The sequence below is a fragment of the Danaus plexippus genome, chromosome 20 (genome assembly GCF_018135715.1).
Source record: "Danaus plexippus chromosome 20, MEX_DaPlex, whole genome shotgun sequence".
Classification (NCBI taxonomy): Eukaryota; Metazoa; Arthropoda; class Insecta; order Lepidoptera; family Nymphalidae; genus Danaus; species Danaus plexippus.
The window spans coordinates 3591950-3725932 of NC_083550.1; the positions used below are offsets into that span (position 1 = coordinate 3591950).

Sequence of the window (133983 nt, forward strand, 5' to 3'; positions counted from 1 at the left end):
GCTCGGCGCTCCGACATCAGAAGTTGGGATTCACCCGGATACGCACACGCGAAGTTGGAGTCCAATTCTCCAAACCGAACATGACAAATGGAGAAAACTTTGTCAACTACAACAGCGGAACATGACAAATGGAGAAAACTTTTTAACTACAACAGCGTAACATTTTTGAGTTAGTAAATTACACGAAGGCGCCCAAAGATGATGCAACAAGAATCACCTTTCCTGAATTCAACCTCAACCCGGATAGAATCGATGCGGATGTGGAAGCGTGGTGCAACCGTAATGGGAAGTAAATTGATAATTTTAATAAGCGAAGCCTTGAGAGGGGCAGCATCAACATGGCTGGTGCCAAATTCCTATGAAAATGCAACGTGGCCCGAACTGAAGAATCTGTTCCTCGCTCGATTTGGCACTGCTGAAACACCAGCAGCTGCCGTTTCTAAAAATAATGAACAGCCGCTCAACTGATGGGGAGAATATTTCATCGTACGCATCCCGGATTTTTAATATTCTTATAAACCGTAGGAAAAATCTGACTACAGAACAAATTGCGACTACTGTTGCACTTTCATTTACCACAGAAAAAAAAAAGTTCACGAACAAAATTGCAACAGGAATTACTGTCTTTTGTCTACAAGAAAAGAACCTTGCCAGTGTCTGAAAGAAATTATTCATTGAGTGAAGCCCAAAAGCCAAGATTTTACCGTTCTTGCTACAACTGTGGAAAAACAGGACATCTAGCGAATAATTCTTCTGTAACAAATCGGGATCCTATCAATATCCTTCGATGCAGCGAGGAGGACCATCACAGAGGACTATCATATGTTACCGATGTGGATAACCAATACATATAGCACCCTCGTGTCCTACTAGATCTGGGATAACTTTTGGACACCCAGATCCGACCGAACGACGGATAGATATCTGCACCATCAGTCCTGCTTCAGGGGACCTTTATAATCTGGGTGAGAGATTTCCTTTTTATTTATTTTTTGATTCCGGTGCTCAGTGCTAATATCTGTGCTAATATGAGAAAGCGTAGCAAACATTTTTTTTTCTGGTAAACGATCTCATAATACTGTCGCTTTTGAAAGATATAGGTAAGAAAAGTTTAGTGTGTCATTTACAAATTTTGTCAACATTATTGATTCAAAACCACAACATTGAGTTATTGTTTCACGTTGTTCCTGATCAGTCACTTCAAAATGATATTTTAGTAGGACGGGATCTTGTCACTTTAGGTTTTACAGTTGAAATATCACCTGAACGGCTAGTTATTAATAAAACTAAAGTCGCACTGTTCAACATCGTCCCTATAGATTAAGCATAGATGAACGAATAGTTATTAGGGATAATATTCGTGATCTCAATGCCGGTGTCATACGGGTCATATGTGTGTGTGTAATATGTGTCATAAGTTGTTTTCCTTTTTAATCCTGTGTTACTAGGCAAGAAAAGGATGGTACTGATAGACTCTGCGTTGATTATAGTGAACTTCATATTAATACAGTTTATGATAGATACCTATTGCCCCTAATTGGAGATCAAATACAACATTTGGTTGGTGCTAATTACTTTAAATTCCTATTCATCCCGAGTCTATTGAGCGTACTGCATTTGTAACACCAGATGGGCAGTATGAATATGACACTATGCCTTTGGCCTTCGAAATGCACCATCTGTTTAACAACGCGCTATTAATAAAACCCTTGGTGAATTTTCTGAATCTTTTGCAGTTTGCTACATTTATGACATCATTATCCCGTCTGTCACAATTGGACAAGGTATTGAGAGACTTAAATTAGTCATAGACACTCTGACCAAAGCAGGATTTTCATTTAATCTCAAATAATGTGCCTTCTTGAAAAACAGAAGTTGATTACCTTGAATATCACGTTTCTTCTGGTCAAATAAGACCAAATCCTCGTAAGATTTTTGTTCTTACTCAATTACCTCCACCAAAAACTGCTACTCATCTTCGTCAATTTATAGGGTTAGCTCCTTATTTCCGGCAATTTATCCCAGGATTTTCTCAAATAATAGCCACACTTTACAGGATTACATCTAAAAGGGAGTTATTGATTGGAATCCTCAACTAGAGGAAATTCGTCAGAGAATCATTACCATTTAACCAAAAGACCTATATTGACTATTTTTGACCCTAATTTTCCGATCGAATTACATACAGGCGCTAGTGTTGAGGGTTATGGGGCTATACTTATACAAAAAATTTATAACAAACCTCATGTCATTGAATATTACAGCAAAAGAACTTCTCCATGTGAATCAAAATATCATTCTTACGAATTAGAAACGTTAGCAGTTGTTAAGGCCATTAAACATCCTAAACATTACTTACAGAATCGAAAATTTTTAGTAGTTACAAATTGTAATGCAATTAAAGCTTCTAAGACAAAAATGGACCTTACACCACGTGTGCACCGTTGGTGGTGCTTACTTCAAATCTTTGATTTCGATATAGAATATCGACCAGGTAAAAAAAAAAAAAAATGGAGCATGTAGATCTTTTATCGCGTAATATTATTCCCAATAAAATTACAACAAAAATTAATCAGAAACTAATCAGAAACAAATAATTTTTACTGAAATTTCGGAAAACTGGTTAATGCGGAACAACAAAAAGATTCGGAAATACTTGATTTAATTTCAAAACTTAACAACAATTCCCTAGATAAGGATATAGCAAAAACGTACGAGATGAGGCACGGGGTTTTGCATAGAAAGAAACAATCGCAGTTTCTGGCTACCAATGGTACCTCGTGCTTTTCAGTTGGCAGTAATAAATAACATACATGAAAGTCTAATGCATTTAGGTTGAAAAAAAAAAAAAGGTATTCTGTCATTACTGGTTTCCTCATATGAATAAATATGTCAGGAAATTTGAGGATAATTGTATAACTTGCAAATTATCTAAATGTCATTCTGGCATGTCCGTGACATACAACACACATAGATGCAACTGGCTGGAAAATTGACGAGTAAAAATGACTTGAAAGAGTAGGTTTTCGTCTTAATAGACGCTTTCACAAAATATACGATCCTTTATCATGCCAAAAAAATTGATTCTCCTAATACTATATAGGCATTAAAATACAGCGTTTCTTTACTTGGAGCTCCCAGTCGTATTATTGCCGATCAGGGTAGGTGCTTTGCAAGCAAAGACTTCAAAGAAGTTTGTGATTCGCACTGTATTAAACTTCATTTAATAGCCACAGGTACGAGTCGTTCCAATGGGCAAGTAGAAAGAGTATCGAGTACTCTTAAGAATATGCTTACTTCAATTGAAACTCAAAACCATAGGTCCTGGTAAGATGCCCTTCCCGAAGTCCAAATAGCTTTAAATTGTACTTTCTGTCGTGTGACCAAATCAAGTCCATTAGAAGTGTTGATATAGTCCATTAGAAGTGTTGATAGTGAAAACGGCGCGTCCATTAAATTTAATGATTCCAAACAGTGATAGAAATGATTCTGTAGATTTACCTTTGGTAAGAGAGCGGGCGGCCCAATCAATACTGACTCACGTTAATACTGATAAAGTAAAGTTTGATAAGACAAAAGTTAAAGTTAAACTTTTTAAATTACATGTTTACGTCCTCTTAGAAAACCATAAACGCAATAAAACCAAATTAGACCCCAAATTTAAAGGTCCTTACCTGATAGCTCAACTTCTAAGCGGTGACAGGTATCTCCTGAAAGATTTAGATTCTAAGCGAACATATAAATATGCCCATGATCGCTTACGAGCCTTGCCCGAGTTTTATGTTCCACTCGAATTAGATCCTAATCTTATTGGATGCGCCGGTGACGGCAAAAGTATGTAATTGACTTTTATGTTTTGTGGTAAAATTCTATACTTTCTTTAATTATTAGAAATAAAGATCTGTGTGATTAATATCTTGACAAAGATCTGTGTGGTTTATATCTTGTCAAAGATCTGTGTGGTTTATATCTTGTCAAAGATCTGTGTGGTTTATATCTTGTCAAAGATCTGTGTGATTAATATGTTGACAAAGATCTGTGTGGTTTATATCTTGTCAAAGATCTGTGTGATTAATATCTTGACAAAGATCTGTGTGGTTTATATCTTGTCAAAGATCTGTGTGATTAATATCTTGACAAAGATCTGTGTGGTATATATCTTGTCAAAGATCTGTGTGATTAATATCTTGACAAAGATCTGTGTGGTTTATATCTTGTCAAAGATCTGTGTGATTAATATCTTGACAAAGATCTGTGTGGTATATATCTTGTCAAAGATCTGTGTGATTAATATCTTGACAAAGATCTGTGTGGTTTATATCTTGTCAAAGATCTGTGTGATCAATATCTTGACAAAGATCTGTGTGGTTTATATCTTGTCAAAGATATCAATAGTAAGATGAGATATAATGTTGACAGTCTTTAAAAGGTTTATGATGGTTTCTGTCAGAATAGCCGAGCGTAACCAAATATCAAATTTCTTTATTTGATTTTAGATTCTGTTAGGACACACGAGGACGTGTGATGTTGCAGGATGGCCGTGACGGCGTATCAAGAAAATATCATATAACTACCTCATTTTAAGAAAGTTATTTGATTATATTTCTTTTGTTTATATTTAAATGTGTTCGTTTATTTATGTGATTATATTTAGTTGATAAATATTACAAATGTAATTTTAAAAAGACACTCAATTTATTTTAATTTTGCTAAGAGCCGACGCTAACGTCAGTTAGATTGTCGAGTGGGGTTGCTAGTGGCGCCAACTTCGTAGCAGTCACCAAGGTATATAAATGGGAGCAGTCGCATTGTAAGGGCAGTGTTCACTTGGACACGGTGTTGGACGCACACTCGCCAATCCACGTGGCTCAAAGTCATAATTGCTATTCTATAATAGTAAATTACTTTCGTGGTGTTAATCAAATAGTGATAAGTGAAATAAAGTTATTGCAAAGTGTATTGAAGTTTTAAGCATTGGATTGCAATATGAGTGGGTCACAAGACCCTAATGGGCTCGGCGCTCCGACATATATATAAGACCAGTTTTAGCTTAGGGTATTGTGATGGGTAGGCTGAAATATTTATTTATTGTTAGTCTCTGGGATTCCAACAACCTTATATCATTGTGTTATTTCAGTTAGAAACAATTCGAATACAGGAAATATTTTCTCTTACATATAATCCTCTTACAGGCAATCTTTATTGATATAATAAAATTTAATTCGAAATACGCTTAACTTTATACTACCAAACGGGGTAAGACATATCTTTTAAAAATCTTTAAGTAACCAATTAAAGAACCGCAAATTTTCTTGTCTTTGAAAAAAATATAAATTTAATTTTGTAGTTGTAAAACTGTTTCCTGTTTATAAATAACACATAAATTGTAATTTATTAAGTTAAAGACATCTCTCATCATTCTTTTTTCGACTACTCTACATTGCTTCATTTCAAATTTCTAGATCTTTCGGCTTCAAACCCATTTGATTCTAAAAGTGCAGCATAAAGATTGCGTCAACTCAAGAATTATATTTTTGGTTGAGGCCTTAGAGTTTTATATTTATATGTTTTGTAGAGAAAAACTATACTATTGCATACTACACCCACGACTTAATAGACATAATTTAATATAAGACTGAAAACTTTACAAATTTATCCAATGATTTTCACAATTTAATCACAGATATCACATCACACAATCACATATCAGTGCATGATTAGTCTATTTTAACCTTTGAACTTAAACTAACATATTTTATAAATAGAAATCGCTATGATATTGTATTGTGTAAGGGTTTTGTTTCTTTCCTGAAAGAGAGAACATATTGCTTTCATGAGAGAAAAAAAACCTATTTGAAAATATAATACAAAGGCAAGAAGCAATAGAAATCAATATTTGCTCTGAGTAAATAATATATATGGATCACGTGCGGTCGTAACTCCCAGTGGAATTTATTCTGTTCATTCCATCATACAATATGTTCTTGTAAAACTTTATTGCTTCATAAAGTGAAAGGTTAGTTGTTTAATTCATTTGTGTTAATGTATGTACCTATTCTACAGGCATAATTGAGTACTGAGAAAAATTCTGTGTCTTATTATTTATGATTTCATTAATAAATTATTCCATTCAGTATATACATATTTAAAAAAAAGATCATTTTTTTAATCTAAGTAATCATCGTTTCCACTTATTTGGCCGGCCTACATTTTTATCCCAGGGATTTTAGTGTGGGCTTATAGAACTTAAAGGTATGGAAAATTTTTTTTGCTTCGACAAGCCCATTATTTGTAATTGAATCATTTTCTCTTTTGGCTCGTAATAAGTTTAAGCTCCTATAAACGGAATGCTTGAAAATATTCAAATATTTATTTGTATTAAAGTAATTTCTAGCTGCAAGTAATATTTAAGATATATTTATTCCAAGTAAAAAAAAAACTGTTTCAGTACTACTAACCAAAAACACATTATCGAGAATGTTGACGTCTTGAAAATTTATGAAACAAATGAGTTGTAAAAATTCAATGTTTGTATAACATTTTTTGTATTATTACTGAAGTCTCGAAAATATGTATATTTTTTTTCTTTAATGGAATTTTTAATCGGTTATAACAATTTGTTCCAACTAGTAGTGGAGGGTCGAGGCGTACTCCCTAATAAAACTGCCCCCAATAGGAACCTACGTCGTAATTTATTCTCCATTGTAGAAAGTGAAAAAACCGTATATAGAAGTGGATTCAGTTAATAACCTTATTGGAAGAAGGGTTAAATGATATTAAGAATTATGTTTAAATGAAACTTAGCACACTGCCAGACACTATATGTATATATATATGTGTGGGAGGTATGGATAACAAAGAATGGTTGAAAATACAAAATCTTAGTTTTATTTGGCAAACACAACAGTCGTCTTCACATCGTCTTTTATTTTCTATTGACATTTCTTTAGTGTTGCTATAGTAAACTCTGGGTTAACTTAAAAATATATAAAGTGGTAGGAAATTATAAAAAAAAACTTAAAAATAAAACCCTCTTCCCACATATATATATATATATATTACAGATAACTCAAATCGTATGGAAATTAATTGACAAGATATTCATTTGTATTCTTTTTTATAATTTTATTTTGGAGTACGTTAAACTAACATGTAATTATGTGGAAAGTGGGAAACATACATTGTAATAGGATTAACCATCTTATCTTTAAATCTAACAAAGACATTATATTTAAAAAAAAAATAGAAGCTTAAAAAAAACTCAAATATGGCGCAAATATTTACTGAATCACCTGCACTTAGCACCTCCTACAATAAAACCTAGGTAATGATATTGGAGTTTTTTGGAAGCTAGTTTGCTCTGAAAGTACTGCTAGACCCTTTATATTTTTCATGAAATGTTACCTTACACTAAATGGGATTTATTATGTAATACTAACTATAATTATTTTTATTTTCATCCATCATCCACCATAACAAATCATTTAAAAGGGGACAAATATATCGATTCAGTTCCACAAATTTTTATCGTTTTGAACATCTGAGCGTGTAATTTATTTTTATGAATGTATTGGTGACAAATCACTCTATTTAAATTTCATAGGTTTATTATTATATAGTCATGTACGAATTTCTAAATAAAATTAAAATACACAGCACATTTCGTCGCTATGATAACAATTTTTTATGACTGATTTTATATTTTCTGAGTTTTTCTTAAGGTAGACCTAAATATATTTTCTATTGAAAGAAAATAATTCCAAGCTACTCAATCAACGTTATTCTTACGTTATAAAATCATATAGGTAAAGACATACCTGTTATCACAGAACAACTTAGACTTTTTATTGCTAATGAATGAATATTAAAATATTTTGTATAACACCGCAATGCTGCACAAACAAATAATTAATTTCTACATCCCCTTTACAATTTAGAGAATCATCATATATATTTATGGGTCGATTGTATAGCTATATTTTTTATTAATATTAAGTGATAATATATGGTAACTATAACCCAACAAACTATTTAAGAGCATTAAAATATTAACTAGATAATGTTAAGTTAAACCACGAGTCTCCTGTACTAGTTGTTGATTAAAAATAAAGATCTTTTAAACAGCAAACAGATATGTTTTCGGTTTTAAGGATCAAAACATAAAAAACATTGAATCATTAAATATTTTTAAGAACGGGCTCAAATACCATATTCTAAATTTGTTTTAAATAAGTTGTATAATTTTTCATGTACATTCCTATGCGAATTAAGCCTCCTGAACACTTTTGTATACTACCCACATTATTATCATTTTTTTTTTTATTTATTCATTTCTCATTTAAGTGACTGTATGTTTTTAATGAGAAATAAATATTCTTTAAACCTAAAACAGTATGAAAAACAAAAAAAAAAATTAATACATATTACAGTTACCTACTTCACATGATATAAGTACTTCATTAGTTTTTGAATTTCTTTTTCACATCTTACTTCACCAGAAGATCTCAACAAAAGAATAACAATAATATTTTTTAAAAAGAATATAAAAAAAAACACTGTTAATATTTATTAAGTACAATTGTAAGCTACTCTTTTTATAAAGTCGATTAAGACAGCTTTACAAGCGATCGCTTAAAGTTAAATGGCTCGATATACTAGTGACCTGGCCTCGCCGTTTACTTTGTTCGTTTGTACGGTGCAGGTATTCTTCTTTCATAGTTCCTGTTTAAAATTTTAATTCCTTTTTTTCCTAGATATATTAGACCTTTCTAAGGTAACCTAAACCTAAGGCTATTCTAAAATTTATGTTCTATTTTATATATTATTTTCGTTACGACAGGTTACAAAATTGTTATTAGGTTAACTATTACTGCTTTTCCTTGATTTAGTAATGCTAGTTTTAGGCGTGCAAAAAATAAGTACATATATGTATTTTCACTTTTAACAGTTAAAATAATGTAAACATTGCATACTTAATCACTTGACATATTTATGTATGTAAAATTCAAATGAAAGGCAATTTGATTGTAAATTTTCATAAAAAATTTGAAACAGTCATGTCATACTTTTAAATAAAATTTAAAGATGTTTTTTTTTTCTTAACTTGAGGATTAGTATTTTATTTTTTTATTTCCATTAATAAGTGTTAGGTAAATTGATTGATTGAATTTCATTAAACAAGTCGGATTTTGTAAACCGTAGAAGTGGAATTTAAATTGCAAAATTCACAAACAAACAGTGGATGAATATGTAAAAAATGTGTATGAAAATGAAAAGTTTTAACAACGTACCACATAGCCATAAAATAAATTCCGACTCGGTTCAGCGCTTGTTGTATTTTTAAGCGTTACACTCGGAATTTATGTCACTTTTCGGAATTCTGGGAGACATATTTTAATGACTTTGGCCACAATTTCATTTAAAAACACTTTTTATATGATATTGTAACAGTTTCAAAAGCTGTTTATTCTTAACATGATGTCTTTTAATTAAACTGAGGTTTTTAAACAACATAAAACAAATGATTATCCAGTTTATATAAAGCATCACCATATAAGGAGCATTAAAATTAATTTTTATTTATATAATTGTATATTCCAGCCTCATAATTTCATTTTTCATTAAGCTCCTGTACGTGCTATTAATATAATATCATTTTTAATATTTAATTCCTTTACAGCTAGAATGGAAAGAGTTACGTATTATTTTCATAATAAAACTTTCTGTTATAATCAGAACCTTATGGATGAAAGTTTAAAATAACAAAATTTTGTATATAGAGCTTATTTACAGTTGTTTAAACTATTTATGTAGCATTTGTTTATTACAGTTTTTTTTATCACGATTTGATATTTAATTTAAAATATAACCAAACGTATAAAGTGGTTAATAACTACCGGTTATGTATTCCAAATGTAGGTAAGTGTAATACAATTAGCAAAAAAATCTATAGCTGTATGTACAATATGTAGTAAACGTATATATTATCTAGTATATATATGTATATATATATATATACTAGATAATAATGTATTGATTGCATATATATATATATATATATATATATATATATATATATATATATAAATGCAATCAATGCATTCTACCATTAAAATAAAAAACATAAAAGTCGCTTAAAATATGGCACAAACCATATGATGGATCCATGATCCATATCAATTAGACGATGGATGCTGCTGAAGCATACACAAAATATATTCTAAACAAGTGAGATAATATACGTTGAAAAAATTACTTTTCTTACTTATGACTAACATAACTAAATTATGAGTTATATTATTATGAGAGGAAAGGGTGGGAAAAGGGAAAGGAAAGGAACGGATGGGCAAAGGGAAAGGGAAAGGGATACCGGTGCTTTCCCTCATCGGACGCTCCAGCCCATATTTGAGGTACAGCAACTTGACCTCAGCTAGAACCATTTAAATTTTTTTTAATAGGAATAAAATAAATAATAAAATTTTACTTATTTCGTTTTAAACGTCTAATGTCCTGAAAATAAGTTCACCGATTCTAGCTAGAGGACTAAATACTTTTTGTTTAAAACATAGAAACTTCGGAGGAAAATTTACTAGTCATAATCATTTCTTATAAAATAACGATAATTATGATTTCTTGCATGAAATCATAAAATTTACTACTAAAATAATATACGAAATAATAAAACACCTAACTTTCTAACATTAGAAACACCATTCGAACAATCCAAACGATACTCTAAAGCAAATTTTATTTGAAACTGCTGGAAATTTCAAACATGTCAGAACTTTTTCCTTTGACTTTCAAATAAACAGCGTTCTGTTTGTTAACTTACAAATAATGTTTTAAAACCCCTGTCAGCTGTCAAAAAACATATACGTATAAAATGAAACCCCGATGGCCATAATTTTGTTTGTAAATCAATCAACTACCTGAAACTGGGGACAATCTAATTTAAACTCGGTTCCAGCACACTCCATTTAGAGCTTTATTGTATTTAATTGTAAAATTAATTTTCAATAAATTGTAATCATTCTTCTCCCTGGTTACTGTTGACTGAATTAAATATGTGGTGTTGGAACTGATTTTACAGATGTTAGTTTCACTTATTTACTTATTAGGATTGAAATGACATGGACATGACAATGAAACACAAAATAAAAATATTTCACACATTAAAAAATATAAAAACTGATTGTACAACCCATTTTAAAAAATTTAGATTTTTACATAAAAATAATTAAACTAGCAGGTTCGTTTCAAATTTAGTTAGGTAGAGAGAGAAGCTTGGACAGTGGAGGGGAGCGTTTAACGCGCGTTAGATAGGGGGCCCTTAAACCTACACCTGGGTCGCAACTCCCAGGCTCTGTTGAAGCTCCTCTCCCTGCAACGCGATGGACCCGGCACCCGCACGGTGAATCCATGCAATGCTGAGAGGTTTCGTCTCATTTTACTTCTATTTAAGAAATATAAATAATTATGGAAAAAAAGAATAAACTATAAACACCACTTTGTGTTACTGACACTTACCAAAAATTTTCCCTATAAAAATTTAGCCCAGCACAGTTTTACTCTCTTTTTGACGCTTTGTATTAATAAGTATTTCCTGTTAAAATGAGACTTTATTCTAAAAAAATAACCTTTTTTGTAAATTCTATAATTTAATTCTATTATCTTTTATATTTCCCTAATCTAAAATTTTATGTGACCTATATTTGTTTTTAATAATTGCAACATCACTGAAGCTATCTAGTAACCTTACATTTTATATGTATATAATCCCTTTTTAATCAAATGGCTTTCTTAAGGATGACAATAAAAGAAAAATAGCTGATTAAAAACCTTTAATGATAAAGCATTGCGATATATTGAACAAAATATTAAAGTTGTGTAAGACAAATCCTTTCTGTAGTGACCAAAAAAATATATAAGCAAAGATTTCCCTATAACATAAAAGTATAAATTACACCTTTTATCGCTAAATGATAAAGAAATATCAGATTAACTTAAAGATAATCCATACTAATTGGCAAAGCATGTCGCGTCGGAACTATCCGAGATTAAGCTGCGACAGATTCTAGAAGACTTGACCTGAATACAGTTGAAGTTAGTACAAAAGTGAATAACTTGTGTCTCGTTATAAATTTGTTAATCCTTATTTCAATGTTTTAAATTTTAAATTCTATATATAAAAGTTTAAAATGATTCAATAAAATACTTGGAACGAGAATTTTCAAGTAAAAAAATTACTTAACCTGCAATAGCTAAAGAGGTATTCAATATATTTTTAAATAGAAATAACTTTTAAAATAATATAAATAACTTTTAAAATAATACCTAATCATGAAAATAAGTGAGAAATATATTGGATTGATAAAAAGATAAAGCAAGGATATATTTTTTAATGATAATCGTGTCCCATGCGATCTTACGTCAGTAAAGAAGAGCAGTGCTTTCATTCATTCATTTCATTGAAAAATTTATATTTCAAGTATACAGTTAAATTTGTTTTGAATAAAGTTTAGTCTTTTGTATGAAAAAAAAAATATTTATTTGTGTGTGATTTTTAATTTTATACTTATTTGTTTTGAATAAAATATATTGAGACTAAAATCCTACTTAAACTGAAATGTGTAATTATGTCATATTTGTGAATTACTAGTAACAAGTATGAGTAACAGGAACTAGTACTAGGACTCATGTTTTACAATTTGGGTTCTGTTGAAAACTGCAAATTCACTGAAACATTTATGGGTTACCAAGATTATATTAACGGCTGAAAATCACAACACAACTTTCCATTATAAGTCGACAGAGAATGTAAAGCTTCGTAACATATGCAATGCAGTGCATGAGAGAGGCAATTATTTCATTAATGAGATGCGGCACATGAAAATTTTCTCTGTCATCGCAATTCTCATCAATGAATAAAGAAATTATACATCGATATTATATAATCAGTTCCAACGCCACATAATTACAGTAATTCTTATGTATGTGAACAATTCACCAAACAGTAATCAGGGATAAGAATGAATACAATGCTTTGTAAATTAATTTTACAGTTAAATACGATAAAGCTCTGGAGCATGCTAGAATCGTGTTTAAATTAAATTGTCCTCAGTTTCAGGTAGCTAATTGATTTACAAACAAAATTATTGTTGTTGGCATTTGCTTAAACGTCATATTTGGTTTTTGACAGCCGACATAAGTTTTAAACGTAATTGTTAAGTAAAGAGAACGATGTATTATTTTTAAATTGAAAGGAGAAAGTTGTCACATTTTTTTTTTAATCTGGAGAAGCTTTGAATTAAATTCAATTATTTAATACGGGAGCATGCAGACTCTGTTTTACATTGTTGTTTATTGAAGTTCATCACCGTAAGCTGGAGAATATAAATAATAATAAATTATTAAAAAAAAACAATCATGGCCACCCACTATGATCTAGCTAGTTCTTTAATTTCTAATAAGTGAAGTTTTACTCCTGTGAGGGTAGAATTGGTAAATTTATTTTCATGACATAGTTACATGATTATTTTAACCGCTTATTAGAGCAATAGTGGCATGCACTATTTATTTTTTTCATATTAAAATTAATTAATTAGATATGTGTAATATTTACTCTAATAGCCCAGGGAAATATAAAACTTAATACCTAAGACGTTGTAAATCATTTTACAGCTAGTCATCACAAATTAGGATTAACTATGTATTCTAATTAATTAAATACCTGTCACCTTGGAAAACTAATATGTGAGCTAATACGTCTAGTTGTATTATTGTATAGTTAGATTAATGATAGGAGTTAGATTCCTGATACCAGACAAGAAATATGATTGCATTGCTATCCTAACGCTAGGAGAATCATGTAGTCGAAAGTATGGTCTATATATTTTAGTTAGGTAATTTTAATTACAGACGAAAGCTCTCAGCATTCCATGGATTCACCGTGCGGGTGCCGGGTCCATCGCGTTACAGGGAGAGGAACTTCGACTATATTTAGTTGCGATGTCATATTTTCTAACTTCTTAGGAGTTTCGGCAAAAATCAAGATGTCGTCAGCAAATTTCAGATGTGTGAGGCGTTCGTTGTTTGCGGGGATACCTTCAGAAGTCCAGTTCAATTTGGAGAATTTGCATTGCAAGACGGCTATAAACAATTTTGAAGACAAAGAGTCTCCCTGCCTGACGCCTCGGGCGATTTTGATTTCGTCTCCTTTAGACTCTAGCTTGACTCTGCTAACACTGTTCTGGTATGTATTCTTTATTGTTCTATATATATATAGCCCAAAACTCGATAGCAACCCTTTCAAAACAATAAATCTGATTGCAATATAACGCATTATTGTGTCCCTGGCGACTTCAAGGGCATAAATATTCCAATGCGTTTTATGACACAAACCGAATTCATAATTCAGGTGTGAGTAATAATAGCTTTTGGGTAAAATGGATTTGGATAGTAAAAATTTGTAATTGGTAAAGTGCATAAATATTTTTTTTAATATTATATTAGATATTCAGTATAGATATGAGGTACCTACACTGAATAAAGATAGTAAATAATAAAGGCCTAAAAATATAATTTCCAACAAAAAATTTTTGTATACAAGGTTTTTGCCAGAAGTTATTACAATATGTCCTACCATAAATTCCTTTAAGCAACAAGAGACATAAATTTCGAGAATAACATTAAAAAATACAACAAGCGCTGTACCGAGTCAGGCTTTAACTATGGCTATGTGGTGCGTCGTTAAAACTTTTTATTTTCATAGACGTTTTTTATATATAATACAATATTTGTTCGTGAATTTTGTAATTCATATTTCATTTCTACGCTGAACGGACAACACACTTGCTTAATGTAATTGAACAAAGCACTTTACCGATCACTTATTAATAAAAATGTAAAAAGCTAACTTCAAGTTTAAGACCACATTTTAAAATTTTGTGTGAAAGTATTGTTTGATTGTTTTAAATTTTCATATTTTTAATTGTTTTATGGCAATTGACACGCAAATTAACTTTGATTTGATTTTTACATATTACCTATGAATTGGAACCAATCCAATATCCATAAAATCAGTGATTAAGTAATCACTTGACAAATTATACATTAATTTTTTTTTAAATACGTTAAAAAGTTTTTAAATATTAAAAGTGAAAATGGATACACGTACTTATTATTTGCATTTTAAAAATTAACCTCAAAAAAACAAATACACTGTCTTATCGTCAAACTAAAAATGCTTATACTATAATAATTATTTCGTAACCTTTCGTAATAAAAATAATATAAAATGGAACATAAGTTTTAGAAAAGCGATAGTATTATTTTTTATTTAAAAAGGTTTGATATATCTAGGATAAATAGAAACTTAACAGTTGAAATGGGAACTATAAAAGTAGACTACCTGCACCGTACAAACGAACAAAGTAAACTACGAGGCCAGGTCACTAGTATATCGAGCCATTTAACTTTAAGCGATCGCTTGTAAAGCTGTCTTAATCGACTTTATAAAAAGAGTAGCTTCCAATTGTACTTAATAAATATTAACAGTGTTTTTTTTATATATTTTTTTTTAAATTGTTATTGTTATTTTATTATTTTCTGCCGGATTGACATGTGAAAAAATAAATTTTAAAACTACTGAAGCACTGTGTATCGTATGAAATTACTGATATATGTATTGATATTTACAAAATGTTTTTCGCCCTGGTACTGTTTGAATCTCAATATTGGAAAATGTGCCTTTTTTGTTGCTGCTTATTGCCATTGTAAGTAACAGACAATCACAACAGGTGACATGTGGTATATTTTGACAGTAAGTAATTAAAATGTCATCACTTTTAAGTAATTTGATATTACGTTTGTAGCTAGAAACGTTGATTTGAACAGAAAATAAACAATAAATATCTCATAACCTACAAGAGTCCTCGATCAAACTGTCCTCTACAATTCTTTCGAGGAATGAATGGTTCTCTTAATGTTGAAGGGGATATAGAAATGGATTATATGTACGTGCTGCATTGCGGCATTATATAAAATGTTTGAATTTTGATTCACCAGCATGAAAATTGTAACCTGTATTATCAAAAAAAACTTTATCTTTTTGACTTTTATAACGTAGGAATTAAATTAACTAAATAGTTTGATTTTATTTGCTTTTATTATTAAATGTATTTAGATCAAACAGAAAGAAATCTGTAAAAAAGTACGTATGTTATCTTTGTGGGGCACTTCACAGTTAATTTCATGACAGCTTTCCTTACTCTTAAATTTAATAGGAGTATAATAAAATTAAATTCAATGTTTTGTCAATTGATTTCTATTAAATTTAAATAACTAACCGCGGTCAAATGTATATAATAATTGTATGATGTCTAGCAACGTAATAACTAATAAGTGTTTTGCTATGAAAGTACAGCTAGGTCCTCTGTTAAAATTTGGAACGAAAGTTAAAAGATTTAGTTAATTTAAGGTGTAAGAAAAATTTCTTACTCTTTATTTAGTCGAATTTACGGAAAATTATTTTCCAACACCATAAATATCTTTTTGACATTTATATAATAAATAAAAAGAAAGTATAGATGTGTATTTTGTTTTCTTGCCCAAGCACAATTAATAAAGCCTTCAATCAACATCAATAATTTCTTTTGGTAAGTTTTAAGGTTTTAATAACAGGCCAAATTTTATTCCATATCTAAAGTGTAAAAACTAGATAGTAGTAATCAAATGTAAAAGTCAGACTACGAGTTAACTATCACCCACAATAAATAGCACTTCTACTTTATAAAAACATAAATTGCTATTTTCAAAATGTGTGTCAAAATAATAGACTTAATAGAAAAATTCTGAAGTCATCCGTAAGTCGTATTACTTTTCAATGTTAACCTTACTCTGATTTATTTTCTTTGGGAACATATTTTGATCAATAATCCTATATTTCATCCTGTCAAGAAAATCCTATGCCTAAATACTTTATATGCAATGAGGAATTTCACCTCTTTCTATAGTTAGAAGTTGTTACAAATACCCACTTAATTATACAAGTAATTTAGATTTTAATTGAAAGACATTTAATAAAGATTTCATTTATTCGAGTGGATCAGTGTGAACATTACCTTATTATTAGATTATATCTAAGGTACAAAATAAGGCTGTATCGTGAAACGTGAAGACGCTTACACTAAGGCAGTTCTCGCTTACCATATCGTGCAATAGAAGCTTTACTCTGTAACCGTTCTCTTTCAAGTGTTTGAAATTTTGTATATGATTTTAAGTACCCATGGATGTGTTTAAATATTTTTCGATGTTACAGAATAGAGCGTCTAGCTTTACAATAATTTACTTACTACATATGAAGCTCCTAATAACTTACATATTCTATTCTAGTAATTGGTCGAAATACTCAAGTTGAGAATAAAGCCAACTTTTTATTTTCATATGCAAGCCGAATAGATAATTAATCATGAAAAGCGGGTTCCTATTTTAATAATTTTCATATCACTTGTATACTTGAACAGTAAATACTTGTTTTATTGTTTTTACAATTAACTATATACAAGAAACATAAATTTCCTATAAATTTCCTATAAATGTTATATAATTCTTTTTTTTTGTAATTAAAGTAATATAGATATCACGTGCTTGTAATTGAAATTTAAAATTTCATAGAAAGCGTTGGATCAAGTTTCAAGTAGCCTACACTTGGAGGTTGCAAACATATCAATTGTATGAGTATTATTATTACCCTATTGCTAAATACAATTTACTAATATTAAACGATAACTGAATGCCTATTGGTCTTTTTGTCTGGGGCATAAGGTTCTAATTTCGCTGGTTCCGTGTTCAAAGCGCTGTAGTCAACCGGAAATGGCGGCTGCGGTAACGGATCTGTAGGAGGAACCAGCACCCACTGTCCGGGACCATTAGGGTTCTTACCCATTAACCAATTAGTAAAGCAGTGGACATAGGTTCCGTAGTCGAGTATTAGGTAATTATTCTGAAATTAAATAACACATAAAATATATTTTCAACCTAAAGTTCCAAATTTGATCGTTATAATTCCTTAAAGTACTTTCCATACAATTTTTATTTCACGTCACGGGTTATTGGAGGAATCATTAATTTTAGTACATCATTGGATGTCCGTCTCTTTTCAAAATTGTCATTATATTGTACATATCAACATTCTACCTAGTATTAAAACTTACACTTGTCATTCTGGCGTACGCTGTGTCAATGATTTCTTCAACTCTAGCCGCTGGCAAACCGATGACAGAACGGTAAAACGCGGCTAAAGCTGTTTTAGATATGTCACCTGTACCTGATTGGAGAATAAATGAAAAATAAGCTTTTAAATCATAAAGAATACTGTATAGAATTCACATCCCTAGCCATTGAAGTATTTACCGTTTTGGAAACCGACATAAAATAAATAAATCCCTTTTTCTCCTCTTAATGTTTGAATTGTACAACCTTGCTCACGAGCTTTTATTTACGATTTCTAAATTGAAAATTCTACTATATTTTGTACTTATATAACACGTATTTATTTACATCAAAGAATAATGTGATAATACTTTACCAAAAGAAAAAGTAGTCTTAAATACAATATTAATAAACAGTGTCAAGCAGTGCACGAACTTATTTTTAATTAGTCACGCTTTGCATATTACGTACCAATAAGGAGGGAACACTAAAATGAATAAATTAAAGTGTTTAACACTCGAAAAGCAAAAATGTAATTAAGAAAGTAAAGGGTTACTAAAAATTAAACAATCGTCTATATTTGAATAATTTGAGGGGATACCTCCTGGCTCATTCTTCAAAAAGGTAAATTATTTGAAAAAAACCTTTGAGATATAAAAGAACCCATTCCATTAACTGAATTTAAATTCATGATTCAATTATGTTTTTCTGGAAACTGATAAAAAGAAAATCTTTATAAAGTTTGCATATTTAAAAATCAGAACATTACAATTGTTTGTTTAAATATTTTATCACGTCTTTCATGAATAACTTATCGTAATTAAAATTAAAGGAATTCTAAAGTCAATTATTATTTTAAGTTTTTCTCGGTTAGAAATAAAATGTTGAAATTAAAACTAATTTTTAGGTCGTAATATTTACTTTCTCTATCCACCACGTGGAAAAGGATTTTGCAAAGGTACTGCAGATACAACGGTAGGTCTACGAATCGCTTCATTTCGCTCAATTGCAGCGCCCATCTTGCTAACCAGCCTTCTAAAGTGGTACGACCCGGAATGCCGCCAGCCTCGGGTCCACACACTCTCCTATAATAGGCCAGCTCAGCAAATCTATTAATAATAAATGAATTATAAATGGTTTAAATAATAATTTTTCACTTAGATCACATAGCGTTATTTCATTGGTTAGTGTTGAACAATTTTTACACGCTTTTCTTTTTTATTTCAGATGGGTTTGGCATACTTACAAAATTGCAAATCCTTTCGAAATGATTCGTAATATTAAATAAGTTTACTTACTTGGTGGGTAGTGGATTAATGAAATGTTCTATAAATTCTCTCTTGACTTCCAACAGTATGTGGAACTCGGATGAATTTGTCGACCAATCGGCAAAGTGAGCAAGTTTCTGTAAATTTGCCTTTATGTTAATTTAATTATAACAAAAAAATTGCGATAAACTTGTAACAGTTTTTGATATTTTTAAAAAAATATTTTCGTATTAATGTCTGATGAAAAAAATAATTTAAAATAACTATATTAATATGATTTAGATAATAATAACCTCAAAAAAATTATCAAAATCCTGATCACAGATCACGTCATCTCTGTCATGGTCTAGGAGCTCGGTAAAGAAAAGTGTCATTTTGTCCGATTGAACAGAACTCAGCTGTGCTAAGGGCTGCTCTTCTTCTAGATCCAAACATTCTAAATCTTCACTGCACCGATTAACCCATGTTGCTGATAAATAAATATTTATTATATTAGTATTTGGGACTCAATAAAAATTCTTTAACGGATTAAAGATTTCTCTTGCTAAAGGAAAGGGTAAGTAGCCTTTAAGTTTAAATTTTGGAGCATAGAAAACTGTACCTACAAATTATAATAATAAATAATGTTTGCGGTCTTAGAATAAGTATAAATTATGTCATACTGAGCCGTACACACCAGAAGTGTTATTTTTTAACGCCTGTTCTGTACAAATAATTTTGAAGTGGGATTTTCACTATTTTGTTTTTTCACATTTCGTTAGTAAAGAAGAAAAAAAATATATTATACTTTGTAACATATGTGGAACAATAGGAGTGTCCAGATTATAACACGTTAGGAAACTAAATATCTAACGATACTAACTTTTTTAAATTGTTAGTATACCAAAATATATGTTCCCTATATCTGTAATTATGAATCATCTATGGGAGCTACTCTTTGGGTAAAAAACGAAATATATACAGACCTTTGCTTCTGACTGCTAGAATACATTGTTATTTTTTTGTCTGTTAAACGGTAAAAAATTTATATAATCTCGAAGGAATAGTGAACAAAAATAAAAATGCACATACTCGTACATAGTTAAAAGTAAATATTATAACAACATGCCGGTTTGACCTTAATACATTTTTATAGAATTCTAAATTAGCTGTCAATAAGCTGTCAGCTTTAGAGAACAATAAATACGAGTATTATTCTAAGCCATTATTGACTTAACAAAATAATTTTCATAAAATTTATTCCAAGCAATCAGAACGCAAGGTATATTTAAATATCGAGGGTGTAGCTCCGCAGTGCGGTACCTTTTGTTTTAAGGTCAACTGTCCATGGGGAAACAAGTAGTTCAAGAATTTTGAAATGGTTTAAGGAACAAAATCAGTCAATATCCCCTCCACCGTTTACTCTAAATCTTCAAGACCGTTTAGTAGATGTTAGTAGATATCAAATATATTTATTATTAAAACACGTAAACACAAACTATTTAACCTTATCCAGGTTAAAGGTTAAAAAAGTTTTGTTGTCTTTGAAATCGTACAGTAATATTGTTACCCTATACAATAAATAAATTTCCTTTTGTAATCATAATTGCAATATGTCGTGTTTATTATCAAAAAAGCTATTAACTTATCGTTATTCAACATGACAAGCATAGATTTTTGCCTTGTAAAACCCCAGGCTAACTTTTTTCTATTTAATAAGAGAACGTCCTCTGAATTTTCGCAAAAACATGAAAACAATCAACTTCAACATTTTATTAAATTTGACTAAACAGTCTTTTTCAATTACTTTGCCTGAATTTAATTCATAGAATCAATCTAAAATAATTATAACTACGCTTATATACCAGTTGTTATTAAAAACTTATTCCGTGTTTTAATTGCGAGGAGCTCGTTTCATTCTACATCAGTTTCCTTTCAAAAATAGATTAAAAAAACATCACTTCATCGGTTAACTAGAAGATAAGAATAGGCAAACAGGTAAATTATTTTTTGTTATAATTAGGTCATGTGTACATTTAAACGTCAAAATATATTTGGTATTACAAAATTAGAATGTTGTATCTACTAATTAATTTTTAATTATTTCTTAATGGTATATTTGTTCTACCTAATTACTGCGATCTTATATCTAACAATTAAAGCCTTTATGACCAGATACTTACTCCACACATGAACACTCCAACCGTGATGTTTATCGTTTTCACTTCCCTCTTGTTGCATCTGGGTTCCAGCGACTTCAGATTCTGGCAATGTCCTCCAACGTTTCAGAAGCTCCTTTGTTTTATCTTTTGTTTTATCGCATGCCTGTTTCCAGTTGTGGAAATATTTCCGCGATACCTTTGGACTCAATGTCGATGCTTTGGAATCTTGTCTGTAAATATTGTAGAAATTATGGAAATGTTTTTTATCTTCCGTTTGTTAAAGCATATGCTACCAATTTATTTACTTCAAGTAGTTCTAAGAGTTATAAGAAAGTTAATAGTTATAAAAATATTATCACCAGCTCCTTAACTATTGTATCAAAAGTTATTTTTAAAACAAAAATGCTACGTGTCTATAATTTACTTTTTCCAGCTCATTAAATAGAAAGTTATATCCTAATAGTTTCTTTTTTTGCTTGACATTTAAAAAAAATATGCAGTCTACATTTGTAACAGTTATTACATTCATAAAATTAATTAAAATTATTCATAACGGAAGTACACTCTAGGGTATTAAATATTTCCAAGTAACTGAAGAAGCTTAACAATCAAAACATTTTTATGTTCTTATATCTATCATTCAGGAATAATTAATCATCAAACAAACTAGTTATTTAATTACTTTCTACTAAAATTTATCAAGCATGGATGAAACTGTAAAGCATATGAAAGATGTCTATGGTAATAAATGGCAACCCAAACAACCCATGGCAATTTGATGGCTGATTTTTTTAAATTATAGTAATAATAAAGAATCTTTTGTTTTCATATAAGAACAACCTCTTTTGATATTAGTTATGTTCGAATAACAATTATTTGAAACAAAATAATTGAAACTATTTTTTTAATACCTACTTATTATATATATTAAAACTATATAGAAATAAAAAATAAAATGTACCTTTCAAGAGTATCTTTAAAACTATCGCTTGCTTTGGACAACCGTCTTTCTTTTCTTAAACCATCATCAGATGGTGATTTGTCCGGGATCAGTTTGAGCTCTGATTTGCTACTAGATCGTGAACTTTTTCCTTCGTCCTCCTTTCTGCCAGCCGGATTATTGGGCGCTAACGTGCCCGGCTTTTCATGACGTTTCATCTCCATATTTCAATGTGGCCTACCATCGTAATTGTTAGCCTGTTAAAAATTTTAATCCTGTACATTCGTGTTTTCTTTTATCTTTTTTATATTGTTCTGTTGTACTTATATATTTTCATCAGTAGTGACCTTCAAGTAATGACAATTCCTAAAAGTATTGCTAGTACAAATGGAACAACCAATTTCTCTTTCCATCACCATCATTGGCTCATTCTCGTTTTATTATTTTCGTAATAATACATTAAATAAATATATTTATTTTAATAATATACATGTAAGTTTATATATTGAATTCTTTAAATATTCATCCTAACTGACTTAGCTTTATCTTAAAACCATTTATTATTGAACCTTCAGAGTGTTTTTAAATAGAAGTGAATTCAGGCTGCGACGTTTTTACCACTTTCAACCGTTTCGTTTAAAAGAATAGGAAGAACAAAACTATTCTTGTTAAATTAAATATGAAATTTCCAAGAAGTTAGATTCGACAATTTCATTCTATTTAATACCATTTTTTGTCATTAAGAGGTGAATTCAGCATTTGATTTAAAAACACTCGGATAGTTTATATAAGAATATGTCTTAATTAATTGTGTACATCAATAAATTATTATAAAATATTGTTCAAAACTCTTTTGGAGAATATTTGGGATAGTTTAACCCGAAAACATTCCAACTTTATTTTGCTTTTCTATTTTAAAGGTGCAGTATATGTGTTTCTCTTGAAAAGACAAGACTGGTCCCTTGATGTTTATAAACTTAGACATTTTTGTTTGCCTTTAAAAATTTCAGACAATTTATAATATAAATTTAAATATCAATCTTACTCTGTATATTACTCGTTAATTATAGTAAGTGCGTGTTTAGTGCTTTGTGTTTATGTTATATATTTAAGATAATAAATAACTTAAAAAAAAACATCTAACAATATTTTAACATACAATAAAGTCACACGGAATTTAGCACATAAACTTTTTTATGTAAATCCTGTTTAATATACCTACACGTAAATAATATAGCTCTATAGAAATATCTCTACGATTGACCTGATAAAATGACCTGTGTCGTTATTCAATAGAGGTATCTGCTTTTAAATTCTAACAACTGCTTTAAATAATAAATGGAGGCGTCTTTGAAACTTTATCCATTTCATGCTTTGTTAATAATCCATTCCTCTTTAAATTTTTATGTTTCTGTAAAAAATCTTTTACCAATGCTAATAAGCTCATCGTAATAATACAACATTTCAAAAAATAAAAAAAATTAGACATAATTTTTGAGACAATTTTTCAGAAAACAGAACAAAAGCCTAGGCAGTCGGGAACCCAAGACTTGTTGTTTCTAAGCTATCTCTAGCTATGTGCCAAAGTCCATCCGTGTATGAGGCCTTTACTCTCCGTTGGCGTACTTGTATAATAGAAGTTCTACCATCTAAGCAGTAGAAATTTTAAAGGAAAGAGTCAAACGTGTTCAGTCAATTTGTGTTTCGTATATATTTTATAGCGGGAGAAAAAAAAAATTAAATACATATACGCCCTACTCGGGAAAAACCTTGACATCGTATTTGACCGGTCATTTTTAGAAGTTATTCTATATATATTTACTTTTATTTTTGAGGGGGAAAATCATCAAATGACTCCTATTCCTACTGACTAAAAATAATTGCGTTTGCACCCGCAAACCAAAAGCGACTAGTCTTAGGTTACCAATGAAGAGCGACAACCCCTTAGTGCGAGTCTCTAAGCCTTCTTATATGGCATTTCAAGGTAAGCATAACTTTATGTTCCATTTCTTATAAAATATAAGTTGTCCCTAAAACCAAACGTATGAAATTTTTAATTTTTTAAGTATCATATTATTTCAAGTATGAGGTTATAAACAGTGGTATAAGAATGCTTAAAGAAACATAAAGCTACGTGTGAAGCTCACCCAAAATCGGTCACTGGTTACCATGGCATTAACAAAAGTGGTAATTAAGAAATCTTGACCAACATTGAACACGAGGACATACCTAACTTCGTTCACTGTTGGCAAACTTCCAATGTACGAGTATACTGCTCTAAATTTTCGACATTTGTAAACTGGTATCCGAAATATTTACCGGAGCAAGCCCGACAAAATCTGCATTACGGCCGCGCTATGCGCCTTAAATCAGTCTCACTACTGGGTAGTAACTTAAAACTGCGCTATGCGTTGCCAAAGCAGCCAAACAGCTTTTTATACAAAAAATAGTTAATAAGGTGATAATGTATAAAATTATATCATTTTATAATTATTCCCCACCGTTGGTTACTATCACACAAAATATATCACTTAATAAAACTGTCTTGGCGACGACCACTTAATCATTTTTTCTCGCAGGGAGAAAAAATATTGGTTAGAAGTGGAAGTTTAATTTGACTTATTAGAAAATGTTAACAAATTTCCAGTTAGGCTTAAAAGAAAACGTAAAGTTTTGCTGAATATATTTATCCTTATCCTTAAGCATTCTATCGCATGTACAGCTGACGTCGTGTTTTTTTCTAAGTTAACATAGTATTTTGTTGTGATAGTATTCATTTGTAGTTTTTTACTCATATTGCAAATGCTAAACTATCTCTCTATTTTTGTTCCGTAGGGTGTGCCTATATGTTTTTCAATCCTCAAATAGTACATTTCTGATTTCAATTAAATTATTTCAAGAAAATACAGGGCTGAATTAATATATAAGTGTTTTTTGAACCCTCTGTAATAAGGAGAACTAATCGCTTAGAAATATATAACTAAGGAACTCGGATTATACTTATAAATGGAAAATATGCACTGCTATAGAAAATTGTCTTATAAGAAGACGATATTACAAGTATGATTTCAAAAAATAATAAGCCATCTCAAACTGAAAACACAGTTTCTTTTTAGAGTTTATTTATATAATAAAGTATATAATTATATTTCAAATTAACACTTTCATAAAATGTAATTAAACAACATATAATTTTCAATAAATTCGTATCATATAAAAAAAAAATCAGGACATAGAAATTTATGCATATAAACAACTTCCTTCGTTTGATGACGGTGAAATTAAATAACAGTGAACTCTTATTTCTAAATTACTAGAACAGTTGGACAACTGAGGGAAAACTATGAAACTCGTAATATCAGCTGACGAGTTGTTTAGTATTGACTAAACAACTACTGAATGAGTCTTACAAAATATTTGGTAGATTCAGATTGTTTTAAGACAGCTAGACGAAATGAATACTTAATAAACACTGCTATAAACAATCTCATCCATCAGTAACACTCAACACTGTGTTGACATGTTGTACGTACAATATGATTACCTTAAAAAATTTCAAATTACGGTTGAATGTTAAAAGCCTTGTTTTTAACGGATAGACAAAAATTATTTTAAAGTGTACGAGAGATGTATGTTTAAATTTACGGTTTCTAAACAATAAGATAAGTTTCAATACTTGAGATAAGTTCAGGCAGTGTTCAAATTAAGGTTTTAAAAATTACTATAACAATATTGCTTCCTTTTTTAATGTATGTACATATTTTTAGAAGCTTTTGCTTAATTTGCAATGCATATGAATGTGGTTGCAAATTGTTCCCGTTAAATTTTGTAGCTCAATAAAGCAATATCATCCGATTGAGCTAAAATTTTGCATACAAATTCAGTTTGGATGCGTAATTCTTAATCCAATATGGCGGATTATTTAAGATGGCGCACTTATTAATTTTAATGTAAAATTACAATGAATGTTTCTAATTTTAATGATATACTTTTATAGAAAACAAATAAACTAAATAAATTTATGTGATTGATTTAAACAATAAAATTTTCTAAGTAAATCCGAATACTTTAATCTTACCACAAGTTTTCATAACTTATAAATTATGTAATCACTTTATAAGTAAGAATAGATAAAATGTTTTAATGTAAAGGTTTATTTACTTAATGTAAGCGTATTCAAGTTAGACCTTCTTGTATTTTTATATAATCTCTTTTCATTTATTTAAATTTAATGGTGGGTAAACTTTTTCTAAAAAATTTTTACATGTTCAGTTATGTACAGTTTTCCGTTTATAATGCCCACAATTAATGATAACACAAATAAATAATTTTTAAAATGTATTTTTAGCAAAACATCGAAAAAATTCTTATCTATGTACTATTTCATTTAATTGTATAATAAATAGAGAAATCTAGATAGCATTTTAACGCATTCAAAATCTTTTTAACTAACATACATTTAAAGTAATTAACATTGTAATTACAATCTGTCCTCAATCTACATAAGCAAGACGTATGTTTTGTAGTAACTGAATGTCTGCGTATGATTTTTCCATTATTATCGTGTGGTTTTGACATACGAACATAATATTATTCGCTTATAGACCCGTAGAGGGTTGCAACCCATTCAAAATACCTCTTATATTACATTTTTTCGTTCGGTCTCTAAACAATAAAAAAGCTTTTGTTTTACAACTCAGAAATTTTGCTAAAAATATAATATAATGTATTATGTATTACTTCTGTCAATATCTGTTGAAGCTCTGAATAAAATTCCGATATAAAAGAAAAGTTATTTTATTCACTAATAAATTATTGTCAATAAAGTGTTTAAATAATAAAGTGGCTTTTTGGTAACAAAATGTTTACGTAATAGAGAATTTGAATTCGTTTACAGGATATTGTGTACTTCCAGTATAATACAATTTAATATAGCATGAGTATGTCCATATATGTAGATGCGAGTTGTATGTTGTATGGCGAGTTAGGACTGTTACGATTCCTGAACATCAAATTGCTATTTTTAAAATTAAAAAAATATATATATACAAATATGCTATTTCGAATTTTAAGCATTTAATATTTATTATAAATTAAAACCATAGAATTTTAATATATCAAATCTGAGAAATGACTTCAATGATATTAATTGATTAATGATTATACGTATATAATATACTACCTGCCACTAATTCCTACAGCTACCGTACGCAGTTGTCTGGCAAGGGATTGAAACTATCAAAACCGTCGGGCTATGGAGGAAACATCATTCACTCATTACCCAAGTATCGTGTACAAAAATCAGCTGTTTTACTATAATGTAAGTAAAATTACGTACGGACGTACTGAACATTAAGGGTGTCTGGCAATAGGTTGCCACTATGTTAAGTGTCTGGCAATGAATAATGTAATTTTTAATAAAATTCTGAATACAATATGAAAAACTAGCTCTTTGTTATTCGACAAAAGTGGATTTGTATTTTACACACCTTGAGTACCGTTTATTTGCCAAAGCCACTGCAAACCAAACTTCATAACGAGTTCTCGTTCTTATTGGTTATGTCGTGCGCTGACTAACTTTCAGATTTTATAAATTAACAAAGGTCTGGGGATTACAGGCTTTTAGGTTATAAGGGAAAATATTTTGAAAATCCGCACATTAATTTTCATATTAATGCGAGTGGAAAATATTGTCATAACTATATTGAATATCTTACATATAGAATTCTCGTGTCAAAATCTTCGTTAGCGTACTCCACCGAAACGGCTTGACCGATTCTCATGAAATTTTGTGAGCATATTGAGTAGGTCTGAGAATCAGCCAACATCTATTTTTCATACCCCTTAGTGATAAGGGTTGTTCACCGTTAATTTTTTTTTTTAATTTTAATGTATGTAGAATTACTAAATTATAAAATAAAGAATCAAGAACAACACTGGCCAATATCTAGATTCGAACTATTCACATAAAATTGATTGATTGGCAATGATTTTAAGTATTTTTATCAGCGTGATACCACGTAGTTTCCTTTTTAAATACTCATTTGATAAGAAAGCAAATATTGTATATAAAAATACCAAAAAATGGTGCATTGGAATTTCATCTGTTGTTCGTTAATTACTGCTGTTCAGTTTACCATTGGAGCGTGTGTTATTTGCTAATTGCTTTAACGCTCTGTTGTTTTCCAGTTCAAATATCGGTGAAATACTACTGTTTTATATAATAGTATCATTAATTACATAATAATTAGTGTGAGGTAAAATCAATAATAAAATGGGGTTCTCTTGTTTTAATAGCTATTTGTTTTATTTGAATTTGGAACGGCAACTGTTAATGAAGAAGAATCTCTCTAACGCTGGATATTGATTTGTAATAGATACCTAAACGCATGTCTTCAATTGTTTATTAATTTGTTTTGGTAATGTTTGATAAACAAATAATTATTTAAGTACATATCTTATGCCTTTTTTTAAGATGACAATTATTGTCACACGCACAAAAGGTCCTATTAGTCGAAAAAAAACTTCCACAATCAATATTAGACTTCTTAACCTTCACAGTTTTCTCCACCAGTTTAAGGTACAATTGATGATAAATTATATAGTAGCTAAGCTACTATCTATTCCATTCTAATGGACTGGAGAAAATTATTCGTGATTCCTTCGACAATATAGAGCCTAAAATCATTTGTAACAAAATATATTTGAAACTTTTGAATCCTTTTACCTCTTAATATAGTTGGAATTATTTGAAATTATAATTACGTCAACTGATATGCAATACCCTTAATAAGAATAGGTATGTTATCAAAAACGTAGCGACCATTATTTGGTACTGGTTATGATGCTGCATCTCATTATCCAGATCAACGATCACTTCGGGCGTAATGTTGTAAGTGTAATTCAAGTATAACTACAATATATACACATATATAATAAAAAAAAGTTATTTCTTTAAATAACTATTGAATAAATATAAACCTGCAAGATTTTTATGTTTTATCTACTGGTATTATTTCTAAGTCATAATTGAGACATCATTAATCAGTAAGTTGATACCTTGCGACAAATGACTTCTTTTTAACGAAGAAAATTGAATTATCATTTTCTAAACTTTATTTTTATATAAAGGTACATAAGACCATTGAGGATGCTGTCAGGATATTTTAAGACTACTTATAATACACATGTTCATATCAAGAGCGAATTTCTTGAGTATAAAATATTATTACAAAAGTTTTTCAATTTAGACCATATAATAAGCAAATACACATTCAACTCCTTAATACATTAAAAATAAAATATAATGTTATATCCTTTTAAGATTGAAGGTATTAAAATGGGTCAGCTTAAATACCTCATTTTGTCAATGCTTTTATTAAAACATTTTGAGAATTCTTTACCTTTCATCAAACTTATCGGTCAGGAATTCTATAAACTTCTTCTTTGATATACTTTTCGCGATAGAAATGTTTTCTATTTGACAGAACCTACGTTTAAATGTGTGCCTTGAATCAACTAAAAAAGACGCATAGTGAATGCACATTACAGAATATTAGTAATTATTTAGCTTCGAGTCAAAACCTACAAATGTTCATTTTTATGAAAGAGCTTTTGTAGCAGCATCCCGTCAAAATGACTTCGATAACTTTATATTTATTATCAACATGAAAACAGAAGACTTTGGTGTAGATTTGTAAATTTTTTATGTTGTATATAAAATACTTGAAATTTACTTAAAGGGAAATAATAATTTGTTCATGGGATAACCAAACACCTTGGATTCATAGACTTGTTGTTTTTAAATAATGTTAGTGAGATATCACGACTATGACCAATCTAGTTTCGAATTGACAAAAGCTGTTAGCCCTATTGGCTTTTACAGCGTCACCGGGAGGGGTGGGCGGCCCGATGGGACCTACCCGTTTACTTCGGGCCCGAAGGGCCCGAATGATGGATACGCCCGTCCCAAGGGTGCCTCTAAGAGGCCGGACCTCGGCTTAGGACGTCGTTGTTGTGGAGGATGGAGTTGGATTTTGGATTGCGTGACGTCCCCCGACGGCAGAACGCCGGAGCGACGTGTATGAAACGGGACCTCGTCTTCGCCGGCGAAGACGGTGTGTGTGAATGTGATTTTGTGTCGTGGGGCTCGTTGCGTCTGTGTTGTCTGTTGTCGTAATGTCGTCAGGGTCTAGGAGAACGTCTTTTGGACGCCTCTTGCCTAACGGGGAGTTGGGTGACGGGGAGTAGTCACACGCTTTGACTACTAGTGGGTTGGGATGAACCGTCGCGGTCTCGAAAAATCTCTTTGAGATCGTCTTGAAGTGTGCAGCTACCGTAGGAAGTCGGAGGTCCCTATGGAGGTCGGAATTCCTGATGTACCAGGGTGCGCCTGTGGCTTTGCGCATGAATCTATTTTGCAGCACTTGCAGTTTGTTGATGGCTGAGGGACGGGCGTGGGCGAAGCACGCGCTCGCGTACGACATGATTGGAAGTATGCAGGTCTTGTAAAGTGTGACCTTATTTCTAAGGGACAGTTTACTTTTACTGCAGATCAGGGGATATAGGCGACCTAGGATGTAGGCTGCCCTATTTCTAACTGACTGAATGTGGGGTCTGAAAGTGAAATAACTATCCAGAGTGACCCCTAGATATTTGGCCCTTTTCTGCCAAGGAATGGGGCTGTCGTACAAGGAAATCTTTCGGGAGGGGATGCCTACTCGATTATTTCTGGAAAAATAATTGCAGTGCTTTTGTCTGGATTAATCTCGATTCTCCATTGGCGAAACCATTTCCCTAAGGTTTTGGCTGCTTTCTGGAGTCGAGAGATGATGTAATCTAGAGACCTTGATGAGGTATAAACTGCGGTGTCATCCGCGAAGAGGGCGAGATGTGTTGGTCCTTTTGGAACCGGGATATCGCTCGTGTATAACGAGTAAAGAATTGGAGATAGGATGGAGCCCTGAGGGACTCCTGCTCTTATTGGGCGGGGGAGGATAGGGTGCCCTCCACTCGATAGCGGAAGGAGCGGTTCGACAAGTAGGCTCGAATAATGTGAACGAGCCTGTCTGACAGCTTTAGTTTGAACAGCTTGTAAATCAAGCCGTTGTGCCAGACTTTGTCGAATGCTTTCGCCACATCGAAGAAGATTGCACCCGTTTTATGGGGACGTCTGCTTATAATACCCTTGGTGATGTGCTCCGTGAGGCGGTGCACCGGGTGGACGCTGGAGTGCTTGGCTCTGAAGCCGAACTGTTCATTGGGGAGGATTTTTAATTTCTCCACTTCCTGTTTGAGCCGATTCAAGACGATCCTTTCGTAGACTTTTCCGAGAGTGTTGAGCAGACTAATCGGCCGGTAGCTGCTCGGTAGGTTTTTCGGTTTCCCTGGTTTCGGAATACCTATTACTATGGCCTCTTTCCATTGGTCGGGGAACGCGCATCCGTTCAGTAGTGCGTTGAAGATGAGGACCAATAGGTAAATTAGTCGCGGCGGAAGGATTTTCAGGGCCTTATTCGTGATGCGATCAGGTCCCGATGCTTTTTTAGCGTGGCGTCTACCGGTGGTTGCGTAAGTCTTTGAGCTACGTACTCATCGACTTTATCTATGTGACCCGGGTCACTCGGTTGGTCGCTAGGGGAGCATTGACTCTCAAAACTGTCTGCTAGACATTCGGCCTTCTCTCTGTCGTCGAAAGCGGGTGGTCGGTTTGGTCTAACCAAAGGAGGCATTACCGAGACAGTGTCGCTCTTCATTGCTCTCTGCAACGACCAGAATGCCTGGTGCGTTGGAGAGAGCGACGAGAGTTTCCTGTCCCAGCCGTCCTCTCGAAAGGAAGCGAGTGCTTCTCTCACTTGCCTTTGGAGATTACGTAGCGTTCTACGGTTATCGTCTGTCGGTGCTGTGTCATGGGCTCTAGTGGCGGCATTTTTTCTTCTAATTAAATCCCTAATCTCGGGAGGCAGTTCACGACGATCCCTGTGGGACACCGTGATCTGTCTCGTCGAATTGTCTAACGCTTGAGTTATATGTTTAGTAAATAGGGACATGGCGGTCTTCGCAGCTTCTGCTGAGTCTATGGTGTCAGGGATTTGGGATAGCTGCGAAGAGTCTGATTTTAGTCGCTGTTCCAACAGCTTCCAATCGGTAATATTTTTTGTTTGGATTGCCGCGGTTTGGGGGGGTCCTAGCTGGATTAGTACTGGTCTGTGGTCTGAATCAAGCTCGGATAGCGCCTCTATCGAATGCAACTGGAGTGTTACGTTCTTCAAGAGGGCTATGTCGAGCACGTCAGGTCTGTCATGTGAGCCGTCATGGAAGGGGTATCGCGTCGGGTGTAGAGGAGCGGTGACCTCTATGTTGAGTTTGTCTACTAACTTGTCTAGGTCCCGTCCTCTAATATTTGATTGTCGGGAGTTCCAGCGAGGATGCTTACTATTTAGGTCCCCGGCCAGAATGACCGAGTTCCCTAACGAGAGAAGTGACTGAAGGTCGTTCTCCTCTATTGTTTTTGATGGGGAAAGATAAACGGATGCTAGTATGATGGGCTGATGGCCCGTCATACTCACCTGACAGATTGATGTTTCTATGTTTTGTAGCTGTGGAGGGTCAAGGGGTATGCAGTGAAGAGCCCTTCTGTAATAAATAACTGTACCTCCTCCGGCGGAGAGGCGGTCGTTCCTAATGATGTTATAGTTCCCAATCTGTGGGTTTCTTTTACACGGTTTCAAGAAGGACTCTTGCACTAAAAGTATATCTATCTGGTGCTTAACTACGAAGTCTCGCACCAGTTCTATCTGAGGAGAGAGGCCGTTCGCGTTGTATGTAGCGACAGTCAGTGAGCGTGGTTTTGTCCGGTTAACAGCCATTGGCTTGATACGCCCCGACGGCACTCAACATGCCCGCGTGCTGGCACATGGCCAGCATGCGCGCCTGAGGATTGCCGTTGGAGGCCCTCAGCTTGGCTGCTAAGGTCTGCACCTCCGCGGGGTCTATTAGACTCGCGAAGTCGCAGACGAGTTGTAGGTCAGCCGCTAGGCCTACTGCCGGTGCCTTGGGGGCCTGGGGTGCCTTAGGGGCCTTCGGTGCCTGAGGGGCTTTTGGTGCCTGAGGGGCTTTTGGTGCCTGAGGGGCTTTTGGTGCCTGAGGGGCCTGTGGTGCCTGAGGGGCCTGTGGTGCCTGAGGGGCCTGAGGTGCCAGAGGGGCCTGGGGTGCCTGAGGGGCTTTCGGGCCTATTATGGCGCTTGGGCGTACCCAAGCGTTTGTAGTCGGAGGTGCAGCGGGGATGAGAGCCGGCTCCCTGGCTTTGCCGGGGTGCCGCCCAACTTTCGCCCAGTGCGGGGCTTTGGGGCATCCGCGATAACTCGCGGGATGACCCCGCTGACCGCACAGGACGCAGCTAGGCGGCTCCTCCGTAGCCGATACTCTGCTGCAGTCGGTCGTTGCGTGGTCCCCTAGGCACTTTACGCAGCGCGGGCGTGCGTAACAGAACCTCTGGGAGTGGCCGTATAATTGGCAACGGTGACATTGCCCCGGGGCTCCGCGGTTTCGAGGCGGCTCGATACGTAGACCGGATAACCGGCAGACGGATTTTAAATTGTAAATCGCCTTACCTTCCGGGGTAAGGGACAAGTGCACTAGCACCATGTCGAACGGCCGTTTATTTGGCCTGTGCATGCGATGCACTTCCAAGACTGGCAGGTTTTGGGACTGAAGGTCCTCTTTAATAATATTAACAGGTATCTCCGCGGGGAGACCCTTGATAATTACGGTTAACCTACGTTCCTCCGGGAGGGCGTAGGTATGGTATTCGATATTGTTTTTACGCAATATCGATGACAGAGCGCGGTGGTCGGACGGGGAGGCAGTAGATATTTTTATACCTACCGCCGTGTTGCGAGCTGAAATGTACCGGATATTTTTATTGTTAAGGAGACTGGAAATGTCGTTCCAGTCCCTGTTCGTCCTGACGTATAGGGGCGGCGGGCTATTTGTTTTTGTGGGTGCGGACCCAGGTACCCCCGCAGGTATCGACGCAGCCGCGCCCGCTGGCGCGGACACAGCTGCGCCCGCAGGTGCGGACACAGATGTGCCCGCAGGTGCGGACACAGATGTGCCCGCAGGCACGGACACAGATGTGCCCGCAGGTGTTGACACAGGTGCGCACGCAGCTGCGCCGGCAGCTGCGGGTGTCGTAATAATTTTTTTGTTCGGCGGCGGCGCCTTCAGCGACTTAGCCGCCTTCCTCTTTCCCGATTTGGATACGACGGGCCTGAACCCGTCGCTACCTCCTCGGCGTCCGAAGTCGGCGGCGTCGTCTCTTCTGACGATTGCTCGGCCTCCGAGCCGATTGGCGAGCAATCCATATCCGATGGATTGCTATCCTGCGGGCATCCCGGTGAAGCCGGGCTGTCCGTGTCGAATGTTACCGGCTGTATCGGGAACTTCTCGTTGAAGTCCCTGAATACTGACGGGGCGGTTTCAGAGAGGTACTTTATGAGTACCTCGAATCTCTCTATTATTTTTTCTATTTTAGTGCCCATGGTGGGCGACGGTAACTCGGGTGTCCTCCCTGCCTTGACAGGGAGGTGAGTAAATTTTTGGTAAACTATACTATGTCCCTGCTTTTAGGTAGCAGGGGTGTACCTAACTTCCCTATCGACTGTGTGGTACCTGATGGCAGGACAACGGCGACTTAAGCGACGGTGGCTGCTACCAACTTCTGAATCTTCTGATCGACGCCGGACACGTTGTTCTGGAACCCTCTTCTAACACTTTAACACTATGTTGCGATATTCGCATCGGAGCACTTTGCCGCACGTCTGCACCGTGCGGTGGTCAAACTATCTCTCGACTATGACCAAAATCTACTTTAATATATTATAGGCAATAAACTAACCACAATAGGTAATAAAGTAACCAGATAAACAAAAATCTTTCATGTAAGCGTGTACTGTAAAGAAGTGCTTTAGGAAGAGTCTTATCTAGCTGCGTGATAGTAATTCGATAAGAAATTGAAAACATGCCTCTCTAAATATGTAAATAACGGTTTGACTATAGTGTCAACGTTTGTAAGCGTTTAATTCAAGTGGTTTTAATATCTTCTAACTGTCATTGAGTCCTCTATATTTTTTACATCCATTTTGGTTGGGGAATTTATAGAATGTTAGACACTTTCAACAGTAATTCATTCTTTTATATTCACAAGGCTGCATATAATTACATATATTCCAAGATTTATTCAACTTTAATGATAATTTAAGTGCGCTATCAAAACTATTGGCTTTTTAAACTCGTTTTCTCTTAGTGAGATCATTGCAAAAGTCAAGTACATTAATTAAGTTACCTAAGTAAATTTATTGAAGGATCTTAAAGAAGCTAAAGTTTTAATTCCGCTGGTTCTGTTTTTTATTGAAAAGGACTGGTTCATAATTGAAGAATTTAGAAAAAAATATATGTCTTTATTTAACCCTGTGCAGTTCAAAAGTAAATACTGTATTGATATGACTCCACTTGCAAAACTCAGTCGTACAGAGATATATTTAACTTTTTTTTAAATTTATTTTTAACGAAATAAAAATAATAGCACTAAATACATTATTATACTAAATAGGTTAAACTTAATTCAATGATTTTTTAATTAAATTTGTAACGTATTGTAGCAGTACGAAAATATCGCAGAAGGAAAAAAGTATACATAAAATATCTAAACCTGTATAAGTGTTACGTCTCGACTTACTGACCTCTACGTAAGCTAAGCGTATACAGCTTTCATTAGAACTATTTTTGTCGCTGAAAGCCTTTACGTCATAATACTATTATTATTATATATTCTTTGTGGATCAATCCATCTTCTATAAAAGTTGACAAGGGTACTAGGGGACGGGTGTTATAGAATACTCGGTTATATTTTTATATGAATACCTTAAACATATTTCTCGCTATAACATCACAATGTTTTGAAGAACAGTTGTATAAATATAGTATATAAATAAAACTGAATATAAGGTTTCATAGAAAAGTCGACAATTACTATATAGTAAGTGCGTAAAATAATATATTTATTACATTAACTTTAAATTACTATTCGACAGGATGTCAAAGCTTACCAACAAATGTGACATTACACAAAATAACTGTCAAAAAACAAAAAAAAAATGGTAAAAAAAATATTTTTAAAGGAAATTATTATAAATTAATAGTTATTATTAATATAGTCTCTTTTTATTATATATATAATAGTGTTTAGTGACAGAAACTGTTCATTGTGGTAATCTATTTCAGCGATACAGAACTTTATATAAAAAAAATCTTTTATATGTAAATGTATAAATATGCTTATAGTATTAAAAATTGCTTTAAGTATACATAGTCTAAGACAGAGAATTCAATAAAAACAGGTTGACAAAATAGAGGTAGGTGACAAATTTATGTCTCGGTATATTTTCATTTAAGTGAAAAGGGTACGGGTTACGGGGAAATGTGAAAGAACTATCGCTTTTTTAGTTTTAGCTAAAGGAAGTGAACGATAAGAGTATGTCTATGCTGTGATTACATATTAAACTGTTTTTTCCATGTGCCGTATAAATATTTTCCCTCTAAATATTGTCTTTAATTGCTTAGTATTGATAATAAAATAATGTATTAGTTATTAAAACGTTTGTATTTAAGTACTTATTGAAATAATAGATCATAGTTACAATAATTTATGTATGAACATTTTTGGTATAAAATTCGAAAATTAATTTATTTTTTTAGCACGCAGATAAGTTTTATAGAAAATATACAAAGTATTAGATTAATTATTTAAATTTATTTAATATTTTAATAGCATTTGTTTTTCTTAATTTCAGAATTTTCGGTATTACCTTTTTGAATTTTTACTCATATATATATAAGGTAGCTTTATGAGAAATACTGTTAAAGATAACTAAAATTAATAAAAAAAAAGTCGAATGCTGGCGTTTTTTTAAACTGAGTTTTTACTTTGTTATTTTATAGAAAACTGAAAGGGAAAATATCGTGTTTATAAGAATCATGTAAAGTTATTATTGTTTCGGTGTAGAATGCAAACTAAAAGTATTCGCGTATTCGTAAGGCATTTCCTATGTATGTATGTAACATTGGCTTCATTTAAAATAAAATGCGGCAAGATATAGGCGTGATTGTCAAGCAAAGCCTACTTCATGTTTTTATAAAACATAGGTTATACTACTCATACAGCATCACCATAACAAGTAATATTAAACATTATTAATTTGTTTCAAATATTGTTCCTGAATTTCAACCAGATAGATTGGGCAATTTAAAAAGCATTTTATGTTATATTTGATTAACTATATTAAATATTTTTATCCTTTAGGTAACGAACGATTAGAAGGGTAAAAATTACATTTGTTCAAACTGTAATAATATTGACATGTTAAATGTTAGAGGTACTGTAGTTAAGATAATATATATGAACCACTTTAAAAGACAAAACCATGTAATCTTAATTAATACATTCTACCCAGATATCCGAGTATCACACAACAGATAAATCTCAAATATTTAGGTTAATAATAAGATGAATAGCAGATTATCTAAACCGTAATTATAATGGCTTCTAATGTGTCTTAGTTAAAGGGATTTGGAATATATGCATTATATATGACATCGAGATGCTCCACATAATTTATGTATGCTATGAGAAATCGAGAAATTGAAAAACCATTTCGCTCCAGCGGAAATTTTTTACGATAACATAAGATACAAAAAATTTAATAATACTATCAAAATAAATTAATTCCAAATTCAAAAAACAAATCATATGTTAAAATATTGGGAAGATAAAAGGAGATAAGCGTATTTATATTATGATATTGGTAATAATTTGTATTTGGATATGAAATGACTTTTGTTTTATTGGTATTTAAACCTCATTACTGCCTGGTGTTATCCCAGGCTCTAACATGATTATTCTTAAATCTTGTAATTTAATCGGAAAACTGTAAGTACTTTTAGGTGTATTGCCATTGTTAAAAGGAAAATCTAGATTAATTTTTCAGCACACTTTTTCTTTTTTTAAGGTTAAAATTAATGATAAGGTTAAATTTTATCTATGTATGTAATTCTTAGCATCATGTAGAGCTTTATAAAACTGAGCGTAATATTATTGAATATAATCTGAATATATTTTATACGAAGTCAGACTTATCCAGGACTATTCTGGATATTATGAAAATTACAAAAGAATTTAGTGACATTAGTATAATTAAAGCAATTTAAGAAAGCATGGCAATTCTATGTAAGTACATTTATGTATTGATATTTACTAAAAACTGCTTACACGATTTCGATTAAGCGTTTGTTATTTTCAATATTTTTTTATAAAAAGGAAAATTTAGTTTTAAGAAATACAATGATTCTCCACACTTTACACTTTTTTCGAAGCCTCTAAATGTATAATAAGACCTTGGTGCAGAAGTCAAACGAAAAATTACGCCAATTTTCGCATTGCTATGGACAAGTATTTTGGAAGAGTAATTAATTAACGATGACATAATTGTTATAAGATGAGTAATATGCTAGCTAATCAAGTATTTTCTCTGTATGTGGTATAATTGATAAAGTAGTCGGTAACGAAATAAATTAATTAGGTTTTACTCTAAACAGGATAACATTACTACTGTGATATAAAACAAACGAGTGGTAAGGTACATAAGTAAAGAGGATTTTTATAATACCGAATGAACTATAAGCATTGATTTTGAATATGATATATACTGAAAAATGTATAAAAAAGAATATAACTTTAAATTTAATTTCCTTTCATACCATTGGAGATATAAATAAACAAAATATTGTTCATTGCAAGTTTTAGATCATTAAAAGGTTGAAACGTCAGTTAAGTTTGGACAATTCGCCAAAGCCAGAAGATAAGGTGGCTTTGTGCTCAGAGTCTTCATATTCTATCCTACTTTATCTTCCAGGATAATTTAAAAGTTTTTTATATTTAAGACAAAATCCGGACTTGGCTGTAAAGACGCAGAAAATCCTCTTATTTTTTGGTGATAATTTCTAACATTTGATAGGGAAAAATTCACGAGCCAGCAGCGCATAGCCTACTAAAAGTTCCTCACAAAATAAACAGAGAGGATTAGTTTGCCATTGTCGGATATCCACACTCTTGGAGAAATAGGTTTTGTTCCTAGTAAAAATGGAGAAATTGTAAGATGGTGTTTTAAATTTTTGTTTATGTCTGACATGCTTACTTCAACATATTTTATTTAAAAAGTTTACGAACGTCTAATAGAAAATTACATACATATGTTATAAATCAGAATTACAGGTAAAATAATATTACGAATGAAAAATTAAATAAATGAGCAGTGAATAAAAATTTATCCCTATTTTCTATTTTTTTTGAATATTTCAGATATCTTAAGTGGGTGGGTGTGTTTCTATTCCCAAGCAATAATACGCTTTAAAGTCGCCAAGTAAGGGACTTTCATTAATGTTCGGAGTACACAAAGCATAGACTACTTAATCTATTTAAATATTAAAAACATACCTCTGCTCTGGTTCTTAAGTTTAATTTCAAGGGATGGGTTTTCCAATAAACATTTTCCTTTTATGGCTAAAAAAACATTCTAAAGCTTGAGGCCCAAGGGCCTGCCTTCCATCATTTTACGAGAATAATGAACATTTTATTGTGTTATTGTTTTATTTTATATGTTTGTATAAAAGTAAAGTTTTTTGCATTAGAAAATTTCATTCAAGAATTCATAAAGACCGTTATAAGACTTTATCTGTTAAATAGTTAACAATTTATTCAGTTTGAGCCGTTTCGTTATGACTTAAAATATTGTTTTGATTTATAACTGGATGATAAAGTTTTATTATTTGAATTCTACATTTCAAATGTATTAGAAATACGCAACCAAAATCCGTTAATCAATACTGTCCTGTTATTTGGCACGTCAAGTTGATATTGATTTGTCACGCCTCATAATCGTGGTGGTTGCCTTTTACTCGACCGAACAGCATATAGGCCAAGATTCCACGACGGTCAGATCCTCAGTATTTTATAAAAGTTGAAAGTAGTTTTTCTGTACATTTCTCCTACGTAAGTAAAATCGATCAGCGACTATGGAGTTTGGGTTGTTACTGGGGCAGGTAACAGTCAACAAAGGTGTCTAAAATACGACCTTGCTTTCATAAAAGTATAAAGCTCAATTTTTTTATGTTTTCTTCGTGTTAACTTTTGAAGTCCCGTCATCCATTGCTGAACAGTCATGACGGTTGGTACCTCCCGCTAGATATCCCTAATAAATTATAATTGTACTTTCTTTGTAGTATAAAAGCTGATAGTAAACATGTTGTTTGGAGACCTATAAAAATGGATGTCTCAAATGACCATTATTCCGAATGATATATACATATATATATATATATATATATATATATATATATAGAAATTGTTGCAGGAGCTTGCTCTTGCAAAGTGGTAGGTCGCTAGTGTCGAAATTTCACAACTTCTTTCGGTCAAAGCTTCGTTTACTTTGTTTGCTAATATTGAATTAAATCTGATTCAATAAAAGATACTGAAATTTGAATTTTCTTCATTAAATAATAATAAAACTAAGAACTTATGTCACAGATGTCATCAAAACTAAACTTACTACAATTGGTCATTAAGTTAAAGAGTAAAATATAATGAATAGAAATACATTGCTGAAATACATAGTTGTCGTTTATAGGTCATTGGCTTTTTTAATTTTTCTACCTAAAAATATTCGTAATAAATAATAATCTATACAAAGGTGATAAAAAACCATCAAAATAAAAATTATCACTATATTTTTTTCGATTACACAAACCAAAAACTTAATTATACTTTATACTCCTTCTTACTTAACTAACCTAACTTTAATCGTTTATTGCACAAGCCTTAATATTGTTTAAATTATGACAGTTGATCCTTTCCTCTTCTCTTATTTTTTCCAGCATAGGTGAGTGAAATTTATATTAAGGCAGTATTCGATGCTGATGAAGATTATAATGGGAGTCACTATTGTATTTTTCAGAAAGCCTGAAGGTTGTGGTGGAAGGTTCAATGACGCCGAAAAAAATAACGGTGGGGATGTAAATGGATTTCTTAATGAGGTCATCCATCTTAGTTGACAGCCCATATCAAATTTATTTTTAATAAAAAAAAATCAATCTTACGTTAATACTATTCCATTTACAATTAATATTTTAATAAAATAAAGTCATCGAGCAACATAATTACCTATATAATTTTTAAAAATTGAATTAACGAATGAAAACAATAAATACAATTAATCTTTATATACATATGTTCAAGTTTTTTGTGTTCTCATATTTAAATTTGAATTAATGACTTCATCAACCTATAAATGTATATCATCGGGTACTACAATACTCTTAATTATTGTACGCGATGAGTTATATCGAAGTTATTGATTGACATATAGTAGTGACGTTCCTATCAGCAGTTCATGGCATACATGATTTATTGGTATCGATTGGAGAGTGCTCGCTTTTGTTACCGAGTGAGGTAGAACAGCTTCGAGCTTTATACTGACCTTTAGTTATACGTGTTTGTTTTGATTTTGTATGTGGAACGTGAGAGTATTGGATAACAAGCTCTTTAAGTAATAGGAGAATTATATAAAAATAATTTTTCAATTCGATGTAATAGTTCCTGACATCACTTTGTCCAAACACACAAAAACAATTTTTTGGGATTTATTATATTAGTATGGATACCAACAGAAAAGTTTTTACCTATAAATTACATATTCATAGTAGGTACACTAAACATGATTGAGCAAAGTAAAAAAATATTGACAGTATTATTTTTTTAATCTAAAGGTTTATGAGGGCAAAATGTATGTCTGTGGAATCTCTTTTAATCAATTTTCAAACTCACCTTTATGTATAGACACCCACATATTTATATATACTTTATGTGTGTGTATATAATCAGGTACTTTATGGCAAAGTCTTTGAATTTTTGCTCCAAAATAATATGTTGTTACAATAGCATCACTCACGTTTCAAAATATTTTTCAGTAAACAGACAAACAGTATTATTAAATCACCAACAGAAAATTTTCAGATTTACAAGATGGCAAGAATAATCTTTAAATTTGTTTATCCAACAAGACAAAATGTAATATTTTATAAAATATATGTATATGTATATCTTAGTTCAAAGCAAACGATATTGAAAGTCTCATTAAAAAAAACTGCTATCGTCTACGGAAATACGGACAATATGCAAAAGTTCAATAACGTATAAAAAATAGAATTAGGCTTCATACGAAATAACATTAGTCCGGATATTCAAAACATAAAAACGAAATTGCGTGGTTCGTTTCCAACAGAGATTCCGATACGGTAAACAAATAAAGTTTGACATGCCCATTTCAATGGCACAACCAGATACGGACGGGGTTATATAAAAATAAAACACAACACCGTGGATCATTGTACAGATATTATTACGTAGATCAGAGATTTTGTTATAATACAAAGGGGTTTGTTTAACAAGAAAACAAAGTTGAAACAACCAAAATAACGAAAGCATTTTAAAGCCCTTAGAATTTTGGATGAATAGAATATGTTCTATATTAAATGTGATGTCGGGTAAATTTCGTGTAGCTGCCCTTTGTTATTTTTTAACTTTTATCTATGTTAAAAAGAAAGACTTATTAACAACCTGTTATAACGAGCCCCAATTATTTTTGTAAACATATATAAATAGACAAAATAAATATTTTTTTTTATTGAAAAGTGGCAAACTAGCAGTCGGCCTACTTGATGGGCAGTAGTGACAACCGCCCATGGACATCCGCAACATCTGCGTTGCCAACCTTGATAATTGAGGAAAAGGGAGGGGTGAGAACAAGGAAATGGCAGAATAGGATGGGAACAAGGAAAGGGCAATCGGCTCTCTCACTCATCGGACGAAACGCAGCCACTAAAGGCTGCTTCACTCCGATCTTCTATGAGAGGGTGGTACTTCCCCAGTCTAGCCAGCCCATGTCCAAGCTGTAGTAAATTGACCACAGCTAGGCTCTACCCCCTATATTATAGTGAAATAAACAAACTGAATCTTGTTCAAAATAGCAAAATGAAATGTTATATACAAAAGAAATTATTTGAGTCTTATATAGCTAAATAATGATAATAATTAAAATAAATATATTTCATAGTGGACCTTGGAGCAAATTTTGTGTCATTCTATTTTAATATGTTATTTTTCATTAGAAATCTGTACTGTTAATTATTATTATTAGTTTTACAAAAACTAGTCAATAAGATCTTATTAGTAACTTACATATAATGTTATTAATTACCAATTTTTTAACGTCAAAACTAAAATAAGCTTTGAAAAAAAACATATATATTTTTTTTATTTGAATATAAATTTATTTATTCAAAAAATGGTTCCCCCAATAGATTTTTTTAAGAATATCAAAATAAATATAATTGTTTAAATATTTTTAAATTTTACATAAATATTTACAAACACCCTTATATTAATACCAAAAAACTATTTCTTAAATTCAAACAACGTACATACGTTAAAAACATTAGAGGATTTAACACAGCCATTGAGATATAAAACACTATTTCTTTATTTCAGAGAATGGTACGTTTCATTTTCCTTTGATTGTTCCAGATTGATAAATTTCTATTGCCCTAAGATAATTGCTTATAAAGTTGTTTGTGTAAGCGACCTCAATTTATTGTTCCGAGTACAGAAATAAACAGACACACAGTACAAATAAATAAACATCCCTACTCCGGTTCTTAACTTTAATTTGAATTGGGTTTGACTATAAACGTTTTTCTTTTACGTTCGTTGTTAAAAGGCTACAAATTATTATAAGAGCCTACCTCCCAAATGATTCGTAAGGTGATTTATACTTTTCATGTAATGTTTTTTATTTTCTTTACCGGTTCATAAATAAGAAAAGGTTCAGCGAAAATATGTTTACTAAATCGAAGAAAAACCGTTTTTATTTAATATACAACCTCTATTTACATAAACTTAGCGTTATATATAATATTTTATACAGTTTTCAATGCAAGCACTGTCGGAATGCTAAAAATAAAAATAAATTCTTTATTTTCTAGTAGATATTGTACATTTGATGTGACTTATTTTTTATACATAAAATTTTCTTATAACGCAAAATTATACTATATAATTAGTTAAGTATGTTCGAAGAAATAAATATAACATTTGGTACTTTTTTTAACGTTTAAGTTAAAAAAAGAAAATGAAAAAAAAGAAATACAAATTAAGACAGGGTTCTGTTTACGGTTTAATAAGTATATTCATCGTCTCGAATACGTTCCAAATAATCAGCTCATTAAACACTGTAAAGGTTACTCTAAAAGAAAAATATCAGATAAACTTAGAAATGGAACTCTTTTCATATCAGACGATATAAAAATTCGATAATACTTAAAGAGTTACAAAGTACACTGAAGCCAAACGTCAACCTAAATTCGAGGTAAGAATTATTTATACAAGTTACTGTTATTTTTGTTGGCAATCTGTCAAGTAAAGATTGGTAGTACTGTACTAAAAACTTTGACATTTGCAAAATATTCTACAATTCTAGTGTGAATAAAGATACAGAATAGAAAAAAGGTTGGTAGTATACCAATATTTTCATAACAAGAACTTTTTATAAATCACACCTCAACGTTTGCAACCACATTAACAAAAAGACTTTAAAAAAAAAATATAAAAAAAAGTTTATTTTAAGTTAATACGTACGATATATTTTATTTACGTTTATCTGAATTAAAAGGCTCTATTATTACATGTAGAGACAAATCAGCATCATTTACTTATCAATCCTTAATTAATACGTTATTTACAATCCGTATAGTCCATCAATCTTATTAGAAGAAACAGATTGACAGGGATTGATTTCTTATTTCTTTCTATTTTAATTTATGCTTCTCATGTTAATCAAAACTAATCCTTTCAAATTATGAACAAAATTCATCAAACGTCGGATGTTATCAACTTATCAAATGACTAATGTTTGCAACAGTTTATTATAATAAAAATTCAAGAATACATAAAATATTTCTTGCACACTTAGTTAAAATATACTCAAAAATCAACATGATTTTTTTTTATTACAACGTCTGATATTATCAACTTATCAAATGACATGAAACTAGTTTGGACTGTAACTTATAAAAATAGGATTAAAGAATTATGTACGATTAATATATGTCACTAATTACTATTAGTTTAAACTGTTATTTTCAATTTTTTTTCCTTTCGATTTAGCTAACCTTCACATATTGATTAGCCTACCTTCACATATAACTACATCTAAAGATTGAGAGATATATAAAATACATTTTTACTATATTTCCCTTTACTAAAAGAACGGCTTTGACAAAGATAACATCAAGTAAGTTTGATCCTCTACATGTGAAATCGATGTATGAAAGGCTTATCTGTTTCGAAGTAAACATAGCATTATTATCATGCCTAAAAAGTAAGTACTATTAAATATATATCTCAGTATATTATGATATCAAGTACCAGCCCTACTATAACTTTCCGTTACTGTGAGAAGCTTAAATAACCGCCTGAGTTCTGAATAATTTAATTACTGGAGCTCCTTATATACCTACTGCAACCCTTTCTGTGTCACTTGACGCTTTTTATTTTCTTTATATATTCATATTTAACTATTAATAAGGTGTAGTATAACAAGAACCTATTTTTATGTTAATGTTTTTTTTTTTGTTTTAGCAGACTTAACATTAAGTTGTGTTCTTGTTATAATTTATCAATTATGTGTTCTAAATTGTTCCTCGATAATATTTTTAACTTTAGTAATTGACATAGTAACGTGCTCCGTATCGGCAGTTCGTGGCATACATGATTTATTGGTATCGATTGGTAAGTGTTCGTATTTGTAAACAATTCAGACAGAACAGCTTTGAAGGTCGGGTTAATTCTTTTAAATATCACTTTCAATCTCAAACCAACCAAACATCAAGTAGGTTTTTTTTATTGTTTGTTATACCCTCTTAAGAAATTTTTGTTTGCAGTGGACTTAGTAAGTTACGAGTTTTCAACTGTTAGATGATCAACATAGAATATTCCTTTATCCAAATTAAAGATGCAACAGTAATATAGCATTCAGAATGCCAGGTGACATTTAAAACACTCTTAAACTTTTACTATCTACATAAACTATAATTCATATTATATAAATAAAACTCATGAAATTTAATAACTCATATTAGCTGAATTTTAAAAATTTTAATACTTAAAATCAATCATATCAATTTTTTTTTCTAGACAATTCTTATTTGCGACATGCACTTTTGTAACACAAATCATGGAATAACATTATAGGTAGATAGTAAAAGTAATGATATCTAAGACTTTTGCGAGTGTTCATTTAAATAAAACAAAGATTTTAGGATATTCTACCGCAAAGTAAACGAAATGTCGGGAATATGTCGCTTAAAATAATAAAAAAACGCTTAGTATATCTGAAAATCGTAGTTTCATTTAAATGAATATTCGTAAAAGTCTTATATCTCATTAAGACACACTTAGTTTTTAGAATTTTGACCAAAAAGAAAAGTCAGCGGGGGTGTTTTGTTTCCATTGCCATATAAGTTTATCTCCCATTAGATTTAGTTAGTGATGGTAGAAAAATTTCACAGAAGTTTGTTGCCACCAGTTTGGATAGGCATCTGAAAACTGCTTTGTCAAAAGTTTTTGCGATATCTGAGGTTTTGGAACTAACATCGCAGCTTTGCAATTTTAAGCAGCTACATATAAAAGAAACGCCGTATACTTGTGCTTTTCGGCCTGACCATATTCTTCTGCGAACCATGGGTTTTGTCATCAATGGATACGTCGGTAATGGGAATAAAGGATTACAGCGGCTAAAATATCACATCAGCAATAACCTTCAATCATTTTGTCGAATTTTCAGAACACAGACAGACTTGTTGCCTAGGATAAGATGCAAAGAAATGGTGCATCTCATCCCAATCGACTCATTTTAAATTTAGTCATATTCGCCTTTCACCATTAAGCTTGTGATAATGCAGACTATATATTCATGTAGGCTAAATAAGATAGTGGTCACAGGTTCCAAATCGTATGAAATCACAAGGCCCAGCCTCCGCACGGTTTCATCAGATAACATAGGTAAATCTAACGAATTCCTTGACTTAGCCTGATGAATAATAACTATTTTACTTTTCCTTATTACTATCCGGTGAGGTTCGCAATACTCAAACATTTTTTGTGGCTCATTTTGAGTGCTACGCGTTGGAATCTTCATTAATTAATTTCTGAGGCATCTATAGTAAAGTAATTAGTTCTATCATAAATTGCTTGAAAATATCTACCAAAGGAAATTTTACACAGAAATAATAACTTATGATATGAAATGTTTCTTTTATGTTGTAATACGGAGAACTGTGATATTTTGAATAAAAAGATGACGGGAAAATTCTTAAAGTCGATATGTTTTACCAACAAGAATTTACGGCACACGTTGACGATATCCAAGCTCAAAGCGTGTGATATTGCAAATCCGAATTGGAATTTCTACTAGCAATATACGCTTTGAAAGCATGCTTACAGTATTTTTGATTATTTTTTTATTTTTAAGTATTCAAACTAACGCATCTTTTTGCATTTTTAATGTCTTTTTATGAAGTCACCTATAGCATTTTGATACTTTATGTATTTAAGATTGTGACACTAAGCTATACAAACATTTTAAAGGGAAAAATACTTTGATATTATTACATACTCGATATTATTACATATTAAATGTGTTTTTTTTTTGTTATAGGAAGCAGTTTATTTACATACATAGGTTTTATTTTTAAGGCACACCTTTTTGATGAGGTTGGGAACTTTAGGAATATTTAGTGTTTAACTAAAAATAAAAACACAATTCTGTAAGAAAAATGTACGAAAACCGAATGTAATTTTCTATGCTACGTTAGTTATGAGAATAAAATTATTCCAAAGTTCACAATTATTTCAATACAGTAGATAAATATAGATCGCGATACACATTCCGATGGCACAACCTGACACAGACTGGGGTTTACAAAAGCAATTGTATAGTGTTAAGCTATGTATGTTAGAGACTTTTTTTTATTATAAAGTCAATAAGCGACGAACTTAACGAAATATAATAATTATTAAAAGTAATTATTGTTATATTCGTAGTTTTTTGGTTGATTTTTATAACAACGTCTGTAAAGTTTTCTTTGCTTTTAAGAAAGAATTACAAGTAATTCATTTTAATGCAGACTAGTTGCTTTTTATTCAATCCTAAGTTATAAGCATAAAAATAAAAAAACTTTTTGTAAAGAATATGAAAATTATTTTGTATTACATAAATCTTTATATAGCTACGAGTACATATGTGGTACATTGTACATTTTTGGTAACATTTTTATTCTTTCTTTAGCAAGTAAGCTCTTTAACAGTGTACATTTTATAAAAGAAAATATTTGCTGAATTAATAATAGTTCCGTATATCTTCTTTCATGGTTACTGGTTCTTTATAAGGGTTCCATCGTCTAAAACTGGAATGGACTGTACTTGACATGCCGTGTCTCATTTACCGTGATAGATAAACCAAATTTTTCATTGACAATTAATTTCTCTGTCCGCTGTTACAAAAAATTTTACAAAACAGAGTTAAATATTTTTATAGGGGCTCCTATACAATAGATATGACCTTTTTGACGTTTTTATGATTATGACACGGAAGACTTTTTGCGAATCGTCTAAGTGTTTAGCCGGTTTGTTTATGACAACTAAAAAGTCCTGTTTTAAAATTATTATAATTAGAATAAAATAAGATTCTATTAAGCTTTTCTGTTACTCACTGATTTGGACTCAAATGTATTTTCAAGTTGACTTTCAATCAATCACAATTATTGATTTTGTTTTATCTTTTTCTTTAGGATAAATTTAATAAATTAATTATTAGAATATAATAAAAAAATACGAGAATATATAGATGCACAAATAGCATTGTTATAAAATATACATTATATCTAACTAAAAAACATTCATTTCAAAACGGATCAAATTTTCTATAATAATTTTAATAATAGCTCTATTTAGATAAAGAAAATACCAGTCACTTCATAAATAATAGAGCAATCACTATAATTACAAATGCAATAATAATAAAATAGATTATCGTCACAACAATCAAATGAAAATGCGGATGAATTGCAAAATGTGCTTAAAAGCTTAAACTCCAGCAAGCAATTCAATGCACTTACAGAACTAGGTTATCCACCACTCACAGGTTACCATCCCGGTTAAATAAAAATAACGAAAACCATATTCAAACTCACTTCATACAGTTCAAAATGCCATTATCACAAAAAATATATATTTATCAATTTTTTATGTATTGATATATATTTTTAAGTTAAGATTTACGTGTCTGTTAGTTAAGGGTGCAGGCGTGCGTTCACCCCGACGGTCATAGCGTGACTGCTCGAATTTATTTCCCTACTGAAAATTGAAAGAGGCTTCAGGAAGGCTCGAACGCCTGCGAGCGGCTTTGTGGCTATTATTGCAGTGTTTCTGGTTTTAAATTAGAGCTAAGAGTGTCGCCAGAAATTTCGTCCCTTTGTTAGTTCTGGTTTCAAAAACAAAACTATATTGCGTTCGTTTATTTCGATGACCTTTATTTAACAAAAAATCCAATTTACTCCTTACTGTTAAATATAATTTTTTAACTAAAGTAACTCATATTTTTTTAAAAGAACTATATTTATAGTAAAAGCGAGGTAAACTGAATAATAAATATGTGTATAATAATCAATAAATATCCAAGGAATGTCATGGCACATTACTAGGCATTAAGATGTATTAAAAGTTTAGAAATTTTAATAATTTTTTAACTAATTAATTTTATAAACATACACTTCTATGGAAATTGTTTACTTTTAAGTGGAAAATATCAACTAATTCACGATACGCTTACTTACTTATATACTACGAGACACGCTTTTTACAAGAATATTTATGGACATCATATGAGTTTCTGTAACAAAATAAATTTTAATGACACATATAGCCTACGAAACACCCGGTTTGTTTATGAGTTAGACATTATCATACTGGTGTATATAATTGGTGATAAAAGTCACATTTTTATTCAGCAAATATAAGCAGGCCAAAACTCCACTGCTTTGCTGATGAAGCTAAATAAAAAAAAATACACAAGACCAAAGAATTTTCAGATATCACTAAAGAAAATTTATTAAAAAAAATTTATACGACGTCAGCAACTTTTGGAAAGTTGAAAGATAATTTTGAGAGATATACTGCAGTCCGAATGAATTGCTCGCTTTTTTGTTTGAGGAGTGTATGCAAAGAGAAAACTTCAAATAAATCTTCTTACCCGGGCCATCTTTTCATTTCATTCGTTTTTATTTAGGTTATTCCAGCTCTGGCACACATCTCATGATTAATTCATATTCCCTCATACAAATACATTTTCAGAGCGCCAGATTTGAATATTTTTAATATCTGAAAAGTGTTTCACATTAGAAAGATTAAAATAAAAATTTAAATTGATGCATTTTGAAATACTAAAATATTATAATATTTTTCATGGGAATATTACACACGTTTTCTATAAATCGTATACAAGTTTTGGTAGAGACTTGTATGTGTTCCAATGTAGGTCTGCTTTGATGTAAAATAATAGCGCATTGTATAGACTCGTCATTGTGCTAGTAACAAGACGCAGTCACTTTATATTGGTAGGAGAGAACCTGTTTGTTTTTTTCAAACATAGAAGCAGAATTGCAAGTTATTCTTCTGAAAACGAACAAAAGTATTATTTAAATTCTTTGTAATTTTATTAACTTTATGTACTTCAGATGACATCGAAATATTTAGAAAAAGAAAATAGCTTACAATATCACACAAAAAATGCTGCTGGGAAGGTTGGGCAAGGGTATAAAAGATTCGTGCATTATGGAAAGCCCTATCTGTAAAGGAGATCGAAAAGGGTTTGCCCTTTTGATATTAAATTTATAAAAGGAGTATAAATATGGTTATTCATAAGGGTTTTGAATTATTAACGCAATATTTATTTAGATTTACATATTATTTTAAAACACTATCGTTCCCTTTTTTACTTTTACACGTTCATATAGAGATAAAAAAAATGTTTTTAGGATTATGAACTTCTGAATTCTACTATGTAACAAATATATTTTTGAAGAATTTCGATAGTGTTAATATAGTGATGTTAGAACACCATAATATCGATTATCGATATCAAATTAAATTAGGTCTTAGCTCGGTTAACCACACTATGTTCCTGACCGTCCCTAATTGCATTTTGGTTTCCAATCAATCCAAACAAATTGTATACTCATTTACCACATTAAGGCGATAATTATGTATGATTTAAATTAATTGTACCTCTTAAAACCTTAACTATTTTATATTAAAAGTGGTACCGACACAAAAAATATATATATTTAATGATAACTAGCAACAGTTTTTTTGTCGGCACTCGTATCTCTTGAACGTTCAAATAACTGTTCCGCACGCAAGAGTTTTTACTGTTTGGAGTGCAATGACTGTATCGTAAATCTAACCAATCGTCAGCCTTCGTCTACATCGCGGTAGTAATTTTTTCTTATAAATTAACTATATAAGTTATTAAGTTAGTACAGCCTCCGGGGAGTCCGGTGCTGTCGGGAAGACCGGCCGTAGCGAGGGGCCGGGCTAAAACCTCGCTGTCATTCAAAAACAGTAGAGCGGCCTCTGCTTCGTGTATTAGTTTGTTAATATTAATCTCTTGTAGTTAAATTAACCGTATGTATGCGTTAAGATTAGGGACCCTCTTCTTCACCGTTCACGGTCGACAGCATGTTTGACTTCCTTTTGCTTCAAAAGTCTGTTTAAAACTCAGTCAGTATCTCTATTTTCAAGTTTTATATCAGCACCTTTATCTCAAACTGCCTTTGTATTTTCAATGACAGCTTGAAAGATTTTAAAAGTTCATTATTCTGCTTTAACAGCTCACTTGTACGGTGGAACAAAAAAACGCATTTATTTAAGTGGAATATTTTCATGAATAACAGTGGTCTACTGTCTGTACTCTTTCACTTCAAGAATAAGTAATGTGATATACTCAATTTGAATAGTTTCCAGTTAAAACATTAATTTTCTTTGACCTTTATTCACATTGTTATACACATCTATATTGACTTTAACATTCACCCGTCCTTACTAATATATAGAAGTAAATTAAAAAGTTAATAAATGAATACTAAACATGTTATTGGTCATAAAACGCATGTTTGCGAAAGAAACCGGAGGGTGCAGGTATTAAGATGTGAATGTGATGTAAGTTAGAAACTCTCCTTCAATATAATGGTCATAAGAGGTAATATATTTTTACTATAGCATTTCTTACCAGGCTTTTATTGGGATTTAATTAGAGAGGCTTAAATGCTTCCTGTTTAACAGTCTATAAACCGTTTGCATAGTCTTTTTATACAATTACATCATATAGTTTTCGATACAAAGGTATTTTTTGCCTAAGATATTAAACATAATTACAATTACTGCTGAAAATTTAAATGTTTACTTTCTAAAGCTTTTCATATAAAATGGAGAAATAAAATTTTCAGAGGAAAAAGTCTATAAAAATTATGATTGGCTTCTCACATTGTTATTTGTGATATAATAAATATTTGAGCCATATGAAATAAAAATACCGCTTAGTCTGTGCCTACTAATAGTGTCTCAGAAAAAATAATCCCTACGATCAGTTAATATCCTCAGTGCACGGTAAAACTCCGATAATTTCGTCCAATAGGGGAAAATGTCTTTATAAAGAATTTATTTTAGAAGTGTATTTTGCCACAATCGAATTTAAATTAAATAAATAGAGATTTATTAGTATTTGGTGATTATTATGAATTATTTTATATATAATGTCAAGGTACAATAATTTATCCTACATACATTTTTTTATTAATTAAGCGAAAGTCAAAGATTATCTCCAAAAATATGTTATTTACACAAAACTTATTAACTTTAATCAGATGAGAATATCGACACAGACGATTCGGTAAAAAGATCGGTTTACTATAAATTTCAACTTATCATTAATTATAAAACACGAACTGAAGAGTAAAAACGTTATTACTGCTACACAATATAAAATTAAATGACAAAAAGCAAATTCGTATTCCATACAACTGTTAATTAAAAAGTCGTTAAAAACTAAACAAAAAGTAACATAAGTTTATACACTTCCATATCTATCTGAACGCGACGTAATTCCCAGTATTAAAAAGAAATGCAAATATGACTAATATTTGTTCAAAGCTAATTGAGGAATGCACATGCAGTACATATAAGTACGCAACATGCACGTAAGACACATTATTATAATCTCCTAGAATATTTCCGCGTTTAGTGTTAACGATCTTTTTGTTTTATTTTTATAACTATATCGGAACTTATAACTATATATACTTAGCGGAAATGCAAGCAAGAGTTTCACGTAATTTCCTGTGCGTCTAAGTATAATATAATTGTCTTATTTTATTTCGTCTCTTAAGTTATTTCTTAAAACGTTTTAAATTTTAAATATCGAATCATTAGAGAGGATAAGATTGAAGTCTTTCCGATAATTATCTTTTCTTTTGTTTAAGAAATAATATATTATTTCTCATCATCATAAGCCGTTGTAAGTCCTTATATGGGCACGTCTCTCCAAATACAAAAAATAATCCAACATTTATAACCAATCGTAATATTTACAATCGATACTTACAAGAACAATCACTACTCACAGATTTATTTTCTCTTTTTTTTATTCCCAGTTTAAAATTACTCACTGGTTATTAATTATTTCAAAGTAAGAAACAATCTATAAATATATCAGGAATCTACGGACCGTAAAGTGCGACCTAATTTCCAAGTTACGTATGACGTGTTACGTCGAATCACGCAACACACGCAATCCATGTAAAGTGCGAATACCGACTTTTTATTTTAAGGAAATGTTTTTCTTTTGACTTCGTAATACGTATCAAAATTGATTGGTGTTAAATATTTTAAATAATTACAATGTTTAAACGCCTCTCGGAAAGTTAATTCTCTTTACGATTATTTACTTTCTGCTTAACTATTTATCAACAATTTATATTATTGATTAATCAGTTAAAATATCAGTTAAAATAATTTGATTATATAAATCATATAGAGCATATATTCATACTATTCATAATATATTAAATACATATGAAAATATTCTTTGAATGGTATAATATTTTAACTAGGCTGAATCGTGTTCTCTAGCGAGCTTTATGTATAAGTCAGAAATGTTGTTAAAAATGACCTTAATTTTCAACGGCCCTGTGGCGCAACGGATAACGCGTCTGACTACGGATCAGAAGATTCCAGGTTCGAATCCTGGCAGGGTCGATAGATATTTTATTTTTGTTTTTTCTATGGGTATTTTTATTTTTTATACTACATTTACTAAAAGAAATCAATAGTTATACATATACAAACATGCCTTGTTTTTAAGGAAATTTTCATATTAAAATTGTTTGTTCTTATTTTTATTTATACTTCAAAAGAAAAAGTTTTCATAAATCAAACTCTACATTAAATCCTGTGTGCGTGGATATTTATTATTTTTTATGGTTTTAATGTATGTTTGCTAAAACACGCAAAACACTACTGAAATGAACTTAAAAATTTTTTTTAATATTAATTATATGTGCACTTTTGAAGTAACAAAAATCCTGAAATAATTTCACTGACCTATGTTACAGCTTGAAATAGGAAACAAACAAAACAACAGTTCATAAACAAGTTTCTACCAAAAGTTTTATATTAAGCAGAATATTATGATAATCCGCACTTTATAAATTGAAACGAAGATATACTCATAAGAATATTCAAGTTTGATAATTTTTATATTATAAACACTGCTTTTTAGGACATATACATTCATAAAACATTATTCTTTTTATAAAATTTACAGGAATTAGAGATGACAAATGAGTTACGGCAGATGACAAAAAAACAATACAAGACTTAATGACAGACATTCATAATTATCCTTTTTAAATGTGTGTGTTCTACACAATATGAAAATCTGACAACGAAAATGCGTAAATAAAGTTATATTATATAACATACGACCAGAATCTGTCTCAACATATAAAATAAATAAACACTGTTTAAATATAATAAATATTGTTTGTATGTGAGAATGTTATTCTACAGCTTCATGAGAACTTGAAGAGGCCTTTTGAATTCACAAAATAATACGAGCTTCGTAATGGTGTACTTACGACTCCCTCGACGCCAGTCTGTCAAAAATACCCATCCCGGGAACACAAATTTGTTGAAATTTAAAAAATATGTTGAAATCAAAACAAATTTGTTGAAATTTCAACACTTTTATAAGAACGACGTTTTAAATACATGGCATGGCATAATTTAGATAATAGTTTGGGTTCAATTTATCTGTATAGAATTGTTTGAATCAAGAATTAAATATTAGTTCCTTACTAAGCAGTACTTACATAAATAAATGTATTTGTATAGAAATAAAGAACTGCACTTTAGAATCAATAAAATTTTTATATTGTAAGAGTCGGTTTACTGTGTAGACATTACTAAATCCATCCACAGTGGTGTCTGATTCAGTAACAAGTAATAAAAACACAAACATACATATATTCTCATTTACAGTAGGAGTTAGAATAAAAGAAAAAAAATATATACATAACAATACCGTTAAAAATGGTTACCCTTTGCATTATGAAGATTTTTGGAAATACGATGCACAGTAATCTATAAAGTCATGAACCTGTCCTTTTCAATGCAACCTTTATATCTTTTAAATTATAGGTGAACAACATGCTAAGTTGTACAAGATTATAACGAGTAATTCACATATAAATAAAACTTTGTTTCTACTTAACACTTGTATTATATACAACCGTGTTCTGTGTGCACGTTATGGCAGTATTTATTATGATAGTTAATTCTAAAAATATAGTTTAATTCTGACGGTATGGAGATAGGTATTGTAATATTATGGACATATTAGATAGTTTCCCTAGACAGTTTAATAGTTTACGGGATCACCATAAAAGGATATAATTATTCTTTTAATTATAAAAACGCAATTTTATGTTGTTCCAGCACTAGAGTTTCGAAATACAATGAGACGAAACCTCTTAGCATTCAAAGGATTCACCGTGCGGGTGCCGGGTCCATTGCGTTGCAGGGAGTGGAGCTTCAACAGTGCCTGGGACTTGCGACCCAGGTGTAAAAATGAAGTCCCCTTTTACGTAATTAATACAAAAACACATTTCCAAACGTACTCCTTTATTATTCAGTGCAAATAGTTACGTTTAATATTCTGTTAATCAATCTTTATTACAACACAATTACGAAACATCAACTTGTAAGGTTTAATTTAACCAAAGGCAATGCAAAGATGCGTATCTGGAGAGGACAGTAATTCTATTGTCTTGGAAAGCAAGTTATGGTCTGATTAGGATGGTCTTTGTTAATTAAGTTCCTAAATGATAGTTTGATAACTCCACAGGGTTTGTGCTTGTAATTTGATAATCATATTTTCACACTGAAACATCTAGATTCAATGTAACCTTATCACCTCTTAATATTTGTCACAATTATTTATTTTCTTCTTATGTACAATATTTAACCGTAACTTTGAAGTTGGTTACGAAGACTTAACATAAAAAATGGGCCAAAAAGATTTGATAATAAATATTTTTATTTTGAAACATATAAAGGAAAAAAAATAATGAATGAGATGAGACTGTCAATTACATTGAAATTTGGGTTCCTTGAAAGCAATGCTTTTTGGTTTGCACTGAAAATATTTATTTCCTTTATTACATATTATAGTTTTATTTTTATTTCTACTAAATATTATAACAACTTTTTTAAGGGTTACTTCAATATTAGTCTCAATAAGATTAATCAATAATTTACCATAGCTTAAAAAATCGACGGTCTGGAAATAAATTTACACTATTAATGTTGTTGTTAGACCAATTCTTGTGAATTAGAGTTAGCTCTCTCTTAATTGGGGTTTCTCATGCTTTTAGCAGCTCCACTGTAATTTCATGCTTTCCTTTCCTTTCCTTTCCTTACCCATATCCACGTTAGGAAGCTTGTGATTCAGGTAGCGTGTCAGTCTGGCACTTGAATTGAATCACCGAAGTGTTTGAGGGGAATATACATAAATCCTCTAATATTTTTCGATTTCAGCAGGTGTTTCTGGTTTAGCGGTGTAAGTAGTCCCTTGGGTTGTTCTGAATTTTGTTAAGTGAGAAAAGGAATTGTAATGCATGATAAAGACCATCGAGCACTCTTTCGAATTATCACGATTTCAATATTTTGATTTCTTTCTTTAGATTAAACTGTCGCCAATAATAGCATATCGAATTTTTTCTACAGCTCTAGTGGAAAACTTTCGGTTTTAACTTCAAGCATTAATGGTTTAACAGTCGACATCTATAGACCTCATGGTGACTTTTACAAGGCAGTGATCGCTATCGGAATGAACCTTGTTACCCTTTACCTCCTCGAATATATGACGTTTATTAAAGGTAATGTAATTGCTTTTGTTTTAAGACACTCTATTGAGGCTCTTCCAACTTGCGTTGTAGCTTTTTCTGGAAATAATAATTCATTATAAACGGTTCTTGATCCTCGAAAGTTCTACTAATGGTAAATTCTGTGTTCAAATCCGAATGCTCCGCCACTGATACGCCAACAACGCGAGTTCCTACTTTCTCATTGATCTCAGGCCAGGAAAAAGATACAGTTCGGTAAAAAGCACAGCTTCCGCTACTTCTTAGTACTTGGCCTGACGTTTTCGTCAGTGTTCTGGCCAGCACACTGCCAACCTATACAATATTTATCCTTGAACAAATTTTGGGTTTACCCTTGGGAAAGTTCATCTTCCTTTCCGAATAAAGTTAGGGGCCAACATCTAGTGTTAGCGATTCCTCGTCAGTTAGGGACTTTGAATTGCCGATAATCGCATGTTCTACTAATTAATATGTTATACTTCCAACTGAGCAAGGTTTTACACATAGTTTTCCACAGTGACCATTATACCTAGCTAAATATGGTCGCTTTTGATACCCTACCACTGCCTGGGGTATCTTATCAGTACTCAACACACCGTTAACACAACCGGTACCGGTACAAAGAATAGCGTGACTACCGAGAACTGGAGCTTTTGATTCGGAGTTACCATAAATTTAGGAAATATTGCCTTGGTCACTAGCTACCTAAACAGATTAGTCCCCACGATTTAACCTTTCTGATGATAAATACTTGTTGGCTCCAGCCCTTATGTTCATATGTATAGTATTTCAAATCCGTCACCAGAGCCTCGTCTGTTAAAATGCTGATTGCACTACGAGATAGTAAGGTTGACGGTAAGAAACTTGAGGTGATATAATGTTATCTATTGTTTTTGCGAGCGTTTATTTAAAGAAAACTAAGAATTTCGAATATACTACCCTTTAAGGTGATAGTTGGTTGCCCCTGTATCCCAACCAATTTATATGCCACAATATTTAAGATAATCTGTCCAAAAATAAGTTTATTTATATATATATATATATATAATTATTAATATATAATCAATGAAGTGAATGTCACAAACATAAAGTTTTCATGATTACAAATTTATTATGCTTGACCCATGTGACTTTAACTTACGGCAGTTTCAATATGAAGGCAATAGGGTCGAGCTAAAACATACGCAATAATAAGATGTTTAAGTGGGGTATAGACATAATACGTGAGCAGTTATCTTAATGACCTCTCGAAAAACATACACTCTTGCAGTTAAACTTTCAATTGTTATCCTTATCGAATATATATACAGTGAAAACTTTACTTGTTCAGTTAGTGTGAAGCTACTTATGTAGACATAATATATATATATTTATAATTTAACGTGGTGTTATTATATATTATATCAGTTACTGGGTTGTTACATAAAAAGCGAAAGGGAATAGTAGTATGTAATAGATATCCTATTATATCTCAGATGTTATGTCAAATTACGTAACAGTTTTAATTCTAGGAATACGGCAAAGAAGCTGAAACTGATTTTTTTTATAAGAATCGTGTGCTTAGATAAATTTTGTCAACTTCTAAATTAATAAAGTTCCAAAAAAAAAAAATATAATTTTTCATCAATAACTTTCGTCTGACATCAAAAATTCTAAAAAAATACGTGCTTAAGTTGTAAACTATTATTATGATGCTAATATAGATGTAGATTATTGAAACTCAAGGGTCGAGACGCGTAATACATAGAATATTATAATACCTGGTAATCAGTTGGAAACATTTAAGGAATGTTCTAGTTACCTAACTATTGACACAACTCGTCCTGGTGACTAAAACAGGTAGCATTATCGCTACGGCGATTTAGTAATAGATAAACTATTACAACATCAACCCTAACTATGTTAGACACGGTCAGTTTTAATAGGATATTCGACTAAGGTCGTCGTGCATAAAACAGATCATAGAACACACTGGTGCATATAGAAAAGTGTAAGAAGTGTATTTATTGGATTAACTGTATCCGTTTTTGAATTTTGTATTGGTAATTTTAAAATGGAGTTGCTCAAATTATGCTACATTTGGAGTGTATTGTCGCTTATTGTATTTCAAAGTGTGATGGTTGGGACGGAGCAGAGTGCATTTGAACTGCCAGTACAGTTGGTGGGGTTCCCATTTATAATTATGGCTGTTCGAATAACGAATTTCGTTAAGAAGCTTTCGTATGCACTGAATCCAGGTAATTTTTGCCGCTGTATTTTAATATAAGAATGTATTTAAAGTTATGTTCAATAGATTTCTTTAACTTTTATTGCTACTGTTATCTAAATGAGTTCTTGAAAGACATATGATTTATTACAGATTTTGATAAACATTCAAAAGATTTTTTATGGTAATAGCAGACAGATGACTTTTTTATCCAAATTCAAATCCAATCCAAAAGATGGAAATTCAGCTGAATTTTAACAATCACTCTATATCAATGGAAATTATGTCTTTTGTATCATTATATCAGACAAGGTTTCTTATGCGATTAATTGATGAATTGGACGTTACTTCAATTCACTGTGGATTTTTTTAATGTTTTTTTTTTTTTAATAAAAGCTTTAAGCATTTCAAATCTTAGTACGCCTGATTAAAGGTTTGTACAACAAAATTCAATTTTTCGTATATAATATTTTCGATTAAAATATATAAAATGAAATGGCAAACAGCAGTATGGGAATTTTTTCACTGCAACCGTATTTATTAAAAGTTTACATCACATAAACAGACGATGTTGCCAAAATATGACAGGTCAAGGTGATTCTTAATAGCAATTTTGTAACTATTGTAAAATTGAGTGCTAGTTAATTTATTAGCATCATTAAAATTAATTTACTCAAGGCTTTTAATTAATAATTAATATTATAAATACCATGAGTGTTAAGCTTGTAAAACATTGAAACAAATATTACGTTAACTTCATTTGTCTTAAAAATTAAACTGTATTCTTAGAACGAGTGCAAGTAAACAATATAAAAACTTAAACTTTCATCGTTTCCATTAAATAATTTCTACGGATTAATTAAGTGATATATGTTTAATTAAGTGGAAGTAGGTCGCGGTGTATTTTGTCAATCAGGTGTTATCACACTCAAAAAAAAATTTGATTGACCTTTAAATAATACCAGTTATAAAGTGGCTCATCCTGACCTTAACAATATGTATATAAGTAAAAATCATTGCAATTAATATTTTAATAAATCAGAATCATATCTAGTTCAAATCAGATCAATCTTGCTTTTTTAACACATATATCAAACTAACAAATTTTAGAATATAACTTAAGGAAGCTGCATTTTATTTTACATTACCTCACGATTAAGGTGTTTCTTTTTATTGAGGCACAGTGCATCTAGTCCATAATAAAATAAATATTGCTAAATATCAGCAATCGTTAACCTACTTGCAGTGACCGCTATGACATAACATTGGTTTGTTCGATAAAGTAACAGCCGACGTCTTTTCTAAATCTACAGTATGAACTCAGCCTTTCGCGTATTTACACTTATACATAATGTGAATATTCTCTTATAAATATTCATTATTAATCATTGTAGTCACAGATTTCATAACATTTTAAGTATAAATCGGTATATGGAAAAGTGTTTTCACTAGCTAAAGAACAATGGAAGTGTGTAAACTGGTTCCTTTAATGTTTTTGTTTTCGAATTTATTGAGTGTCAGCTCAGAGGAGACGGCCTTTGAGCTTCCTGTGCGATTAGTTGGTTTTCCATTTATAGTGGGGAGTGTGAAGGTAACGAATTTCTTAAAGAAACTCTCCTATTCCCTCAGTCCCGGTGAGTGTTATGATATTTTATATTTAGGCTTCTATTTTGGTATTTATATCTGCAAATTATTTACTTACCACCATTTTTTAAATATTTGCTATAATGTATTATACAATGACATGAAATCTTATATATATTTTTTTAATTTCTGTAATTTGTCAAGATTTTGTAGCTGCATATAACGATTTTTTAATTCAAAGTTTGTTTTGGTAACTTTAAAGTCCTAAGAAAAATCACATACGCTAACGCCGAACGGAACCTTGGCCAAATTTATAAAAAAATTATTTACCTGATATACACATATATAATGCACAACTGTTTTATATTTATACGATTATATAATATGTATTCCGCATATTCTATTGCTTATTCATTATATGTTTGCTTCGCCAAATAATTTTTTTAGGTAAACATATTAGGATGATGACTTTATAATGTATTTATTTGTCACATTAGGCAGCAAATAACAGGTTGGACCAGTTTACTCTTGAGATATATTTTTTGGGAAACACGCAAACAAATATTGACTGAATCAATGATCCTTTTTTGTTAGCTGCAGTACAGTAGTGCATAAACAACTGCTGGCCAAAAATTATCCTATTTTTATAAAATTAGATAAACGGATTTTACTAATACGACTTACGACGCATTTAAGTCTACTTAAATCGGTTTCCTGAATAGTGTTCTCTTACTTTACTCTCAAGATAGATTTTACAGATTTATTTTGAAAAAAAAGAATTCTTGTGATAAAATCTCTTATACATAGCTACAAGCACCAAAATAGAAACATTTTGTATCGGCACTTATATGAAACGCAATTGTAGCGAAATTGTGTTTCGATGAGATGCCGGAAGCTCTATGTCTACTCACTCTGAAAAAACCTACTCACTTTCAATGTTATTGAAGCCACTAAAGAGCCTTATGTTCAATAGTTCAAATATTTCTTAATACGAAAGCCATGCCCAATGAAATGCATTAATTTATAGCTTAAAAGATAATATTAAATATGCTGCAATAGCCTACAGTATTTAAATTTAAATGCTGTATAAAATAGCCTTTCCAATCTGAGCTACCAATTAGGTTAAAGCAATCAAATTGGATTTCTGAAATATATTGATTCTTGGCTCGTTTGACTAAGAATAGAAATCAACAAAGGCTGTAACAGCTTGGTTTTGCATTCATGCATTTGGAACAGTCCATAGATTTGAGAATTTAAGCTTTTTACATAATATAATTAGTGAGAAACATTTTTATAACTTTTAAAATGAATTATTTATCTGTGATTGGAAATCAAACATTGTTTTGCTTTTAATTCGTCCAATCGTTTCATATTCTTTATATATTTTTATTACAGAGACGTACCGTTCTAGAAATCGTCGTGCCCTCACTTTTGGCGGTGAAATAACAGAACCCTATGACCCTCAAGATGTTGAGAAATATATAATTGGAGAATTCGGTGCTCGAGCGTGTGTCTTTGAGCGTGTGTGTGCGCATTATGCTACACGTGCGCAAGCGCAGCCCCGGCCACAGATGGATTGGTCAACAGTATTTAGGTAATAACAAAGCTACAAACACAAAATTAAATTTGTATTGAAAATACCACATCGAAACAACGAACGAAATGAGAATCTATTTTTTTAATTGTTTAATAGGTCACTAATGTAAAATTTAATTAAGATCCAACATGCCAATTATAAGTGCCCTATCAAATTCCCCTAAACCCTTTTTAATTAGCAGCTAGATCAAACCCAACCTTGACCGGTTTGGTTTCTATATTACAACATTTGATTTTCAAGGCCGTATTATTCGGGTCACGTAATAACGAATTCGCAGTGACCGGACCGTGACGTAATATTATACGCAATGGTTTTCCGTCACGTACGCCATAAGTAATGCGAGGCTGTAGACATTAAACAAGCGACGGGCGGTTAAATAATACATTTCCATATCATATATATTTAAGAAAAAAATTAAGACATGTAAAACATAGAAAAACATATACTATATTAGAAATATCATTTAAATTATCTTTTATTTTTGTTGATCAATTTAATATTAATTTAGGAGTCTCTCGGCTCTTATTTAGTGGTGTATATCCGAAGTCCCTATAATTATTTCTATTAAGTGTAGTTATTTTAATTGTAATCGTTTCAGTAATTTTAATACATTTTAAAAGCATTTTGATAAAGAAGTAGTAGTGTATAAGCACGTTTTTTCGGCTAAGATGGACTGCTAGTGGTTTGAACTGTGTGTATCGTTCGAGGTAAGCCGCTATTATGCAAGACCGTAAACGTACTTTCACTTATTTTCCCTATCAAGCAAAAATAAGCTCTGTATACATAAACTTAACGTATATTTTATTTGCATGAAATTTACAGCTATAACACATTATTGCGTTGTACATTGTAATTTAAGGAAACAGTCTAAAGTGCATTTTAGTTTGGTAGGTATTTTAAAATTTTAAATATTGACGGTAAATTCTAAGAATTAAGTATTTCATATTATTTCAAATGAAAAGAGAAATGTCCAACACAATATTCTATATACAGTTTTAAGTACTTGTTCATATTGGATTAGTATACATTTGGTTTTTTCTTCTACAAGTCCCGACACAACTCGAGTCGCTGACAATAAACTTATCAATCAATTGTATATAAATAAAAATATAAATTATTTCTGTCGAAAAACGTGTAAAAAAATACAATTATATTTTAAAATTAAACGCATTATACAACTCATGAACATAAAATAATAAGACAAATTGACATGGGTATTTATACACGAGATTTACTTATACATTGAGTAATCATTTAAAATATTGGTATATAGTACTGTTTTTATTATTTTCAGTCAATATAAACAATCCCCGGACCAAGCGAAGGAATTGTATTTACTAAGTGTTTTCCTTGGTGACATCGTCGGATCACCACAACTCTGTCACCAGCTCGGAAAGAAGAGAGGATGCAATGAACATTTTTTAGATAGACCACAAATGTAGAAGAATTAATAGAAGTATAGAGAATTATACATATGAAGGATAGAAAATTGAACCATCTATTTTTCTACATAAATACGAGTATATCGAGAGAAGAAGCGTATTTTGTTTACTGAAGGAGACTTGAAAATGGTCTGCTAAGAAAATTAGAACTTCATGTTTTAGTCATAATTTAATATATTACGTAATTGTAATCCGTTCACGTATAAAGACAAAAGCAATTTAAATTATAAATGTGAAATAATATTTACAATAAAGTAAATTACATATCAGGTCTATGGAAGTGATTAAGCTATTATTTTTAATTAGATTTATTAAGTTTAGTTAATTAGAGGTTTGAGAATTTGTTGGATTTGGTCTTTAAAACGAGCGGTTAAAATTATTTTAATTTCTGCTGTAGTTAAAAGTTGCCTTCATTGAGTCACTTTCAATTTTACCAGTAGTTAATATACATACTTCAAATATCATTTATTTTCCATTCGAATAAATACTAATAAAATAATCTGTTTTTGAAAAAGTTTGTTAAATTTAGCTTATTAGTTGTGACAGTGAATCCAGGTTCATTGATCAGTTCTCTGAATCTCAAACTTGTGCTTTTAAGTATTCGCCGACGTGCAACAGCTGGCGTGGTTCAGTGAGCCCCTAATGCCATCTAACGAATAAACTTAAAAAAATTATTAGCAAATATGATATTAAAAACTCATTGTATAGTTCCCAAATGATATGCCTATTGGCCGATGTAGCTTGTCAGACTATGTAAGCAGATGCCAAAGCATTACGTAAACATTGATCCCATTCAAGGGCTATTATCAAAAATTGTGTGAGGTGTGTGATTTTGTTGGGTGTATTTTGTATTAAAATATAATTTTGTTACAAATATTATCTTTCTAATTAAAACGGTTTTCAAATACGCGGCCCAAACCCGCTTATGTGACCACAAATATGAAAGACAGTAAAAATAAAAGCCTTGACAAATATTTTTTTTTAGAAATTTGAATATGTTTTTAATGTCAATGTTGAGCCATTAATATCCACGTGTACTCTTCTTTGAAAAAAATTGAATATTGTTAATGACATACGCAAATTTTTTTGTAGTTCGGAAGGGTCAAGCGATCAAATAGATTATTTAGTTACACAACAAACTAGTTTTACAAATTTTGTTGTAGATGAAGTTTATATAAATGACCTTCGTATGTATGTATAACAATTATGGCTGTATAATTATAACAAATTAAAAAAATAACCGTGAATTTTTCCACGAAGTTGCCAGAATTTGATGTTTCTCATTTTTGTTTAAAAAAAAAAAACAATTTTCATCAAAGTAATAAATAAATGTTTCCAATGTTACTTTTTTGTGTGTTTTCTTTGAAAACTTATAAGATATCAACTGAGATGATAAACAATTTGAAGCGAAGTAGGTACTTAAATTTGTCGCTGTCCTGAATAAATAAATTTTGCAAAAAAAAAAGATATCAGACCTGATAATATGAATGAAAATTGGTATGTAAATAGCCCGATCTCTTTCAATTATTTATTCACTAGCCGCCGGAAAGCCTTTCCGTTGAAAACAAACATAGTAGTAATTGAAGAAGGTATTATTTTGTTATCAAAATGAAATCCGAATAAAAACTATGTTTAACTGACTTGACCAACCGTTACATTAATGAGATTTAGTTCTTTTTACCGACTCCAAAAAAGGAGGAAGTTTTCAATTTGTCGTTTTTCTTTTTTTACGTATGTTCCCCGATTTCTCAAGTACTCCTGGACGAATCAAAGAAATTATTGAATAATAAAAAATATGGTTGTCGAATTTCGAAAAGCCCTTAAAGAGACAGATATATAAAAACAAAATCACTTGAGACTAGTAGAGATAAAAAAAAAACACAGGAATAAGAGATATTTACCTTTTGGAAATGTTAATCAAAAGAACATTTATATATTATTCACTTTGTGCTAAAAATAAATACATATAATTAAATATTTTTATAAGTAAAATTACAGTTGTTAAAACTTTTTCTCTCACCCTATTTATTTTTTATTAACTAACTTTTTAAAGGAATGTCGATTTTACTGCAAATGAATGCCATCTAGTAGATATTTGTGAACACATTTTAAACACAGCTTAGCTTAACCTACCATGAGCATCTTAAATGATATTTTAAATTGTCACTGGTAGATGGCGCTATTTGAAATAGTTCTTTCCTTATTCTTTAAGTACAAAAGGCGCACTTTGCTCCTAATATCTTTTCATATTCTGTTAGATAATTTAGAAGTATTGTCTTCATTACATGACGTTTCATGATAGGAATTACCTCATAGACAATAAATAGAGGCACCATTCAAATATGGTAAAGAAAAAATAATTAATGTGTTTATTTATTTAAGCAAAATGTAATTTTAATTTTTTTTTTATTGTTAAAATTTATCTTATTTAGCTTGTAAAATAACTTTATAATTTGGATTTTTAAATTAAAAAAAAAAATATGATTTGCTATGAAGAGAATTGTTTATTAGTAATTGTTACCAAATACATACTACCAATTTTTTCTCATTATTATGTAATACAGCTAATTTTTTAGGGAATGAAGACCTCAAACTCATACATCGTACAAAATGCACGTTTTAAAAATAATAATAAAAACGTTAGATAATGTTTAAGTAGGATAAACATTATCTAATGATAAGTATATGACCATTATAATATTACATACTAGCCATTACCTCCAAAAAGGAGGAAGGAAATAAAAAAACAATACAAATTTTGTCTTCAAACGTAGTTCCTAATTCAGAAGCTCTTCGTTATGTCCTTCGCTAAACTGATTTTAAATGTATCATGCCAATGAAAGAATTTTAGTCCCAGTACGGTTAAAATTATTGAATTAAATAAGATAATTAAATTATTTTTTGGAATAATTAATATCTTCCGTCATTTTTAAGTTTTTTAAGAAAAAAAAATCAAAATCCTTGCACCAAAAACTGCATAAAAAACCTCTAATGTCACGCCAAAAGCTTGCTATTCTTCCACTCCTTTGATAACAAAACGTATTTGAAAGGACATACAAAGGGATCTTAGTGAGATTTTTCAAAATTTTGGCAAAAATTCATTTACATAACATAGACCTTATTAGCACTATCCATGAGGATTCCCTGAATATAAAATATAATAATAAATAGTGATAACTTCAACTTAATGGACAAGAAACGCTTGAAATTGTATTTGGAGACTAATGAAGCTGTACAGAAGTAATAACGAACCGAAGCTAATTCTACTAACGACATTACTTTAAGCTAAAAATGACTTTCGCATTCTTCTAGTTGGACAGTGTTTTTATATATAACTATATAAATAATGGAAGTGTCTGATTTAATGGTCAAAAACATTATGCACTTAATGAGAACATTGTAGATACTTAAACAATCACAATTTCTCCCCGTCTAAAGCTATTAAAGAATAACAAATTAGAATTTAAACCTTAAGTATCATTTTGTCTGAAAGGAAATAGAGACGAGAAGTTATAGCCAATAGTTAGTTTTTTACTATAATTTATGTAATATTTCTTCCGCCAAGCTATTGATGTATAAAAATATAGGGAGTTTTATAGCAGGAATTAGTCGAAGTACGTTCAATGCATATAATGATATTTATTCTAAATTACAATTATACAAAACTTTTAGAATTAAATCTATAGTATTTATAAATCTGAATATTATTTCAACAGATAAATTTAAATTTGTTGTTTGCATAGTTTATTGTTATAATATAATCTTAACAAAAAAGTGGATTTCTAACAAATAGTAAAAAATATTGAAATTATATATAATAAAAAGGAGGATCTCTCTTTCCTTTAAATAACCGAAATTAAAACCTGATAATTATCAGTTCAGAAGACCAAATATTTATTTACAACAGAAACACTGCAAACTATTATATAAATTTCGTTAACAAAAGCATTTATAAGATATATAGAGTAAAATATATTATATTAATATCACTAACAACTACCAATCTAACTCAACCAAACACACGTAAAGATAATTTTGTAACTAATTTGATAGATTCATTATATTTTTATAAACATTTATTTATTTTTTGTTAAAATCATTTGTAAGCGTAATATAGCGTACCTAATACAGCTTCAAGTATGACTCAAGCCCTAGACTTTAATATCCCAAGAAACAGAGCCATTATTAAGTAGAGTGTTGCAAGTCTTCAAGGCACCTTACATACATTCTAATGATTGTAGTCACAAACGATAACAAGTGTATTAGATTGTGTTACCTTAATTATCTGGATGTCTGTGCAAAAACAACAAATAAATGTAGCATTTGAAAAACAATTTCACATATAATATTAATATAAACGTCGGGAGTATGTAGTTTAAGATAATTAAAATAAAGCGTAGTACCTACATCCGATAATATTACTTTTATTCAAATGATTACTCGCGAAAGTCTTAGTTATCATTGATAGTTATCCTTAGGCATGTCTGGGTAGATAAGTAAGAACAATCGCGAAAATTTTAAATAAGCTGTGCAGTTTCGTACGTTATTAATGCTTATTTTGAAAAATTTCCGTTTTAAACTATTCTGCGACTAGTTAAAAATACTATTTCGTAACGAAAATATGTTTTGTATATAATGAGCATACATTTTAATAAATAAAATATTGTAAAACTAAAATAAAATAAGTTTGTGTATAATAAAAAAAACAAAAACGGGGTCAAACAAACTTCATATGTTATAAATATATTCGAAGAAATTCATGCTATCAAATAATAAAATAATAAATATCGAAAATTTTGGGAGCATAGACGCAATTTTAGCTTAACATTTTTGTTATAATATTTGACTGCTTAAATTATTCTTACATCACTTTTTATTTAAAAGTATAATAACTACATATTTTAAGGTTACAAAGAAAGTACTAAGCTTTTAGAAATAAAGCTGTTGTAATTTATTACATTTCCCGATTACCTTCAATGATAATGTTTTTCAAGATTTATCCGAAGAAATTGTGATTATATAGCCATATGACTGTTTCATTACATATGGATTAAATTTAAATTAGTTTTAAAAGAAAAAAACTTTGAACTTAATCTGTCTGTTTTCAAACAAAATTGTATGTACAAATAAACATTTATAATATATATTACATGTTAAATACAAAGTAGAAATTATATACCTGTAAAGGAATTTAAGACCCCACCAAATTTATACATATTTCAATTAATTAATATGCTAGAAATAACCTTACCATAAAATTAAAAATGACAAGTTTTTTAACTGATCTAAAAAAGCAGGGTAATCAATTCTACCCGTATTTATGTAATATTTCCAGAACTGACTGCCCAGTTTTCTATATCAGCTTCTGAACAAATGTGACACATTTAAAAAGTGTGTGTGTGTATGTCTTTATGTTTGTGTTAACTTATCTCCGGAACTACGGGTCCGATTTGAGTAGTTCTTTTTTGTTTTACTATGTCTGAAACAAAAAAGAACTACTTAACTGTTGTTCAACTAGGGAGTACTGCTATGTTGCATCAAAATCGGTTCAGTAGTTTTTGAGGAAGGGCATTTAAGGGAAGGACTTTGTAATGCCACTACAAATTATTATCAGCTACTGTATGATTAATACATAATCGCAATATTTCCTTGTATTCACAAGCATCATACGTTTGTATTAACAGTTTATTAGGATTTAACCCATAAATTGCGATGCAATATCAGGCTTTATGGACTTATCTCGTTTACCCTACAACTTAAGTTAAAAAAATAAGAAAAAAAAATAAATAAAAACAACTTCAAAATTGTACGTGTATTACCTATATAGGTATGTTTAGAAATAATATAACAGAACTATGAAGTAAAAAATAATTATAACTTCTGTCTTAAATAAACTCACTTTAATATATCAACTTAGTATTTCTGAACTTAGTCTCTGACCCAAAACAAAAGAAAAATCTAATTAATTAAGAAATCAAGTATTTATCATTTAAGACATCTTAAAAAAATATCCTAACGTAAAACTATAAACGACAAGTTTTTTTTCATATTATGTAAACATATAATGATGTGTTTCGTCGACCTGAAAACCTTGAGCACAAATGATAGAGCTAGTCTCTTTCGATAGTATTCTTGCAATCATTACTAACTTCAAAGACTTGAATTAAATATTTGTTTTCGACACAAGTTTCGTTTTAGCAATTATTGCTCTAAATTCCTGTCTATAGTATTATTTGTCTTCTTTATCTTTGCATTTAGAGATTTAAAGAAAATCTGATAATGAATGAGTCATGATTAATTTAATTTTTACAAGGCGTTATAACTTTAATAATTACTAACTTAAATATCAAAATGATAATAATTAATTGCATCAAACAATAAATATGAGACATTCACATATAGTAAGACGAAGGAACCCAAACGTCCTTGTAAAATAATAAAATACGCGTAGTAATCCGAAAAATATTAGTATCATTTAAATGAATACTCGCTAATGTCTTAGATCTCACAATATTTTTAAAGAAATTCTAATATAATATGAAGATCAAAAGTGCTGTAATATATATCGTAACCATCTATATACCTCAATGTTGGTAATAATTAAAGATTTCTTAGAACACGCACGTCATGACAAAATGCAGGAAGATGATTTAAATCAGCAATACATAAGCGATATAAAAAGACGAATTGAATAAGAATTACCTAATAAATATTTTTTACGTCCTCACATAATTTCAATATTTTGCATAATACTTTCTAATATTATTTTTTACTTGCATAATAATTAAATAATTAAATTATTATATTTCGTATTAAATGTATTTAAGTCACACTGAAATAAATTTGCAGACATAGAGCTCAATTAATACGGTAATAAATACTAATCAAACGAGTATCTTGTTACTTTATTTGATTACATGACAAATAATATAGTTAGATCAAGTAATAATATGTAAAAAGATAATATATAACAGTTATGGGTTATATCTGTGGTATGTTTCAATATATTGAAGTGCATATAAAAGTATATATTGTCCACAAAAAGTTATATCACTGTCTAATGTTTCATCTTAAAGTACAACTAAAAATACACTTTATTCTAAATAGAAACATACTTAGACTGAGTGTGGTTTTTATATGTATGTTTACATATCTAATAATGGAAAGAATTGTCAGTATTTTTTCCCAATATTTTATGAATCGATTATAACCAACTACAACTTTATAGGCAGTATCGTGTGGGTTAACTAATTATAAAAACGATAAATTAATATGGTCGGTTTGGTGTCAACAAACCCTTAACTACCCGGTGTTCCAGGACGGCCCCACCACCTAGAAAGTGAAGGCGCCTGCGCAGCCGTACCAAATGCATCTCACACACGCGGTTAGGCGGTGACGCTCAACGAACGCCGCCGCCATTTTAATATTTCATATTCGAATTTTTCTTTCATACGTCCTCTGTGTAAGTGCCTAAAAAAAAACAATGAAGATTTCTTTCCTGCTTCTCGGTAAGTTAGAATAAAAATTGATACCCTAATTTTGAATTTCCTTCAGAAAAATTCCTTACTTAATATGGTATGTATCTATTTGAAGAAATTGAGTATAATTAATTTGTTGGTTATAATATTTATGATATATGAAATCAATTTAGGTGACAATCATATATGAATGTTGGATTTAAAAGTAAGTCTTTTGTTATTAAATAAATTATGCATATTTTTAAGAATCCCACCAGCCAAAACGCAAGCACAGAACGTGCAGCCAGTGACTGGAAAATGCGCGGGAAAGTGTTTATAATATTTAGGAGATTTTGTGTCATACAAATTTTAACGGCCCACAATTAATTATCAGCTCTTAAAAAATATTTCACATAATAAAAACCATGTGACCGTTTGTTTCGCAAAATATTTTATTGTTTTCTTTATAACAATTGGGAAGCTGACCCTCGTAAAAATTACGAGCTTCAGAAGTAATTCGCTTAACCTCACTTCTTTACTGTTAGTTACCCACATGGGATTTTAAGATGTTGAAGGGTCTTTTTTATTATGTATGCCATTTTATAACCTATTCCGAATCCAATAAGATTCAGTGTGGTTTAATAGCAGTCCATCTAATGTTGAATCCAAATAAAGCAAAATCACATTAAAAAACATTATTGAGAAGGAAGCGTCCTAGTACTTTTTGCTGCGACCTTCTTTTTTAAATAATGGTCAAAATGGGTACATTTATTTCAAATAAGATTTTTATGAAAATATTTTTGTAAGGTTAAATGATATGTTGAAATTTTATCAAATATTCTAATATAAAATAATAGAAAACAATCTAAATATGCAATGAATAGTACATTAAAAACTTTAATATGAATTAAATTATAAAACCTAAGGTTATAAATTAAATTAAAATCACATTCACATTATAATAAATTAACATGTAGTACTAAGTCGGTCAATAATAAACTACGGAATAAAATGAAAATAGAAAGATGAGAGGAACAAGAGAACAATGCAATGATGGTTTTTATTCGTTTATGTAAACAATGGATGACCAGATATCGTGACACATTGCCGTCAATGTGTCTGTTTATATCTACGTACAATAGTCGGGACACAGACCCCGCTCAAGCAGAACCTATATTTCTTAGTCTTTTGATGTAAAGGGCTTATATTTTGTTCCATTATCGAAATACTCTCACTTTTTTAGTCGATAGTTATACTATAAGAAAAAATATGTCTTTTGTAATCCATAATTCTAACGTATTATTATATTAAAATACAATTAATTAGTAAGATCAAATTTAAGTAACTGGACTTAGTGGCGAACGAAATTCATTCTTACGAGTTATTGTTAAAAAATAAGACACGAAAAAATTTCAATACATAATACAAGCTGATTCTCTAAGCTTAGATATATATTTCCAATTATTTGACATCAATCTGATTTATATATAACTTATTTAAATGAGTTTAAGATATTATTATTTCCTTTATCTGTTCAATTCAGAAGAAAATACTGAATAAGACAGAAGATATAATTATTAAATGGAACGCAAAAAGTAATTTCCGGGTGACTGAAACAGCGGTTTATTGCCCCTTATTTCTAATCCTAAAACTGAATAATATTAATTTAGCTACTTTATAAATATAAACCTATATATCCAGTGGTCATGATAGAAAACTTGTCGTTGTCTCCTAGCTTGGTATTGCTTATCGTGAATCACTGCTATAGGTCATAGGTTGCCTGTAGCTTTCGAATCTAGCGCAGCTCGAAAGAGAGAATACAATGTCTCGCAAATGCAAGACTTCTGGCTAATAGTTTCTGGATAGTTGTGGACCCTTAGTGAAAATCAGGTCTTTAAAACAACTGAATATTTCAGAAACCTCAAATGTATATTTTGTCTAATTCAGTGTTATAGCGTTTCAGGTATAAATTAAGATTGTCTTTATTATAATTAAGATTGTTTTTTTAGTTTTTTTTTTTTGTCTAATTGTTAGTGTTACTTTTTTTTTCTTTATTCCAATAAAAAATAAAAAATTACAAAATTTTGCTAAATAAATTAATATTGGACTGTCGAAAAGATAAAATCAATGTAAAATACTTATATACAATTCATGAATAAAAAACATAAAATATCTTTTAAATTAAAACTTACGTACGTATAAAAATAATACCAGCCACAATTGCACACTTCTTTTAGAAGATATATTATATAGATATATATATATATATATAATTGGTATAAAATTACATCATACCCATACGAGTTTCGTTCCCGACTCTGCTTGAATTATAAATATCTGTGGCCTCATACGACCTCTACCGTGTTCTATTATGCAAAAGTTTTTGATGTTATATTGGTATTTTCGACTAAAAAGTCTGATGCCTGTTTTAAATATGTTATAAAATACAAAACTAAGCAATTAAATATTGACCAATCAAAAAACTAGATTATAATTTTTCTTTACACGATATACGTATCATTCACGATTTCATTCTTTTTTACACATTTCCTAGTAATAAGATAAAAAAAAATGTCGTTGACTATCTTGACATCAGGGAAGGATCGTTATTATTAAAGGTCATTTACTGTAACGACAAAAAAATTATATTTCACACGTAATTTTTATTTCCTGGATAGAACAATACGTACACAGCGAAACAATTATTTGATATTGATCGTGTTCACAAGACAAGCCTTGGATGTTGAATAATGCTATCTCTGCAGTAAGTTTTCCTGTGCCTTTGTTACTGTTTTTATTATGTAAAATATAAGTTATTCTGGTTCTAACAACTATTTGTATCCATTTTATGTGAACTACGTGAAGTTTTCCTGGAGTTTTCTAATTTTTTATGAGTTGGCCTTTCAAATTAACGTCAAAAATATGCACACATCCTTATAAATGTATTTCCCATTTATAATATTATTGTAATTCAGACTATTTCGAATGCTTTAAACTGTACAAACTTTAAAGTTATATATGTTCTACTTTGTATATAATATTACAAAAATTATTATGAATTAAATTAATAATACTCCCTCCTACTTTTAAAAAGAAATTTTAAATCCACTTAAAAGTAGTAAATTTTGTTCTATTGTCAATCACGTTAGAGTTTAAACTTACGTTCGGAGTTAAATGAGGTTACTTTTAAGTTTAACGAGGAAGTTCAGCTCTTAGTTTAGTTCATTGGGCGACCTCACTTAGATGTAAAAGCATTGAATACGATTAAAACAAACTTTTTAATTGTTCAGAAGGAAAAACGTTATGTGCACTGTAATAGTTAATTTAGTCCAATCACTGTATTATCTTTGTATGAAGAATATACTGCATGTGAGTATGTAACAAAAAAACTTAAAAAAATTTGTTTTGTTTTAGTTCTGCGTAGACTTTATAATGTGTACAACTATGTTAGACGCTAGCTTACAACAAACTGATCGCAAATTTAAATATAATTTTCTAGTTAATCCTCTACTAATACATTAGTGAATAAGGATTTCGAAAATAAATGTTAAAAAAGGTTTCATATGTTATGCTACGCTACGCTTCGTTAATATTAAATATAAGGAATATATTGGAATGTGTCGATTACAACGACATGTGAGTGAAAATTTTACAAATCGCTTCTCAAGCTATTTCGTGTAAGCAGTGCGGAATTCCAATAGAAATAACGAATGAAATTTCCATTCGTTTCCTGGAAGACAATTCTTTTGATAATAAAGAAATGTTGGTAACTGCGCAAGCTGATGTGTTACAACAGATGGTTTTTGATGTTGAATTTAAATATGATATATATAATAGTGTGAGTGAGTGTGTGCGTGTGTGTGTCATAAATGTGAAGAGATACTTTTTTTGGTAATTAGGTGTGATTTCATTAGTGAAGTTGCTAATGAGATTTTTATTTCACTGCATTTTTGACGAGAAACAGAAGGAAACGGTAAGAGATGCACCAAGTGATGTTGTTTAAAAATAACTATACTTTCGAGAAATTCATGTTAAACATGATGATTTCCGATGCTAAAAGGTTCTGGTCTTAATAAATAAGCTGGCATTTGAATTCAGGAAAATAATAATAATAAAAGGAAAAGTCATAAGGAATTCTGGATATCCTAAAATAATTCCATATAAACCATAATTTATTGACAACTTTTTCCTTTAACATCTTATAGCAATGTATAGCAACATTTGATAATTTTTGTTTCTGTTAAAATTATATCGAAGTAATAATGAATTCAATATTAATTATTCGTATTAATAAAATATTTGAATGCAACTATTCAAGTGATTTCAAATGAATATTGTACATTTGATTTAATCTCATTCCCGCAATAAATACTACATAATAGAGAATTATTCCATCAGCTTTTTTTAAATTACTATATAATACAGGTTTTGAAAAAAAACTGAAAAGTAATATCTAAACATATATATACGTTTATCGTTGTTATCGTTGTTATATATATGTTTATCGTTGTTGTTGTCGAAATGTTTTTCTTTAAGGCATACCTTTTGTAGCTATTTGTTGACTTTGATTTTTTTTTTGATTATTACAACGGTTTCACTCGTTTATTTCACTGTCTTTTTCTTATTTTTTTTATGCATTGTAAAAGATATTTTCGTGTTTATTTTTTCCCCAAAAAGCACTGAACCAAGGTAATAAAACTTTTGACTCTGTATTTAGTATGAACTCAAATTTATTCATATTTTAAATTTAAGGACTTAAAAGAAGTCAGAACAATTTTTTTTTTAGTTTTCATGTAATTGAGTGTGGTTTTCACAATTGTATTGTGCATGTCGCTCAAAATCTTGTCTATGTTTTTTTTTTTCAATAATTCTTCAAAAATTAATACGATTTAAAAGAAATATAAGGTTAGTAATTTCAACAATAATTAATGAAAATAAAACTGTTTTATCTCTTTGTTCAAACAAAAACAAACAAATAAATATCTTTGGTGTAAAATCAATAAAGGAAAAACTAGATTTATTTAATTTGATCCATATTTTATATGAATGCTACGTAATAGATGATTCTGTCACTCATTAATTATTTCTTTTTTTATTTTACTGTCGTTCCATACAATATTTTTATTATTTTCCTCAGTAAAATACATATCTTATTTATTAATTAAATATGCAGTCCCGCCCAAGTGGTCTGTTGACATACATTGGAGAATCTTTTTATTTGTTTTTATAAAAAAAAACTATTTAAATATGACGATCCACAAGTAGTTCATTTAAGAATTTAAACACGCATATATATCTATATATATAATTCACACCCAAAAGTTTTGTAAGAGACGTATGTTTTTTAAAATCTTAAAGAATGTGTAACATCTTAAAAAATAATTTCACTTAAGAAACCGGGTCTTGGAAAGGTATGAAAGATATTAGGAAACATTAACACACTTGAATGTACGGGCCATTCGAATGACCTTCAAAGATAATGATGGTGGGAAAATTTTAACAATCAGCACACGTAGTACTATGACCTCGGTATTGTTTCAAATGTTCTCCTTTTCTAAATATTCTATACAAATGTTCCAAATTAATTAATGAGCATTTCGTAGACTTCCTTTTGAAATTGAAATATAAAAAATAAAAAAATATATAAACAAACATTAAAAAATTTTCATCAAATCTAAATCATATGATTTATATGATGATATTAAAATTGCTTTTCAAATACATAGGAAGTTTGTTTCAACTATCTGTCACATCTAAAACATTCGAAAGAAAATTACGAAAAGATATCGTAACATAAAAATTATAAATATATTTTGGTATTCAATGTGCTTTTTCATATTTTGTAAAAAATTATGTATTTGAAGAAATATTAAATATATATTTTTTTTATTATAATAAATAAAATCAAAGTAAGACCGCGTGCATATTTTGTATAGCTAGCATTAAAAGTTAGCATACTGAATTGGGGAAAAAGAAATGCTTACTCTTTTTATACGAACTTTAGAATTTTTTCAACACGCTTCAGATTTTATACATATATTGATGTTATATTTCGTATTATTCTTAAGATTAAAGTATCATAAACAAGATATTATAAGCAAAAACCCAACATATAATCATTTTATCAATGTCAAATAATATTTTCAAATAAAACCTTTTCCTCGATCAATTAAAATAAACTCTACACTTATAACCAGTTGAGACCATGAAAATAATTAAGACTCGTTAATTATTATATCACCATAGATTTGTAGATGAACATTGAAACTATTAGTTAGTAGTTCGCGGATGCGAACTGTTACTAAGGGCATCGCTGTACTAAATACGTTTGGTTTGATGTTTACACAACCAGGTCAAACGCTTCTAATTTATTAAGAACTCTACTTATAAATTGACTCTTTTGTTTGTAGCTAATACCATTTAATTTATTATACACGCCCATTTTTTCTTAGTAAATCCATTAATTTTATTTGTTTCACCAATCGATGTACTATTGAGAACTACCTACATTTAATAAAATTTATTGAAATAGAAAAAAGATATGTTTAATTAAATTTTGACTTAAGATAATATCATAGATCTATTGCTATAAATAAATTGATATGAATGTTATTCGAAAATTTATATTATATTTCATTAAAAAATAAAACGAAAAAGCTTACACAAATTAATTTTCAATCGGTTATTCATTTAAATGATTATCTGATAAAATTAATGTATATTTATTAAATTCAGTCCTTCGTTTTTGTTACATATATTACAGTTACTATAGTAATATTTGGTTTCTCTGCTGCCATCACTGTGTAGTATTAATTTAAATTTGCAATTCATATTTTAATGTTATTAGAATAAACAATGTTACACATAACAACGTTCATACAACACGCAGTTTTCGCTTATTAATTGAAACCAACATATAACATGCTTTCACTGTTCACCGCAATAATTATTATGGTTTCGCTGTTTTGCTAAAATTATTCATATATAACTAAGATTAAACTGTTTGTATGTAAAATAAAAATGTCCATATATGTCGTAGTTGAAACAAAAACCATTTTTTACATTTCTTTGTCTATGCGTCACGGATAATATACGAAACGTGGGTACCGGTTGTAATTGGATTTTGATTGTCTTTAATAAAATTGTCCGGAACTAGTTGTATATACAAATTTAATTAAAAATTAAAAAGAACTAACGAAATCACGATTATAATGAATTTATGAAAAATGTTTTTTTTTTATTGTTGCGGTTCAATCAATATGATTTCGGCATTTTCATAAAACGTCTGCCTTTGGATCTTAAATACTTGTGGCCAGTATTTTCTTACATAATCTTAAAAGATATCTTTTTTATTATGTCAAATTTACCTGTAAAATATTTTGTAAATATAACATATATTTTATTTATTTATTAAACAATAATTATTGTCAGTTTTAATAAATCTATAAATTAAATATTTAACGATTATAATCTCTTTTGTAGATATTATAAAATTTTCGTTAGTTGTCTTTGACCGTTTTATTTACTGTCTTAATTGAAACTTAAAATGTTATAAGGAAGTATATCAGTTACCATACGTCTAACTAGCTAGTGTAATGTAGCGGCGGCCATGTTTAAATTGTTTAAATGTCCACCGACTTTTTGTAAATATAGCATGATTAAATTTCACATAAACATGTGTGACACTTTCACTGTCCTGTCTCATTCTAATCCGTGATGTCAGTAACAAGAACTTTTATATCATTTGTCATACATTGCATTCTTAATGTGAGTTTTGATTGCAATTTCACACATATAAGAGGCTATGTACGTTAACGTTTAATAGCTTAGCATATTTTTTAAGTCGCTTTCAACTCAAAATACAACAAAATAATTCCAACGTTCTGGTCGTTTTAAATTTTGTTTTATTTGCCGCCTGCTTTCTATTTTTAAATTTGCTGTATGGTTTCTTATTATTCTTAAAAAAATATATCTGTTATCCAGTCACTCGTAAATTTTTATGTAATAATGTAATTCAGATTATGCGAAAGAAAAGCCAACAAAGTATTTGAATTGAAAGCCTTAGTTCTCGTTATTTAGGAACAAGCTTCGTGTTCTTCAATTTAGTTTGTATGGAAAATGTTCAATTTAAATTTAAAAATACAGGTCCCGAACTGCTTTGTATAGCTTATGAATTGACGTTGGCTGAATTTGCATTAACTCGGCCTTCACTATTTTGTTCTTTCTTTTTTACAATGACGACGATTTTTTGCAAAAAAGAAAAGTCAGCCAGCTAATAAAATGTGTAACAAAATTCTTTCATTTAAACTGAAAAATAAAGTTAATTGAAATTTCGATTACTTTGTTAATAATAATAAAACACTTAATAAGCCTCAGGAAATTTAATAATTTAATAATCCCTCACTTTCAATGTTAACAATTTACCTTTGCCTCTCTTATATAATTTTCTACTACCCACATAATATTTTCTCTGGCTTGATTTTAAATTTTGCTGAGTTTGTGAGGAATAAAGAATTGGATTCCACCTTATTTAAAATGCGAAATGCAGTCGCATTTTTATGAAAATACTTTATAAGTTTTCCTTTTCTCAACTCTTTAGAATTATTACTTTATTTGAATATATATTTTATCATTCATTATAACTATTCTTTATTATATACTGTTTTTATTATAAAATTATCTATTCGCCACAATATAAACTTATTTACTAAATAATATTAACATACGAGTACATATCGTGTTCTAAATAGGAACATTATAACGAGGAACACTTGTTAAAATAAATCACAAGTCCAAAACGAGCCGTTGTATACATTAATTACAAAAATGAGCTTGAAACATTAGCTTTTGTAAACGTTAAGTTAAAATCATAATTCACACCAACGGCGTTTATCTACTTTGCACCGCTCTGTTTATAATCATTTACATTTAAAAATAAATGTAAATGTAACCTTTTATAACTTTAAATGTAATGTTTTATATTAATTTAAATAATATTACATTTAATATTAGGCTTTAGGAGTACATTATTGAATGTTTATCGAAATTTGTTTGTGCATTCAGTATGTATTTATTTGTCTTTGAATATTTTGATATAATTACATTAATAAAGTAGGAATATAGTAAAGTAAGTTAGAAAGCTATCAGAATTATTTTTATTAATAACGCTAATGATATGAGTGACAAGTTTTGTCGCAATTCAATTTAAACATATATTATTAAAAATAACATTATTTAAGTTATTATGAGGAACATATTTTAATTACGTTTATTTCAAATAAGCTGATGATAACTTTGCTAAAAATTAAACCGCGATTTAAAGAAAAATTGTGTTTACTATGAGGCAGTGAAATTAAAACTATAATTTTGCAATTATTCGCAGTAACAATACTGTATATTTAACTTAAATGTATTTTAAATTGAAGCTCATCAGAAATTCAACTCACACGACAAAACAAACAACGTTCAATTAAAAAATTAAAATCAGAAACTCGGTAGAAAGTTCATTAGTATTATGAAATATATTTCGATTAAATTTTCAAAGCGTAATTTGTTAATAAACGTACCGTGAAAATGTTGAACAAACGTTTGAGAACATGCTCATAGAATATCTAAACGCTAAATAAAATAACAAGCCCAACGATTCGTACAAATCGCTGGTAGATATATAGATTATTTTAACGTTACATTATCTATATGTTTTTTTATATGTACATACAAATACAGCGTAACTTTTATTGAATAATATTTTAAGAATATTTACATAATTTAAGTTAGTTAATTGTCATTTAAATGAAGCTAGTATTATTCGGATTTACTACGCGGATTTTATTATTTAAAAACTACATAATCCCGACGTTTCGGTTACATTGCTGCAAAGTAACCGAAACGTCACCGAAATCCGCGTATTAATCCGAATAATACTAGTTTCATTTGAATGAATAAAACTCGCGTAAATCTTAGATCTCATTAGTTAATTGTCAGTTTATACAGATTTTTCAAATAAATTTCTAAACAATATGTATGTCTTTACATGTTCCGATACAATTAATTTTTTCATCAGCTGCTTTATGGTTCAACAAAAATTTACGATTATATATGCCGTATGCGATTCTTTGTCTATTATCACTCAAAGTACCTACAGATATTACTTTGTATTACGATACGAACTATAACTAAAGTTTTAACTCAATATGAGTTTATTAAAATAAACTATCACAGATATCTCGTATTTGTTTCGCGTTCAACTAAATACTTATAGTAATAATGATGTTCACTTCAAACTATACATAGTCGCTTGATGTCACTCAGACGAAAACTTAATTTATTAGAAATCGTAAGTTTGATTCTTGCTTACATCAATTTCTATTCTTTGATGTTCATTTTATGTAGCTCTACTTAATTCTTGAAAACCAATACAAATCTAATCTGTTTAACATAGTATTTCGTAACTTAATCAATTTGACACTATGTCGCTTGACTTGCGGACAGTAAACACACACTTCAAATCCTTTATTTGAAAGTTATAAATTAATATTACGCAAGTTTTGATCATATACATCAATCATCTCAGCTTCCATATTAAATTTACATAACATTCCTGGTTTTGCGTAAAGCGATAATAGATAGGTTCCTTTATTTGTTCATCGTATCTCTTGAATAAGTATTGTACGACAGAACTTTAATATATATACACAATATGTAACAAATACAGTGTTTTGTAAAGTTTATTATATACAATAGAAATTTCATAAATTAATTACTTTATAAACGTTGTTTATTATAACGAAAATTATTCAAAACCATACTTGGTTATTTCATAAAATATTCTTCAAATGTCTTTAGAGTATAACAATATTTAATGCAAAACTAATGTTTAAAATCTGTTAAGTTATTGAAAGAAATGAAGGAAATGATTTAAGATTTTTTATATTATCATATAACATTTAATATTTAGCTGATCTAAAACATTCAAAACGTAAGTATATGTACTAAACATAATTTAATGCATCAAGTAAAATCAGAACTGCCTTTTATCAACCGGTCGAAAGATTTGCAAATCGTTGACCTGTTTCCATATTCATTTCGTAATATTGGCTCCCTTAAGCTATTTTCCGATGTCAGTGAACCTTAGGTAGATTGATTAAAGGCTTAGTGTTCAGCGCTCTTCACCGTTATTATTTTTATAAGAAAATTCATATGTATAAAATCACATATTTCCATATCTCTACCAAATACTGCTCTCATACAAGTCATATTAATCAGCTATTGAATTCGTTTATCTGGCAATGTGATCAAGTAGTATTCAGTAATATGAAATGCTATTATTATTATTCAATATACATTTTATTGTGCTCAAAGCGTTACGCAATACATTTAGGAATATTATTAGTAAAATTTATTTTATTGAAGTAGGTTTTATTTCCTTTAAATATAGGAATTATAAATCCACAAACACTATATAAATAATGATGTTATATAAAATACGTTAGGAACTTTACTTTTACTAGCAAGAAACGCGATGCAGCACGCAACACTTTCAACTTTCCGTATCACGGTTTCATTAGTCATTACCTTTTGCATTATTGTCATTAATTTACGGCCACAGTTAGTAAAATGATCAGCTACGATTTCAATAAATAGCTTTAAGTTATTTTAATTTTATACCGGAAATAAATTTTTTGAAAAAAAATATAGAGCAAACAATGTTGAATAAAAATTACAGCTCCATAACAAAGTAAAATTGAGTTTGCTGATTGCGAAGCGAGAGAATTAATCCAATAGTCCATAGCTGTTCTGCGACCCTGGACTTATGCACTTTCTTTTTTAATTCCAAAAGCTATTAAGCCGTAAAGTTCATTTTTGCACTTCGTATACAATTTAAATAAAAAAAAAATCTCTTACTAAAAATACTAGAAAGAAATGAAGCTGTTATTACTAAAATGCCTAAAATTCACGTCATTCAAAAATTATAATTTTCGTAAATATACATCTCAGTATATGTACAAATAAATTTTAAGTCTTACCGATGCCGTTGCCGATTGCTTGTTAAAGTAAATATTGAATAATAAATATAATCCGTAATTGACTGACTTGATTGCAGACGTAACAAAATTATGAAGGCATAGCTTCGTCGAGTTTAAATTTATTTGCTTATCATTAATACTTGAGAGATACAACTATTTATTCGAGGTGTTGCGAAGTGTGAAACACGTAGTGCTAAGAGTAGGTAGTTAAAACGAATAGAATGTATTTTCTTATTATATATAGAATATAACTGAGAAAGCTTCCTAATTATATTTTAACGTTCGACTTTAACGATCAACACTTATAACACTATAAGAGAATACACTGTCTTCTGATGACATTATAAGAACTGTGGGAATTATGTCAAGACATTTAACACTTGTTTGTATTTCAATACATTTTATAGGTAGGAAAGACGATATTAACAGTCGATGAAATAAGCGAGTATCATGAATATTTGCTGATTGAAAAACATGTATCTATTTATTGACTTATTATAAAATATTGTTGTTTTTGAGGATATTTTCTTTTTTTTTTGTCTTTTCAACTAAATCAATTGAGATGTAATTCAAAACGAATTCAATCGGATTCCTTAACGATAATCGAATATGTTAATTACTTTTTATTAATAAAATACTAATACTTACATATGTCATATACGCCCTAGTTTAGAAACATGAAAAAAAATGCAACGTTTATTATGTCAAAATAATAAAACAATTTACGTCAAATAGTAAATGCAATTATTATTATGTATTCGGAGCAAAAATATTTCATACAAAAATATTACTGCAACAAGCTAATGATTTTCGACTACACAATTCGTATTGAACACTGCTGTTTAAATTATTACTACAACCCGTTTGACAACCCTATTACCAATGGCCTTGGCGTCAGGAAGTTAGCTATTAGAATTCTATGTTAGCCTCTTACTTGTCCGTTCCCTTTTAAGTACAAAATTTGTCGTTTCTCTGCATCCTAAAGGGTATCCGAACGTCTCAAATTTGGCCCAATACATACTTTCTGCAAATGGAATTCCAATCTTGAATTGCTCTAAATACCTCATCACTATTTATAATTGCAAATTTTACGTATAGATTAGTCACAACTAATTACTTATACATACATATGAAGCTCTTTTTATCACTATATATTTAAACTAATCTGCATTTGGATTGAAACTAAAATAAAATATTTTTATATTTGAATACAGTTTTTAAGATACAATCAGTCACTTTTTTACTGTTACAATATTTTGTAACGATTGGGTTATATATTTATAATAATGCAAAGAAATTGAATTCTGAAATTTTGTGGGTATACAAACTTTTTAATACAAAAAAAAAATTCTAACTGAAGGAAAATCTAATAAAATTTTTGTATAGCATCACTTTGAAAAAAATAATCAGTAAACGTTTTATTCACTTCATTTGATTCAAAAGCCGGCAATAATATAATTCTAACGTAGGTAAAATGTAATCACCAAGCTTCTCGGACTACGGAGGTTAACTTGCCGGCTTAGATTTTAACTTAAGCTTTTGCAATGTTGACTGAATACATTTTGCATAACTCTCTCGACTACAAATTGTCTTCATTATTGACATTAATTTTAAAATGGTTATGTTTTGTCATATACCTATACAAATTATTTCATTCGCTTTCATTTAAAGAATAAAGAAGCGTATTGCGTTACTTCATAATTGACCTAAACAAACAGACCCATTATAACATATAAATCTTGTAGTGTCATGGCTTTTAATTCCCAAATTATTTATCGTCTGTATCTTAGCGAGTATAATCTATGGACATGTCTTTCACACACCTATGTCTTTCTTAAATTATATTTTACTGTTTATCAATAAACAACATACAATTTTATACGATTACGTAATAATTTAAAGGTATAGGACACACAGTTGTCGGTAGAGATCTTTTGACATTTTATGTTTAGCAAATATCAGCTCAAGTAGGAATCCAATTAGCTTGTTCGAGTACCTACCAAAGATATGTTAAAAGCGTCTTTACAGTTCAATTAATTTTGAAATTTAAAATATTTTATTGTATATAATTAGACAATTAGTTTTGTTAATCAAACATCATAATATGCTTACTGCACAAAATATATATATATATTTTAAATATTTGTATTTTTATATTGTTTGAAGTAGATGAAAGTAATGTATAAAGTTTTAATATTTCTTTCAGCCCTCGCCCTGTGCGCTCGATCCGAAGAAAACAAAAACGAAGCACCCAACAAGGACAAAAGACAAACTGAGGAACTTGTTTACAGAACAGCTAGAAAACAGGTATAATAAATAATAACTTCTTAAAAAAGTCCGACTCATATATTAACAACTTTTTCATTACAATAACACTGCTGTGTTGTTCTTCTTTTTACGGTTGTGATCAAAAATTTTAACCTGATTCAATGAAAATAAAATTCTAAACGATTTCAATGATTGTTTGCTCGTGCATTACGTTGCAAGCACGATTTTATTTACTGAAATAGCTTATTTTATTGACTATCCTTATATTATTTTTATCTTTTATATAAAAATGCGCATATTTAATATAAATTATCTACTTTTATATTATTGACACAAAAGAGAACAGTTGTCAAATCAATAAACTTAGATACCAAATAATTAAGCCTCCCTAAAAATTATGATGCACAGGAATAAATTTGATTTTGTTAAATTACTTTCTATTACTTTATAAATGACATTTTTAATGTAATAGAGCAAATTATAGAATTTAAACTCAATTAGTTAATGACTGTCAGCTAGTCAGAGCTATCTGTGAGAGCAATCTGATACTAAGCGATACATAATTAACAAATGCATTCGTCCGCGCTTCAATACATCTACTATAATTTTATCCTAGTGATGATCTTTGATTTTGCATTCAGTTGAATCACGTTACAATCCATTTGAATATATGATTACACTCAGTATTTTTTACACGATCTTTGTATACAACAATACTTTTGTCATTCTGCCACTTAAATTAAACATCTTAACAACTTGACCCTACAAATACTATTTATTATAATGACACACTTAATTTCAATTCTTTTTATTTATTTATTAAGTAAAATATTTTTATGATTTATATGTTAGTAATTTCAATTACACTTAACTTATAAGAACTTAAGTCATAATGTAAGTGAGTTACAGTCATATTTTAAATCCGACACAAAATTGATATTGTTGTTAACAATTATGCCCTCAATTCAAACAGGCTTATCCGATGTTGATAAAGAGTAAGGCTAAAACGTTATCATGATTCATAGCTGTGGAAAATAAAGGCATTGTTAATTCGTGACTAAGCGGATCGTGGTGAAAGGGATAGAGTGAAATACCGCTCAGCATGGACACGTTTTTGTCGTCCAAATATAATGTAAATAATTATGTCGATTTACAAACTAAACAATGACATTCCGTCACTACACTCATCAAGAATATCCAACTAGTTTCTTAATAAAAATTGCAAATATGTTTGCTGCAGCAACATATATTTCGTTTTTGATCTCATTCTATTCAGTGGCTTCTTTAATGAAATCTTATACATAGAAAAATCTCTTTTATTATCCATGGAATACATAGAGATTGGTAATATCAAGAATCTTTTAAAATTACAAATAGAAAATATTGGCTGGATACTAGTAAAGTCGCAATTAAATAAGTGTGTTTATATATATGTTTTTATAATAGTTGACCATCAAAGGTAATAATAGGTCTTCGATGCTTTCCATGGTCGTTCAACGAATGGGCCATAATGTCATAGTTTTTTGTGGAGAAAGTTATTTTTGAAACCGAAACCGTTTTGATGCTGACCTCAAAATTTTAATTGCGTTTAAACTAACTAGTAATTGTAGATTGCCAATAACGAGTAAAATTTTGCTGTAAAGATGGTGACAGCGTTATTAAAAACCAGTTTCTTTGTCTACAAAATATTTATATAGACAAACATTATTTAAATGAAACTAATATTTTTCGGATTACTACGCGTATTTTATTAATTTTAAAAACTACATACTTCCGACGTCTCGGTTACTTACGTTTCGGTAAGTAACCAATTAGTAAAGAATATTTTTAAATGGCTAATTCCTTACTAAAATCATTATTGACCTAGCCATCATATAGTCAATATTGACTGTATAGAGCCTGGATTTGGTTTAAGCGTCTTAATAAGGGATACAGGTAAGATATTTCAATAAGCCAATTAATGTGTTACCCATAAACTATTATATTAAAACGGTTACTGCTATATATTCTGCATTATCATGAGAATTTTTAATGTATGTGCAAAAAAAAAGTCCATTTTATACTTGTCTTTTTTTAAATATATTCTTATGTAACGTAACGGAAATGCACGGGACGCCCGTTATTGCTAAATGTCCTACGTTTATTTTCAAACCTTTCACCAGCGCACGCGCATCCAATGTAATACATAATTACAGAACAATCCGTTATGACACTTACTTTGTTCTTAATTAATTTGCAATTGCGAAAATTATGTTTTTATACAATCGACGGAAACGATTTCTAAGATAAATCATATAATAAATCTTAAAGCAAATCAAATACTTTATATAATAAAGTACTTCTGATGAAGTTGCCGATAAAATCGTTATAGTTTAATCGGAAATCTAATAATGTATCTTTATATGTTATGGCCTGACTTATAAGTTATTTGGTTTTAAGGTTATTTAAAGATAAATTTCATAATATCGTTACCATTTATCACATTTATAATTATGTTGATCAGTTTTATTTTATTATTAAGGCTCCTGCTATAAACACACCCACGATCAAATCCCCTATAACAACGTACTGTCCCTAGGAAGTGGGATTCAATTATGTTTATTAGGTTAAATTGGAGCTTTACATCCTGAATTTCTTTTTTAGGAACAAGTCGCTCCAGTACAAGAAAACCAAGAAGATGACAAACAAGACAACCGGTAAATACGTGTAACATTATATTATATAACTTATTTCATCAAATAACAGAAAAAATATTCGAAGAAGCGTTTGTTGGTTTGTTGTCTATATATTATTATATGAATAACATCTGGTGATGGTTTTTTTATAAAATTATTATTAATAACACCAACAATCTATGGCATTTTAGAAATTTATCTATTACATTATTTATAAAATATCATTATTATTAGTTTAGAACTAATGTATGTTTATAAATATACTAAACTATTTTAATATGACTGATGCAACTTTATGAAATAATCGTGATGCAACTTCATAAAGGTTAAGTCTCTTCTAGCATGTCGTAGTAATGACTTGAATATGAACACTAGAAATGTCAAAGATCTAAAACTGCATGTAGCAATAATGCAGTTGCGAAGCGGTATTGAATTTTGCTAATGTATCTTCTTTTTGGATATATTCTTATATCCCAATGTATTTTTTCTTATTTTATATCGTAACAAACATAAAAATTGCACAATATTTAATAAACAAATAGCTCCACATTATCTATTGAGAAATTGTGTGGGAAAAAACAATTAATTTCACTCATGAAATGAACCTTTCTCTAACAACCGAACCGAATCTAAATTGCGTGATTTGTTCAACACTGCTATGTACGTACTAAGTGATTAATTTACTTTCCGATGATAGCTATTTCCTTTCCAAATAGGCTCGTTTTATAATTAGTAGACATCTATAGGAATGTGAACAGACTTATATAAGAACATTTTTTTTATACATAATATAGGTTTATTTTAATCATAGCATGTTCCATATATTATGTTGTAAACAATTTATAATTTCATAATTTCAAACGTATTGTAGAAATATTGCTGAAGAATATCGTCCAGGTCAAGTATTTTCCCTCAACGTTCAAGAACTTCTTGAACTCCAGCCTGAGCGCAAAAATCCAATAAAAGGCAATCAACAGCTTCAACAACTGTACACCAATTCTCAACAAGATGCCAGACAGAACGTTCAACAAAATTATTACTTAGAACCTCAACTTAGTCGTCAGGTAACCAGTCTGTTTTATATGCTGCTACCTTTTTTGTCTATTTCATAAATATTAAAAGATTACTAATAAATAAGTATTAAAAAATACATATTTGATAATTTTTTGCAATATCCTCGGTTTAATTTTGCCGTAAATCACATTAAATATATAAAATGTTCCGTATTCAAATATTACAGGTAGCATTTCAACCATCCCATGCAGTTATTGCAAGACCCCATTACTCATCCAATGGCGGTGAAGCTTCTGTAGGGGCTGCATTAGCTGTCAGTGATTCTGGTTCCGGTTCTCAAGAAGCTTTGACTCCAGAACTTTTAGAATATTTGGGATATATACCAGGGCAAGAAGAAATACGAGCGCAATATTATAAACAAACTCAACAAACCCCACAATTGCAAACCCAAAATATCGCCCCTCAGTATCAACAGGTAATTTATTTCAAACAGAGCAAGTTAATCATACAATTATGTACGTTTAATAATTTTATAATAATATTTTTTATTATATTTTGCGATTTAGGTGGATATTCCTTATGTACCAAAAACCAGCAAGAAGCCGACGAAATTGCGACCTAAGACGCAACTTGTCCAAGCACAACCATCGGCAGCACCACAGCAATACCTAATTGAGACTACAAATGTACAAAATCATCATCAACAGGTTCAACAACAATTAGTTCCAATAGTTCAAAATCAAAGAGTTCCGCAGACACTCCGTTATGTTACAAATCAACCAGCTCCAACAGCTGTTCAACAACCAATATATGAGAGACCAGAATCTCAGGGCCTCAAAGTTGTGCCCCCACCAAAATTACAACAGTTGAATCCCCAATACAACTATAGGATTCAGTACCAACAAGAGGCAACACCAAAACAATACAGAATTGTTGAAACTCCCAAAACTCAATCACTTAGACAGGAACAACCACGTGTACTAACAAATGATAGATCATTAGCTTATCTCAAAAGATTACCTGACACGGAAAAGCAACGACCTACTGTGTCGGAACAAAATCTACACGAAAGTTTACTACAAAGACAATCCCAAGTTTCTGATCAATACTATCTTCGTCCAATTTATAGATCAAATGAACGCCCTAGATATGAAATATCACCGGCAGCGTTAAGACCAGCGGATCAAGCTCGTAGCCTCGAACCATCAAAAACTCCACTATCTGCAATTTATGTGAGTAAAAATGTAGCTCCCAAGAAGGTGTTAAGGCCTGCACTCAGAGTTGAACAAGTTTCCAAATTGGAAGCACCAAGAGAGCAAAAATATAGAACGGAACAGCAGCCTAGTCTTGACCAAGGCAATGGTAATCAGCACATCCAAAGCATTGACGAGCAAAGAGCTCGTTTACCTCCACCTAGAAACAATAAGGCGTATACCCAGGAAGAGTTTGCTGCTTTACTTGCCGCTGGATATTCTGTTACACCCATCCCAGTAGGTCAGGCAAATGTTCAAGTAGCCCAGTCCAGATCTTCTGCTGAGCCCGTATTAATCCAACCACGTAGACCTATATACAGACGTCAATATCTGCCTTTTAGAGGTGATGATGCTCCATGAACATTCTGCTTTGGTGATTATGTACATAACTTTAGATATAAATTTATACATTTAAATTGAAGACTACAAATACTACTACGAAAACTCTTGTTTTATTTCTAATTTGAGTTACCTAAGATTACTAATTTTTTTACAAAATCATATTTTAAGGAAGTAAATAATTAATTTTGTCACAATATTATAATGTCAAATAAAAATATTTCTTAAATTAATGTGTTCACAAATAAACACATTTATATAAATTAACATCAAAAATTATCAAAAATAATTAAATAAATCTACGTTAAAATTTCTAGTTCCCAATATTTTTTTCTTTGTAATACATTTCAGGTATGTATACTTGTAAATTAGAACAATGCGGCTTTAATATTTATTTGGACAAATTAACTGTATTAAAAGAAAAGCAATTATTAATCCCTGATTTCATTCATATTTTGTACCAATTTAATACAAAATATATTAAAAAAACGAATTAACACGCAGAAAATAGTAAAAATCATATTAGCTTACATTATTTTAATCTACAATCAAATGTAAAGAAAAACCTATTAATATTTCCCATAAATACGGTGAATTTATAAATATGATTAAGATCTTAGTTCAAAGGATCAAATTCATATGTTTCATAAATCTTCAGTGTATTGAAATAGTCAAGTAATTAACTATTATTAACACATCATTCAAGCTAATTGAGGTTATCGTGTTGCTTATAGCGTTAGGTAATCGAATCTTATACTTGAAGGTAATTAACAGGAGGTAATTAAGACCTATTATATAAGGTATACGATTGTTAAAATTTTAATTTGGTTTCCTTAGAAATTATTGTCCATTCTATTAGCCATAAATACAACCTTATTTTGTATACTTAGTCCTTTTTAATATTAAATTCGTTTTTGAGAATCATGTGATACGAAATAAAAAATATCTTCACATACGTTTATGCTACCAAATATATTTTTTTTCACATTAGAAATATAAAATAACGGATAAATAGAAAATTATCAACTTTATAACATCTTTAATATATTCATAAGTCATACGGCCCTTAAATAGATCTCAAAAGGATGGTATAATAGTTTTTAAGAAACACTTATATTAGTACCAAACAACTAATGATACTAATAAAAACTATTTTAAGATATATGTAAACAAAAATGCTTGATATTCAGTTTCATAGCTAGAGCAATGCCTATCGACTAATGGACATCCATTACAAAATGAGAACTTCTATAAGAATTTTCAATGTTTATTATCAGAGAACTACGTTTTCAATATCTATCTTTACAAATTATTTACTAATGGTATTTAAAATCAAATTATATTATGCCGGCCTTAACGTCAAAAGGAACACTTTATTTCATAAATATTTTTACTCATGTAATTACTAGCTGCTTCCCAAATCCCCTAAATCCGAGAAACCTCAACCAATATTTCATTATAAATGAAATCCTCACTCATCGGAATTCTGCCAGTCGCACTCATTTAAATAAACGCTAGACAGTTTTGATCACCTGTTTGAGCAATTTGCTTAAGTAAGCCTAAAATCACATGACTACAGAAAAGCTAGAGCTTATGGAAGTCTGTCATGAGGCTCTATTTTCTGGAGAAATATAGCTTATTTAATGAATTTTACATAATTTATTTGATATACTAAGATTTATAACTTTGAAAATTCCTACATATTTAGTCTATGAATATAATCCATCTATTCACACCACTGTAAATAAAATTTTCTTTATAAGACTTTTTTATTAGACGTTCGAGAGCAAATACAACAATACGTGTTCTCCTAAAAGCGAATGTACATCTGAAAGGATTTCATTAAACTTATACGTTTCGAAATTTCAGTAATAGGTGACGGGCAATCGAATTGTCCAATAGAATTGCTTGGTTTTACGAACAACGCATACAACGGTAAAAGGTTTCTGATGTTTATTGTATCGGTCGCCATCTTAACTTTAGCCTTGAGAAAATAATGTTGAAATATTATTTATTGAATATAAAATTGCATTTTTATTTTGAGTTCTGTACACTTCAATTTCTAATGTATTTTTGAACAAAAAACGATAATCATCGGGATGTAATTGATTTTTATCATATTTTAAATAGTATGTTTTTATACCAGTTAAAAAACAAAACAAAATATATAAAAAAAATTATTCTGTCCGGGTTACTTACTATACCCGTATTTGGAACAAAAACTTACATACAAGGTTAATATATTGATTTTTATAAATATCTTTATAAACTCGAAGTATTTCTATTTTTATATATTGAAGTCTTAAATAATTTTCAAGAATTTATGTTGTTCTTTTATATTTTTGCAAAATATTACCAAAAATTTTTGTGCTGAATTTTTCCAATCTATATCGATTTCTGTATTGCATTCAACTAGGATCTTTCTTAATTGTCCACTTCGAGGTTAAACCTCAAAATGGCCTTCAAAAAACGTATCCGTAAAACTTTGCTTGTTAGAAAATGATCCCTTAAGTACTTGAAAACAAAGTTCCGAAACAAATCACTCAGACTCGATAACCTATTGAAAGCAATAGTTTAGCAATAGTTATAGCTCTAATTATAGGTCCAAAAAAGTTTTGCTATGTATATTGCTACGAATAAAAACAAAAAAATATATAAAAGCATAAGTAACACATACTGATTAATATGCTATATAGGCGCACCATATTAAAAAATAAATAACATCACGCGGGGCAACATCGTTGTATGGATAAAATATCATATTACGCGTGACGTTGCTGACTCCGCGGAACGAACACCAAGACATTTGAACCAGAAAATTTCCTGATGCCACACAAGTAATTGAATGGCATTGCTATTCTAACATCGGGGGCAATCATGTAGTCTTAGGTATATATTATATGTTTTAATATGTAATTATTATTATAATATACATATAAGTAGGTTTCATAGTTTTCCTGGAACCTCTAGTTGCTGAGAAACACATCCTACGTAATTTAAATGTCTTTCTAAAATTACCAAACATGAAAACCTTTAAATTTTGTTTTCTTATACATTACTCGAAATTGATTTTGCAATAAAAATACATATTCCTTTTTTTATAATAAAGTCCTTCAGGTAAAAACTTTAAAACAAATTACATACTACTCGTACAGTATGGCAATGGCTGATGAATGAATGGATAATGAAGATGGTTGAATGTTTTACTCTTTAGTACAAAATATTCTTACGACGGATTTTTATTAATTTGTTTTTTTTTTTAAATAACTGTGAGTGTAGAGATGACATAAAAAAGTATGAATAAAATTTTGAATTTTATAATTTTTGAAGTGAATCTTCTTTGGAACCGTTGTGACTTCAAACTCGATGAAACGAAAAAATAAGTCCATAGAGATACAAACACATAAATGTATAGAATTCAGCTGCCGAGAGAATGAGATAGAACATATTAGACGTTCTCGGTCTTTTTTTTTGGCTTTTACAGTGTCATCGGGAGGGATGACCCGATGAGACCCACACATTTCATTTGGACCCGAAGGGCCCGACGGGGGATGCGCCCGTCCCAAGGGTGCCCCTAAGAGGCCGGACCTAGGCTTAAGAGGTCTTTAAAGGGAACGATGGCATCGGGTGATGGGACTGCATGACGCCACCCGACAGCAGAACGCCGGAGCGACGTGTAAGAAACGGGAAGGCGGTGTGTATGTGTATGCAGCTTCGGTGAGTCTTGGGGACATTTGTGTCTGTACTGTCGGTTATATGCATACTCAGGGTCTAGGAGGAAGGTCGGAGACGCCTAATCTTTACTACTAATTGCTTATATCCTATGCGGTCTGTGTGGCCTTAAGGGCCTTGGGTGCCTGTTGTGCCTTAGGGGCCTAGAGTACCTAGGGGGCTGTCGGTTCATTTCTAACGCTTGGCCTCTGTCAGGCGTAAGTTGTAGATGGGAAGCAGGGATGAGAGCCGGCTCCCGGGCTTTGTTGAGAAGCCGTCCAACCTTCGCCCAGTGCCGCGCTTTGGGACATCCGGGACAGATGTAGGCACAGGTGTACCCGCAGCTGCGCCGGCAGCTGGGGGGGACGTCACTACTTTCTAGTTTGACATAGGCACCTTCAGCGACTTTGCCGCCTTCCTCTTTCCCGATTTGCATACAACGGGCCTGAACCCTTTGTTTTCCTCCCCACCTCCTCAGCGTCCGAGGTCAGTGACGACGTTTCCAACGACGATTCATACTCTAAGCATTCCATATCAGACGGAATGCGGGGAATGTGAGCAGCCCGGTGAGGCTTGCATTGGTCGTTGTAGGCCTTGTTTAGGTTTAGGACGTTTTCTGCTAGGAACTCTAATAGTTCCTCGAATCAACGGTATGAAAGTGTCCTCCCCGCCTTGACAGGGAGGTGTATGATAATGTTAGCACTAAGTCTAAGTCACCGCTTTTAGATGATGGCAGAACAACGGCGACTAGGCGACGGTGGCTGCTTCCTTCTTCGGAAGTCTGCTGATCAGCGGTGGACGCGAAGATCTTCGATCCTCTTCTTGACACTTTTTGACGAATATCTCATCGGAACACACACGGTTGGACTCGCTCTCTTCGTTCTCGGTCTCCTCTCTGCACGGCTCTTTATAGCATGCTCACTATCGTCTACTAAACATTGTCCATATCCTGTGTAGTGGGATAGTCAGTATATCTATATCCATATCTTGCTCCAGGTCCGAGCATTCTGTGTTAAAATGTCAATATTTTCATCTCCTTGATAAATTAATTTTATAATTATGCCAAAAACTAAAGCTGAAAAGAATCGTGAATACTGGCGGAAAAAATAAAAATAAAATAAAAAAACTCAAAAAGTTCTACGGAACGTAATTCTAATTCTTGTTTTATGTACTTATAAATAAAAAATTTACATGAAGCGACAGTTAATTTTTCAATACTTTCCTATAAGTTTTTAAACGGGGACTTTTTAGAAGTTTCACTTCTACCGTGTGTGACTTGCACAGGCACACACTTTTTTTTATTATATGCAGATACTTTGCTTAGTCGTACATTCTTACACCACATCATATTGTATTTTGATCTCTCCTATTCAATTTGTGGGTTGACGTTTTTATGCCGATCTTTGCTGTTTTTCTTTTCACAATATTGTATGTACGTGCTTGAAAAAATTATGGCCGTTATAACTTTGAGCTCAACAACATAAAGTTATCTTATTAATACTTTTTGGGTCACAAAAAATTACACGTTAAAGTACCTTGAAAATTTATTTGTAAATAAGTATATAATGTTAATCACAAACATAATTAATAATAACTCTTATTCTAAAGCATGTCACATTATGTCTAAAAAGCTTATAATATTATTTTCTTCAAAATAGAGTTGTTGCATATACATAAAATACATTTTAAAATAACGAAAGCAAATGATTTAGCTTACTTATTAAATATTTGAATTAAAACAATACAAATATATTACGTAGATTTATAGTTATAAATAATTATTTCATATCTTAGTTCTGCTTCTGTGTAGATACTTTTACCAAAATTTCTAGATCCCAATTGTAATTATATTTTTTTGGTTTATGTACCAAAACCTCATTATCCCGGCTGACTGATTATTTGGGCCAACGAAACATAAACACGTTTCAGTCGACAGATGTTGGATAGTCTACAAATATAAATGTAATTTACTCATCACCTAAAGTCCTTTGACGAGTTTTAAAACATAATCTTAAAAAGTTATCTATTTAATTTCTTAACACACATTACACAAAAAAATAACAGTTTTAAGAAATTCTTTTTAGCTTATCCGAGAATATTGCGCACAAAAAACACACACACAAAAAAGTGCAAATAAATCATATTTCTTTAGAGGTTTTAAAAATAATAAAACCATTTAAAATAAATTGTACTAATACCCATGTAAATTTACATTTATAGACAAATTTTACAACAAAATACATTTTTTTAGTAAATAAATAAACAAAAAAAAGGTATTCATGTCGCAAAAGAAGAATATACTATTTAAAAAAGCGCATAAATATTTTTTCAATATGTACATTGACGTTCAACGTTAAATGAGCAACTGCATTGCAGCAACTTATTCAGTGAATGAATTAACTCATTCTCCAAGTGACTATATTTTTTATAAAAACAATACTCGCACGCCTACATTTTTTCAAATTAAAACCTTTCAACCTATATCCTTAATCTTTATAAATATTTCATACGTGCTGGCTTTTTTAGTGCAAAATTATTTAATAAGAATTAAGTAAAAATAAGAATATTTTAGAATTAGATTATAATAAAAAATATTATTATGATTATTGATTTTGGACTAGATTTTTTGTATTTATTAACAGAAAATTTTCACATCTTTGGCGTCTTCAAAATACAATGGGATTTGTCACATTTTTAAATAAAAAATTGTTCATTCACAGCTCGGATTTAAGCATTATAGCTTCAAGTAAGAGTACATATATGTCTATTCAATGTATCTCATGTCCACCAATGTGAAATGGTTTTTATAGCTGTATATAGTTCGTTGTTAAAGTCGGATACATTTCAAGCCCCACACTCTCTTGTCAAGGGATCCAGCTTTCTACATAGTTATCATCTGTCTTTGTCATTCAAACAGTTTCGGATAATAGGAACAAGTGTGTCAACGGAATTCCGCTCCAGGTATATCCTACATAATTTGAAAACTTACAGCAATGATTCATTAGCATAAGAAATCAAGACTTAACGAATAACTAAATGAATAAATGAAAATAATAAAAGATACAAAAGAGAACGAATAGTCTAAGAAATACCGACCGACCGAATTTAATATTATTTAAAATAAAACACTTAATCAATCGTAATTAATTTATGGACTCGAAACAAAATTTTCCTTCATTCTTTAGTAATTTGAATAACTATGTAGATACTATTGCCATATAACACAAATATACTACGCTTAAAAACTTTGTACAAAAGTATGGATTTCCGAGAAAATGAATTTTATTAAAAATTTTGTATCCCAAAGTATGTTGCCAGTAATTTTTGGAAACTGACTACATCATTGCATTTTTTTTTGTCTTCTTTAATTAAATGTTTCTTTGGGTTGATATATGTATTATGTGATCTATACCAAAACTATTTGATTCAAACTGCCTATATAAGACGGACAGCAAATGCCTTATTTTATTATATAAAAACAATTAAGAAAAAAGTGACTTATTTAATAATATTTTATAAAAAGTTATAACCATTGCAGATTTCCAACGAGCCACTCAGAATACCACAATTTTAGAAGGCTTCTGTATGTAGGTTTGTATGTATGGATGTATGATGTGATTCAATCACACTCAACCTGAATTTTTAGAATACAAGTAAACTAAACTAAACTGTAAAAGGAAAAAGTTTAGTGAGTCCAAACTAACTAGACCATGAAAAACTCAGATTCATGTAAATTATTCCCAACATATATAAAAAGCATATGTATATTTTTGATATATTTACCCCTAAAACGCAACTCCAGTGAAGGGGATACGATTAAAGTGACTTGTTTGTAAGTAAACACAAACAATACATTACTACTGATAAAACTACTTTAATAAGTAAATAATTTAATTAAAATACACCAGTAAATGAGTTAATGCCATGTTTCATAATTTTTTTTATATATTTATATTCTGATTATTTTATATCTACACATGTTTTCGAACGCCACAAAAAAGTTATGATATTGTCATGAGTAATAAAAACTAACCTCAAATCAATTTTGTTCGACCCATCAGTCATTTAACTATAATTTCAGATTTTATTTGATCGATCAAGTGACTCGAACCCGTAGTAGGAACTATTTGAAAAACAATCCAGTATTATTGCGGTTAAAAATAGATATTGGGACAAGGGCGAGTCTTTGAGTGATATAGAATAAACAAGAGACTTTCAGCATATAATGTAAGATTAATATGTAATGAAAATGTTCCAGAACCACGTATTTATTTAAGTATATAAAATAGAAGCAACTTAATGGATGCAAGCTGATGTCTGGTTGAAACAACCATCGGTATAATATGGAGGCTAGTAAGACTATAAAAATAAATTACATTCCTTACTTGGAACTTTGAGTAATTTATATGGTTTTTAGACTAATAACGATAAACGAAATATTTTCCTCACTCTCGACGTAACTTACGTAGACATATGTATATAAGGAATAAAAGAATACTTAATAAAAATGTTAATAATATACAAATAATGAAAAAAATCAAAACCCCAAATGAAATTTAGGTTCTTTGTATAGGGAATATTAAGTATCATAATAAGAGTTTCTTTTTAACTAACCAAACTGATGTGGAATAATTTTTATTTTGAAACCACCCGCTAAAATGAGAACAATGTAGCGTCCTAGGTTACAAAAATTGCTATTGTTAGAAAATTAAAAGTTAAGATTCTTCTTAATTTGTATGTATTAACGCAAGTGACTTTTACTCTATCACAAGAAATAATATATAGTCAAACAAATCAAATTGCTCTAAACCAATTTAAATTATACCTTATTTATATTGTGACAAAAAAAATTTAAGCCGGAATATTGAAAACATCAATTTACCTAACACAAATCGTAAATTCATAATCATTTAGCTAAAAAGTTACGCGAAATAATTTTGTATTTTCATTAACAAAATTCTATTGCTATATTAAATTGGCATCTGCTGCTGAAGGTAAATTAACCCGCCGACTATTGAGCCCCTATCAAAATCCATTTCATATTAATTATATTTCATAAAATTATAACCATTTTAACCATCAATAATTTTTTTTAATATACTTTATACGTTTTTTATGTCATAGATCAGCCGAAGTCCCCAACATCCCTACAACAACAAGAAACTATGACGTACGTTGCCTTTTGACAAAAAAAAAATAAACTTTTATAGACTGTGGATTAAAGTCTATTAATACTTTGAAGTCCATACGCTGGTAGGAGAGGAATTTTTTGTTGCTGTTGAAAAAGATATTAAATGTACATTATATTACATACATATACATAGACATATGCATCAAAACATTTTAATCAAATATCCCTTGTCGCGATATCCCTGCATGTGGTGAGTTAGAAATATTTCCACCACAACTTTTTGTTGCGGCTACCAAATTAAGTTTTAGCCATGTGAGAAAACATTACCAACTGCATTCACATTGGGTGTCGGGATTTCTTGCCCGAAGTAAGGAATAATTTGATTATTTTTTTTTTTGCGTATAAGCTGTTAAATAATTAACTAAAGAAGCTTAAGCTATTTTATATGCATCTCACAATATTGAAATAATCAGAAATCGTTATAACCTTCCTCTTACTTGTGCACTAATTGTATACTTTGAGATGCCTGTAGCTAACGCTCTAATTTTGATTCCGAGCCTATGGAGGGCTTAAAGAACGTACTTGACCCACATAACTAGAAAAAAAGTTTAATTTGAATGACTTCACCTGCTAGTAATTAAAAAGTTATAGACTTTATTCTGAACCTTATATTTACGTTCCTTAGGTACTGTACTGAACAACAATAGGATTATATATTTATATAGAGACATAAGAAGTATTCATGATTTTGGTGGCTAACTGCGTCATTAAATGTTAACTATTTTCATCCATCTTTTTCGATAATAACTGATTTGTAAATGATACTAATTTGTAATTCAAGATAAGATATTTGTAAGGAAATAAAATTTGGAATAAAACTAACTACTTAATAACATAAATCCTCTGACATTTATAAATTAATCTAAATTACATACGAAGTAAATCTTATTTCAATATCAATTATTTTCTAAATCCATCCCACAGCCTTCCAAGATATTTTTATGTAGATATAAATAAATTATGAATTAGATGGTTTTTAATATGTAATACGATTTTGTCTAAACTTTCGTAAAAACAACTTCATTTAACAGACAACATTTTCTTTTTACGCGGATAATATTTTTTAATGATAAATAACAAAGTGTACATTAGCCAAGCCTATTTCAAAAGATTTGTTAATACTCGAATAATTAATTTCGGCAAGTAAATTAAGTCATTTGAAATATTTGTTTCTTCGCTCAATGTTTATTAGAAGATTTTTCTTAGAGCGTGACGAGTAATTGACAATATTACGATGAAAAACAAAACACGTTTATAGCACAGATTTTCATGAGATGGTCATTAACAGACACATTAAGGAAATAGGCTAAGCTAAAGTAGCTATTAACAGCAAGATGGCATAACACTCAACTAAACGGCTCCATTTAAAAACCTTTGTTATACGGGCACATACATATACAGTGTATTGCGTCGAATTAAAATAAGCCGAAAACATTCTTTTAATGGCATCAGACTTCAATTCAGATGTCGATAATAAAATTTTGTTACCACGTTTTGTCAAATGATGACTGATTTTATATATTTTTAATAACTTTAAAACGCGCCGGTGGATATAAAAAGGTAAAAATATCAAACAAATATTAATAAACTTTCATATATTAAAACTCAATACCAAATCTATTAAATTTATACGAATATGTAACTATTCGTTCTATTTTCTATTCGTTATATATTCATGTACCAGAAAAAAAATTGTTACTCAAGAATATCGGTAGTTAAATTTACAGATCATTAGATCTTTTCGCTTAGTTTATTTTTCAATATTGAATAATAATTTCATTTCCTTCATAATTTTAGACATAAATTTGAAATTAGCGCCTTTGAGTCAAGAATTAGTAATGAAATAAATTAATACTGGTTTATTATTCTTAGCTCATTGCTGAAAAACGATGTTAATAACTTGGCACATAATGAAATGTAGAGAATTTAAATTTTAATATATTTTATTTATTTATTATTGAAATGTTTGTAACCCGGAATTTATTTACAGAGAATTTGTTTTAGATAAGAAAATAACACTTCTTAGCATTTGCCAAAAATACTATTTTCTGTATTGGTAGTTTAAAGCATTACTGTTTTCATGGACACGAAAACAATTCTATCCTTCCACAAACTTTATAAAAATACAAATGCCGACAAAAGTGAGCATAAAATTTTTAATTACTTCTTTTGGGGGAAATACAATGTTGGTTAATATTTATAGATAGATATGTATATATATATCTATATACCTAAATAACACAATGTATTGACTTTGCGAAAACTTAAAATATTAATCAATTTGCAGAAATACAGAAACTATTTCATAGATTCATGTAACTGTATATAAGAAACAATGACTTATTATGAATAATTATAATTATTCTCCCTTATGAAATGTGCAAAAGGCTTTTCATGTATTAAAAACGTCCATAGGCTACAGAGACCACCTTAACCTAAATTTTGAGGTTATGTGAAAAAACAATGAATACAAAAGTTGTAGATCATTTTATTACCTACGACTTTACATTTTAACTTTTTTCCATAGGACTTGTAATTTTGCCGGAAATCGAATCCGGAAATCATTTTTTACTATTAAAACTAAACCCCCCCTCCCTACTTCCTGAACTCGGATCGCCCCTAATTTATTTCTCCTTTCATTTTTATCATATTCCCCTCATTTTCAAATGGGGTTCATGCTACCGTTATTTTTTTTCACTTTTTAACATTTTTCAAGGTTTCGGCCCTGGTATTACAGCGACCGTTTAACATCTGGCGTGTTGAGGGAGTGGGTCGTACTCCTGGTTACCACCGTCGTGTTAAAAAAGTATTAAAATATTTTCTTTTAAACGCCTTACTTTATTAATAGTCATTCGCATATTTAGATACAATTTGTATAATTTCTTGATACCTATGATAAAAAATTTAATTGTCACTAAATTACTTGTAATATTTTGAACACAATTTGTATTAGTGAATTATAAATGTATATACTGCCCTTATATGCTTTATTGTAAAATTTACTTGATTTAATTAATATGTATTTTTAAAAGATGTTACAAATAATGTACTGCTTAACTTTATTGTAATTAAAATTATTATTTTCAGTACAATTTAGTATCAAAGATTATAAAACTTTTTATTGTAAAAAAATATTGGCTAAATAACAAAGGGTCACAAAGGGCTTACCAAGTAGGTTGAACTTGTATGATGACAACACTTCTGACGTCATTTATTGGAATAAAGTATAGCAGTAGTATAGCTATGGACAGAGGCGACAGGCTAAAAAAGTCGTACAGATCTTTCTTTTGACATTAAATTTCACTTTACTTTTTTTAATAATATTATCAATTTTATTCATATTATTATAATAATGTAAAAAAAATCTCAATATCTCATATAATCAAAAAGTTAAATACAAATTCATACGAATTAAAACTTTGAATATCTAAACAAAAGAGTATTTTAAAAGATGTTACTGAAAGTACTCTGTGTTACAAACTGCGTCTCCCCATAAGGTGTTAAGTTTCTGTACATTTGCTATGACGAAGTCAGACTAACATGGATCTACCGCTCTACCAATATATACACTGTATGTCATAATCCCAAACTTATAACAAACTAATTTCAAAGTCCAAAGTAACCTTACTATGCTTACATACATAACATTGAATATTGTCTGCGAAACAAAAGAACCTCTTTGTTATATTCTCTGAGTTATGTAAAACCTTTATCGGTACCTGGTAATATTGCAAATCGCACCTGGTAATATGGCAAATATAGAAGAGTACTTCCGAGTAAAGTAGATGAACATTTTTATAGTCGCCTTTTATCGAACTCGTGACGGAAGTAATATTTTTAAAAACTCGTGAAGTAATATGCTAATTAATAAATAATAAGTAATGGACGAACCGAAAAGATAAATCAGTTCAATAGAATTATCGAGAATTATTGTGTTTTGCTTGTCTCATTTACATATATATATTTTTTACTTTGACTTTTCCTGGAACCAATAATCGCTTGGAGGCATTTTTGTATTATGAATTTGTTTATGTATAATTATGTCTGTAATTTTCAACGCCTTATTATAAGTTTAACATGAATAATTTGAACTTGATTTAACAAAGTTTGAAGTTTTCAAAATGGGAAATTTTGATATACACAACAGATGTTGATAATAATTAAAAATTATTTTATCCCGTATTGAAATTCTTTGCAAATATTTGTACAAACAACCAGAGAAATAAGTTAACAAGATAACCCTCGTCCATTAAGCAGCAGTAAATTACTTCTAATATAGAAACTCTATAACATTAAGTAATTTTATAAGAACTTTGCTGTAAATTATATCAGCTTAACAAGATCGTCGCTGGAGTGGAATGCTTCTGAAACTAAGCAATTTCCACGATATCACTATTGAAACAAAACATTTTATATAAAGTATAAAAACAAGAATGAAAAGTATCCATTCTCCCATTTATACTACACTCATTTTATTGAAATTCATTCTTGTATTTGTCTCAACAGATATGTTTCGTAGAAACTTGTGATAATTCCAAACCACTTATTTGTTGTAATGTTTATATGTTGCAATGGAAATATAACAATAAAAAGTTGTTGTTCTCATAAAATTTCTTCCCAAATTAAACAAATGAAATACGGAATAAGTCTCCTTAATAGCACGAAATCATGTCCGTAACAATTGAGATGAAGCAATCCAAGCCTAAGATGTATTTAGGGAAATTGTATTAATGTTAATAAATACTTCAAAGAGGAGGAAGACTATGTTAAAAGCTTTCATCTTTTAATTTGCTGATGGCTATAATTTTGCTTCGAGAATTCTATTGATCAGGAATTTAAGAACTATGTATAATAAAAAGGAGCTATTTAAAAATTAATAAGATTTAATAATTCTTTTGATTATCAGTTTTCAGATAGTAACTTTTTTGTTAATTTGTATCTATTAGTACGGACTAAGTAAATATAAATCATTGAAACTTGTAATGAAGAATTATACTATTTCAACTTAGAAATGTTAGTAGTAGTATACATAGATAAAAATTAAGCCATTTGAATGAAACTAATATTTTTTAGATATACTACGCGTGCTCTATTTTTATAAAAAAACTTCATACTCCCAGCGTTTCGGTTACTTTTCAGCAACCGTGATCACGGGCAGACGAGATGTCGGATTCGAGAGAATTAAGCCATTACCACACACAGTTTCATCTAAATAAGTCCTTCGAATAGCCCTTTGTATTCATAGAGATATCTGCCATTTATGTTTTTTTTTACATGTATATATGTATATACAAGTAGAGGTTTATTACCCTCTCAGCCAAATCTATTAGATCAACATAATTTAAAATTAATTTTAAAAGTATAATAATATATCAGAATAATGTAGGCTATAATTTGTTAGGAATTTTCATAAAATTTGAGTTTAAAGGAGGGTAGACGGCGTTACTGGGTCTTTAGCTGACCTTTTTATTAATTACTCTGGCCGAGGCCAATTTAGAAATTTAGGTTGACAAAAATATAACTGACATGGAATGTTTTTGATACATAAAAAACAAGCATAAATATGAAAGGGCAGCTGTACAAGGCTGTCCATAACTGAATTAATGTTATACCAGGGCTTTATATATAGCAAGTGTAAAATTTATTCTCCTACAATAAACAAATAAACCTACATATAGATAACGATCCTAAAAAAAGGGATAAGTTGCAGGCAAAGTCGCAAACAACAGCTAGTTATAAAATATAATACAACACAGCCATATAGTGACGTAGATACCGTTCAATCAATTGATAAAATCAACAAAAATTTTCAATTTAGTGGGATTACTTCAAATTCAATCAAAAAGTTTTAACAAACCTAAAACTTTTTATTACAGAATTTCAACCGATATGTATGATAAATTTTGCTATGTAGGTATTTTATATTCAAATTTTTAATCAAGTTATTTGATGAATTAACTACAGGACTATCTTAGGTTTTTTACTACGTCGAATTAAAGTAATGATACATAACTAACAAATTATTGTCGTTCAAACAAAATATGTATGTAATTTCTGTGTATTGAAAAATAAATGCCTTAACATTAAGTTACAAGCTAAGTATACGCTTATAATAGAGGTAGGAAACGCAAAAATTTCATCGAAAATTTTATATAAATTTTCATATGTCAAAAATAACTAGGTATATTAAACATAAATATAATAAACACTAACGAAGTATTGAAATAAACTTAAATCCCCTTTTTAAATGAATGAAAGCAAAGAAATAAACAATGAAGTACAATTTTTATTCGAATATCTGATATCAATCCAAAATATTCAACGGCGCAAATTGAGTGTGCATAAACTATAAAACATTTAAATTTAAGTGAATCACTTTCCGCCTTTTATTCACGTGTCATATGATATTCTTATAAAATACATTTTTAATCCGTACCATAGAGAATGAAGTAACCGGATATTTGAGCTGTACTGTGACATTTAATATCCGGTTGTCTAAAAGAAATCACTTTAGTCAATGTACAAATATGTTCTGATAATTGTTTTCGAATTATTGAAACGTTAGAAATTCAATAACAGATGTTATTTAGTTACGATGTTTATTTAAAGTTATCTTCCACGCCTCTGAAAGGATACAGCATCAACCAGGACTTTCGCAAGAAAATCATATAAATGTAAGAAGAGAATTAAGTTTTAAATCAGTTTCTAAGATTAACATAACTCGGCATGAGATTTTCTCGCCGTATCTAAGAATTTTTTTTTATTTAAATCCATTACAATCCATTAAATAAATGTCATATTATTTCTTCCAATAGTCGTTTTCTTTGTACTAGAGAGCCTTATAACATGTAATTAATTAAATAATCTAATTGCTTTATCCCAACTTACCTACCATATACACGAAACTTATATATAATTATTTTAAATTAGCCTTTTATATACACTCAATATCATAAGTATAGTATATCTTCTTCAATAAGAATGTAACTTAAATTCAATACTTAAAAATCAGCTCAGCTTTAAAAATATGTGATTAGTCTATCTTTATAACAATTAAGACTTCGAATCGCAGAGAGGTCGCAATTAACGTAATTGTTAGGGATGCTAGTATAGAAAGGTTTTAATTGAATCATGATAATACTTGTTTTATATTAAAGTAATTTACATATTCGTTTTAATTAAGGCATGAAATTTATTCAGAAATTCGAAAAGGGTATCCATTAGTAAAATTATTATATCAAAATAATTCTAATTCGAGAAAATATTTTACTGATACAAAATTTCATCAAAGGGTGATAGGTTGAGCAACTTGTTAATTTTTATAAAATATGAATAATAATTTTCCAATACTGCTAGCGGCAAATTAGTAGCTTATAAAATTAATGAGATCTAAGACTTTCAAGAGTATTCATTGAAATTTATTATTTTAAAAACTACATAATCACGACGTTTCGGTTACTTTGCAGCAATGTGATCACGGGCAGACGAGATGTGCCAGACATCCGACAAGAAACCAATAAAATTCAGCATATAAAATTATTAACAAAATCGATTATTTGGCACCTAGAGATAACACATTGGTATCGCAATACGACAACACTGACATATACTAGAAGCAGTAATTCAAACAAGCCTATACGAAAAGTTCCGTGTTCTAATACTTTTGGGAGCGTTACTTCCGTGATGTTTAAAAAGAGCACAAGTAAGCTGTTAGGCTTGTAGTATTGAGAAACATGTAGAAGCGTAAATATAAATCTAAAATGACAACAACATACTTTGCCATTATGATGTATTAAAACAAAATAACAAAAGATTTTTAAGATATAAAATCCACGTTTTCCGTTGTTTTTATTCCCAATTGTTTCATATTATCTTCCAGTGTCTGCTAAATTCGTTCACTACACGCTGATTCATATCACGCTCCAACGTATTTAATTCATTTTCACGTCACTTTGTTCCCCACGGGCGACACTGATATTTTAATTTACTTTCAGAATAGAAATAATCTCTGTATTTATTGCAAACTTTTTTAAATACTGACTTATATACAAGCTATAATATATATTATGTTCAAAATAACAATGGTTACAGTACATGTAGTTTTCCTGACACCAATAAAACTTATAACAGTATGGAGAATAAATAATAATTTGTATTTTATATAAAAAACTAAACCATAATTTTATAATAAAATTAATGTTGAAATGGCTTTTTCAGGATTAAATTAATTAAATATAATTGTTCAATTATAATTTACATACATACTTCACATACAAACCGCTTCGGTAGTCAGTACTTTTATGTCTCTTTTATTTACAATACAAATAGTTGACCTTTTTCTTTTTTCTTAGACGTGTAGAATTGAAACGTCTTGAATGGCGACTTTTGTTGCATTTGAACTGTTTATTTCTCCGGTTAACATCACAGTTAGTGCTCTCAAAGATATAAATGACTAAATATAAATTTTAATAAATATTTTATACTCTTATTACGATCTATAAAAGTTTCAAAACATCTGATAATGAGATAATTAGAATATTTTTACTCTAAATCATAAACAGATCACCTTACCTGGGTTTCTCAAAGTCAAAAGAACATCTAAAAATTCTGAGAAAAATCATTATACTTTTGTATAAAAATCTAATTAAATACCACAGCTGGCTTAAGTAAACTTTTAATGAACTTTCACTTTATTTCAAAGCGAATAAAAGTCCTAACGGCATGGTTTTACCGTCCGGGGATTAAAGACATCTTGTTTTAATAAACAAAAAAATTAAAAGCTAAAAGCTACTTGAGTGTAATTTTGTTCGATACAAACATTTCTCTTTATTCAGAATAATATTAACGGATTTTTATTACAATCGCTGGCAAAATATTGAGAGCGTTTACAAATTCCCGCCTGTTTTCCTATTGTTGTCTGAACATTAAATGAAATACGACCGAGAAGCCTCTCCTGTAAGATGAGAAAGGTTTCTGTGAAATTTAAGAAACTCCGTATTAAAATAGAAAGCAATATAAAACGACAGCACGGACTTTATTATATAATTATCTTATTAACAAATTATAATTTATTGATCAAAATCATGGGGATATTCATTAAATAAGATAAAAATTCAATTTCTGTTTTTTATATCATCCGAATAAAAAAAAACTATTTTCGAAATATAATCTATTAATCGTATGATACGTCTTTTATATTTAAACCTAAAATAAAATACAATATAATTTTTTTTGACTTATAATTAATAAACGAAGGCGTTTTTTGCATTAGTGCTTATTGTTTTATAAAATGTTTTGTCGTATTAAAATACAGGCTTCAATTAAAAGTAAATAAGTTCTTCTTTTAGATTTTTATTCCAAACGCATAGTTACTTTAACAATACCAGTATGATTTTCTATATTTTATTATCTGTGTTTGAAGACTTAAGAGGCTTAAAATAACTCCCAACTTAGAACAGGTGTAGGGTGCTTAATAATGCCTACATTTCAAAGTTATGAATCCTGACTGGTTTCTGTACAATTAATTTATAGTAATAATGCAATATTATTTTCCTACGTCCGAGAGAACTAAAAGATTTAAAGTTGTGTTTGTACTCAAAAATTGTTCATAATTAATTTTATGACAACCAATAAAAAATTCGTTACACATATATTTAGTATTAGAAGTAAATATAATAAGAAATTAACGACATCTTACACGAAACGAGGTGTAGCTTATTTTAAACAAAGTTATTTTCTGAGAAATAAAACTTTTACTCAAATGACAAGAATATTTTTATAATAGGTACTAAACAAATGTCTATAAGTGGCCCTTTGGACTACTTATAGACAAACATTTCTACTGAATTATAAATATATGTGACTTTAGTTCGAAGCGTGAAAGGGTAGACTTGTTACATTTCCAAATAATATCTGACGTCCCGGCAAGATTTGAATTACAATGACTTTCTTTAGGTTGAATATATGTTATTTTATAAAAAAACATATAATTGTCTTCGACGATTGCTTAAATAATAAATTTAATTTTAATGGTTTAGTTTCAAGTTACTTATTGGATCATAACAATTAAATAAGAGAATTAACCTGACAAATTTGTTCTACGGTTCAGGATACGTACCTTCGTAGATATCCATTTCAAATATGTTCATTTAAAATACATAGAAATAAATAAATAGAGAAGGCTTCAGTATTAACTCTACTCCACTTCGTGTCAGTTAACCCGTTTAGAAGTCTTACCAGAATTTGCATTTAAATGATAAAATATTTTATAGCGATTACAAATATAACACTGACAATAAAGAATTTAATTCCTCTGTAGTATAGAACATTCTGATCTTTGAAATTACTGAAACATCAAACACTTTTATGAAACATCTACATACATTGTACTTGTTACATCAAAGACATCTCAAACGTTTAAAGATAAAGAAGAAATACTCAGACGCTCTTCCATTCAACAGAATTACATTATGATATAAAATAACAAAACTGAAATTCCATTATAGTAAAGCCTATTATAAAATATATAAATTCATAATATTTATCTTACAAGATGACATTAAGATCTGATATTTATTTAATATAATGGCTATTTATCAAAGCAAATTCACATGTATTTTTATTATATCATTGTAAATTTATGAGTATCATAAAAGTTTTATTTGTTAATTAAAATTATTATATCAATTTAATCAAATATATGGTACTAGAAGACATATTATAATGTTATGCGATCGAATTGCCATGTAACATATTTTAATTAATGTAATTATTGGTAATTAGTAGTAGTTAGCACGATGTTAATTAGTTATGGTTGAATTAACATGTAAGTGACGTCAGTTCTTGTTCGGAATCACGTGGGGAATTAAGCCTTAAATAAGGACTCAAATAAGAAGAAGGTGGAAGCAAGAGAAGGAGTACTTCTCTTCCAGCATCTTGCTAAGAATCCAAGTCAATTCTCCAGGTAATCCAAATCATGGTCCGTAAGACATTCGTCAGGAAAAAATCCACTTAATTAATTTGATTTGTACTGATGTGTCTATATAAGTCTGCCTTCATAAATAAATAGTAACTTAACACCTAATAGAGGGACATATTTCCATGCATAGTATACTTTAGCTTAGAGCCTTACCATGAAACCAAACTACTGCAAAATATTCTGCTAGTTTTTTTTTAATCTTCTATTGCACAATAAGATGCTTTCAACAATTATTTAGTCTGCACATATTTGTTCACTTACAAAATATATAGAATATTTATTGTTTGAAAAATTTCAATGTAAGCGTTATCCATCTGTGTGTAGTTATACACTACATAATGACGTCATAAGTGAGTGATGTCGTCGTGCAAGTTTAACCTATTTCCTACGACCTTTTGTTACCCTTTACATTTTTACGAGTGCTTTATTACGCCACTAAAAAGTTTTATCTGTCCATGGCTCCGATTAGGGGTACGGTTTTATAGCCCGTGTACCCAACAATCTTCATAACATAAGACACACGCGTGAAGGGTCCGAAGGCAGTCATTTATGAGTGAAATTATAAATGTAGATGATATTTTGAAACAGTCCTATTTATTTTTATAAGTCATGGAGTTGAGGCATAATAACGTGTGAATGATATACTTGAATAAATTTTGATTATTTATTTGATTCAATAAAATTAAAGCCACGAACTATGATTGAAATAAAAATATACGTGACATTAGTCTTGCTTTGTACTTTTGGGTTGGTTTTTGTATTAAACAGTTAGTTAAATTTTTCACATCTGACACGTTTATCTACGAAAGTCCACTTAGTGAGAGAGATAAATAAAATATGCTTCATAATCTAAAAAAATATTTTTCATTAAAGTTGTTGGATTAGAAAGGTTTTATTTAAATTAAAGGCCTATGCCATAAATTAGATTAAATCATAATAAGCTAATTGAAAACGGAACGGTTAGATAATGTGGAGAAATACAAATAAAGAACAAAATAGCAACACTTGTGAAACCGCAAGCCTAATGTATTTGAATTATGAACAAATATTCAAAGGTCCACAAAGTTCAATTTTGAACCTTAATTAATTAATCTTTACCCCATTATTACATAGAACAATGAATGTTGCTTGATTGTTGCTTTCAGAATACGCCATTTTGATTTCAAAAGCTTCTGAGTTAACAGAATCAACATCAATTTACTATTGTCAAAATAAAACAATTCTAAAATTTAACAAAAGCGAAATACCAACTGGGAACATTAAATTTTATAAATGAAAACATAATAATGTTGTCGAACAAAGAGACTTCCGAATGGGATTATTGTTTCGGTATTTCGATGCAAGTAGGCATGTTCCTAATTATGTATGTAAACATATATACATATATATATATATATATTTCATGTGTTTTGTGTGTGTGTCTGTGTGAAGTTCCGTATCCAAATGATTTCATTGTTAATTATCAATAATAAAAATAGACTATCTTCTAAGCTCGGCTTACTTTTTACATGAATAATTTTAATAAGAATTTAATAATTTTAATTTTAAGTCCCAGCTCTGAAGCTCCTCTCCCTGCAACGCGATGGACCCGGCACCCGCACGGTGAATACGTTGAATGCTAAGAGGCTTCGTCTCTCCTTGATTTAAGTTGCTTGATTTAAATTCCTGATTTAACTGTATGTGACAAACAATATTTCGCAATACATCATTTTACTCTAGATTTCAAGAATTTAATGAATAATTGAAGTACACTTACAACGTTAATCACGATGTCAAGAGATACTTCCGCTTAGTCAATCTATTTTTCCATTCCATTTTAAGTACGTTGATGAGCACTTTTATTCGTTTTATAATGATTACTTAGTTACCGATGAATGTTTCATAAATTTTAATATTCTCATTCAATAACAATTCCCCGTTGGAATCGTTACATTCACGTTAGTAAATATTATGACTGACATAGTACGGATATTTTTTTCAGTTAAAATATTAAAAAAAAAATATATATAGTACTTCTAACTTCTTCAATATTTCCTTGTAAGTGCTTGTACTAAAATGAAAAAAATTAAGCAATCTTAGCCATCGTATTGGCTTCCATGCAGAATCATTACGCTTGTTTGTGTATATTATCATCACAATAAAAGAATAGAAATATATAGCTAAAGTCTAAACTTTACCTCATAACAACTTTACATACAAAAATAACTTTACAATCCATCGATAAACTAATTATATAAACTATTTATAAAGCAACAAGATATTATTAATCTGGCTATTCTAACAAGAGCGTTGTAGCGAACTATTAATCAAGTCTGCCATGATCACGTCATAGCCAACTAAACACACGATTTATCTCAGTCGCTAACATTATAAAGGTTTTAAAAAATAAATTATGTAACATAGGAATATTATATTGACATTAATTAATTTTCTTATTTTGGCCAGCAAAAGTTACATCAATCTATGGAGACGCTGTTGACAATAATAATACATTTTAGTACAGTACTTTAGGGAATCATGTGGGAAATTGACGTTGACATACACTAAAACTAAAACTGCCGATTTAAAAGTTTCATACAAACAATACACAAAATTAAAATAAATAAAATTTCAATTTTGTGCTACCTATTTAGTGAATACTAGTAAAATTCCTTGTGTGGTTGTGTGTATACAACCACACAAACATTCAGTTTAATAACATTTATAGCATAGATTAAATTACGCAATTTCATATTAACCTATTCATCTCTATATATGTAGTTTGTCAACGAAAGCCTCTGTTTACTGACCCCAGTAGGCTCTGCACAGAATTTTAGAAACGTTCGCTATATTTTACCTTTTATGCTATTGGGTGTATACCCCATGTTACCCTACTTGTTCATATTGTTCTCGCTACCTATTATTAACACCCTTTATGAATTTTTACAAGGAAATAAAAATAAAATATATTACTATATGATCAACACATTTTTTATAACGGGTTCTTTATATTCAGACAAATGTGTGTAATCGGCTTAGAAAGGAGGAAAATGTTATTGCTTCATATTACGATTTGTATTGTATGAAATTTCGTCAGTGGAACTAGATCCACATAAAAATGTTCGCTTCTCAAAACGACCTATAAAATTCCTTTCATCTAAAGCGTTGGCAAAATGTCAAAACCTCAACTTCAATCTTAAGTCCAGACCTTTCCAAAAACTTAAAAGGAATTGCAATCGAAGTATTTACGAACTTAATGAACGAACCAATTTATTTCTGACCTTATTTCCTCAAAAATAAGGTTATTACTCTACTGAAAATATCTGTTCCTCCAAAAGTTGCTTGTATTATAATTTTACTTTTGCTTTTAAATACATATATAATCACAGACCTCTCTATATCTTATAAATTTTGGCCATAATTCTAAAAACATATTATAACTCACTTTGTCACAAATAACTATAAAATTCATGTTAATATCTCCTTACGAACAGAGAGAAATTAGCTGAAAGAGCAATGTAAAATATAAATAATTTCATTAATAAAATCCTAACAGTCCTTTTATGAGCATAAAAGCAATTGGAGTGTTCATTCATATATATATATATATTGTTTTCAACTATCATCTACAGAAATTATCAAAGCAACACGAATTTCAATACATATTAATTCTTCGCTTTAGCAGCTATTCTACCTTTATAAATAGTCGATTAATCTTTCAAAGCATTCTACTGTTCAAATAAGGAAAAACTGTTCTGTTTTTTCATTCATAAATTTTATTACATAGTTATACACGTAACTAAGTATAATGACTGAACACTTATTTCACAAATACTGAACATTTATTTTACATAGAGCTATGGTGGTGTGAAATATTTTAATTTTTTTCTTTGTTTATATTTATTTCCAATTCTTCGTCTTTACAAACAGATTATAATTATAAAAATTGAGTAATTATATCTAGTTGCTTAGAAACACAGTGAGTATAACTTAAATTCAACCACAAACCAACCAAAAAATTACCGGGACTTACAAGATAGTTTTCCTTCTTTTTCTAATTGAGCAATGTTACGGGAGCAAAACTTAGGAGAGCAAAATGTGTGCAACTAAACCTACTAGTAATTTATAACAAAACACACAGAATTCATGGATTCCAAATTCGAATTTTGTCTGTTTATCACCCTATAAAAATAAAATAACTCTATAAAATACTTACTTTCTTACGTAATATAAAAACAAGATTGCTTTACGTTACGTCCGCCTACGTAAAACAAGTTGTTATGAAAGAGAAATATAAATTGAATGCAGCGAAGCGTGACAACTGTTTGTTATAACAGACAGATTCAAATGCACGATGTTTATATTTAGACAATTTACATTTTGATAAAGTTTCAGCCTATATACATACATTTTAAAAAAATATTATTTTTATTTAATTAATAATTAAAATGTACAAAGAGCAAGAAAATAAAGTTGTAAAATGTATTTATTCCAACGTAAAAATTCGTGAACTACGTAATGTATAAAAATGTCTAATATTTTTAATTCAATCGTGCCAATATTTAGAGACGAAGATTTCGTAGAGTCTCATTTATCATGTATTCTAGGATACTATAATTTTTTTTTTCAAATTATAATATAACTTAGGTTTAAGAATTAATATGTATTTTTGTCACACAGAAAACTTATGAGCCGCAGAAGGAATCGATGTTAATAAAAACAGTGTTTTATATAATTATTATTGAAATTTTTATTTTTCAAGTACCTCCATAAACTTAGTACTTACTTACTTGTTTTTAATCGTATAGACGAATGTCTGCAAATCTATTTGTCTACATAAACTTTTAATTTCCTTTAATTCCTTTAATTTAAAAAAAAATGTAACTATTTTTTCTTAGCCTTATTTTTAATATTTTAAATAAAAATATTACTTTGAAATGAATCAATATTTACTTTTTCATTTATTGATTGATTGATTTATTATTTATCGATTTAAAGTATTAATTAAAAAAAATTTTTCAGTCACAATTTTCATTTCAGATACTCCCCATCCTCAGTTTAAACATTCTTTTAAAACGAGACTCTCTTGAATTCGGACTGGATAGGGTATTATGACATATTTTATATAAGTACCTTAATATTTTTTTACTCCCCTGCATTAATTATGTTCGTTAACAAGAGATTTTTAATATAAGTGGCTACGTAGAAGCGATAACTATTAGCAATATAGATTAGATTTTTAACGTGATTGTTGTCTTAGTTGCCAAACTACCAATTTAAACTTTCCAAGAGCTTTAGAACCTCCATCACTATGTTTTACAGGACTTCACACTGATCTTAAATCTCAGAATAAAATTTAGTGCATTTTATTCGAAAATTCTACTCCTGGGATTTGCAATGTTAAAATGTTAAAAAAATATTCAATCAATAAAAAAGCTTAAATACTTTTAATCACAAAACTTATTAATGTAAAATAAAATGTAGCCTTAAGTTTTACATTAAGATTTTTTTTACGAAATATAAAGTCAATATAATGAAAGCAAACAAACCCATCCTATTATGTAACTCGGCTTTAAAAAAGATTTTTCTTTCCACTCCATTTTTGCTTTAATATACAATAAATAAGTGATAATAATCAGGATACATAAAGTATTTTGGTATATACGAGTTCTTCTACCAAATAAATAGTAAATATAAAGAATTTTGGTCCGACTTTTTTAATAATATTCTTATGTCAAATTTTTGTTTTACTATGTTAGAAAATTAACGACTGCTGAAAGAATGACAAGGAATATTATCAGATTTAAGGGCCAAATTATCTCTTTCCTTTTCCTTCTCTAATTAAATTCAGACATTAACTTATTATAGTATTTTTATTTAATTTTTTTAATTATGCTTGCTGACGCTTTAATGTATTTTTTTTAAATAAGCGGTAATTTTTTAACTTATGCCCAGAAAATATTTTTTTTGGATTAGGTCTATTGTTCTTCAAGCAGGCTTTTCATAGCGAACATTTAGGTCATATAACATCGTAGTTTTCCATATTTCCTATTTTTCGTTCACAGCTTTTATGTACCTTTCAAGGCAAATGATATTATAGCCATAGAATGTGGCGAAATAGTAAAAAAAGTTAATAATATATAAATAAAATTCATTTACAACACCAGAATATTGCTTTTTCCAACATTGTAAATATTTCTTCATAAAATATTCACAAATTTTCAAACCTTTTCATTAACAGCAAACGAAAAGACTGCTCACCTCGTGTAACGTGGTTACGACAACACACTTAAATTTCCATAACAAAGAGTCGTTTCCATTTTTGGATGGATTTAGAAATAGGTAAAATAAGAAGAGGCAAGAAAATTCACTGTTCCACTATATTCCTTCTGATTTTAGTCACGAATACATTTATAAAATCTATTTAAATTTATAATTTAAATTGCAAATATGTTGTACAAATATTTTTATTTGTAAACTATAATATTTATAGGAACAAATAACAATATTCAGGATAGTGTGTCCTATAATAAAACGGTTCATGACCAATTTTCAAACATATTATGATACCAACTACAAATAATTTTACTTCTAACTACCACCCACATAATCATAATCATAATCCTTATCATAATCATAATTATGTACATTGTACAGTCAAGTACATGTCATAATCATTAATCAAGTCATCATCGTGTACATTGTACACATTTAACATTAAATAATACAAGATTCACTACATATTACGAAACTTGATTAAAATAATACTGCTTTTACAGAAGTTAAATGTAAAAAGGTCACCTTGTAATGCTTTAAAATGCTTTAAAAACAATATGATCAGTGTTACAACTTGAAAAATAATTTAACAGTCCTTATGTCTTGTTATTGATGTATGATACCTTAATGATACCTTGTGATAGATATAATACTAATCCACTTATATATAAGGTTATTTCCAGGAAGGCAGAAAATTCTCAAATGAGTTACAATCTGTTATTGTAGATGTTATTTTACAAAATAAAAAAAACACCGTCAAAAAAAAAATACACAACATAAACAAAATTATATGAACATGAGACAAAGGAATCTCAGCCGTTTTATAAGAGAAGATGTTTTATTTCCTTTCATAGTAATGCGGTTTAAACGATGTCAGTAAATTAAATTTCCTATACTGTTCTTCTATCTAGGACTATTTACTAATGAATTATTCGTCTATAATATTTACCTTCTGCGTATGAAATATTTTTTTAAATGAAACACTGTATTATTATTTATAATATGACCAACCCCAGTGGAAGTGGAGTGGACGTATTCTCAAAAGTGAATTCATTTATCATATTATGATAATAATAAGTCACGTGATTTGAAAATTATGCATCATCTCATATAAGTAAAGACATTAATTTGTTATACGCCTTTAACAACTGCGTGTCCATTTCATTGATTTTTTTGATGTAAGAAATTTTAATTACTCAATGATTTTAGATTTATTTTTTATTAAAACTAATTTTATTACATTCTATAAAATATTTTAATAGTTTTAACGTTTTAACTCTAATTTGATGTTATTATTTATCGTATGTAACCAACATGTAATATAAAGAGAAATTGGACAGTAAAATACAGTTACATTGTCAACAATTAAAGTATCTCTTGACATATTAATTGAAATTTTAAGTGTAATTGAATTATTTTTCATTTCCGTGCAAACTGAAGTGGAGTGTTCCTCGACGAATTTTTGATGAATTCCAATAAAAGAAAAACTTGAAAACTAAAGCCGAGAGTTCACAATGATTTCGAAATATATTTGAATTAAGAATTATTGAATGAATTTTTTTTATTTTTTCTTTAAAAAAAGATGTACACTATTAACATGTTTTACAAAAAATATATCTTATTTCAGGATTTACCTTTTGTACCGTCTTAATTTCAAATCTAAGCAACCTTTTATATATTTTTTGTGTGTGGGCTTGACTTTAAAATACACTTAGAAAACGGACTTCGGATAAAAAGGCCCTTCAGACCCTGCTAAATAAGTCTACATTACATCATTCGCTCCCGCCGGGGCCTAAGCTAAAAATACCCTTATTGTTGTATTTGTAAAACATTTCTTATTACGTCAACATAGAATGAATGTAACAAGAAAATAATATAATCCAGCCCAAACCCTTAATATAAACATGTCAGATAAACACAAATTGGAAACATGTTAAGCTAACCGCTCCAAAGAAAAAGAATCCTTCATCTATGGGATATTATGTTATGTTTGAGAGATATTAGATTGTGTTATTTAGAATAAAAAAGGGACTAGCTTTCTTCCCTCTTCTAACTACCAAACTGTTATTTATCTAATCGATACAAATAATTAATTAAAAACAACGTATCCGTTTATTGATTTTACTAAGTGGAGCAGAAATTCAGGGAATAATTTAAAAAAAATATGTGAAGGTTATTAAAACGTGATAGACATTTTTATTGCATACAAAGTGGTGGATTTATTTTTGTACTAATTGTATTTAGAAGCTATAATATTAATTTGTTATTGGTTGTATATATTTTATACATTAATTTCTTCCTACCTCGGAGACCTGACTGCACAGTTTTGAACTGAAACTTTGTTGAGACTGAAACTGAAATAAAAATTTTGCACCTTTTAAGAAAACTATATTTACACAGATTACTTTCAAACAGAGCTTCTGCATATAAAAACTTATTACATGTTTTTAACATAAGTGATATATCCCCATGACTATTATTATCTTCCTATATTAATTATTAAATTATAATATCTTTCAGAGGATGCTTCTATTTTCTGTTTATTCTGTACATCTCGAATGCACAAGTAAGTGATATCGTTACTAAGTACGTTAACGTATATCCGAGAACCCTTTAACTGAACGATAAAATTTTATACCCCATATACATTTTATGTATGGGAATATGTTTAAAAGCGATACATTTAGATTTAAACGTTTTTATACCTAACACGTTATTAAACGGCTATCTGACACACTACAATTTTTATAAATTTTATACAAATCTGCTTACATTCGAACAAATTTCCTCACAAATTATTACATAAATTATAATATTTTATTAATTAGGAGAGTCAAATCAAAAAAGAAATTTGTTTAATGAAATAGTAACCATATTTTAAACATAAACTAAACTGTTTGTAGAGATTTTACTAATCAAATTTTTCAACTATAGGCATTAGGTATTTGTTTGAATAATACCAAGATCGCTTGAGGCTGCTATTGTTCAAAGTTTGAGTATTATACACGTTGGATTCAAAATTATTTCATTACAGAATGTATTGAAATAGTATGTGGTTGCTTCCAGTATAGTGAAATAAAATTCCTTTGAAAAAAAATTTCAAATCACAATTTCATTATAACACGAAACAAATTTTTAAATTTAAACTTAAAATTAACTGTGAAACCAATAGAATTGCTTTAGTTTTGAATTTTTTTTTTCAAATCAAATTATGAGACGAAACCTCTTAGCCTTCAAAGGATTCACCATGCGGGTGCCGGGTCCAAGGCGTTGCTGGGAAGGAGCTTCAACAGTGGCTGGGACTTGCGACCCAGGTGAAGGTTTAACAAATTTCTGTTTTAATTATCTCAATGTATAATAATATTTTATTACATACAAAGCACTGGTAGAATAGAAGTATAAAATTCGTTATCTCGCAGACAGAAATGGACTTATAATAATCCTTTATTATAATAAATTTAATTAAAGATATTATTTTCATAGTTTTAATAACTAGTTTCATTTCTAATACCCAAAGTTTATGAAGTTAATAACCGAATGATTGTCGAAGTTCAGCGGAGACGGAAAGTTGGAGATGAGCAAACAGCGTCTACGATTAAAACTTTTATAATTTAATATTTTTATTAAATAAGAAATTGTGGTTTAATATTTCTTACTATTTTATTGTATTGTTAGAATAATTTGTGTACAATAAACGTCATATTTTTACAACTATTAAACTATTTATGAGAGATTAATGAAAAGGATAGAAATATTGGTATTCCTTATTTAATTTTACACTTTAATATTATAAAATAATTAATAATAACAGTGAATGCCTTAGTTTGCTTTTATTACCTTATAATCTCTTTGTACGTTCTAGATAATTCTTCACTCAAAGTATTTTATGAATTTGGATGAAAAAGTGTGAAATAGTATTATACGATTATTACATCGCTATTTATCACTTGGAAAAGTTACTTTTTTTCAATTTACTGTAAATTTTATATCACGCAACAGAAATATGTACAAAATTATTTTTATAGCAACATTATTATTTTTCGTTAGTTTGTTAGTTTATAAAAATCATTAAAAAAATCCCAAATATATGAAACAATTAGCCAAGAAGCTCTCTCAACCAGTTTTAGGCAGCATACATAGCATGGGACCTTTGGATAAGACCTGTGTTTAGAAGGAACTTGAAAATATTTTATTTCACGTTTTTATTTATTGATAAGCGCTTTGGTATAAAATATTTAATTAAAAAACAACAATTGTTTTCATAACTCTCAAAAACAAGGGTTCCTCCGGTTGAGATCCGATTTTTGAAATCATGGAATTGATTAACGTAAAAATTATACGTACGGAATCCTTCATTATTACAGTACGTATTAAAAACACGTAACCTTAATAATTATAGACGTTATCAAAAAACTAGAACAAGCTATTAAAGCTTACTGTATAATTGGAAACCATAATAAACAATTTTTTATTGCATTAAACAGTCCGAACAATATATGTTCTGCATACGCCAAGTTAGAACATTTGTAGTAAATATATAAAAAAAAAATCGGTTTATAAAATAATAATTAATAAAATTGACTGATCAAAAAAAACTAATAATGACAGTTAAGAATTTATTGATTTATTGTCTATAAGTTTTACAAAATTGAAAATGGAATGAAATCAAAACCAACACCAAGCTTGGAACAAGCCGAGATCAAAATCTTGTATAAGTTGTCTCCCTTTACAGATTTAATCTACGTAATGTTTTTTACATTGCTTATGTATATTCAAATCACTCAAATACTGCCACCCACATGAACAATTGAGTGAGACTGAAGATGACATTTACTCAAGCAAGAACACGAATCAAACCGGAACTCAGTCACTTGTAATGCGACATGCAACAAATGAAAGAAACAATGTTATTTAACATTTAAACGAACTAAGTTTTTCGGTAAGAAATAATTTAAGGAGATATTATAAAAGATTCCAATAAAAAACATTTGTTATATGTAGCTCTAACAACTCAGAACCTGACCCGAAAACAATATTCGCTTCCGAAAAACTATGAAAGAGGAGTCTATATAGTCTAACATACATAAATTGATGACCTCATTTTGTACTGCTTACGTACTTGTACTTGAAACCTATTCAGTACCTATATTCCTCTAAACGAATGTTAGTATTTTTCGTGTTTGATTTTTATCACACCACAAGAAAAAAAACAATTCAACCGCATCATCTGTACTATATTTATTATTTCTCTGAGCTGGTAATAGATATTCGTGATTTAAAATTTCCTTTTCCCGTTTTTTTTTTTTTTAATATTAAAATACAACAGTAAATTTTAAGGTCAACTTTACTATTACCTATTCTATCAAGAAAGCTGTTAATGCATTTTAATCGTGGGGTTGCATTAACTGTTTCCCACCTAACGAAAGGAACATTTAGTAATAAATCTCGTGTGTGCATTTAGCTTTACTTTTACTAGGAGACAAAATTAAAAACGATCCACTGTGGCGCGTCTTGTCTGCAACGTAAAAGTTATTACGATGTCATTAAAGTGTCGCATATTACTGCTACACGGTATATAGTAGCTTGTACTGCAGCTTTTAAAAGCATTCAATTAGGAAAGAGACAAAAGAGCGAGACAAATATATATACTTTTTCATTTAAAATAAAATAATAAATTATTTTTATTTAATTCACTTTTTGAAAGCATAATTTATATTCACTAACAAGCTCTGGCCTATAACGAATTTATTAATTGAAGCTATCTTAAATTATTATAAAAATTAAAACATTTACTTTATTTAGATGACATGTAAGAGAAGACTAAAGGAAATGGAAATAGTTTGAACAACATTAATAGACTATAAATGTTATATATATATTTAAACTGAACATGTATGTACATGAAACGACAAGGTAGTTCATACTTAAATGCGGCCGGTTTGATAAACTCAATTTTCGTCGAGAAATGAGGTCTGATTTGATAATGAAATTTTGATAACTAATTTCCTCTTCGAATATTTCACATACGGCGTAAATTATTACTGAAATTGAAATTCCGTAATATAGGGACATCATTTTCAAAATATAAATGAGGTACTTTTGTTATTTGTCTTCGGATTTACAACGACTCAATACTTTTTGACAAATTTAATAATTACTTTTCGCAAAAATATATATTAAAAAGCCTTAAAAAATGGTCACTTTCACCCATGTTAATATTGTATTGAATTAAAATTTTATGGCTCGTCTTAACATTTTAGATTCACATATTTTGTCCAATACAGATATAGACTAGTAATCTAACATATATATATTTTGGAACATTATTATTGACTACACCTTGAATGCTTTAGTTGGTTTCGGTATAATATATATTCTACATATAAAATTATTGTCTATTAAAAAACACTTTACATTTTACAGAGCATTACAGTTTTGCATCTCTTTGAAGTAAAGAAAATGAGAAGCCTAATTTAAGACATGTTTCCTATGTCAATTTTCAATTGATCGTCTAAATCGATTTTTTTTCTCCCAATCCTCGTTTATGTATGTGTTTCTATGTTTTTATTTAATAAAAATTATATATATTTAAATAAGACAAAGAAAGTTCTCTATATCAATAACTAACTTTATAAGTTTGTTTTATGCTGGTGAAAGACTAAAGGTGAAAGGAAATAAACAAAAATATAACTCTGATCCAAAAGAAATGTACGTCTACAATTATTAGTTCCCCCTCATTTAAGAAAAGGAATGGGAAATGATTTCCGGAACCCCAATTTATTACTGAATTATAGGTATTTGTGTAAGACGATTCCAATATAAATACCAGACGAACTCTTTCATTACAGCACTTTTGAAGATTGGAAATAATCTATAAATAAATTAAATATAGCAGATTACAAATTCTTTTCTTAAATAAAATAACTCTTAAACTTAAGTTTTAAATAGATAATGTGCGGATCAAAAACCCTCTATAACAAAACCAGAAAGATCTAAAGAAAAAGAATGTGACTGAAATTATGTTTTGTTATTTTGATTTAATTTTTTTTTCTATATATATAAAGTATAAATAACCATATCTAAGATTTTTTTATTTTCAACTGGATAGTGCTTGACTTACATTCCACGAATTGGAAGGTGGAAATGAAGTCGTAGGTGGTGAACGCAGTTTCTCAGTGGCTAATGCCTATTAAATTAAAAAAAAAAAACAGGTATATTCTTGTTTGGTTTTTCTTAACGCGCTTATAGAAGTTAGTGCACTAGAATAACGATTCGGGTAACATATGTACGTTCATACTGTATAAAATTACGTAGCTCTGCATTTTAGTGAATCTTATTGTCATTTTTCTTATAAAATCTTGTCATCTTTTACTTTATCTTAAAGAAATTAAAGAAATGAAAGGAGGAATAGAAAATAAATTATTATCTATTTCTGATTTATATTTAAGCCCCTAGAACTTCATTATCATAAACAACAACATAGAACTGAAGATATTTTCAATTAAACATTTTGCAAGCGAAATTAAGGTTGATCGGGGAAGTTCCTTAAGCTGTTTGGAAACTTAGTACCACAAGTAAGCTTGGGTTAATAGGGTACCCGCAGACTTTAATATTTGTTTTGAACCTATTGTAATCAATAGATTTTTTTTTAATAAAATTAAAATAAATTTATAATACAGAATATAAAATTCACTGGTACGAGGGAAATTGAAGTTTCCAGTAACCTTGCTAATTTATAAATATATTTCGCCTCTACTGGAACCGGTAAATTGAAAAATTAAACTTTTAAATCAACACTTTCATCTCGTATCCCTTGAATGCGATTACTGTAAAGAAATCAAAAGCTCTAGTTAAATAACAAATACATTTATGTTAAATAGAAGACGAAAATATTGTGTTATATAATATAAATATATTTTAATATTAATTGAAAAATTATGACCCTTGACTGATTGGTATTACTTTTACAAAAGAAACAAAATTAGGTATGCATAGTTTCCGAAAATCTGTTTATCATGGTGTTAATGATAATTCTAATCTTTTATACCATAATTACTGATTTATAAAAAATTCCATTCTCAAATAAGTTGTAGAAAAAACATCTAAAGTATGCCACACTCGATGGAATAAAAAATTAAGCCAACATGATAATTATACAAAGTTTATCATATCTTTGATTTACCCAACATTTAACAATGGTAAAATATAACGTAGTAAATGTTGAAGACAATATCAAATCCAATAAAATAAGAAACTGATACTTTAGACACAAACATTACATCATCTTACCGCTATTAGTCTCTTCTATGACAAAGTCCATTAAGCAATCTTTTTTTATAGCCAATATACAGCTAAGTACCCGATGAGATGTTTACCTATAAATTGCTATGAACTTTGCCGTCTCGATTTATACATTTAGCGATTTTTACTAAAGCTATGATATAATTTTTCAATGTTTTTATTTTTATCAATAAATTGGACTTCTGTTTCTAATAATCATATTATTTGCAATTAACTTTTTTTTTACAAGCAATTTTAATGTTTAAAACAGCGTAAGACTTAAGCGTATTTTACGCTAACGAAGAATTCAACTTCTATTCCGCTAAATTAGCATGCAAAAAACTAAGCAATTTACTTTATGGGCACACTTAAGCGTACGCAATCCCACCATGGATTTAGCGGGTCAAGGACATGACCCTACTTATGGGAAAGGATTTTTTTTGTTATTTTTTATAATACATGATTAAGTTGATGAGATCTCCGTATGTTTTGTAAAAAAATATAGTTTTAATTAAGCATAAAACAAAATATTACTTAGACTTTAAATAAAAGTAGTATAGTGTTGATTGTAATTCCTGTATATTTCTTGTGAGAAGCTTATATATATATGTTATAAATATTGATTTTTAACTTCCAAAAATAACTTATTTCATTCAGTACCTTAAATGCTCTGTTTCAAAATCGTCCGCCTATCTTTATGTAGATACAAAATTATTTATGTGGATAAAAAAATCCATAATTAATATAATTATAATCATTGATTTTATATTGATATAAAAAATAGAATTTTTATTATTATCTAGTATAGAATACAAAATATGAATGTAGAAATAATCATTTAATTTAAAATATTTAATACAAATTTGAAATAAACTTGAAAAGTAAACGTTTCATTGCTTTTTCATCAACTCATTTCTTCAGAAATAAAAGATTGAATTTTAAGTTTTTAAGATTAAAATTATATGAAAGTTCGAGACTATTTTATTAACATTTATTTCTTTAATCAATGTTTTTATCAGAGGATCATAACTGATTTAAAAAAAAAATATTTAAAACAAATGGGAGAAACTTTGTAAAAATTAAAGATATAATATAAAAAAATATATTATTAATATATTTTCTTTCATTTATTTCGGATTGAGGAAGCCATATATTTTGACCTATAAACGTGAGCCTTTGAGACTTTAAGTGCTCTTCGTTCACTAAATAAATGAATAATTCAGATGCAACCCCTTAAGCATGAATTAATTATGGTTTGACTTCCAAAGACGGAATTTAAGTGACATGAGTGAAAGAATTTTACCGTTCTTTCCTCTTATTCTTCTCCTCTGGATACATCTTAAAGTAATATAATTTATAACATACTTTATTGACTATACTTATTTAAAACAAAATTGTGAAAAGGGATTATTTTACATTACACTGTTTCAATGTGCTAAATACAAAATTTCTGGAATTTTGCTTTCCTATTTTATAAAAAGTGATCTCTCTACATATACTTGCATAAAATAGCAGTTTTCGTTAACAAAGAAAGATTGGGGAAACACGATTTATCGTTGTTTTACATCAACGAGGCCAGTTCTAAATGCGTTGGGTGAGATGGGAAATTTGTCTGCGTCTGCATTTAGAGATGAGCATTGCTCTAGTTTCAAACAAAACAATTTAGAAAGCCAAATTAATCTACAGGTTTATATAACTATTTTAAGAAAGTAAAATAAATAAGCAATTAAATAATTAACTTCTCATTTAACATTTGTAAATGATCCACTCTTGTAATTTTCACCTTGAAAATATTAAACTATATCTAGAGTCAAGGTTTTTCAACTACTGAAACTAGAGTCGATAATTTTAATAAAAATCCAAACATTTAGAGACTAAGATTTAAAATAATAAAGCAATTATATCTAAAGAAGATTCAAAAAAATTTAATTATTTAAAAATAAAATTTATTTTATCAGCTACAAAATAGAAGAAATATAATCAAACACTCTTCTCTCTTTCTCTTTGTAATGACCATCCATCATGAAGCGAGCATATCGCTCGGAACCATGACGACACTCGATTTATCTTATTCACAACATTTTTAACAAGCTCTTTATTATAAGATATAAAAATTATACTTTATGTTGAATAATAAATAATCAATTATGTGTTAATTTAATAACATTTACAGTTTGAAATGCAAAAGAATATTAAATTTACATACAACGAATGAATTAAACAACTGGTTTAGCAGGTATTCAGTGGTTTGGTATAAACGATGCCATCACCAAACTCACATATGTATATACTGACTGATACACACATTTAAACCACACGTTTGTCTTTACAAAGCTAACTTCTAAAGACTCCTACGTTTTCCTTAGGTATAATATGTTTAATCGTTAAAAACGAGAACAGTAGGCTTACCCCAAGTTTTCAGCGACACAGGATATACGGAGCTTTAACAGTTTTCTATTCAAAAATCTTTACACATACTATTAAAGTAAGTAATTAAATAAGAAACGGGACTCACTTTGTATGACGACACAGACATGTGACAACTATATTAAATGTAATAATCAGTTTATTTCCTTCAGCGGAGTTAAGAAAACGTATATTATTGTGAAACTGTGTATCTTAATTAAATTTAAATACTTAATAAAAGTCATAAATTAACAATAAATACTTATTGTATATAGGAAATAGAAGACCATATGTTCTCAGATCAACTTTGACATATTAGTAAGAAGAATAAATAAATAGGGGATTTTGCTACCCATTCCCATCTCAATAACCACAAACGAACCATTAATAGGTTTTGTGAGAGAAGGCAGTAGGGCTATAAAATCAAACGTCAAGCCTTACTCTATCTTTAAAGCGACTCCGGATTGGACTATTATTATGGATATGCATGAAAAACAATATAAAATCCCGGATGATATTTTGGCGTAGGCGTCCAGACCAGACATATTTCTATATTCGCGAATTTTGAAGCACGTTGTGCTAATAGAGTTCACGGTTCCTTGGGAAACCAACATCTCCAGAGACCATGCCATCAAGGTCAACAAATATTACGAGCTCACTAACGAACTCACTAAGAATAGGTTCGTTATAAATTTGTACGCGGCAGAAATAGGAGCGAGAGTTATAACAGCTAAATCCCTCTACAGCCTATTAAAAGACTAGGGCCTGTCCAGAACTAACATCAATTCATTCTTTGAACATGCGTCAAAGGCAGCCCTAGTAGGTTCATTTCAGATTTGGTTAAGTAGAAAGAGGAGCTTTGACGGTTAAGGTGAGTGTTTAAAGTGCTTTAGATAGGGGCCCCTTAAACCTACACCTGGGTTGCAAGTCCCGGCCACTAGTAAAGCTCCTCTCCCTGAAAAGCGATGGACTCGGTACCCCAACAGTAAATCCATGGAATGCAGAGAAGTTTCGTCTCATAATATAATTTACTCTCTCTCTCTCTCTCTCTCTCTCTCCATCCAGCTCTCATTTACGATAACAAGATACATTTATTAAAGCAATCAGTAACCACAAATAAAACGGAAGTAAGAAATATCATATGACTTCATAATATTTTGATAATTCACATAATGAAATATTAAAACGATGTGTTTGTATGATTCGTAATATAAATGTTTTTTGGTTATTAAAATTTTTACAAAAGAATGAGAAAAACTTTCCGACGTACATATATTTGAAGTAACTAGTATGAATGTAATAAGACCGTTGCTCTTACAACAAAACTCATAAGATATCATTTAACAAAATTACCCGCTTAGTAATACAGACAACCACAACACTACTTGGTTTAAAAAATAATTGCTTTTCTTCACTGTAATGTGTTTTTAGACTTAAATTTAATTTACACCACGTCTACAATTACGAAATGAAAGTAAGTAGATTAAGAGTGACATTTTATGTTAAACAAAAATACCATACGAAAGGTAAAACGAACCCTTCAACAGCCTAGCTAATCCTTTTATTTACATCTTAAGATTTTTTTTCCATTTCCATTCTCGCTCTTTCACTAATGTTTTATCAAAAATGTATCGAATAATATTTATGCATATGGCATTAGCTGTGTCATCACTTACCTAAAGATTCTCTCTTATACTAACTCAAATTCTAAATAATTTTATTTGCTTTAACAAATAGTTTGTAACTGGGAATAATTCGGAAAACTATGAGTTTGTCTGAAAAGCTCAAATCCTTAGATATATATAGTTTTATATGACCTATATACGTGAACATCTATTTTGATCTTCCTGCTCAGAATTCTCGGGAAATTATTTAGAATTATGTCAGCGGAAAACTTAACCAAAGTATGCTAAGCCCTTTGAAATTAAGGCTTTCCTGTTCATGACACAGTTACATTGATTTTTTGTTTTAAGTTCTTTTTTATCTGTTCAAACAAAATTACAGTAACCTTGCCTCATCGAAAACGTCATATTGTCTTGTTACCTTCTTTACCATGCGCAATTATTTTCAATTTTCTTTTTACTCTATATATTTTATGTGTTTTCCATTTAAATTATTTATTTACCGCTATTTTGCAATTCTGTCTGTATCCAATTAAAATTTACTGTTTTGTCTAACATTAATAATGATAGCGATAGCCAGCAACTTAACTTCTGAGAGCAAAGAGAGTAGTGATCATAGTCTCAGAATAGCTCCATTGAAATTTTAAGTTACCATAATTGGCATTATTAACTTGATAGCAAGGTTCTTCTGTCGGAACGCTTTTCTTTTGATCATTTTATTACATTGTTGTCGTCGAATATAATTGAACCAAATTTCTATCACTTTGAAATCTTGACCTAATTAAGATAATTAAGATAATTAAGATTTTTTGACTTTTTCTTAATAAAATGAATAATAACATTCTATTCTTTATTATATAATTGATTACACTTGCGCAGGCTACCTTAACTTGATCTACAAAAATGTTTATAACCTTGATCGAAGTAATCTCAAATTTCATAATGATTTAATTAATTTTTGATACTCTTACAGTTTAAGCGTCGAAGTTTCACGTTAATTTTATACATTTGTATTAATTTCAACTAAATTTCTGTAAATGATCATAGTAGTACTAAGAATAGTTCCGAAATTCAACCCCATAATTTCTCACGACGTCTTCTCGGTACATGAAATTTATTAATATGAGAGTCGGTTTACAAAGAGCAGCTCGTATAACATACGAGTATACTATTCTGCATGATTATTCTATTCGTGATTAGTGTTATAAATTTTAGTATAGAAAAAAGTGTGATTTTCAAGTTTGTGCTATGTGAAATTAAATTTTTTGCCATGTGAACTTCATGTTTGTGCCGTGGGAAATTCAAGTTTATGCCGTGCGAAGTCCGAATTTGTGCCGTGTTAAATTCAAGTTTATGTCATGAGAAATTCAAGTTTATGCCTTGTGAAATTCATGTTCAAGCCTTTTGAATCCCTGTGTTAAATAGAAATTCAAGAATTTGATATATCAAAAATTTATATATAATATTGTTCATTTGAATATAATCTATCAAATCCTTTTTGCAGATCACTTCGGTATGACCCATAATAGTATAATTTAATTAAATATTTCCTAAGTATTCTATAAAATATTCTTGATAAAAGAAAGAGTTGGAATAAAATTCTTATACAATCATGTCAGCTAAATTGACCAGTTGGGGTACGATAGCTTAATTGGCAAATCAAATGGCAACCGTTGCTTAAATCCTGCTGATGACAAAGAATTTTTTAATCCATATTTTGGAAGTTGATTTGAATTTCGATTAATAATTTTTGGAATAATCATACAATTTTAATTTGTTTACTTAACTTTACTCCGAATTCTGCTGTTTGTTACCTTATTTAAATATATATAAATACATATGAGTCAATATTATAACAGATAGTAACGAATAAAAATATTATTAATTAATTTACAAAACACTATCATCATCCAGTAATAGAAATTGAACAAATTCCACGACCAAAAAAAATTAACTATATTATAAGTCATTTTTAGATGTTTTTTGTGCAATAAATTAAAATATAAGTCATATTTATTCCTGGTTATGATTGTTAGGTCATTATATTTTAAGCCAAAAGCAACCTCAACACTTGAATTTACTTTTCGTTTTTATTAAATTAATCATTATACTATTAAAAAACAAAAAAATAAATAGTTTTATTTAATCTTATTTTACCGAATATATGTATATATATATTTCAGAAGAATATATATATTTCAGTTGGTATTAAGTGCGGGGTTTGAAACGATTATTTTATATTACAAGTAATCATTAAAAAAATATATACCTCTATATATTCATTTCATCATTACATATATATATATAGCTAATAGACCAAGTACCAAGACCAAGTTACTGATATCACCGCTACAGATAAGTGGCACAACAAAGTTGTAACGTTTTGTTTTGACTAGTTTGTAAGATTAAGTCACTGATGTGACTTCTACGGGTAAAGTAAGGTGCAAAAACAAAATCATTTTATATTTATACTTTTTTTTAATCATCTTTCATTTTCATAATGCTGCTTTTTTACCGTTGCAGTCGGTTTATTTAGCTAAAGCAAAGTCTCCCAATTAAAAGGACTTACTTTAGTACCCAATTTTAAGGACATTATTGACGAAGACACTTCATCGAAAAGAACTTTATTTGTATTTAATTGATTGGCCATACAGAGTTCTAATAACATACTAATGTTATCGAGATTAACTTTGCCTTTACACATACATACTTACGAAAAAAATATTGACGACATTTTGCTAATTAACAATTCTTGAGGTATATATTAAGTCGTTAAGACTTCGTTCACACTTTAGAACGTTGGTACTTCCTTTATTTTTTAATACAAGCTTTATTTTCCGTCTGCGATACTGCACTTAAGTGATTTTCAATGGTGCGCATTAAACGTTCAGTTCACCGTTTGATCTAGGAACACCTTTGATGATAGCATAATGTTCAATATCGCTGATAAACATTTTTTACTCTAACATACGTTTGAACTATAACCGTTGTGAAATTTTTTGGTGTAAAATTATTCCCCAATAGTTCTAGATTACGCTATTTAAATAACAGACAAACAAGAACATATGATATAAATATTTAATAAGCAAATTAATAAAATTTAAAACCAGAACTATAAAGTACTTTTACCGATTTCATCTTACGGAACCAAAAATTGCGTTGTTCTTTGACCTATTAAAATATTTTCTCGCCTAAGTCTGAAATCTTAATTTCTGTCTGACCAGGCTGAAAACAATATATGAAAAATAGGATTGAAGTTTCAAAAGATTTATGGAAAAATCTGATGTGTTACATCAGCAATACAGTTACTAAATGAATTTATGCAAGTTCACAATATTCTTTTCATAATAATTTTATTTAAGTAATAATAAAAAAACAATATGTAGAGACAGAATAAAATGTACGAAATCGCTTTTC

General features: G+C 29.7%; 3 protein-coding genes, 1 long non-coding RNA gene and 1 other non-coding gene across 6 annotated transcripts; 3 read left to right on the top strand and 2 right to left on the bottom strand.

Annotated features, from left to right (window-relative positions):
* Positions 1–17074: 17074 nt before the first annotated feature.
* LOC116774063 (uncharacterized) lies at positions 17075–50127 on the bottom strand. The gene is made up of 8 exons (XM_032666693.2): positions 49902–50127; positions 22581–22816; positions 21641–21849; positions 19772–19947; positions 19509–19615; positions 19132–19319; positions 18213–18325; positions 17075–18001 (listed from the first exon to the last, which is right to left on the bottom strand). Exons 2-8 carry the CDS (start codon positions 22781–22783, stop codon positions 17777–17779), a joined length of 1221 nt encoding a protein of 406 aa, XP_032522584.2. The 5' UTR covers positions 22784–22816; positions 49902–50127; the 3' UTR covers positions 17075–17776.
* A 4895-nt stretch (positions 50128–55022) lies between these two features.
* Trnar-acg (transfer RNA arginine (anticodon ACG)) lies at positions 55023–55095 on the top strand. Its single transcript has one exon. It is a non-coding gene; the product is annotated as a tRNA-Arg (tRNA).
* Positions 55096–60006: 4911 nt separating this feature from the next.
* LOC116774195 (uncharacterized) lies at positions 60007–66400 on the top strand. Of its 2 annotated transcripts, none has more exons than XM_032666859.2 (3): positions 60007–60499; positions 63448–63646; positions 64944–66400. In XM_032666859.2, exons 1-3 carry the CDS (start codon positions 60316–60318, stop codon positions 65089–65091), a joined length of 531 nt encoding a protein of 176 aa, XP_032522750.2. In that variant the 5' UTR covers positions 60007–60315; the 3' UTR covers positions 65092–66400. The 2 variants fall into 2 exon arrangements, with proteins under 2 accessions (XP_032522750.2, XP_061379932.1); XM_061523948.1 differs by lacking the exon at positions 60007–60499 and adding an exon at positions 61735–62102.
* Positions 65607–66685, bottom strand: LOC133319463 (uncharacterized). Its single transcript, XR_009753062.1, has 2 exons — positions 66567–66685; positions 65607–65740 (listed from the first exon to the last, which is right to left on the bottom strand). It is a non-coding gene; the product is annotated as an uncharacterized LOC133319463 (long non-coding RNA).
* Positions 66686–72460: 5775 nt separating this feature from the next.
* LOC116774085 (bromodomain-containing protein DDB_G0280777-like) lies at positions 72461–92228 on the top strand. Its single transcript, XM_032666727.2, has 6 exons — positions 72461–72599; positions 86781–86881; positions 89486–89538; positions 90389–90581; positions 90758–91006; positions 91098–92228. Exons 1-6 carry the CDS (start codon positions 72575–72577, stop codon positions 92142–92144), a joined length of 1668 nt encoding a protein of 555 aa, XP_032522618.2. The 5' UTR covers positions 72461–72574; the 3' UTR covers positions 92145–92228.
* The last annotated feature ends 41755 nt before the right edge of the window (positions 92229–133983 follow it).

Excerpts from the sequence above, each read along its gene's own strand:
- LOC116774063 (XM_032666693.2), bottom strand. The coding sequence starts at position 22,783 with ATGGAGATGAAACGTCATGAAAAGCCGGGCACGTTAGCGCCCAATAAT. Across the intron at positions 19,948-21,640 it reads TTGGAGTGTTCATGTGTGGA|CAACATGGGTTAATCGGTGC; the intron begins GTAAGTATCTGG and ends TTTATTTATCAG. Across the intron at positions 18,002-18,212 it reads CGTACGCCAGAATGACAAGT|AATAATTACCTAATACTCGA; the intron begins GTAAGTTTTAAT and ends ATTTAATTTCAG.
- LOC116774195 (XM_032666859.2), top strand. The coding sequence starts at position 60,316 with ATGGAGTTGCTCAAATTATGCTACATTTGGAGTGTATTGTCGCTTATT. Across the intron at positions 60,500-63,447 it reads TTCGTATGCACTGAATCCAG|AGACGTACCGTTCTAGAAAT; the intron begins GTAATTTTTGCC and ends TTTTTATTACAG. Across the intron at positions 63,647-64,943 it reads GATTGGTCAACAGTATTTAG|TCAATATAAACAATCCCCGG; the intron begins GTAATAACAAAG and ends TATTATTTTCAG.
- LOC116774085 (XM_032666727.2), top strand. The coding sequence starts at position 72,575 with ATGAAGATTTCTTTCCTGCTTCTCG. Across the intron at positions 86,882-89,485 it reads ACAGAACAGCTAGAAAACAG|GAACAAGTCGCTCCAGTACA; the intron begins GTATAATAAATA and ends TTTCTTTTTTAG. Across the intron at positions 89,539-90,388 it reads GATGACAAACAAGACAACCG|AAATATTGCTGAAGAATATC; the intron begins GTAAATACGTGT and ends AACGTATTGTAG.